Here is a 112256-nt window from a genome sequence, read left to right on the forward strand (position 1 = left end):
CAAGGGGTCCTCAGGGGAGGAGCGGTAACTCCTGCTTTGTCCGGCTCTGCACCACTGGCCAGCCCCCAGGCAGGCTGCACTCCAGCCCCGTCCCCCTGCGCTCCTGGCCAGCCCGGTGCATCGGCCCCAGCCTGGAAACCCGCCCCCCCACCCCGGCCTCACGCAGCTGCCCCAGGACAGGCCCGGCCCCGCCCGCCGCCGCAGGGGCACCACTTTCCCGGGGGCCGCTCAGGCTCTGCCCGCGCTCCTCGCAGGGGCTCCCGGCTCCCGGCCCGGCGGCCCAGAGCAGCAGCCCGGGGCAGGGCCCCGCCGCCTGGAGCCCGATCGGCAGCCCCGAGCCCCGGGCGGCGGCGGGGCCCTGCCCTGGGCCGCGGGGAGGCAGCTCCAACCCCCCCACGCCGCAGCGGGGAAGGGCAAGGGGCCGGGGCAGGGAGGTCGGCGGCGCCCCACGTGCAAACGGCCCGGGCAGGACCGTGCAGCTGCGGCCGCGGCTCCCGCTGAGCCCTTGTGGGCCCGGCAGGGCGTCGTGTGCCCCCCTCGCCGAGCCTGGCTCCGCACCCCGCAAGGCCCTGCCCTGGACCCGGGCGGGCAGACGGCGGGAAACCTGCCCCACAGCCTCAGCTCACCCCCGACTCCTGCTCGCCGCCCGCAGCTCCGCTGTTCCGGGGAGAAGGGGGCACCCGCGGCCCTGCTCCGGGCTGGCGGCAGCACCACAGGCCGGCTCCAGCCTCCTCCTCGTTGTCAGCAAGGGCCGGTGCCACCCCTGCACTCCTCCTTGACTCCAACAGCCACGTGTCCGAGCCCGGCATCTCCCGGGCCCGCGCCCTGAGGCTGCCCCGCACTGTTCTCGCATTGCCTGGCTCCAGACAGGACACGTGTTGCCCACTCTCCCAGCTGACCCCGCAGCATCCCGGGTCCTGCACATCCGCCCCCCCCCGAGACATTCCGAGCCAAGGGAAACAGCTGGTTCTAAATAGGACATACCCAGGCACGAAGGGCTGAGGCCTTCATGGTGACACTGCTACTTTAGCTATGCAGGGCCAGGCTGGGCAGTGCTGCAGGGGAGAGCAGCCCCCAGTCTAGGCACTGCAGAGTGGAGAGTGGGTGACTCAAAAGAAGGTGCTCACCCCCAGCCAGCGCTGACCTGTGTGGCACCAGGGGAGCACAATGCTGCAAGGAGTGGAGATGGGGGCTCAGCCCACACCAACTCAGGCTCTTCTGAGGGAGCTGTAGTGGAGCATGGGCCTCAGCAGGTGGCATGCTCACCATGCTGGCCCCAGTGCACTGGGTTTTTTAGACCTCTAGGCCCTGTCCTCAATGGCAGGGGTTCATCCCAGGACCTAGGCCAGACTCCAGCCCATGACACTGGAGAAGTCCTTCCAAACACATGAGCAATGTTCAAAGCAAATGTAGACCTCAGGAGACAATGGCACCTCCCAAAGACTCTGCACCCTGACAGTCCTTCCCTTACACCCAAAGGCACACTGGACTAAGGCAGGATCCAGAGCAATGGGACTCCACTGAGGCAACACCCTTAACCTCTGAACCTATGCCTGTCAGCAAGAGTAGTCTAGGCTGCCTGTTGGAGCTGAGCATAGTCCTCCAGGGAGCATCTCACCCCACAGAGCTCAATGGGTCAGAGCAAGCCTCCCATGGTGGTTGTATGGCAAACTTTCGTTTAGTCGTCTCCTGCAGCAAGCACCCGCTCAGCAGGCTGTGACTCCAGGGGAAACCCCAGGAAGAACATTAGTCTGCCACCATAGCTGCCAATTCATGTGAGTTTCCTTCTTGCCTTGGAAAAACAGATACTCATACTACTGCTACACTCCCTCCCAGCAGGGGCTGCATTTTAACACCAGGTAGTTAGGGAGCAGGTTCATTTTGTAGAGACTCTGTCAGGCATGAAGGGAGCTTTGAGCCTAGGAAGAGCCTATAGGATGAGCAATATTTTTACAGCACAGCTGGGCATGAGAGACCACTTAACTGTCTTTAATGCAGAAGGGTATGTGACCCAGGCTGGACTAGACTCTCTAGAGGGGAAAAGCCCCCTACAGCTTAGACTGAACCAATGAATCCTACATCAAGACACAGCAGCACTCAAGCCGTTATGGACCCATGGCAAGGCACATAACTCTTTAGCCTCTACAAAGCCCTATGTGGGGGGAGTGGAAGATGGAGGGCAGAGATGCCCCAAACTGAAGTGCTCAGGAGCAACTGACAACTTCCTAACAGGCGCTGGGCAGCCAAGGGCTGATGCCCGAGTGAGGCAGGGTTTACTGCAGAATCTGCTGTGGCAGGAGGGTGTGTGCAAAACTGATTCGAGCCCCCATTCACCCCCAGCACAGCTCAAGGAATTCAGTCCTTGACAGCCCCAAGCCTGCCTCCCTGAAAAAGGGTGAAGCAGCCACCACACAGAACAGGGGAGGGGGCATCCCCATGCAATGCAAATCAAGGCACCCACGCTCTTTCCATTTTTTAATTCTGAGGTAAAGCACTTTGGTTTCTCTGTAACAGACACAGGGTCATTTCCCCTGGGCAGGGCTGTGCTGGGGGCATCTCCCACCAGCATCCCCCACAGAGTGTTTTTAAGACATATACAGCAGCATTTGACCCTATAGGGCCTGCCCAAACAGGTGGTCTCATTGCAGCAGACCACCCCCTGCCCCCCCATCTGTTTCTCAGTGCTTACCTAGCCCTCTCCTTACAACAGGAGAAGGGCTCTATTACTCCTAGCACCTGCTCAGGCCTGGCCTAAAGTGGAGGGTTGGGGGGGGGAGTGACACTGGGCTCCTGCTGAAAGCCCAGACCCCTCCACAACTGCTCTCATTCCACAAGTCCCACTGAGATAGGGGTGAGTGCTCCCTCTTGCTGTCAGGTGCTGGTGCCAATCCAGAGACAGGGAGAACAGAGGGGAAGCTCATGACAAGCTCCCTGTCCCAGGGGAAAGAAGTCAGTCCAAGTCCCATCCATGCTCTTCTCCACCAAGGCAGATACCCCTGCCAGCTGCCACCAGATGTCATTCCTCAGGCACCCCCGTTGCAGCTGCCATGGAGAGCAGAGGTGCCTGGAGCAGCCTCTTGTCTTTCAAGGGGCCAGTGGCAGGAGAGGTAGGCCTGTCACACAGTTTTGCTACATTGCCACTAAACAAGATACAAAAGGCTTGTGGCTTCTCTGTCTGTGCCCCAGCTACAGATAGAATCTACAGTGCCCAGCCCCTCCCACGAGGAAGTGAGTCAGGCAGGGGCTAGCCCAAGCAGGTGAGGAGTGCCAGGGTCATCAGCACCAGGAGGTCCAGGACACCAAGTGGGTTAAATGTGTCCCTGGCACCACTGACTGACTGCTTACATGCCTCACCCTCCCAGCCCAGGTAGCAGTGGCACTGGAAATGGGTCCGTAGGTAGGCAGTATCTGCTGAAGAGAATTCTCCATCCGCCCACAGCAGTGGCTCCTGCCCATCGGGCATCTGCCGGCGCTGGATGCGGAAGGTGGCAGGGTTGAGGTGCAAGAAGGCGTTGGAGTTGCTGTCTTTGCGCAGGCAGCGCCCATGGCCATGGCACAGCTCCTGGCTGCAGTGCTGGGCGGCTGTGGTGACATTGACGATGTAGCGACCCAACTCCCCCTCCATGTAGGTCTTGATGCTCTGGCAGGCCTCCTGGGGAAGGAATGAGGTGTAAGAGCTCACCAAGGGCAGCCTGGGGGATGTATGGGGAAAAAAAATATACCCCTGGAGAGCGAGGGCCTCGTTGGGCAGCAGAAGCATACTCAGTCCCACAAACAAGTCTCAGCCCAGCCAGGAACCAGGGGCAGAGGCCCATAAGGACACACCCAGTTGTACCCACTGCTGGTGAGATTCCCTCCCTTGCTCAGGCTGCGGCAAGGTCTGCCACACCAGACTGACAACTATATTGGCAGGGGACAACCACATGCCATCCTAAAGGCTTCTCCCCAGGGCAGAGCTCCAAGGCCAGGAGAGTGGCACCACAGGGCAGCATCCGGCCTGCAGAACCACTGTGCCTGGTGAGGAGGCAGGAGGAGACCTAGGCACTAAGCATACACATGCACGCATGTTCAGGTCTGGCCCCTTTTAACTTGTAGGTGCTGGAGTCACAGATACCTGGAAGGGAATCCCTACACCTCCCAGAGCATGGTACTCTGGTCTGCTCTCCCCACCTCCAGTAATTCTACAGGGACAACTTCCTGGTGTGGCAGTAGAGGATGCCGAGGTAGCACCCTGGACATATTCAGAACCGCAGTGCACCACAGAGGCTGGCTCTTCCTCCCGTGCTCTGTACCAAGCGCCATTAACCCTTCCCTAGAGCTAAAAGGGGTGCTAAGCCTGGGCAGCTTCCACCATGGGAAAGAGGGTGGGAGGGGGAACTGGGGAAACTGAGACATGGATAAGCATCTTGCCTAGAGCCAAGGTGAGTCCATGTGGGAACCCCAGGGAGCTGCCTTGTAGTTCACCTGCTTGTCTCCACATCTCTCATACTGCTTCTCCTACAAGTGCCCCAGTACCCCAATTCCCAGGGGGCCATGGTAGGCATCAGCTGCCCTTACACAGACCTGCCTCACCCCCAAGAATGCTCAAGGGGCTGACGCTTAGAAGAGACCAAGCAAGGAGCCCACTCCATGCACCCTGGGCTTGGGAGCTGTCAGAGCCCAGGCCAAAACAGCTGGCAGCATATTGCCTTCTCACAGCACAGGCTACAGGTGGATCAGACTGCCAAGGGCAGAAGAACTAGCTCTTCTCCCTTCACCCTCTGTAGCTGCTTGACCTCTGGGGCCATCCTCACATGAGCACTGCATCAGGGAACTTCTACCCACAGATCAGCCAGGCAGCCAGCAGGCATGCCAACTGGCTACACCAGCCCCTACCATGGCACCCTGATGCTAAGACCCTGGTGATACAGGCCAGGCATCCAGTACATAGATTTCATAGACATTAGGGCTGGAAGGGACCTTGGAAGATCAGAGTCCAGCCCCCTGCCCCAGGGGCAGGAAGTCAGCTAGGGTCAAAGGATCCCAGCAAATTAAGCAACCAAACATTTCTTAAAAGAGTGCAGAGTAGGTGCTTGCACCACCTCTGGAAAGAGTCTATTCCAGGCCTTGGGGGCTCAGACAGTAAAGAAGTTTTTCCTTATGTCCAGCCTAAGACTATCTTGGAGGAGTTTGTGACCATTGGACCTTATCATCCCTTGGGGTGCTCTGGTGAACAGGCGTTCCCCCAGATCTTGATGTACACCCCTTATATACTTATAGGTTGCCACCAGGTTCCCTCTGGGCCTGCGCTTTTCCAGGCTGAAGAGTCCCATGGCTCTCAGCCTTTCTTCATAAGGCCTGTTCTCTGGCCCTCTGATCATGCACGTGGCTTCTCTCTGGACTCTCTCAAGCTTCTCCACATTCTTCTTGTATTGTAGAGCCCAGAATTGGATGCAGTACTCCAGCTGCGGCCTCACCAAGGCCAAGTACAGCGGGAGGATGACAACCTGAGATTTGCTTGAGAAGCATCTATGGATGCAAGCCAGAGTTTTGTTCACTTTACCAGCTGCGATATCACACTGGTGGCTCATGTTCATCTTGTGGTCAGTCACGACCTCCAAGTCCCTTTCGGCTGTGGTGCTAGCGAGCGTAGCACCGCTGAGCCTATAAGCATGATGCGGGTGCCCACCCCCCAGTGGATTACCTTGCATTTTTCCACAGCAATGACTTTGCTTGGCCCTGTCCTCAGTTGGCTTTCAGTTGATCATTTGTGCCAACACCTCCGCATCCCATCAGCCCTTCATCCCAGCAGGATAAGACTCCTGAAGGGACCTCCCGAAACATGGTCAGAGAAGCTCAGGCTGGACCATGCCGTTGACAGCAGGAGGTAAGAGCCCAGTTTGGGCAAAAACAACCCTGACCCATGGCATCCAACCACAGGCAGTTCCAAGTGGCAGGACACCAACAGCACTGCATCCCCTCATACTTACCCGGCTTCCTGTTTGGTCAGCATCACCCCAAAAGATGGTGCCAGCTGCCCCCAGGGCAGCGCTCTCCCCAACAGTGGAGACCAGGTCTACCTGCATGGGGAAAAACCCAGACAAGGCCACAGATTAGAGCCAAAACTATCAGCAGGGGGTAGTGGGCAACACAGGGGCAAAGAGTGGGCTCCTTGCTTAGTGTCCTCCAAGGTTCAGCTGGTGTAGCTCCCCTACCCAGACGGGTGTATGGGCAGCCAATCCATCCTGAGGCCAAGAGAACTAAGCATAGGCCCACACAGGGACACCACAACCCTACAGCTGACCCTGAGAGAAGTACAGGCTCTGCTTCCAGTTACCAGTGCTTTCATTTCAGCCTCAGCTCTAAGACTTCCAGCTAAGCAGGGTCAGGCTAGGTCTGCACCTGGATGGGACCTGCCATCCATACTACACATAGGCAAGGTTCTTTGGGTAGATGTGTTATCTTTTATTAGACTAGCTTGCAAAGAACTTTTTCCCAACTGTTTTAGTTTGTCTAATAAAAATATCACATCTACCCAAAGAACCTTGCCTGCCCATGTGCTTAGACCAGCACGGCTAGAACCAATAAACCTGCATCCATACTACTGGCATCTCAGTAGGGGGCACCAGAGCCCCACATGAGACTAGGAGGTGACCTCTGACTGGAGGCCTTTTCTGCTGGGCAAGTTCACCTGCCCCCCAGGCAGGGGGTGCACTGCCACGCTCAGGGGGTGCACATGCACCCCATATGCCTCGCCAGTGGGGCAGGGAAGGGGAGGGGAGAGGTAGGATAGGGTAGATTAGCAGCTGTTTCCACAGGCTTTGAGCCAGGTCTCTACCCCATTCTGCTGTTCACATTCCAGTCTGGGACAGCAGGTAGGCTCCTGTGCTGGACCCAGCTGTGGAAGCAGAGGAGGGGCTTCCCTGCTCAGTCACTCCGGGAACTGCCAAAGGGCTGGGAGTCAGCAGGAAATGAGGTGGGAGGCAAGGAGATCAACCTGTTCCAGGCTCCATGCCTGCCTGAGGAGAATCTTTGCTTGGCAACAGCAGGACTGACTTGTTTAACAAGGGGGACTGGAAGCGCCAGCAAGAATCAGGGTCAGGAAATGCTCCCTGCCTACAGCTCTACTTGTACACCTTGTTCCTGCCCTGGGCTCCAGCCTAGCCCACAGGCCTCTATCTCAGCCTCGCTGCTGGGCTTTACCCTGTTAAAGACCTTGCTCCTCATATTCAGCCAGCCATTTATCACCAAGTCAGTGCTGTACCCAGGCCACACCTGGGTTCCAAGGCTTTCAGGGCTTGATATCCAGGAATTAAGCTCTCATAATACCCCTATGAGCAATACCTGCTCACCCCATTTCCTCTGCCACCCCCACAGCCAAACACACACACACACACACACACACACACTGTGGATACTGAAGACTGAGACACCTGGCTAGGATGGAATTTTTCAAGAGCAGAAAGTGCCAGAGCTGGAACTCCTGGATTCTCTCTGGCTCTAAACACTGGAACTGTTCCCCCAACCCAGGGCAGAAATAGAACCTAGGAATCCCACTGGTCTTTGGGGAGGTGGGTAGAGCAGGGCAGGGCAAGGGAAGGGAGGGAAGGAAACATTCTCTCCTGGGTTCCCTTGTCAAAGCCATCCCAGACCACTCTACCCCATGCTGCAGCCCTTGCTGGCCAAGGCTGTCTGTCAGGTACCTAAAGGCATGTTCAGGCAAATGCTGCCCTGCTGGTGGCCACAGGGATGGAGGGCCCAGAGCAGGGAGCTTCCTACTGGGCTGGGCTGGGCTCACAGTCCTGGTATAGTGAGGCTTGCTGCTCCCAAGCTGCCCCAAAGGCCTGGGTACAACCCCACCACCACATCCCAAGCACACAGCAAGCAGCACAAGCCACACAGGGCTCCCAAGGACTTGCAGTTCTCAGGCCCCACCAGAGACAGCTCTGCACCCAAGGCAGACCAGGAGACAGCAGGTGCTGCTGCAGTGAGGTTTCCCGGATTACATGGGGGAATCCCACTCCTTCACAAGCAGGACATGCCATTCCTACCTCTCCTACTTGGGCCACAGTGCCAGAGGGTGCTCAGTAAACCAGCCAGGGGATCCCTGGGGATGCCAGAGACCTCCACTTAACCTGAACAGTTATTGGGAGGCATCACCCATGGCATCCAGGCACAGCCCTGCTCAATTTCTGGCCCTGAGCTGCCAGGGTATAGGACCACACTGGAGAGAGGAGCAGAGCTCAGATCAAAGCTATTCATGGGGGTGGGGGAGGGGAATCTGGCCTCATGCATAGGCATAAACCCCCCTCAGGTTTAAAACTATCTGCATGAGATGGTGAAGCTACTCCATCCCTTTTAGCATCTCCTCCCTACAGTGACAGTCCAAAATCCCAGCTTTGCCTCAAGGGCTTGGCATGGGCACTTCTCTCCTTCAGCTGTGACACCCTGGAGCTACTCCCCCCTGTCCTGCCCTAAACAGCATGGAGCTGGCTTGGGATCCCCTGCTTTGGCTGGCAAAGGAGTGTCCCAGATCCATCAGAAGTGCCCCCATTTGCCTCATGCCACTGTCCCCAGTCCCACAGAGGCCAGGGAGGAGCTCACTCTCTTCTCTCTGCAACACTGGTGCTGCTGCCCTTCCACAGTGGGTGCCATGTCTGAGATTGCATTAGCACTCAGGCCTCTTGGCCAGGAAGGGCTTGATGTCCCCGCTAACCCTGCCTGGACAGGGAAGAACAGCACCAATGCCAAGGCACAGTCTGGCCCTTCCTGCCTGCCTTGCTGACAGCCCAGTCCTGGACCCCATCTGTTCCCCACCACAGCCACTAGCTGGGCTGCGACTCCACCCTGCCACTGGCCTCTCTGGCTCCCTCTCTGCCCATGCTCTCTGACAGACTGCAGAGGGCGCTCTTGAATAGAATGGGATTGACAGAGAGGGTTGGCAGAGAAACCAGATACTGTCCCATAGCTGAGACAAACCCAAGAACCCAAATGCACCCCAGCAAGCTAGGCTGAAAGAAGCAGACAGTAATGCCTAGAGGGAGAAATTCTGTGGGGCTCAGATTTGTATCTAAACAGAAACCCACAGTACTAAAAAAGGCCTCCAGGAGCAGGGCTCCCCTCCCACACTGCACAGGGGCAGTGCAAAACTCCTCCCTGCCTGTGGAAGCAGATCCATCCCATCCCTGTCCTAATGGCTGCCCCCCCACAAACAGTGGCACATCAGGAGTCCCATCAAGGCTCTGCATGAGTCTCACATATTGCCTTAGCCACAGCGAGACAAAGTTAATTCAAGGACTGAACATTAGCACTGAACACCCCCAGCTGAGCTCCTGGTCTTACACAACTTACCAGTACTCATTCCATAAGGCTACAGCAGGGTCAGAAGTGAAGCGCAAGCAACCTGGCTCCTGAGCTCATGCTGCCAAGCCCACACCGTGGGTACTAATGATCAGGTTTGCGTAAAGGAGAAGTCATGGCTGTTCCCATGAGATTAGACTGCAACAGCCCACAGCAGGGTGAAGACACAGACTGTGGTGCCCCTTTCAACATCTGTGCTTCCTCAAGGTGGCCAAGAATAGTGCAGTCTGAAACTCTTCCCACTCCTCCCCTCCCAGACTGAAGGTGTGCAGCTGGGCCAGACATTACAGTATCTACCCACCTCAAACATGCCACCCACCTCTGCTCAAACAGCCAACTGCCTAGCATAGGAAGATCTCCCCCCACCACAACCATCCCCAGACATTTTAGGAACAGGGATCACTGGGATCACTTCCCTACCAAACAAGACTCTTCTGCACTGCCCAGGGCTGCTCTGTGGGAGGTCAATGCCAGAAAGCACCCTACTGGCAAGTGTGCTTAGATGTGGATACCTGTTCTGCAACCAGTACCACAAGCAGCAGCACCAGCCAAGCTAGTAGTGTTAGCCTGTGATGAGCCAGGAAGGCTTGCTTGGGGAAGAGAGCAGAAGCAGGGTGAAACCACTTGGCAGAGGCCTAGGTGTGGGTACTTTAAGAAAGGTGGTGAGAACCAGTTATTCCTCCCCAACCTTTTGTCATACCACATGGGGGCAAGGAGGGGACTGCTCTGAGTCCAGCCCTGTGATATATTCCACTGCCCCGGTGTATTAGACTGGGGTATAAAGTCAAGACATCAGAGAGGACATGAAACCCATCGTTATTGCCACACTAGAGTGCCCTGATGCCCAAGAAGCAGGGCTCCAGCAACAGCTGCCCAAGAGCATCATTGGCAAAGGAGGGATATGGGCACCTCCTCACCTGACTCAGCATAGATATTGTGCGACTGTAGGTGGCCATGGTGTACACAAAGACAGGCAGGGAGTAGCCATCATGGTGCCGATGGGAGATCCTCATGGCCTCCATGACCCGCCAGTGCACAAACTTGCGCCCATTCTCAGACGAGGCCAGCATCTGGTCCAGGTAGATGGAGGGGTAGAGGGCTGTGCTCTCCTTCCACAGCCAGGCCAGCTGGTCATTACGGCTCTTCTCTACATCTGGACACTGCCCTGTGTAGGTCTTCTGGTTTTTGCTGTAGTCATGGTTGTAGCAGTCTGGAAAGAGGTAGTAGCCCCACAGTTTCTTGGGTCGGTAGTTCTTGGCATGCTGCAGGGTGCTGATCATGAACTTCTGGGCCGAGGTCTCGAATTCAAAGGTGGCCTCTTTGTTTACTCTGTCCTCTGGCCAGTCAGGATGGTTGGACTTCACCAGCTGGCGGGAGGCTTGGCGATAGATGTCCTTGAGCTTCCAATTCCGGACCCAGATGGGTCGCCACTCCTCCCAGTCAATGACAGCCAGGCCTTCCCTGGTCTCCGAGCGAATGTATTTGTTGATGCCCTCAGGGAGCCGGTCTAAGTGATCCAGGATGCTGCTGTTCTGTGGGACCCCACCATTCACTGCCACTCCCTGCGGAGTGTAGTAAGGATACAGACCCAGGCGTTCCTTGTAGAAGATGGTGATGTTCTGGTCCACAAAGCCCTCATTGGGCGTGGCATGGAGGTCAAAAAGGCTGAAATCCAGTTGGACCTTGAAGCGGGGCTTGCAGTCCTGGGTGGGCATGTTCCAGGCTACCAGGAAGGGCCTGCGTGTGAAGACTGGGGGGAAGGCTGGCTTCTCGTACCGCCCACAACAAGAGGCAACAGCCAGGAGTAGGAGCCATGGAACTGCCAGGGTGGAGCCTCTCCGCATTCTCTCTCGCTGGGCTGCTCTGTTGCAGGACAGCTTCAGGTCACAGCCAGATCAGAGCCTAAGAACAAGAGACCAGCTGTTAGAGGGAAGGGGAAGGCTCACCCCTCCCCAGTCCTTCTAGACCAGTGGTTTTCAACCTTTTTTCAAAAATTTTGAATGCAGCAACAGACGCTTTTGAACTGTACGTGTGGGTATTCACATGCTTTTGATTGATCGTAGTCATCTTTCGAAGACCCCTTAAACAGTCTGTGGACCCTCATGGGTCCATGGACCACACATAGAAAACCACTGCTCTAGACCAACAGTGCAGCCCCACAAGCCTCGCTGCTGAGCGGTCCTGCTGCCAGGGCTGCGGCAGCAGGGGGCCCGTCAGCCTGGATCGGGGGTGGGGGCACCAAAGCCCAGAGCGGCCTGTTCCGCTCTGTGGATGCCCCTTGCTCCAGACCTGCGATCTCCAGTCCGGAGCTCCCCTCGCAGGCAACCCAACCACCATGGACTGTGGAAGGGCTGACGGGCCGTGGTACCCAGCTGTTTCTCTGCCCCTCACACCCAACTCCTCCAAGTGCTACCGGTCTCCGCTCACCCTCCGAGACCGGGGTGGCGGCACTGCTGCACAGAATGGGGTGCAGCAACGAGCCACCCTGGCAGCACCGGGTGGAGAACCTGGCATCTCTGCTGTTCCCAGCCGGACACCGGGACACTGCAGCTGCCTGCGGGGCTCAGCAGCCCGACCTGCTCGCCACCCCGCACCTGGCCCAGGCCACGGCCACGGCCAGCGGGACCAGGCTCGCGGGGCGGGCGACAGCGGGCAAGGAGCCCCCACCTACCGGGACACGTGCACGGCCCGGCCCAGGTCCGCCCCCTCCCGGGACGGGGGCAGGGCAGAGCCGGGCGGGCCACGGGCCCGAGGCTCAGCCCCGCCGGCGCCTCGCGGAGCCTTTGTTCCGGGCCGGCCGCGCACGGGGCAGCGGGCGCCACCGCTAGGGGAAGCGGCGGGCGAGGGCGGCTGCCGGCGGAGCAGGGCTCGCACAAAGCGCCCGCCCGCTGCACCGCCCCGGGCCCGGCGGCAGGAGGGGGTGGCCGTGGCTCACGCTCCCGCGCCTGCTGCAGCCCCCGAGCCGAGCCCGACCCGGCTCGTCCCGGCGCTCACCTCATAGCGCCCCGCCTCGAGCCCGGCCCGGCCGGCGCCGCCGCTCTTAAAGGGCCGCGCGGCCCCCGCCCCGCCCGCCCCCCCGCGCGGCTGCGCCCTGCACACGGCGGGCGGGGCGGTCGCGGCACCGGAGCCACTTCTGCGGCCGGAGCTGGGATTCCCCTACCCAGGGCTCAGCGCCGCTTTCCTCGCGCGGGGCCGTGCTCGGCTGCGGTTCCCCGCAGCTGAAGCGAAGCCCCAGGGCGGCGGCCGGGGCGCGGGGCGATGCACGTGGCTTGGCCGGGCCCCCGCGAGGGGCGCACGAACCGGGGCCCCAGCGCATGAGCCGGTCCCCGGGGGCCCGGGCGGGGCCGCAGGGACGGAGGCGGCTTGGGAGCAGAGCGCCGGGGCTGCTACTGCCGCCGGCCCGGGGGCGCGGGCAGCTCCGCCTGGCGCCCTCCTGCCCCGCGCGCAGGGGGCCGCGGCCGCCCCGCTTTGTTCCCGCTCCACGCGCGGCTCCAGAGGGGCAGGGCGAGTCCCGGATGGCAGCGGCCCCCGGGCCCAGCCCCGCTGCCCCCCGCGCGGCGCCACTGAGCGGGCAGCGCCTCCCTGGGGCCGGCGGAAGCTGGAGCTGTCCCGGAGCAGGAGGCGGGAGTTGCCATCGGGAACTCGGCCTCAGCCCCGCGCCCGCCCTCGCCCTGCCGCCGCCCCGGCTCCCGCGCCTGGCTCCGGCAGAGAGTCCGCGCCCGGAGCCAGCCCGGCCGCCTGCAGAACCGCCCGCACTGCCCGCAACATGCCCCTGGCATGGGCCCGCGGTGCTGGCGCTGGGAACGGTCCCGGAGCCAGGACAGAGCCAGCCCTTCCCTTGGCACCGGCCACAGCCCTGCTGGTTCCCAACCTTGTCTGCCTGCTGCTCTACTTTGGCCCTGGCCTGGTCCAAACCCCAGCGCCCCACTTCAGAGAGGGCTTCCAGGGTCACTGCTCTGGCCCAAAAGCTCCTGGCCGTGGGACAGGTGGCATGAAGAACCTGCCTGGCTGAGCCATGTCAAGAGCATGAGGAAGGGGACGAGGGGTAGATGACCTGGCATGAGGGAAGTGGTGTATGGAGCAGGTGCCCACCCTAAACTAAGGCCGGCTAGCTGATGGGGGGGCAGGCCCGAGACGGGACATATTCCAGTCTGTGCTGAGCCTCAGCCATGGATCTACCCACCCACCCCACTTTTTAAGCTTTGCCTCCTGCCCTTGGTGTATGGCATTGTGGTAGGGCCCAGAGGGGTGGGTTAGGACAGCTGAGAGATGCTGATAGTGCCCATGCCTCTGCCAGCACTGCTGTCCAACTGGCAGAGAGAGGATTTCATACATGCCGAGGGCTGACCAAGTCAGTGAGATGGCAAGGAGGTATTAAAGCAGCTTCTGGGGCTAGATACAATGTGTTAGCGTTTGGCATTTCTTCTAGTGTGCCCTTGGCACATTGCGGCACCCCTATGGAGAATCTGGGAATCAGGGCAGTACTGCTATATAGGGAATAATGGGCACCTGAGGCCCAAATTAGTAAAATGGCTTGCCTAAATTCAGAATGAGTCTGTGGTACAGATGAGAATAGAATCCAGGAGTCCTGACTCCTTATTCTTTTCTTTAATCACAAGCTTCCACTGCTAGGAAGAAAACCCAGGAATCCAAGCTCCCACCCTCCTGCTTTCAATGTTAGACCCCATGTCCCTGCCACAGCTGGGGCTACAACCCCAGAGTCCTGGCTCCCTGTGTCACCACAGTCCCTTCTCTGTGTGCTCCTTCCTCATGCTGGATCTGCCACAACCATTACTCTGTGCATGAGATGCTCAGTTTTTCTGCCTATAAAACAGGTCCCTTCTTGGTACCCATGGAAAAAAGGACTCACCCACCTGCTTTGGCTTTGTGTGCCTCCGGGTGAGCAGCGTGACAGCAGCACTGCAGGAACAATGAAGAGCAGGGGACAGAGAGCTTGGGCCTGGCTCTACCAGGATGGCCCCTCCTTGGATGGCTGCACTCAGAGGAGGAAGGAAAGGAGGGAAAGAAATGAATGAAGCAGAGGGAAGGGGAGGGGAGTGACCCAGCCAGCAGATCGTCTATCAGTCCGGAGGACTTGGTATCCTTCTGCAATGATCTGATCAAGAGTCCGTGATTCCAGAGGCAATTGCACTCTCTGAGTGTCTTGCCTCCCAGTTTCTCTCTCTGTTGTTCTCAGATCTCCTTCCTCGCTCCTGTCTGAAGCTTGTGCCCTCTCTCCACCCCAGGGAAATAAATGCTTCCCAGGTCTTGCCTGTCCTGCTGCAGCTATCCTATGTGCCTTCATTTGTGCCCACCCCTTCTCCTCCCATGACTCCCCCAGCTTGGAAGGCCTTTCTCCCGGAACTAAGCCTCATTTCCTGCTGGCAAATGGAAAGGGAAGCTCTGTGGTCCCTGCCCAGCAACCACAAGGCCTCAGAGCGCTCCAAGGTGGAAGGGAGGATAGCTCGGAGGTCAGCGAAGGTACATCTCCAGCAGACTGTGCTGGGGGGTGGATCTTCATGTAGCCCCAATAGTGAGGCACTCTCCACCCACAGTGGTCTGTAATTGCTGTGGTGCCATAATACAAGGCAGGACACTGCCTCTGTGCCTGACGCCAGCTCATTGCCAGGACCTCTGCCCAGCAGATGAGGCAAGATCAGGGATAAACAAGAGCTAAAACAGCCTGAAATAAAAGACCTCAAAACTGCTTTCTAAGGTGAGGAAAATGCAGCTGTTCTGGGTACCCCATCCACACATAGGGGAGTCAGCAGGGGAGCCCTTTCCAAGAAACCACTGAATTAGATCCATAGAGCCTGTGTGATGAGACCCTAAGTGGGGCTTGAGGCTGGAGCTACTAGTGACTCCAGGGGAAGGCACCCTATAAAGGCTCCATTACTGGGTAAAGCTGTGCAGCATGGGGGATCCAAGATACCTCCTGCCATGTGAGGCAGTGCTGTGACAGTCACCATGAAAACTCTCGTGATCCTGAATGAAGGGCACCTCCCAGAGCCAATTTGCCAGCTGACTTAATGACAGCAGCTCTATTTACGAGAATCTGAGCACAGCACATTCTCCTTTTAGTCACAAGGTTATAATAGCAGCAGACAGCAGAACCAAGGAATCAGTTACCCACTCCTGGGGGGCAGGGGGAGGCTGCTTCCATCTATATCACGTCCTTCACTGTGCCTTGTCCTATAGGGTCCTACATTTATGCCCAGCCAGCCTTTGTGCATACATAGACTTCATCTGACATCGATTTCCCGCTGGATCCAGTCAAGGACCCTTCCTGTTATCCAGGCTAGCCAATCACTTTTTGGCTGTGTTTATTTCTAACATGGTTCCAAGGATCAGTAGGACAGTCCCTTATTCCAGGGACATCCCGTGTCTCAACATGTTGAGCACCACTCTCTGTTTTGTCTTTGCCATGCACAGCACCATTTGGGCTAAATAGGCATTGTGGGAGCTACTGCCTATCATGCCTGGTGAAGGTGAACTACATCTCTTGCTCTAAACACCCAAGGGGGCTGGCAGCCTGGTTCAGCTGAGACTACCTACCTTTCCTTCTTAAAACAGTGATGAGAACTTACACATCTACCAGAGAAACCTACCATGCCAGGCAGCTCAGGCACACGGCACTTCTCTGCACTGCCACCTCCTGCACTTCAAGCAAAATAGTGTCACTGTGCAGTTCTATAGTTGGGGCAATTAACACCATGGAGTGGCAGTCTGCAGGCATGCTAACTAGGCCATCTGGGATGCTGTACATGTGGCTGCAATGCTTTCAGTTTAGAAAGAGATACCAAGGTGAAAAAGGTATTACTGCTGGGGATGGTAAGTTCACTGCATGGGTGCAGTTTCTGCCCACATATGCATAAGCACCCACACAGCCACTAAGAACATGGGTCAGTTCCCATTACCCTTACTCATGTGATAGCCAACACCCTTCCATCCCTACATGGCACCAAGGAGCAGCTCTGACGTGGCACACAACCTGCAGCCCTGGTTATGAGTGTTTTGTATCTGCTCACTCTTTTCTGGATGGTTCTGCTTCCCTCAAAAGATTCTATGAATCTTAATCTTTCTCTTTCCATGTCCTGGTCCCTCTCATTCCAGCCTGGCTGGAGAGCACTCTCTGCTTTGGCTGAGGATGAAGGAGTCACACTTGGAGCTGCATTTGTAGATTCATAGATTCATAGATGTAGGGCCGGAGGGCACCTGAGCAGATCATCAAGTCTGCCCCCCTGCCCTGGGCAGGAATGAATACTAGGCTCATATGACCCCTAGTTAGTTTAAGCTCAAATGACCCCAGCTAGGTAGTTATCAAGCCTCCTTTTAAAGACCTCTAAGGTAGGAGCCAGCACCACTTCCCTTGGAAGCTGGTTCCAGATCCTGGCTGCCCTGACTGTGAAGTAGTGCCTCCTGATGTCTAGCCTGAACCTGCTCTCAGTCAACTTGTGGCTGTTATTCCTTGTTACTCCAGGGAGCACTCGGGAGGACAGGGTCTCACCCATTCCCCTCTGGTCCCCCCTGGTAAGTTTATAGACAGCCACTAGATCCCCTCTCAGCTTTCTCTTGTGAAGGCTGAACAGGTCCAGGTCCCGTAGCCCCTTCTTGTAGGGTCTGCTCTGCTGCCCCTGATCATGCAAGTGGCCCTCCTTTGGACCCTCTCGATGCTGTCCACATCCCTCCTGAAGTGCGGCGCCCAGAACTGGACACAGTACTCCAACTGTGGTCTGACCAGTGTTGCATAGAGGGGGAGGATCACCTCCTTGGACCTGCTCGTGATGCAGCTGTGGATACTTGACAAGGTGCGGTTAGCCTTGCTGACCGCATCCTCACATTGGCGGCCCATGTTTATTTTAGAATCGATAATGACTCCAAGATCTCTTTCTGCCTCTGTGCTTTCAAGAAGGGAATTCCCCAGCCTATAGGTATGCTGCTGGTTCTTCCTGCCCAAGTGCAGTACCCTGCACTTGTCAGTATTGAATCCCATCCTATTCACATTCGCCCACCCCTGTAACCTGTCCAGGTCCAGTTGTATCCTGTCTCTCCCTTCTAGCATGCCCACCTCACCCCAAATCTTGGTGTCATCAGCGAATTTGAACAAGGTGCTTTTCAACCCCTTATCCAAGTCGCTGCTAAAGAAATTGAACAGTATGGGCCTGAGGACCGAGTCCTGGGGGACTCCACTGCCCACCTCCGTCCAGGTCGAATACGACCCATCCACCACCACTCTCTGGGTGTGGCCCCCTATCCAATTTGCGACCCATCTGACTGTGTAGGCATCAGTGCCGCAGTCACCTAGCTTTTTAATGAGAATGGGGTGGGAGACAGCATCAAAGGCCTTCCTGAAGTCCAGGAAGACTACATCCACCACGATACCTGCATCCAACGATTTTGTGACCTGATCATAGAAGGCTATCAGGTTGGTCTGACAGGACCTGCCCTTAATGAACCCATGCTGGTTGCCCTTGAGCATCCTTCCCCCTGCTGGTCCCTCCCAGATGTGTTCCTGGATAATTTTTTCAAAGAGCTTCCCCAGGACCAAAGTAAGACTAGCAGGCCTATAGTTGCCTGGGTCCTCCCTCCTCCCTTTTTTGAAAATGGGGACCACATTGGCCTTCTTCCAGTCTTCTGGCACCTGGCCAGAGCACCATGAGTGCTCGTAAAGCCATGCCAGGGGCCCCGCGATGACCCCTGCCAATTCCCTCAGCACCCTAGGGTGGAGAGCATCTGGACCTGCTGATTTGAATACGTTCAGCCCCTCCAGAAGTTCCCTAACTCAGTCCTCCCTGACCCTAGGCCTGGCAGAGTCACTACTGAGTCTGTCCTGAATCCTGGTTGGGAAGAAGTCCCGGTCCCTGCTCAGAAAAATGGAGGCAAAGTATTTGTTAAAAAAGGTCTGCTTTTTTGTCTGGTGCAACCACCAGATTGCCAAGCGTATCCTGCAGAGGCCCCATGTTGCCTGGTGCCTTCTTTTTACTCCCTATGTATTTATAAAAAGGACTTTTTGTTGTCCTTGATCCTTGTTGCTAGCCCTGGTTCTGTCTCCACCTTAGCCTTCCTAACAGCCTCCCTACCGACTCTTGCTATGGTTGTATAATCCTCTTTGGTGATAGCCCCGCCTTTCACTGGATGTACGCCTCCTTTTTGGCTTTCAGACATTCCTGAATGCCTTTGGTGAACCAAGGGGGCTTTTGAGCACTCTTGCCCCCTTTGACCCGCATTGGGACTGTCACCCCTTGGGCTCGGAGGATCGTCTCCTTAAGAAACGACCACTTGTCTTGGACACCTAGTTCCCCTACTCTCCGGGACTGCAATGCCTTTCCTACCAATCTCCTCAACTCGTTGAAGTCAGTCCTCCTGAAGTCAAGGGCTACTGCCTTGCTGCAGGGCCTTGACACCCTGCGCTGAATAGTGAATTCCAGTAGGCAATGATCGCTATCACCCAGGTGGTCAAGGATCTGGAGTCCCCTCACCAGGTTGTCGCCTCCATTCGAGTCCTCCAAAGAGGACCACTAAGTAGCTGGCCTGGATCAGCAGCTCAGCTTACCTGCTTATGCTTGTGAAAGCTGATTCCCCTCACTACATTGGGACTGGAACAGTGGTTCCTGGCCTGTTCTCTGTGATGCACTTTCAGGGTTTCCATGGAGCCGTGCCAGGTCACAAGGGCACTGGTGCACCTTTTCAGTCCCATAAAAGAAACTAACAATACACAAAGACTTTCCTATTACTTTTACACAAAGCCATCCTGAAGCTGCTGTGGAGATGTTATGCAGTCACCACAACAGGTGGAGGAGATATCCCAGAGCAAAGTGTTGCTCTAAGAAATGGGCCACAAGATGGGGAATGCAGGCATAAACTGAGACTAGCCCAAAAATGTGCAAGATCCTAGGAATAGACTAGAGCTTTGAGCTGTGTCCTGAATTGGCTTAAGGAACTTGGGACCCTCAATCCATGCCTCAGGCTACTTGGGACTGGTGGGACTCTGCATGGGGCAGCCACAGGTATATCCAGATCTGCTCAGGACTTGGTGCAGGAGAAGGAAAAATAGCTAGAACTCTGCAACAGCAGAGTTGTTTCACCTCTTTCCAAATCACACACTTTAATCACATAACGGTCAGGGTGAAGTGGAGTCCCCCAAAGAAGATTCTGTTGTTAGCTATGTGCGAGCTGCTGGGAATCGCTCTTCTGGTTGGGGGAAGTAAGGGTTGTGCAAAGGCTAACACAGGCCGACTGTTTCCAGGACTGCCCAGTAGAACCAGGTGTGGCTGAGGGATGCCTGATGCTTTGGAGGCAGCCTGGCTGCAGACCCTGTGAATCCCAGCCTTGGGGAAACATCTCAGCCCTGAGGCAGGATTTCCTCTGCTGACTGTATAAGGCAGCAGCTGCTATCAGTTCTTCAGGCCCTCATCTTTCCTGTCCCAAGGAGGTGACACTGCAACTTTGTAGAAGCAGGAGAGATACAGGAAGGGTTTCCTGCTGGTGACATCTGTGGGCTGAGAAGCAGTCCCCTGAGGGGAGTTGTGCAGGCACTATTAGGAATGAAGGAATAGCATTCAAAGGCCAGGAACAGAGACTGGTGGCAGCTGGCCGGGCCTGGACTTAGAATGAGTCTGGTGGGACCAGCAGGGCCTGTCCAGGGCAAATGTCAAGGTCCCACAACACTCAGGGGGCAAGGAAAAGTGTTCATCTTCCTCAGAGGCTGGGAGTGAGGTGGCTGTCATCCAAGAAGCTGCCCTGCCCCCCCTCACAAAGCCAGTAAGGGCCCCATCAAGCAGCCCTCTATTCTACATGTTGCTGTCCTCCTATTGCACTCAGGGAGAATCTGCCCCCACCTCGTGGAAGAAATCAAACTTCGCGTTGCGGTTGTATTAGAATTGGCAGAGCCATCTAGGTTTATTTAAAACTATACAAGTGATCACAGGGAGAGCTCTTAAAGGAACTCTGACCTCTACAAGTTTACAAGCATATTTATACTTTAGACAGCGAAAAAAAGATGCAGGGTTCAGACAAAGCAACCTTGAGAGAAACAGAAAGATGTTGATCATTTGTTTGTCACACGTAAGCAGTTTACTTATTTAAAAAAAAACACTATGTTTTGGGAACAGTTATCAGTTTCTAGTTTGGCAGAAAGGAGGTTAACATCTGCACACAGACAAAACAAGGCATGAAGGTTTTTTCCTTATCTTAGAACATTTTGAAACACATAGCATCAGCATCAGCATCTTCTTCTCTTCTCTTTCTCTCTCTTTGTCTCTCCTCCTAGTCAAGTAAGAGGCCTGGTTAAACATACTTCCACAATCTGGCCCATGCAGACAGGGCCAGATTATGACATGCTGGGGCCCTAAAATATGTCAAGCTTAAGAGGCTCCATAGCATTACCAAAAAAAAGTGTATAATTCTAACTGAAAGGACAATGAAAATAGAAATATTAAAGCTTTATATTTGCAAATATACATAGGTGAAGGTGCAATGAAAAACAAATAATCTAACTAAAACATATATCTTGCAATAAACCTATCTGCATTATGAAATACTTTCAAGTTAAAATCCTTTATGGTTTCTTAATTAGCATGTATGAACACTTTTAATTTACAGCAACACAAGAGCAATTACACAGATCAGCACTTACTAAATGGAAGCGGCCATACAACCTGTACTGTGTTTTAAACATTTGCTGTTGTGATTTTTGGAGAGCAAGGTCATTGATGTCCTCAAATGATAAGCTATGAAGTTTATCACTTTCTATGCACATAATGTTTAGTGCAGACAGCTTTTCTTGGAGCATTGTTGTTCGCAGTTCATTCTTAATCTTTTTCAGCCGGGAAAATGACCTTTCTCTTGAGCAGTTTGTTACCATTAGACTCAAAAAGAGCCGCAATATTGCTTCTACATTAGGGAAAGCCAACTGAATCAACCAAAACTGAAATTTTTTGGCAAATTTTTTGTACATGACAGCTCTTTTCTTCAAGTTGGTTTCAAGTCCAGAGAAGAGCCATGCGCATGATCAGAAGTCAGGAAACAGACCTTATGATGAGAGGCTGAGAGCTATGGGACTCTTCAGCCTGGAAAAGCTCAGGTTTAGGAGTGATCTGGTGACTGCCTATAGGTTTATCAGGGGTGCTTACCGGGATCTGGGGAAACGTCTGTTCACCAGAGCACCCCAAGGGATGACAAGGTCAAACAGTCACAAACTCCTCCATGACCGTTTCAGGCTGGACATAAGGAAGAACTTTACTGTCCGAGTCCCCAAGGTTTGGAATAGACTGCTGCCAGAGGTGGTTCAAGCACCTACTTTGAATGCCTTCAAGAGACATTTGGATGTTTATCTTGCTGGGATCCTATGACCCCTGCTGACTTCCTGCCCCTGGGGCAGGGGGCTGGACTTGATGATCTTCTGAGGTCCCTTCCAGCCCTAATGTCTATGAAATCTATTCCCCCCTTTTGGGCCTTTTTGGCCCAACATATTACATATTTATAGCCACGAGCCTTTTAACTTTTAATTCTTCTGTCTCTTTACCTTCCATTAGTTCAACATACATATTATACACTTCATTTCTTTGCACAGAGGTTAACAAGCTATTTTGCATTTGCCTAGTGGCACAACTTAAGCAGCATCATATTAGCATAGGTATTAAGTATATTCTACAAAAATAACAAACAATATTAACAGACTATGAATAACTGTAGAGCCCAAGGAACTAAAAATGGAGCAGGATGAGAAGAGGGAGGAAGACGCTGGGAAAAGGTCTGATTTGACCAAAATCTTTGGCACTCACTGTAGTTGTGCTGTGGGTTATACATATCACAAAAGTTGGTCCACTTAAGGGATAAAGCAATCATGGGCACCCCTATCATTGTACTAGGAGGCAAGTGGGAACATAGCCAACATTTGGAAACATTTAAATTCTTTGCTTATTGATAAGACAGTTGAAAAAAAAGCATTTTGGTGAGCATACCAGTGTGGGAGTGATCTTTTTGACTTAGTTTGAAGTCTAGTCTGATTTACAAAGTTTCTTTTAGCTGGTGAGTCTTTAAGTTCATATAAGATGATACAAAAGGAAAGACTGAGAAGTACTCAAGTCACAACTAACCAACCCCACCTCAGGAACCAGGAACTAGGCAGAGGCCTTTTTCCTTTCCCGAAGGGCATAGTGGTGTCATTGGGGTACATTTTCTTCATTCTGTAGTGGCAAATCCTCTTTGCCAGTAGGCGCTTGGCTCACTACTGGTCTTAAGCTCGCCTGTTGGCAGGCGCTAGGCTCACTACCAGTTTGTGGAGGCTGATTACAAGGTTGATATGGAGGAGAGTCTAAGTCTAACAGGGCTGATGTTTTCTTAGTGTGTGAAGCATGGATCCACGGTTGGAGTCCTTGACACTTTATTGCAGTGTTGGTTGTCAGGAGTACCTGGAATGGGCCTTTCCAGCGGGGTTCCAGCGATGACTTCCGTTGATGGACTTTTACATGAACCCAGTCACCAGACCGGATGGAATGGCATGGCTCATCTGGTTCCTTGGGGAGAGTTGCTTGTACCTGTGAATGAAAAGCCTTGACACACTTCATTAGTGCCGTACAGTAGTCTAGAATAGTATCATCAAGTAAATGTATATCACAGAAGTGGGAGGCAACAGGTGGTGAGGCAGGGAGCCTCATGGGTCTTCCCACAAGCTAGAAACAATGGCCACAAGCTAGAAACAATGGCCACAAGCTAGCAGAGAGCAGATTTAGACTGGACATTAGGAAGAACTTCTTCACAGTTCGAGTGGCCAAGGTCTGGAACGGGCTCCCAAGGGAGGTGGTGCTCTCCCCTACCCTGGGGGTCTTCAAGAGGAGGTTAGACGAGTATCTAGCTGGGGTCATCTAGACCCAGCACTCTTTCCTGCCTATGCAGGGGGTCGGACTTGATGATCTATTGAGGTCCCTTCCGACCCTAACGTCTATGAAACCCATTGGGATTTCATGTGAGCTAAGTCCGGTCTTTCGATTGACAGTAGATCTCATACTCATAAGGGCTATGGGAAGTGCATCTGGCCATTTCAAGTGAGTTTCAGCACAAATTTTGGCCAGTTTATTTTTTAAAATGCCACTCTGGCGTTCTACTTGGCCTGAGGCCTGTGGATGGTACGGTGTCACAGAGCACGGAGGTACCCTGCTCCCAAAGAGGGGGAAAACTGCTAGGGAGGAAGCCCTAGCAGGAAATAAGGAGCCCAGCTGTGGGTTGCCGGGGCAACCAGGGAAGGTCAGCTGACCAGAAGGGGCAGGGCCTGGCTCCCTTATAAACCCTAGGGGCTGGGGCTACAGGCAGTTCCCTGCCAGCTGCCAAAGAGGAAGGAGCTCTCTGCCCTGGGAGAGAGGGGAAACCTGATGCAGGGGCTGCATCTGAGAGTTAAAGGGTCACTGGTAGGACCGGATGTTGTTTGGGCCGGTTGACTTCTGTTTTTGTTATAGCCGAAGGGCTTGTGTTTATGTTGTTGTTTGTGACCGGTGGTTTGGGAGAGGCTATTAGGGGTTGGAGGAGGCCTCATAGGGAACTCACAGAGGAGTGTGAGGACCCCAGTGCCAGTGAGGGTGCAGCGTTCGGGGTGCACAGACCCCAGCCCTAGAGAAGGGCAGTTGAGAATCCCCAGAGAGGGGGCATTACTGAGAGGCCCCAGTGAGGGCCTGGTGAGCCCCAGAGAGGGGGCGGCCTTATTGAGAAGCCCAGTGCGGGCATGTTGAGCCCAGAGAGGGCGGCTTGACAGAGAAGGCCCCGAGAGAGGGTGGCCTGACAGAGAAGACCCAGAGAGGGGGCAGCAGCATTGAGGAGCGCCCTGAGAGGGGGCAAAAGCCCCAGAGAAGGGGGAAGTTACTGAGAAGCCCCAGTGCAGGCGTGGTGAGCCCCGGAGAGGGGGTGGCACTACCGGGGAGCCCCAGAGAGGGGGCAGTTGCCAAGAAGCCCCAGAGGAGGGGGCATTATTGGGGGAGCCCCAGAGAGAGGGTGGCGTAACTGAGGAGGCTCAGAGAGGACAAAAAGGGCATAATTAGGAACATCTGTTCCATCGGCGAGGTGTGGACTGCGGTGTAGGGAAGGAAACGGAGCCGCAGATAGCGCCCCCTGGCAGCGGGGCAGTACAAGGGCAGCCTCCCGCTAATTAACACCAATTAATTAATTAACAACAAGGCATGGCAGGCGAGTAGGCGGGCGGCTGCCCCCAGGAACAGGTGTGCAGGCCACGTTTAGGTCGGCCCAGATCATGTACCTGTCACATACGGGCAATTAAAGTTCTGCTGGATTTGCAAGACTTTGCAGACTTCTTTCATTATCTGCCCAGTAAAATGAGTTCCTCTATCGGAGTTTATGGATAAAGGAATACCAAACCTTGGAGTAAAGTCTCTGAGTAACTTTTTGCTCACAGTGATGGTATCAGCTTTTGCACGTGGGTAGGCTTCTACCCATCCAGAGAACATACATACAATAACAAGAACATATTCATAAGAACAACATTTCCGCATTTGAATGAAATCTATTTGTAAATTTACAAATGGCCCCCAAGGTGGGGGATGTGCTGCCTTTTTTGTTTTTACAGGTTTTCCCACATTATGGGCTTGACAAATAGGGCAGGTATAGCAGTATTGTTGAACTACAGATGAAAAAGTTGGAGCAAACTAATCAAGCTTAACAGCTTCTATCATCCCCTCTTTGCTCATGTGTGTTATGCCGTGGTGTATGCGAGCAAGGTAGGGAAGAAGGACTGTTGGGGCAACCAGGCGGCCATCTGGGGAGCGCCACAAATGGTCAGGGTGTAACAAACACCCAGCCAGTCTCCACGTATATTTTTCTGGTTCTGGAGCCTGATCTTGGAGGAGGACAACATCATGAAGACTTGCCAATGGAGATTGGTTAGTTGAAATAGACAAAAACACAGGTGTAGCCTGAGGAGTGGAAATAGCCACAGCTTTGGCAGTGGAGTCTGCCAGAGCATTTGTACATGTAACATTATTATAAGGTTTCTGGTGAGCTTGGCATTTAATAATAGCAACAGCAGAAGGTAACTGTAAAGCATTTAACAAGGCATTTACATATGAACCATTACTAATTTTGGCACCTCCTGAAGTGGGGAAGCCTCTTTGCTTCCAAAGTTGACCATAATCATGTACAATACCAAAGGCATAGCGAGAATCAGTGTAAATATTAACAGAGGTACCAGAGGCTAGGGTGCAAGCCTTGGTAAGGGCCACAAGCTCAGCAACTTGAGCTGAATACACATTGGGCAAGCGATGGCTTTCTATAACATCATATTGGGAATATACTGCATATCCTGCAACAAGAGAACTTTTTGAGTTTCTTTGACATGACCCATCAACATAAAATACTAGATTTGGGTTTTGCAAGGGAGTGTCCTTTAGATCAGTGCGGGGCATTGTTAGGTGGGCAGTAACAACAATACAATCGTGGGGTTCACCATCTGAAGAAGTAGGCAACAGGGAGGCAGGGTTTAAAACAGAGCAACTAGTTAAAGTAATATTTCCAGCAGAAAGAAGCAAAATTTCATACTTAGTCAATCTAGCATTTGAAAGGTGTTGAGTTTTAGTAAAAGGGCTGCTACAGCATGTGGGACAGCAACAGTAAGGGGAGAACCTAATACAAGGGTACAGGACAGTTCAACAGTAATAGCAGCTGCAGCTACAGCATGAAGACATGGAGGAAGTCCGGCTGCAACTGAGTCGAGCAGAGCTATAATAAACAATGGGACTGTGCTTGTCTCCATGTGCACAGCAAGTGCAAATCCTTCTTTTTCATGACAAAAAAGAATAAATGGTTTAGTATAATCAGGAAGGCCTAGGGCAGGAGCTTGCGACAGAGCTTGTTTAATGGAGGCAAAAGCAGCTTCGGCTTCTGAAGTCCAGGGCAAAGACTCAGGGGTATTAACAAGAGTCAGGTTTTGCAGTGGCTTGACTATAGAGGCGTAGCTGAGTATCCACTGGCGGCAGTAGCCAGCCATGCCTAGGAAAGTACGCATTTGGGACACAGTAGTGTCATAGCCCACTCCTCCATGTGCACCTCCCCTTTCAGGCAGGGATTTCAGTGGTGTCCAACACTGCAGTCCACAAGTACTGTGCATGTACCCAAAAGCCTCCTCCTCCTCCTTGCTTCTATTCACCCCCTCTCCACTCTCTATCTTGTAACGGCAGCTTCACCAAGTCTTCCTCCTTTGGCACACCTGCTCCCTCAGGAGGGGCACTGAGGATGCCTGGGGCAGTGACAACTGATGCCTCATCCACAGATGAGTTCACTGGTGCCAGCAGCCCCAGCTATGTCCCCAAGGCAGTGTCCAAGCATCAATGCTGCCCAAGCCTTCCTTATTTCCCCCTGTTCAAGGACAGAGCTTTCTATGCTGCCTGGGGTGGGGTGGGGATATGGGGCCTCTTTCCCCCTGGCAAGGAGATCAGACCTGTGCCTGGCTGAGGCTCTCAATGGCCTGGTGGCCCATTGTCCAAGTCAGCAATACTGGTCTCAGCTAAGAGACCAAGGACTGAATTGACCATAAAGCCCAGTGTCCTTGCTCACCCTATAGAGAGGTCTCTGCAGAAGAGGTGTGGGTACATCAGCAAGAGATACGAGAGCCCACCCTGCTGTGCTCCATGGGGGGAGGGTTCCAGGCTGTGGGAGTTTCTCACTACTGCTAGAGCCATATTAATTAGAGCACCCAGGATCCATCACCAGCCATTCTCAGTGAACAGCTCCATGGAGACTTTGAGGTAGACACCAATCTCCATGCAGACATGGATCAGGCCCATCTCTTCCAGCAGGGAGCCTGGCACAGCTGGCAGGGGCTGACCAGGTGATGGAAATGCTTGATGGAAGCATTCAGCTCTGCAGCCAGCTGGAAAGTGGTGCAATGAAGTGTGCATCGTGGGCTGACATTGCTGGAGCTGGTCACAGCAGCACTGGAGGCTGGCAGCACAGGCTGGTTATCCAGAGCTGCCCTGACCATCCCTGCCTGGAAGAAAGGCCCATCTGTCTGCTGAGCTGATTTGCAGGATTTTTTTCTTTTTTGTTTGTAATACTTCCAGGAGGAGCTGAGTCAGTTTTTTTTTTTCCACTGGGAACAGAAGACAAGGCCCTGTCTGAGGTCCTTTAGGCACATGTGTGTCTCCATATATACAAATATGTGCACACATACATATACAGCTGTATGTGTGCATATGCACAAACACGTATGTGTGTGTACGTCTACATGACTATGTGCCTGCAGCTGCATGCAGTTTGAATCTTTGCATGTATATGTGCATGTGGGTGTGGAAAGGGCTTCGTATGTACCAAGTTCCATGTGTTTATGCATCTATGTATAAGTGTCTTGTGAAGCACGTGTGTTACTTCGTGTATACATGTATGTAAGGCCTTGTGTGAAGGGAGGAGGTGTGTGTGTGTGAAAGAGAAAGCAACTCCTGGCAGATACAAGGAGGTTTCTGGGTGACCCTGGTCTGAGGATCCCCTGAGCCAGCCTCCTCCCCTGGATAGACAGATTGCCCCTGTCTCCCCCAGCTGGAATTTTTCAGGACTTCTGCTCTGCTCCTCTACAACTCGGCAGTCATTTTGCCCATGGCACAGCAGAGACAGGACAAGGTTGCCTTAACACCACTCTATCCTGGCCTGGGCTGAATGTGGGGTATCTCCCTGCTCACCTCACTCAGAACCACGGCATTGCACGGCTTGGTTAATCTGCACATGGTGTGTGCATACAGCCAACTCACTCTGTGACCCTGTAAGGCAAAGTGCTTCTCATGCCTCAGTTTTTCCAGCTGCCTTATGAGATGAGGGGACTGAATGAGGGGACCAGCATGAGTAGAGCTGAAGAACAGCAAAGCATCAGGGTGGCAGCCATGCAGTGCCTGTGCAGCAGAAGGAGCTGTTAATAGTACTTAACTTGGGCCCAGAAAGCTGAGTGCCTGGGCCTGCTGAGCACATGTGGCTGGCAGGAAAGAGTTCATTCTCATCTCTCCGGGGGGGGGGGGAACATGTGATAAGGAGCTGGGGCAATCCAGAGTCAAGGGGCAGAGGGGAGGTGATTGGGGAACAGTGAGAGCTGGGTGGATGTGGTGGATTCTGCCCATGGGGAGATAGAAATCTGGTTTGGATCCTGGGGGCTCAGACCCACTGGTTTTGCTGAATGCCCTTCCATTAGCCCTGCAGCTTATTCCCTGCTCCTTGTGCTGAGCCTCTGGGCAGCTAAATGTTACTCCCCATATGCTGGCAGGACACAGGGAGCCAAGAGCAGCTGGCTTGATTATTTTCTTTCTTTTATGGCCAAACAGCATCAGAGTGGCCTGCCTGGAGCCTGGGAGACTCCACAGAGTGGCTCTGGCCAAGCCACACATAGCTGGGCTGGCAGGACAGGCTGGGGGGCGATATGGCAGGCTGTGAGGGATACTTCCAGCCTCCTACTATGGGCCTCCCATGGGAGGGGTAGGTGGAGGGTAGGAATTGCTGCTCCTCCAGCCTGGGGCCCTGAGTCCAGGGAGTCCAGGTGGGTGAATGCAGGTTAGACTCTCCAAGAAGCTGGATAGGGGAGGAGCCCTGGAGCATTGTGGTGGAACAGGGGAGCCCATACACAGGGGCAGCCTCTCACACTGGGGCTAAGAGGGCTTGTGGCCCAGCTGCTGGCCCCAACAGGCAGGGTGTGAGGTTGGCAGAAGCTGCAGGGCAGTTGGAGTAGTCAGTGCAAGGGCTCTAGGGCAGTGATGCTCAACCCCAGGATCAGGCCTGCACCCCTGGATACAGACTACGCTGCTTCTGCCCAGTTCCACCTGTCGGGATTGGGGCCCCAGGACCCCACCCTGCCTCTGCCCATTCCTGCATGCTGGGATCAAGCCCCCAGGACCCTGAGCTGCCCCCACCTTGCCCCCTATGCAGGGATTGGGGCCCCCTGTCACACAACCTTTTATGATAATTTTAACACCTTTCAGTCCCATAGGGTAACAGCTATAGGGCAACATTGTGAATGGCCCTGAGGCCAACAGATTAACATAAGAGTAGGTATAAAAAACATGCATCGGGTAACCAGCAGGAAGGAGGGAACAGAACGGTCATTTCTGTGCCACGCCTGGACCCCAGACTCCCGGTGTGAGGTGAGGATCAAGGGACCTTCCCCGGTAATCCCTCTGACAGCGTTGATCATCAGGGACGCCTGACTTTGCTGGAATCACTTGGCGTGCACCTGGCATTGAGGGACTTTCGATAAGTTGCCAACCCATGTCTGTCTATCTGCTGTTTTGAACAGCCCAGTGTGGCTAATAACCTCGCAGTGCCCAGTTGGCTTGTGACTTATCTATCTATCTATCTATCTATCTATCTATCTATCTATCTATCTATCTATCTGTTATTATCTGTTGTGATTATTTACTATTAGCTCTTTTATACTGCCTTATCTGCTTATCGCATTTATCTTTCTGTTAACTGTTATGTGTAACCTATAATAAATTTGCCTTTATTCCACTCCCAACTTTGCCTCCTCGATCCAAAACTAAATCAAACAGCCCAGTTGGCCTGTGATAAAATTGATACACTCACAGTGCCCAGCTGGCCTGTGACAGCTGAGTGTGTCCCCATGTTTGCAGTGTGGGGTGGATGGCTTCTCTGCCAGGGCCTCCCTCTGGGAGCACCATTCCAGTGTTACTCAGCTCCACACAGCACTGCCCATGCTCCTGCCCAGGAAGCAGCCGGAGGGCGTGCTCTGCTTTTACTGCTAGCCAGACTGAGGATGTTATCACCAGTTCCTCTTGGCAACAGACAGGGCTAGGGGAAGTCCTCTCCAGCAAATCCCCCAATGCTGTGGCTTAGCTCTGAGGGTGCTGCTTCTCACTGCACCAGCAGCGCTTTTATCCAAGCCCTTCCAACACAATGGAAAGCCATCATGTGTGCTGGGTGTGATATCCTGCTCCCCACCTCCCTTGCACTTATGGATGTGAGATCTGGCCTCCTTACAAGCAGTCCTGCCATAACCAGACAAAATGACAAGAGCAAAGTCTTGTAGCAGACTTGTTACAGGACTTGAATCCAGATCTTCTAAGATTTCTGCCTCCATTACGAGACCAGTCTTCGTCTGGATCCTAAGAGCACAGGAAAATCCTTTGACATGGGAACCGTGTAGCAGAGCCAGGACTAAACTCAGAATGAGCAAGAGTGAATTATTCAGGGTATAGTGTGCAGACTTGGAAGCCTCTTTGATTTCTGACATAAGCAATGAAAGAGATGCCAGCGCTGACACATCATTGCTGGACAGTGGAGTTCCCACCTCTCTGAGACGGAGTTCCAAGGTCTCCACAAGCTCAGCTCTGCAGCAATGGTGCTTAGGTCATCATGGTTTTGAGGTTTTATCACAAGAACAGGCAAAGCTCTGTGAGTTTTGTTTAAATGAAAGCAGAGGGCCTGTAGAGCAAGAGAGCACTCTGAGAGAGGTGCTGGCCTGCTCGATTATTGTGTACCAAACTAAACCCAAGACCTACACCCACAGATCAAGCAGCCCCTTCCTAACAAGGGTCAGTTTTTTGACATATTTCATAGAAGAAAGTAGCCTGTCCAGACTCTCATGATGCATGTCAAGCCTAGGCAGTAAAGCAGAAGGTTATACTGGGTTCTATGGGCTTAATTAACTGCTCGCCAAGTACCCGAGTGATCTGCTGTACAGGAGTTGATGCTCCTTACCCAGATCCCTCTAGGGAGAGGCAAGTGCAGAGTTTTAGACAGTTTACATGACTTGCCTAGGATCATGCAAATAGCAGAAGACTGCTTAGAGTATAAGCAAATCAATAAGTTCCTGGTATCTAGGTTGTACCCATATTGGTCTAGAGGAAAAAGCAAAAAAATTCTTTAATTGCAAGCTTTTGAGCACAAACACCCTTCATCAGGAATTAGAGGAGTCTAAAAGTTCTCCTGGGTAGAAATGAAAGTTCATATTTCATAAGATTTCACAGAGGAGTCAATAGATGGAAAAACCCTCTGGGCAGCAGTTCTTAGCTGGTAAGGAGTCTCAGCTCTCCTTTGAGAGTTTGTGCCCAAAAGCTTGTAATTAAAGAATTTTTTTCCCAAAAATCTTGTTGGTGTAATAAAAGATATCACCTTTGTCCACGAGCCCTGATTGCTTTTTCTTCTAGACCCATACAGCTAGAACCTGGATGCCTGACACATGGAAGATATCAAATTTTAGCCAATTTTTTTTACTGAAATCTCATTTTCTCAAGCAGGAAACAACTTTGACCACCTGAAACCTGAGATCCTGCCTTTGTCTAAGGTAATTTGCATCATCACAACCTCACAAGAGAACTGAGATTCCTTACCAACTAAGAACTGCTGCCCAGAGGGTTTTTCTGTCTATCGAGTCCTCTGTGAAATCCTATGAAATATGAACTTCCATTTCTACTGAGAACTTTTACAATCTTTTCCCTAATGCCTGATGAAGGGTGTTTGTGCACGAAAGCTTTCAAATAAAGAACTTCTTTGCAAAAATCTTGTTGGTCTAATAAAAGATATCACCTCTGCCCACAAGCCCTGATTGCCAATAAGTTCCTGTGAGATAATAAGCCAGGGTGTGAATTTAGTGTGTCAGATACCAGATGGTAAATGTCAAGTTGCTTAGCTGTCACAGAAGTTTGGTGGGACAGTCAGGAATTAAACTGAGACACCTGCCTCAGGGTCCCTGTCAAGAAGTCCCTGAAAAACCTCTAGTGGTCTCACTGCATCCACTCCCTCCTCTCTACCCTCCTCTCCATACACCACCTCAGCCTTCTGCATTCCCCCAGTTTCAGCCAGACCAGGCTTAGTGATGCAGCAGACTCCCTTTGTTGATTTGTTCCCCTAAAAGTATCCCATTAGCAGCAAAGTGCAACACAGCTGGAGAGATTCCTGAGAAAGCAGGCAGCCAGTGAATCACCCTGATGTGCAAGATTGCTGAGCAGAGGGAACAGCTGCTCATAAGCAGGTCCTTGCCAGGGCGGAGGTGTAGGGTGAGGAGGGAGCAGTGCTGGACAACATGCATGTCCGAATGAGGCACACAGCCAGTGTTGCTGAAAGGCTGTAACCTGTGTCTCCTCCTTCCTCTGAATTTCCACAAAGAAGCATAGAACCTGGAGACTGGGGGAGAGGGGCAGGATCGTGACCCTACGTGTCTTTTCCACTGCTGCATTTCAGGATGGCTTCTCCACCCAAAAGGACTGCACAGAAGAAAGGGGCATTCAGCCACCAGGCTGTATACCAAGCCCACCCCCTCCTCCTTCCTTTGGCTGCTATTTCAGGAATAAGTACAGGAAGAGTTCTCACACACAGCCAGGCTTTCCCCTCTGGAGGTATAGTAGTGCCTCACAGCTTGCCTCTGGGACAGCACATCCTTCTAGAGCAGTGGTTTTCAAACTGGTCCATGGACCTCTGAGTCTGCAGACTATGTCTAAGGGGTCCATGAAAGATGACTACGATCAATCAAAAGTACATGACTACCCACATTCACAACTCAAAGGGGTCCACAACTCCATTCACATTTTTTTAGGGATCAGCAAATGAAAAAATGTTGAAAACAACTGCTCTAAAGTCTAGCAAGGTTCTCCGGTGCCATGGTGAAGACAGTGGCATTACCAATAAACCAGTGAGATTAGACAGGTGACGAGCAACTTTTCTGAGCTTTAGCAATCCTTGGGAATTTGCTAATCCTCTGAGCAGAATGCCACAGGTAATGCTATCCCCAGAGGCCTACTCTTCAATGACTGAATGAAGTCCTCTAGTTCTAAAGTAAGAGCCAGTGCTGCCTGGGCTACTGTGCGAAGACTCTGTTAAACTCGTACCAATGCAAAGCCATTTGCCTAGGAACAAATAGAGGAGGCCCTATCCCTTTACTGTCCAGGGTGAAAGTCAATCAAACTCACAGCCCCTTCTGGATTCCATACAGAAAAAGCCTAGCAGCTCAAAGAAGTCCCAGCACTATAATGGTGCCAGGCACCACAGGTTAGTTTAAACAGGGGACCTACTGCCCTTCCTGGTTCATCAGGTGATGCGCACAGACAAATGTTCCCCAACTGATCAATCAGGCTGGGCAGGGCTGATTCCCAGAGCTCTCGCTAGCTCCTGCCCCTCTTGAAGTAACAGGGATGGGGCCTCTGTCCCTTCCTGCAATATCCAGCCCAGAACAGGAGAGGTGACCTCACCACTGCCCTCCCAGGCCTTGGGCAGCAGGAGGGATGGAGATGAGCTGGGTGCAGGACTGATAGAACAGTTAATGTGGGGGTTTGAGGCAAAGTTAATCAATGCCTCACACACCCTCATCAAGATAAAGCAGCCATGTACATCAACAGAAGTAGAAACCCTAGCCAGCACAGGGATTTCTGAATATTTCAGGGGCTTTCAAATTGACAATTGTAGGTAAAAGCTGACCATGGAATATAAATTACTCTTCTAGGCTCAAAACCCCCAGAAGCATTACCCCCAGGGATACAGCATTTTCTAACTAACTCACAAGGTCTTTGTTTTCAGTTCTTCACATGCCTGGAAATATACTTATCACAACCAATACACTCTCCAGGGCCCCAGACCCAGCTACACCACATCTACAGAGTAGCAAGAGAAACTGCTCAGACATGGTTTCATAGGTGTGGAACTCACTTTTTTAGCAAATGCAAAACTGAAAGAAAAGCAAAAGGCAGATGAAATACTAAACCACGCAAAGAAGACTCACTGCAAAGAGGACTGAGCACAAGTCTTAGAAACGTCATTAGGCTGAAGTTGGTTCCTTATTCCCAGTACCTTCTTCCTGGTTCTTTATTCCCAGTTCCTGGTTCCTTTTTCAAAGCTAATCTAGACCCAATAAAAACTTGTTATTAATTAATTCCACATCCTAAAGAAAGATAATTTCATTAGCTATGCATATGTACTAATTAATATGTAAAATATTCCACATCTAGTACAGAGCCCTAAATAAAGGTCAGATTGGGATGGGATTATGGGGCAAAATACTTCTTGGGCCACCCCAGATTTCGTGGCAATGCCACTAGGGATCTGTCCCAAAGAACCCTGACCACAGTCCCGCCTGGCCCACAGCACAGTTTGGCTGTGCCAGGCTGCCAGCTAACAGCCCCCCATTCTCCCAGTCATGCAGAGGTATTCTGATGGGTAAACAGATTTTCTAGCCATAATCCCAACCCAAAAGCCAGTTCCTTATTTCGGTGCATGTATTTAGCACAGTGTCTGGGGGGGGGTGTTATTTGGCAGCCTGGCACAGCCAACCCACACTTTGGGTCAAGCAAGTCTCTGGTCAGAGATGTCCAGGAGTGTCCCCCGGTGCCACAGAGATGCTTCCTGGGGTGGCCCAAGAAGGATTTCTGGGTATAATCCCAGTCCAAAATCCAGTTCCTTATTTGGGTCCAGATACTTAGCACAGTGTCTGGGGGCAGCCTGGCACAGCTAAATCGTTTTGGGCCGGGGAAGTCTCTCATTAGAGATGTCCTGGAGAGTCCCCCGGTGGCACAGAGATATGGTCTGGGGTGGTCTAGGAAGTATTTCTGGGTATAATCCCTGCCCAAAATCTAATTCCTTATTCAGGTCCATTAATCTAGCACAGTGGCCGGGGTGCTGTCTTTGGCACCCTGGCGCAGCTAAATCGTGTTTTGGGCCAAGCAAGTCTCTGGTCACAGCTGTCCAGGAGAGACTCCCAGTGCCACAGAGGTGCAGTTTGGGATGGCCCAAGGAGGATTTCTGGGTATAATCCCAGCCCCTAATCCAATTCCTTATTTCGTTCCATATACTTAGCACAGTGACTGGGGTACTGTTAGTTGGCACCCTGGCACGGCCAAACTGCGTTTTAGGTTGGGCAAATCTCTGGTCAGAGATGTCCAGAAGTGTCCCCTGGTGGCACAGAGACATGGTCTGAGGTGGCCCAAGAAGGATTTCTTGGTATAATCTCAGTCCAAAATCCAGTTCTTTATTCAGTTCCATGTATTTAGCACAGCGGCTGGGGTGCTGTCTGTTGTCAACCTGGCACGGCCAAACCGCAGTTTAGGCCAGGTAAGTCTCTGGTCACAAATGTCCAGGACAGTCCCCCGGTGGCACAGAGGTATTCTGATGGGTGGCCCAAGGAGAATTTCTAGCCATAATCCCACCCTGAAAACTAGCTCCTTATTCAAACCATTATACTTAGTATAGTGGGTATGGGGGCTGTTAGCTGGCAGCCTGGCACAGCCAAACTGTGCTGTGGGCCAGGCGGGACTGTGGTCAGGGTTCTTTGGGACAGTTCCCTAGTGGCATTGCCATGAAATCTGGGGTGGCCCAGGAAGTATTTTGCCCCATAATCCCATCCTAATCTGACCTTCATTTAGGGCTCTGTACTTGATGTAGAATATTTTACATATTAATTAGTACATATGCATAGCTAATGAAATTCTCTTTCTTTAGTATGTGGAATTCATTAATAACAAGTTTTTATTGGGTCTAGATTAGCTTTGAAAAAGGAACCGGGAACTGGGAATAAGGAACTGGGAATAAGGAATAGGGAACCGGGAATAAGGAACTGGGAATAAGGAACCAATTTCAGCCTCATAGAAACCTCAGGAAAAGCATTCTGGACAGTTTCTGAGGACCTTACCATAAACTCCAGCCTGTTGCTGAAGGAGTCCAGACAGGTTATTCCTGGAACTGATGCAACAGAAAATCCTTTGTGTTAGGGACACCATGTTTCAGGGGTGTACTTGGTAGCCATGTTGGTCTGAGACAAAAAGACATACAAAAAACTAGAACTCTTAGTTCCAAAATGATACCTTTTATTAGACCAACTGGAAAATGGCAAGAAAATTGTCCTTTTCTTCAAGCTTTCGGGATCAAAGTCCCTTTGTCAGGCTTCGTCAGAGCCTGACAAAGGGACTTTGATCCTGAAAGCTTGCAGAAAAGGACAATTTTCTTGCCATTTTCCAGTTGGTCTAATAAAAGGTATCATTTTGGAACCAAGCGTTCTAGTTTTTTGTATGTCTTAGGGACACCAAGGCTTGGCACAAGGCACACATGATAAGAGTTAAGCAGTCTGTTTGGTGGCCTGGGTTTAGCGTGCAGTTAGAGTTGTGACATTAGCTGGGACTTAAATGTTTGCATGGAAATCATCTCAATGAAAACACTGCTACCACCAGGCACACCAAGCTAATGAGCTGGGACTGACCTTTTCACTGGACTCAACAACTCTTGTTGGGCTGATCTCTCAAGATTCACTGAAGCTACCAGGTTGTTCAACACCACATTCAGTGCAGATATGAAGAGGATCAAACCCAGCTTTGCCCGTTTGGAGATGACAGAGCAGGTCAACTCTGACAATGGCCCTCAGGTGCAGGAAGGCCCTGGAACCCTCACTGCTACTTTGATAGTCCAGCTGCAGGAATCATCAACCCAAACTGGTGCCATCTTGCTGTATCCCCAGCAGATTCCAGTACACCCTCCCCACTACAGTGAGACTGAACCTGTGAACAACACTCCACCTGCCCACAGGGAACGGTCAGCAGGCCCTCCAGCTCCTCTCCCTGCATGGAGATTTCAGCTAGAGGGACATGAACTTCTGCCTACCTGAAGAGTCACATGAAACTCTAAGCCTTCAGAAAAGTCAACAGACTCTTTGGCTGCCTCAGGGATGGAGCTCCAGGCTGATGGTTCCCCCTTGTAGCACTGTTTGTTTTTTGTTTGGGATGTATGAGTTGTTCCCTTTGAATATGAAAGAACATTTTGGTTAAGCATGCTGCTGTAGTGCTAGCTGGGAGTACATAGATCCACTGCTTGGGAAGCACACTGTAAGAGAAGAAGAGTCTTTGAATGCAGGAAATCAAGGCAGTCTGGCATTGACTCCAACCACCTTGCAGCTTGGTTTCTGTAAGGCCCTTCAAGGCTTCCCTGGACCTGGGAACAAAGTGAGTCAAGGCAGCAAACACAGGCTTCCTGCCAGCCCTCAGGTCCTGAATGATGGAATCCGGCCTGCAGTCAGGAAGACACGGCCTTGTGTTCCCAGTCAGATGGCACAGGACATGCAGAGGACAAGGAAAGCCCCAGTCCTCAAACCTGTCAACAGGAAACTATCAGAGTCACCTGCTGAAAGCTCTTTGGCTCTGCACAGGCTGAGCTATAGTTGTCTAACTCTGACATTGCAAAAGCAGTTCCAGGCCTGGCCAGCAAGGCTGAGTCACTGCTGCTTCCAGTAGGACTTTTATCTATGCTGATAGTTCCATCAGCTTCCAGGAACACATCGCTCACATGATGGGCCATTATAGCTGTATCACAATTGTCCCAGCTGGATTTTCAGAGGCACAGAGTCTGGGTGCGTGCATTTGAGGCATCCATTCTCTGACCTGTGCTCTCTTTCAGAGATTCCCCATCACTCCTTGGGGCAGGTGGTGAGTGGGTCATTGAGAGGGCCTAGTGAGTTCAATGGGCCTCTTTACTGGAACATTTCCTTCAGTAGGAATCATCATCATCATTAGAGAAGAGCTGGGGTGGGGGAAAGCCACTCCACAGGGCTCTGATCTGTAGCTTCCAGCTGTCACGTTTACATGCAGAGATGCACACCACAAAGTACAGACCTCCACAGGCCCAGTCCTAGTCAGGCAGTTGTCTTAAGGAGCTCTGCATGTCCACAGCTGGGAGGTGAAGGGCAACCCATGTATTCATGACAGAGGCATTGTGTGAAAAACAAAGATCCAAACACGCAATACTCCTCATGAAAAGAGATAGCGTTTGGTGTGTCAGGGCTTTATGGGTGCCCTTCCAAGCACTGCATGCTGGGTCCTCTAATCCTGGCTGGCTGCCCAGCCATGATCTACTCCCTCATTATATTAGCACAGCTAGTGCATTCCTAGTGCATGCTCCTTGGTCTAGGAAAGGGTGGGTGCCTTGAAAGAAGTGAGCAATAAGACGTGCATAGAAGAGGGGTGCAGCCACAACACTGGGGAGGAGACGATGTTTTCCATCAGGTGCTCCAAGGCTGAGTGGCACACCCTATAGAAAGGAGAGACAAAGCAAGGGGCACGCTATCTCCTGGCCTCCAGCAACATGGAAACTATTACCCACATGAGGAAAGAACAAGTCAGTGCCAGGAGCTTGCTGGGGATTGTTGACACAGGCATAATAACATCATGTGCAGCCAGTGGGAGAGCCCCACCACGGTCCAGAGCTCTGAAGCCCTTTGACAGCACAAGAAGGTCTCTGAGTCCCAGAGAGAAAGCGCTGGGGTGAGCAGGCTAAGGAAGGAAATGAGCTCAAGGCAGCCGTGCTGCCGTCAGAGTGGGGACCTGGCTAACTAAAGAGGACTGCCAAGCAAGAGCACTACCAGGGGACGTGATCCCCAGCAGCAGGAGTGCCCAGCGCTGACTTTTATTGTTCAGAGTTCAGCAGGAATGGAACAATGCCAAAGTGGGGAAAGACGACAGGTCGAACCACTGCTGTATCTGCCGCAGAACTGACTGTCACCCCTTCCCTGCCCACATACAGCCAGGGTCCCATGAAACCCAGATCATCCTGTAGTGAGACCAGACCAAGACCTGGTGTGGGGGGACTCTCAGGTAGCTCCTGGCATTGCTGGATTGGACATTAGGTTGGCACCAGACCTGTTTCCCGCCCCCACTAGTAACCAGGGGGAATATATTCCTTGTTAAGAAAACCAGGGTGGGGTTTCCCACTCCCATTGTGGAGCCTCCTCTCTTATGTTTGGCTTTAGCAAGATCCTGCAGCTATTGAGTATTTAATTGTTCAGCACATACTGGGACGCAGTTCCCTGATATAAGGCAGTAATTGCTTTTTCCACACAGAAGCAGCCATGGCCCCGGGGACCATTACTAGAATCATCAAATTCCATTGTCTCCTGTCCACTCTTTTTCTTAGTGTGCAGGCATTGTTCAGTCTTCAAAGACAAGACTTAGCGGTCATTCTACAATACCATTTTTAAAGGGGGAGCCGTTGCACATAGCAGAAGACAGCTTAAAGTATAAGCAAACCAATCAGTTCCTGTGAGATAATAAGCCAGGGTGTGAATTTAGTGTGTCAGATACCAGATGGCAAATGTGAAGTTGGTTAGCTCTCACAAGAAGGTTAGGCTGCCTTGCATTTAATACCAGTAATAGCATCCACATGGGCAGTTACCACAGAGTAGCTGACACAATATAAATTCACACCCTGTTTCAGCAGTTCTCTATCTTTTTAGACTCAAGACACCCCTTGTTAGGCTTAAGGTACCCCCTCAGAAAATGCCAGCTGTTAGCTTACTCTTGTTTCTTGATAACAGTAAATAAATGGTAATGTTCTGTTAAAAAGAACTCAGAAAGCCCACAGCAGGGCAGAATGGCTTTGACACTATGGATTCCTATTTGAAATCTCTGGGTTTCTTGTGAATCATGTATAGGTATTTGCACACCTAATGTTGCTGTGGCACTCTTGCTGAGAATCACTGCCCTATTTGCCTTGCTGTAACTTGCTGCCATTTCCATACCTGAAATCCCTCTAGCAAGAGTAACTGGTTGGCCCAGAGTAGTTCTCTGGGTACCAGGAATCCTGAATCCAATTGAAATTTCAAGGTGGGACGTAGAAAGAAAAAATATAGCTGGAATTTGGTCTGGGTAGCAGAACTATTGAGCCTATGTTTGCCAGTCCTAATGTAAGAATGAGTAAATTTTAGTGACCAGGACCTTGGAATTAAGTGGCCCTCAGCATGCCCTAACCGCACCAGAGTTTTGGATTAGTCAGCACAGCATCCCAGAAACTCACTGGCATCCTTGGAGCTTTTCTTGTCAGGCTCTTACCAATATGGCCCAGCTGTACAAGCTGACAGTGTCACTGGACAGGACTGGGTGGCTGCAAGTTGCCTCATTTTATAGGGAGTCTCCCCAATGGTTGAGAACAAGCTGTTCTTTGCCAATTCAAAAGTAGCAATGAAGAAAAGAAAATTCAGCTGGCCCCATAAGGAAATAATTGAGGGCAGACATGGCTATTCCATTTAAACAAAACCTTTTGTCTGCTGCTTTCTGGAGGGAAATGAAAAGGAAGCTGCAAAATGCCATCTATTGTCTCTGCTCTGTCCCTGGAGTGCAGAAGAGACTGAAGGAGCCATGAGTGGGTGGCCGGCGGGGAGGCCTGGGCAGTTCATAAAGGCAGCAGTTATTTAGACTGAGCAAGGAGGTAGCTTTCCAGAGAGCTGGTTCCTTCCCTTGACTCTGCCACTGACTCTCTGCATGGCCTGGGGTGATTCATTTCACTGCCATCTGCCTCAGTTCCCCAGCTGTATGACAGCAATGGCAATACTGATCCACTATCAGAAAGTGCTCTGGACTGTATGAATGTGATCTGGCTCTGCTGCAGCCCTGGCAAGGACACCCTTTTCTCCCACACACCCCTGGGCTGAAATAGCAATGCCAGATTCCTGCATCAGCCCCCTCCGGGGTAGAGCAGTGCTAGTGTTAAGAAACATTTTCAGCAATATGCAGTGGTGAGATAAAAAAGCTCGCTCAGGAGCATGCCTCAAGGTCTCAAGGCAGAGCTGCCTGTTTCCCAGCTGCTTGGGAAAATCAGCATTTCCTATGAGACTGAAGTTGGTTCCTTGTTCCTGGTTCCTTTTTCAAAGCTAATCCTTACACAATTCAAGGTTGTTCATAATTAATTACACAAGCTAGAGTTAGGATGCCATAAAAATGTATATTTACTAATAAAAATGTAAAATAATATCATGCATTAAGTACATAGCCCTGAGAAAAGACCTGAGAGTAGGCTGGGATTATGGGGCAAAACCCTTTTCAAGTCACTATAAAAGACACATCTCTAGCATTGAAGAAACCTGAGCAGGGTCACTCCAAAGTACATATCACAACCTCCAGCAGACCCCTAGGAAAAAGCTTAGACATTGTGTTTCCCAGCCCAAAGCTTGGTTTTTACATGCCAGCTTGCCAACTGCCAGCCCCTAAATCCATGTGCTATTTACATTGTAATAAATAAGGAGCTGCTTTAAAACTGGGATTATGGGGCACAACCCACTTTCAAAACATGCATCACCACTACCGAGGGATTCTTCTGAAGAAGCCTGGGCAGGTCCCTGCTTGATTTTCAATACATATCACTATAAGCATGAAACCTACTTGAATGACTGGGGACATCATTGCATTATTTAATTTCTTGGTTCAGGTTTAACCCAAGTTAAAAATTACACTATGGTTTTTCTTCTTTGGTTTTTCTTACTAAACATGCACCAGTCTTCTCAGCAGGGCTGTCCCTAGGGGAGGGCAAATCAGGGCGACTGCCCTGGGACCCGCACTTTGGAGGGCCCTGCACAGCTGGGTGGAGCAGCCACAGCAACTCTGCACCGCCGCCAGCTGCTTCACGTCCAGCCACTCGCTACCCTGCCCCACCACCGCCAGCACCACTGCTGCCAATGGCAGCGGCAATTTTTTCAGGTCTGGGGCACATGGGATTGGAGCAGGGGCAGGGACCCGCTCAGGCTGATTTGCCCTAGGCCCTGAGCCCTGCTTGGGTTGGCTCTACTTCTCAGACAGAAATATAAGCCAATATGAGGATTTTTGGCTAAGCACCTGTCATGTCTTTTCACTATAGATGTGTGAAGTTATTCATCTGGAATTATTTTTTTTCTACTTTGTGACCTTTTACATATTTTGTTATTTATTAAGATAAAATAAAGCATGTTAATTTAAATTGCTTTCCAACAGAAAATACATAAATTTTCTTTTTTTTTGCATCGAAACACTGATTTTTCCAAAATTAACTTATTTATTACTGTATTTACTGAAATCCAAGATAAGGATTTTTCCCCTCATTCAACATGGGGAAAATATGCCTCCTCTTGGATCTGAGTACCAGCACTCTGTCGTACAGGTCAGGGACCAGTCAGAGGATAGGGCAGCAATTTGCATAAGGATCGGTTGGAGATCGAGCAGTAACATTCTCATGACTGGACAAGGGATCAGGAAACTGCATATGTTGGAAGATTGGGAAGCAGCAGGGGTCATGGGCTGGAGCAGCAGCACACAGAGGGAAGCAGGCAGGAGACTGGGCAGCAGCGTGCATTGGGATTGGGAGGCAGCAGATGTTGGGGACTGGGCAGCAGCACATGATGGGGATCAGGTGGCCATGCAGATTGGAAATCAGGTGTGGGGGGCAAGTGAATGGGGGTCCCCTAATGGTTTGTGGATCAGGCAACAGGTAGCAGGACACAGGCATCAAGGGCAAATGGCAAGGGAACAAGGGGCAGGGGTCAAGCTGTCTGTCTTCCCCCCCTTCCACAGTTGAGGACAGTTTTAAGACAACCATCCAATAATTAAATTCTACACATGAAAAATTAAAGCAAATTATAGAATGATAATATAATTTTCCCTGTGTGGAATCTACCTATTTGGGGTGGTTCTCCTACATTCAAAGGCATCAGGTAAATATGGTATTAATTGCAAAAATAAATTATCATTATCAATGCATACTATTCCATCCAATAACATGGATCGTGAGCTTAACACCAAGTTGGTTAGGTGGGTGAGAAACTGGCTGCAGGATAGGACCCAGAGAGTTGTAGTGAATGGATCTGTGTCATCCTGGCGAGAAGTGGGCAGCAGTGTCCTGCAGGGGTCGGTGCTTGGTCCAGTACTTTTCAACATCTTTATCAATGATTTGGATGTCGGGGTGAAGAGCGCACTGGCCAAGTTCGCGGACAACACCAAGTTATGGGGAAGCATGGTCACACTTGAAGATACAGATACTTGAAGAAGGCTGCAGATACAGGTGGACCTAAACAGGCTGGCAAGTTGGGTGGATTGGAAGCTGATGGAAATTCAATGATAAGAAATGTAAAGTGCTCCACCTTGGGACAAGCAACCCCCAACACACCTACAGGCTTGGCAGCACCAAACTGATTAGCAGCACGAAAGAAAAGGACCTGGGGGTAATAATAAACCACAGTATGAATATGAGCTGGCAGTGCGATGCTGTAGCTAGTAGGGCAAATAATACTCTGGCATGCATCAGTCAATGCATCTCCAGCAAAACCAAGGAGATGATGCTTCCGCTCTGCTCAGCACTGTCGTAACCACAGCTGGACTTACTACATCCAGTTCTGGGCACCAAACTTTCACAAGGATGTGGACAAGCTTGAGAGAGTCCAAAGATGAGCCACCCATATGATCACAGTCTTAAAAGGCAAGCCATATGAGGAAAGGCTAAGAGATCCAGGACTCTTTAGCCTGAGGAAAATGAGGCTAAAAGGGGACCTGGTAGCAGTTTACCGCTACACTAGGGCAGTACATGAAGGGCTCAATTAGCAACTGTTCACCAGAGCACCTGAGGGGAAAACCAGGAGTAATGGCCACAAACTCCAGGAAGATCGATTTAGGCTCAACATTAGGGAAAACTTCTTCAGTCAGGGTTGTCCAGACTGTGGAATAAGCTCCCTCCAGAGGTGGTGCAGTCACCTACCCTGGAAATTTTCAAGAGGAAACTAGACAGTCACTTTGCTGGGGTCACAAGACCTCGGTTGTCTTTGCTGCTTGGTGCAGGGGGCTGGACCCAATGATCTTCTGTGGTCCCTTCTGGCCTTACAATCTATGAATCTGTGAAACAGAAAGTAGAAGATAGATGAGAACAGATGAGAACTTAAAATCACAGTATTGGCACTAGTAGTACTAGTAGTAGGCATCTTTCTCATGAAACAATAGAATTATGTGGAGTGAGACATCAGCTCGCTGAAAGAAATACTCACTTGAAAGATAAAGTGAAGCTGGAGTGACCGACACCCAGGAAAAAAGCAACCTACTTAATGGGTACTTTGCATCAGTTTTTCACCAGCCCAAAGGGACCACCCTGCCTAACATGATGCACGACAGCCAGGATGAGAGTGAATTTATACCCAACATCGGTGTAGACCTTGTAGAGGAACACTTTGAGAGGCTGAACACCTTTAAGTCAACTGGTCCTGACAGTTTGCAAACCCAGAGTATTTAAGGAGCTAGCAGACATCATAGCCCAGCCACTGGCAAGGATATTCGAGAACTCATGGCGCTCAGGCAAAGTACCCAAAGGTTGGAAGAAGGCCAGCGTGGTACCTATCTTCAAGAAACGGAGGAAAGTAGATCTGGGGAACTTCAAGCCAATCGGAGTCAGAGAGTGGTAGTCGACAGAAGTGAATCATCAGGGCGCTCTGTGACCAGCGGTGTTTCCCAAGGCTCCGTCCTTGGACCTGTACTCTTTAACGTCTTTATTAACCATGTGGACACTGGTGTCAGAAGCCGACTGGCCACATTCGCCAATGACACCAAACTTTGGGGTAGAGTGTCCACGCCCAAGGATAGGCTGGTAATCCAGGTTGACCTTGATAGGCTTAGAAAGTGGGCGGATAAAAGCCTGATGACATTTAATATGGAAAAATGCATGGTACTCCACCTCAGGAAAAAAACCCTGCATCACGCTTATAGGCTTTGGGTTGGGCAGGGGATTCCCATAATTCTTAAGGAGAGTCTCCAGATGGCAGTGACGTGTGTTTTGGGGTGACCCAAAAAGGATTTTACCTGACAATCCCAGCCCAAATTCAGCTACTTATTTGGGGTTAGGTACAGAAGACATAGGCCTGGGGCCTGCCAGTTGTCAGGTTGGCACTCATAAACCAAGCATTGGGTTGGGCAGAACTCTGCCCAGGCTTCTTCAGGAGAGTCCCCTGATGGCAAAGACATGTGTTTTGAGGTGACCTGAAAAGAATTTCCCCCTATAATCCCATCCCTAACCCAGCTCCTTATTCAGGCCTTGGAGCCTGTCAGTAGGCAGCCTGTCATGCAGAAACCCAAGCTGTGGGTTGGGCAGGACTCTGCCCAGGCTTCTTTAGGAGAGTCCCTCAATGTTGGGTACATGTGCTCTTGGGTGATGCAAAAAGGATTTCCACCCATAATCCCAACCCAAAACAAGCTCCTTATTCAGGGTTTTGTTCAGAGCACACAGGCCTGGGGCCTGTGAGTTGGCAGCCTGGCACTCACAAATCAGATTTTGGGTTGGATAGGACTCTGCCCAAATTGAGCTCCTTATTCAGGGCTAAATATGTAGTACAAAGGCCTGGGGGACTGTGAGTTGGCAACCTGGCACTCCCAAACTGAGCTTCAGGTCAGGCAGAACTCTGCACACACTTCAGGAAAGCCCCATGGTAGAGGTCTGTGTTCTAGGGTGATCTGAAAAGGATTGCCATCTGTAATCCCAGTCCAAACCTAGCTCTTTTTTCAGGTCTGGGAGCCTGTCAGTAGGCAGCCTGGCACACAAAAGCCAAGCTTCCAGTCAGGCAGGAACCCACCCAGGCTTCTTCAGGAGAAGCCCCCCTTGATGCCAGAGAGGTATGTTTTGTGGTGATCCAGACAGGATTTTGCTCCATAATCCCAGCCTAATCTCAGGTTTTTTTTCATGGCTATTATTTTACTTTTTTATTAGTAAATATACATTTTTATGATGTCCTAACTCAATTTGGGCTGGGATTATGGGTGTAAATTCTTTTTGGGTCACCCCAAAACACATGTCTCTGCCATTGGGGGACTCTTCCCAAGAAGTCTGGGCATTTCCAGCCCTAATATCCATGAAATCTATGAAATGATCAGGAGTTGGAGGGACTGATTTAAAAGGCAAGTTGAAGAGCAGGGAGCCCAACTAAACAGCAAGTAAGAGAAGAGATGATAAACTGATAAATGGCCTGCAAGCATCGGAAGGGTGTGAGCACGGCAGAGGCAGAGGAAATGCTTCAGCTTGAGCATGAGGGTGTAACTAGGCACAGACCTAAGGAGAGGAAGACACTGGCGGGATATCAGAGCTGCCTGACAGTGAGATCTGAGCCTGCCACATCCTCTTCTCAAGGACAAGGTGGGAGCCCTGAAGCTGGGGACACACATTGCTTATATTTCAGTAGCACACAGAGGCTCCCTATTGTGCTGGATGCTGTACATACACCAAGTGAGCCAGTGAACACATCCCTGCCCCAAAGAGCTCAGGATCCAGACTGAGGCAACAGAAGGGAGGTGATTTCGCCAAGATCACCCAGCAGGCCAGTGGCAGAGCTGGGAACAGATCCCAGACCTCCTGGGTCCCTATGCAGTACCCTGCCCACTGGCCCTACAATACTTTTTGCTGGAGAGGGTACAGGTTGTCCTGATCTTATTTACTGCCTCCCCTCCTCTTCCTGCTGCCTCCTCCCACCCCCTTTCAGTATGCTTTGCCCTCCTGGGCAGAGGCAGTTGTACTGTTCCTTCACAAACATCACAGAGCTTCCGGTGGGGGGAAGGTGAAAGTACCAGAGCCCTGAAGCGCACGCAGCTGTCCTGGCACTGGAAGGCAGAACAGAACCGCTGCTCCATCGCCCACAGCCGGGGCTGCTTTGTAAACACCAATTTGCCATCTGGTCAATTGCTCCATCCCCACATTCTCCAGTTCTGGATGCAGACTGATTTTCGCTGTCCAGCCATAGGGCACCCACCCTGTCCCTTGGGCAGATGAAGCCACCACCAATTAGAGCTCACTCCTAGATTACAGCTATTCAGATGAGATTTTTCCCTTGCTCAGACTCCCTAGAGACTACCCCACGCCCTAATCAGCTCCTTCCTCTCCTGGGGCTCTTATCTTCCCACTGCAGATCACTTCACTGAGGCAGAGATTGTCCACACCACATCCTCTGCTCCGCTTGGTAGCATTGACAAAGCCCAAGAACAGCTTCCATACCCTATCCCTCCTTGTTGATGGCTGCTACAAGCAGGACAGTCATTGATCAGGAAAGATTTTATGGCACATTAAACAGCTCCCCAGGACAGTCTGGTTTATCTACAAAGGGCACACAACATGCTGGCTGCCTGTTGCTCACTTGAAAGTGCTTGGAGTGGTGGGAAGTGAGGTGCTATTCTAAGTGATAAGGGTACTAAGGAGGAGAAGAGGGAGCAGGAGCTGTGGTAAGAATTTGGCTGGGAACCCAGAGGCTTTCTTGCCATCTCTGCCTTAGTCACTAATTGACCAAGTGACCTTGGATAAGTCTCTTCCCCCAGCCTCATGCCTAAGGCTCCCCTTCTAGACAAAGGACTCTCCTGGGTGGGGGGAGCTGAAGGGTTTGTTAACATATACAGCTGCTGAGCTCTCCAGAGGAAGATTCAGAGTGACAAAGTGCAACTGTGATACTAGATTTCCCTTCCCCCTGCTCCACCCAGTCGCAAGGTGCAATGGCACTCTGGCACAGGGACAGAACATCACATTTATACATTTTTGTGGTGCTAAGGGCCAGGATTTCCAAGGGTACCAACCCCTGTGCCCTTTGCAGACCATCTACATGCAGGATGTAGTCATCTGTAGCGTGGAATGCAGCAGCCACCCTGCAGCAGGGAAAACACACTTGCAAGTGTTAGCCATCCCAGAGGCCGACCACAAATGGCTAGTTCTGCCTCTTGCTGCAAGATGGCACTGCCTGGATCCCCATCTAAGACCTTGGTAGGTGGCATGTCATTTGCCAGACTACCACCAGCAAGGCCTAGATCTTTCATACACTGGAACTGAGGGGATCAGTACTGTGATCAGAGGAGGGCAGAGGTGGCTGGGCTGCAGACTGCCTTGTAGCCCACAGGACATTTCATCTGGTCATGCAAGTGCCAGGGGCTGGACACTGCAGCAACAGAGGTATTGCACAAATATTCCCCCCCCCCCCGGTCTGTTCTGGCTATGTTCCTAATGGGTCACCAACTCACAGCTCACCTGAATCACTGGCTCAGCTGCCATTCAAAGTTTGCATGGCTCACTGCTATGTGACCTAGGCTTGAACATTTCCTCACCCACAGCAGCACCAGCCCCCTGCTTCACTTGTGAGCAACTTCCTCTGAACACAGGCCTCAGCCCATACCATTCCGGTGAGTAACACTTCCTCACGGAGGGAAGTTACATCAGTGCTATAGCTGAGAAATCCAGTGTCCTGTGGGGGAGCCCTGCTGTAAGTCACTAGCTCCAGTTGAGATCCACCTTGGTCCATCAAGTCTGACAATGGAGATGGAAGGGGATTGTGAAACAGTTAACTGACCATACTTGCCAAGACTCTGCCCTTTCACCCCTGGTGAGCACAACCTCAGGGCCTTACCTGTATTACAAGGTCCCATGGACCAAGACAGCTTCAGATTTATATTGCTGTTCTAAACCCAGTAGTGTTCAGCCACTCCAAGTAAGACAAAGGCACCAGTCTGCTCTGAACACCCAAGAAGAGACAGTGCAATATTAGTATGCCCAGCAGACCGGCTCTCAGGCTCTAACTATTAGCTGACACTGCCCCCCATCCACATGGCAGGTGCAAAGGGCAGCCCTTCTCCATGCACGAGGACTGCACAGGCTCTCATGTTGATTCTTGTCAGGATTCCCCAGGATACCTGCTCCAGTTACAGACCAAGAGGCCACTTTCCTAACTGCTCTCAGTCTTTCTGCCAGTTGCCTCTCAGCTCCTCCACATCACGCTGAGTCTGCAGTCAGGGCTCAGCTGAAGGGGATGAGGATGCAGGTCACCTTCTCCCATGGGGGTGCAGAGAAGTAAACTCCACCATTAGCCAAGTCAGCAGCAGGGGCTTACAAAGGTGTCAGCCTAACAGAGATCCTTTTCTAAAGAGAACTGCACTCTGCTTCTGTGGGGCAAGGTGAAAGCTTGGAGACAAGAGTTCTCTTGGCTACAGCAGGCAAACGTTGATGGGTTTAGTTAGCAGGCACTCGTCAAATTTCATCCTTTAAAAGCAAAGTTTTCACCAGAGAGCAAAATACCACAGAAGACAGCAAGAGCAGAACAAATCACTCTTTGTCTGGGATGCAGGCAGACCCCAGGGCTTGCTCCTCTGCAGTCTAGAAACCCAGCTGATGAGGTAAATTGCAGCCAGGGTCTTGAAACCACTAGGGGAGGATGCAAAGGACACACAGGTCTAGAGCAACAGGAGAGCACCCCCTTGCGGGCAGTGGCGGTAATGGATGCTTTTAGCACACGGGTGGTCAAATACAATCACATGGACAGCCACACATGAACTAGCAGCCACTTCTTGGCTGCATTTGAAGATGCATTTGTTTCCCTGGGCTGGGGCTTGCTTCTAGAAGGCAAACTCGTGAGAGCCTGGGGAGCTTCCATGCTCAACATTAGTCTGATGCTGGATGCCAAAGCACTTACAGAACTGAGGGGACCATATATTGCACCAGGGGACAGACTCTGGAAGAGGGTGGCAGAGATCTGGAGGATGAGTACCCAGGCAGGCTGGGTGCCTCACTGGTTCACATCCAGAAGTGTTACTCCCTCATGAGTGTTTGCTGGCCACAGCAAACTTAGCTCAGAAAGACTGGTATCTGCCCAAACAAGAGTCCAAATTAAGGAACACAACTGCCACTCACTGACTCCAGCTCTTTGGAGAAGGCTCAGGAGACTGAACCCCTCTCCCACATCCACCTTTATTAGAAGCAGGACCATCCCTTGCTGGGTGTTTGTACAGCAGCACGGTTTGGTTGGGGGCCTTTAGGCATTACCATAATACTGCCCATTTCTAGTGCATCATCCAGAGCACAGCTGGCAAAAGGATTATTTGAAAACAAGCATGTTTAGGGGCATGACTGCAGCCACCTCTGTGATCAAGACAACGTTCTCTCATACAAATCCCACCCACCTAGAGTGGATAGGTAGGCCAGGAGCTCAGCTGCTCAGATTTATGTAGGATTTACCACCACTGAAGCTGTGAGAGTCTTACTTGTTTCAGAAGGAATCAGACCAGAACAGTACTGAATATTATTCCCAAGAAGGTGTTATAGGAACTCCAACACTGCAGCTCAGCTGATCTGGCTAATCTCTGCCCTGTACCTGCTGCTGCACAATTTTTCACTTGAAGCGCCATTGCTATAGGAACTCCTTACAACAGCACCTAGGCACAGCTTACTCCTCCTGCCTCTCCCATCCCTTCCCCACTATGCATCTTCAGGCTGCACCATAGCTCCTTCCACCAGCTCTGCCCAGACTGCTAGGCATAGCTCAAGGGTGGTACCTATGCCATCTGAACGACAGCTTAGCCTGCTGATGGGCCAATGCAGCTCTTTGGTCTCAGGACAGGGGCTCTGTCCTAGTGCCAATATGGTGGAAAAGGTAATACGCTTGAGTTCAGGTGTTAAACAGAGCTGCCTTTGCAGCCATGCTTGGCTGGTAACCAGAAATCTCATGAGAGTTTGTGAAAAGCCAAAGAAAGTCAGCATCCCCGCCAGCGTATCCCTTCCCTTCGATGAGAGTGCTCAGTGTCCAGGACTGTAAACAACAGCTCAGATTGCTTACAGAGGTGCCCAAAATTTTCCATCAAAAGCCACAGGCATTAAACATGGAGGCTGCAGCTTCCTTCATCTTTAAAAGAAGAGTTTGAGTAACAGGTCCCTTTGGTCACGACTGAAAACCAGGATTCACAGCCTTGTGTGGTAGAGAGTTAAGCTGCACAGCTCCATGCATAGAGCGCAGGAGCTACAGAGCACACACTAAAACTTCCTGGACTTGCCTGTGCACATGGTCACTACACCAATGTCATCTTACCCTTCTCAAGCTACAAGGACTTCAGATTTATAACAGATCATTTCCAGTCTTGACTTTTCTCTTACTGAAGCTCTTTCAGGATGGGTCCAACAAGAGCAGAGTAATTGGCCCTGAATTGACAGGCTGACTTCAGCATGAAAAACTCCCCTGTCAGCTGTTCCCAGGGCATTTAAGTGTGCTCCATAAAGGAAAATGTATGTAGTCTGAATATTATAGCTCTTCCCTATGCAACTACACTTTCATAACACCCTACGCATAACTAGTTCTGTCGCTATCAGAGAAAATAAATTATAAAAAACATGAGCATCTAATGTAAGCGCTATCACCCCATTTCCTGTTCTCATTAGCTGCTTCCAAGCTATTTCAGTTTTCCTCTCCCAGTCCAGACCTTAACCAGAAGCACTGTCAGGATACACTGCTTCCAGCAACTGCCACCACTTTCCACAGCTGGTTGCATGTCATTGGCCCAAACCTGTTGACAAGATTTTTGTGGTGTCAATCACTCCCATTAAAGCTTTCATCAAATGGCTCATTTTCTACCAGGAACCAAGCATGTACTAAGGAAATGATGAAAACTGTGGTACATCAGGAAAACATTAAAAAGTATACGAGTGAAAGGGCGGGGGAAGGAAGCAGGATGCTGAACAGAAAGTGATAGAATGCCTGTTTCAACATACAGTGAAACTTGGAACATAGGCCACCCTCATTGGGCAACAACCCGGAACACGATCACAATGGTTTTGAGACTTCTTAGACCACCAGCTTCCAATGAGTAATTGATTTATCAGTCCCTGGAGTGATCAAGGAGCGCGTATAAATTTATTTTCTAATCCCTCTGACAAAGCAACACGAGGAACAGGAATACTCAGTGTTAACCTCCTTAACAGTGTGATTCCACTTACAAGTTTTGCTACTTATGCCCATATTAAATAAAAGCACCAACAAACCCTAGCTATAGATTTAATGGTATAGGAGTGCTTACATCAGTTTGGGAAGCAGAATAAAATAAACCAGTATCACTGTGTCCACACTAGGATTTTCTCATATAACCATAACAGCAAACAACCAAAAGAACAAACCAAAACTACTCCCTAACAATATTTTACTGGTAAAACTTTGTGCAGAGCAGCCCTTAAGGAAGAAGCTACTTGTTAGAGTAAATTTCAGCGTAGGACACAGCATTGCATAGGTCAAAATGGCCCACACATGACAAACTTGAAATCACAAGTTAAGTGCACACACACTGTCCAAATGCTACCCTAACACACCATTTTCAAATACACAGGAAGAAAAAATTCTTACCAACCAACACCCAAATATAACTGCATGTCACTATCAGGATTAATTAATAGTTCAAATAGTCCTTTCCCATCCAGGACAGCTTCCATATCGAAGTGCATGGAAACTTGTGCCGCCTCCTCCTCTGTACAAAAACTGCTCTTTCAGAGAGAAAGAAAACACAAAATGCACATGATGATACTTAACTTTTGAGGGTAAAAAAGAGAAACCTTTCCTAAGAGACAGAAGCAATTCCCTTACTCCTAATTAGACAGAAGTCAGGAAGTAGGGGTACACAGCCTGATGTTAAGTTTGACATAAGGATGCAAAAAACTATGCCTCTTTCAGTTAAGATGGTTTATAGTGTCATACAAGAGGTCACAAAAAACCCTTAAAACTTCCACATATTTAAGTGCATCAAACTACACAGAAACCTTTACACAATCAATCGCTTGAGTTGCTATAGATTGGCTTTCTGCCAATGATGATGGCAGATGACTATTTCAACACTAATTTTGTCCTAAGCATGTGTGAGATTGTGATCTTGCAAATGCATAAATGAGAAATCACCTCAAAGTCTTAACATTCCATCCTTGAGTTTAACGGTCAGAGTGCTTGGTATTTGAAGATTATTTCACCAAAACTACTTTAAATTCTAACGGGTGTATAGGAAGAGGAGAGAAAGGAATGTGTGATCCCAAATTATACTTGCAGATGGTTCTACTGAATTGTCAGTATATAGACAGGCATAACAATTGTACTGATATCAAAGTATAGGGACATACAATTGTACCAATATAAAAAAAATAAACTGTTAGGATGCAACTATTACATCTGCAAGATTCTGTTGAGATACAAGCATAACAAAACCTGCTTCATTTAGGGCCAGAGGTAGTGTGATTTAGCTAACTTGTGTTGCCTCTGGGATCATGCAGATATAACAGCTGCAACCTAACAGCTTGTGCAAACTCCACAGCAGCAGCTCTCCTTTCCCTTTTAAAGCAGCTATAGTGTACATCTGTCCATTCTCCCAGAGGAGGGACTGCAATTAAGACTTCTATGATACACCCATGGGGCTCCCTGTGGGCCTGACCCCAAGCCAGATCTAGCAGTAGTAGCACCACTCCCCCCACCCCCTCCCAAATGGGGCTCTGTAGCTGGGAATTCAATAGCAACCCCAACTCCAAATACCATTCCTTTAGGAGCCTGGCAAGCCGAATGAAATGACCCACAGGCTGGATCTTTCACACCCCCAAACAATGTCAGGAGTAGCCTGTTTGTAGCTCTTACTATACCAGTCCTTGCAAGCTGACTACCAAGTCAAGAGTTTGTTCATTTGCTTCTCCACTATTTGCAAGACAACCAATACCTTACGTCTTCAAGATTATGTCCAAGACCACAATGTCAACAATCTTACCCATGCCACATGCCTAGGTTTCACCATCTAGAAACCACCTAAGGTAAACTGTTCATATATGCCAAGAGCCACAAATTGCCCACTAACAGTGTGAGGTGTCAGCATAGCATGCAGCGGCCATGTCAATTGGTTTGGGGAAAAGGGATAAACACTGAGAGCTTGGCAGACTGCCTGTGTCATGGAGGTCAACCCCTGCAATTGTAGGGAACCAGGCCTTATCCCATTCATAAACTGATTAAGTTCTACCCTACAACTACTTTGATTTCTTCCCCCAACTCCTCCTACTGAAGTCTGTTTCACAACCTCATTGCTCATGGTCAGAAGCCTTCTAACCTCCAATCAAGATTTATTCACAGCCAGTATGTGACCATTGCTCTACTGCCAGCCTCATTCTCGAGCTCTTCTCCCTTGCTCCTGTTCTCCCCCATTCACAGGCCCTGGAGAGCCTGAAGAGCAGCTGCACTTTGGTTCCTGTATTTTCTGCTTGTCAGTGGAGAACACTTGGGTAATTGGTGGGGATCCATTGTGTTAATCTCACACAGTTGTCACGGATTGACTCTTACACTACTAGGGCCATTCTATTCCCAAACCTGTTTTCAGAACGTAGCTCAGTGGCGTTCCCTCACAGCCGGAATATATTGGTACAGACACTCCCCTGCAGAAGTATCAGCGCAGATCCTGAATTGGGTATAAGCACAGAGAATGCATTCAGCCAAGTCTGATGTCTGAACACCCCTCCAAAGTCAGACAGAAGGCTGGGCAGGGCAGGGCAGCACCTTAAAGATTAACTTGTTCAAAAAGGCATAAGCTTTTGTAGGCAACAGCAGTACTTTATCAGACTATTTTTGCTGAAGTATGATGGAAAGAAAGAGGGAATCAGGTAATGACCTTGAGCAGAGTAGTATGGTTGCTACAGACTTAACATATCCAGGTGCTAATCCACCCTCCATAAATAAGATAGGCCCTTGAACTGTTGGGCTCTACAAATAATTTTATTTAAATTTAACAAAATTAGACAGATGCACTCAGAGGCAGAAGAAAGACCATAAATAATGTACATTTTTTTTTAAACCAGGGTTCCTATCCATATGCTACAGGAGCAGAATGTGTAGTGTTGGTGAGTACAGTTCTTCTACACATTCACACTTGAAAGCACAAAGTTGCACAGAAATACATTGTAAAAAAATGAAAGGAAACAGATTTTTTTTGCTTGCTCCAACAGTATAGTGGACACAGATACTATTTACAGTCACCTTCACATTTTAGGCACCCCTTCAACTGTTTCCAGGGGTTCTTCCCCTGTCCCATTTACTTCCATTCAAGAGGACTGGAGCCCACCCATAAGGAAATGAGGTTGGGGGAAGAGAAGGGGTGAGGTTATAGTAACCAAGCAGGTTGATTGCACAGCTTCAAGCCCAGTGGGCTAGCCAGCCTAGAGAGGAGTCAGAACAGCTACAGGCAGCCTCAGGGAGCCTGCTACCTGAGAGAGAAGTGAGGCTGAATGAAACCTTTCATGGGGCAGACCCCTGCTGGATTGCACTGGGTGAGTGAGGAGCTTCCTCCACAGCACATGTAAGATCATTTAAAATAGGGGTGACAATAGTAATGGAAGAGTGTGCTTCACTGATAAAGGACACTGTCCCAGCTCTCTGCTCAGAAGCTGACTGGCAAGCCACATAGGTGAACCCTTTGGGGCTCTGCATGACAACTAGATTCTAGTAACAGTGTTTGCCCTGCTCCCCTATCCTTTGCACAAGGTGCCTTTTAGGCCTGGCATGGAGAGGGTGTGAGCTGTCTCTCAAGACCACTACCCATTCTGCTGTAGGGAGTCAGGTCATATTCCCAAGGTGAAGCTGTGCAGCAAGCAGCATACTGCCCTTTGAAGTAGTTAGGATTTTGTTGTCAAAGCCTTGCTGCAAGTTTCTCTAGATGATTACGATCCTTCTGCATGGCATTGCTTGCTTCTGTGTAATGCATCACTGTAAGATTTCACTGCTTTCACCTAGCAGCAGACAAGTACTAGGATGTGGAGAAATATAAATGTTTTCCCTGATCAGAATGTCATCCAACCTCTAGTCCTGCTCCCTTCCTTCGACACCAGTAGGAAGTTCCCTGGCTTTTCTGCAACGTCAGGTCTTCCCTGCGAGAACTAGCTCAATTAGCCAACTCACTTGTGTCTAACAAACTCTTCACATGGAGGTTTTTCCAATTCGTGCCCTGTCCACTGCCCTTGGCAATGCACTATTCAAAGCAAAAATCTAATCTTGCTGTTCAAAACGTGTCTAGTGCAAGGACAAAGAGCTGCTGCTACAAACAGTGGCACAATATGGGAATCCACCAGCATGGTTGGATCCATGGAGACAGTAGCCAAAAGTTTCTTTACTAGAGGATCTTGGGGACAATAAGATGCTTGCAGTCAGGCCTCATTGCAACAAAAGCCATCTCTGCCGCCACATACTCTTCTTCATACTTCCCTGTGGCAGATTACACCCACCCTAAGTCAAACTGATTCACGGGGGTGGGAGGGTGCATGATCTCTCCTATAGCCTATAACTTCTATTAAGAAGAGTTGGCTCACAGCACAAGCTATTCCCCCCCCTCGGGTAACCTGGAGAGAAGCTAAAGTGTGGCTTTTCACAACTGAACCTAGCCATAGTGGAACAAGGACCAGGAGCAGACTTAGCCTCATCTCCTCCTTACTGGAGGCAGGACCTCCAGGTTTGTTCCATCTTCCAATCAGTGCCAAAGACAAGCCTTTTCCAAGGAGGTCTGTTAGCTCTGATCTTAGCTAAACCCAAATAGCCTGCAAGAAAATGTTTGGAAAGAACAAGGAACACCTCAGTGGGACAGCTTTAAAGACCGACTTTTCCAAACAAATGAGAAAGGGTGCTCTGTTACACAAGCTCTGGCTAGGAAGCCAGTTGCCACTCACTGCCAAAGATACATGGTGGTGATGGAGGCAGCACCATAAACCAGAGCTATGACCACACTTGTCACTGAAGTGCAAATGGGACAACCAGAACAGAGTAGGAGATTATGGGGAGATGGTAACACAGAGCCCCAAGTTAACAATACTACTATCAGCTACCAATACCTATTATCATGGCACACAGCCCTTACAGCTCTTCAGGGGCAGAGATGGACACATCAAACAAAGACACGCTGATATTGCTGGTGACTTTGTACCAGCTGGTTAAATGAAAAATCGAGGTAGCAAATGTCTGAAGTGTTCAGAAAGTAAATGACAAGCTCTAGAAAGAGAACTGAGATGTCTAACAAGCCAAGTGCTGCAGGAACAAGTCTCGATCCAGTTCTTAAAGCTTCATAATGTTCTGAGGGATAGGTCCCTGACCTTCCAGCTTGTGCATAGCGAATGTACCCATTCTCCTGGAACCCAGAGTGGGAAAAGCGGCTCCTAGTGTTTGGGATGGGTAATGCAGGTCAGGCCTTCACTTCTGGCTCAACAGCAGTCAGCTCAGTCATGAAGGAAGCAAGGATGAAATGGCAAATGCAGAAATGCAACATTTGGTGCTGTCAATACGACTCCAGCTGACAAAAGGTCCCCCCCTGCCACAAGCCAGGAGTTTGTATATCAAATAGGTGGAGAAAAAAAAGTTGGACCTTCCAAAGGAGAAGGGAAACCCTTTCATTAAAGTGCACTGCATTCCTTCTTGCCTCCAAAATGAGAAACCAGGCAATGGGCACAGTGGAGGAGTGAGGTTTTTATATGTTCAGGGAGATGTCCAAGGCAGCAGGAGACAGACTCCAACTGATTGTATTACAAGGCAAGGATGGAAAGGGGCTGACTTCCATTGGCTTGGCTCCATCACACACAGACAGCTGGGGCATGCTGTCAATGCTGGAGTAATATTACAGGTAAACTTTACCTGGAACCATGCTTCAAGTGGGACTGTGGCCCAAGGGCAAGCCAGGCTTACTACAAAGTGTCATGCCCCAGAGCCTGCACTCTCTTGCACTGCAAATTCAACAGGGGGAGAAGAGAAGAGAAGAGAAGGGAAGGGAAGGGAAGGGAAGGGAAGGGAAGGGAAGGGAAGGGAAGGGAAGAGAAGAGAAGAATGGCGCTCAGTGGGAACACAGCCTGCTCCCTTTAAGGCAAACACATGCTCATGGATGCAAATCTTGGGGAATTCTAATCTGCAAAGCCATCTGCATTTGCACAGACTGCCTGCCCACGCATGGAATTCTGAACACCGCCGATGCCAAAAGCACCTAGGACTTGGGCTGCAAAGATGCAAACATTTGATCCACCGGGTCTGCCACAGCACCAGCACTGGCCAATGGGGCTCCTTGGAGCAGCCTGCTTGCCCATCTGTGCTGGCATTCCTAGGACCATCAGAAAGGATCCTAGGGGACAAATGCTGCATTCTTGGGAACACAAAATGGTTCCACACTCATGGAGAGGCTGTATACAAGGAGACCAAGTTTTACAGCAATGGAAGTTGGCCTCCCCCGATCCCAAGAGGAGCAAACCACCCTGTTTCAATGGGATTTGAGACTGGCACCCCTCAGACTGCTCCACTTCCCTTCTGTTTGCAGGCCCACTTAGGGATACATTGCAGAACACCCCCTACAAGGCAGAACTGCAGCACTGGATATTTAACTACTGCCATTCAGGGGCAGGGCAGTAGTGGCCCCAGTCACCATTACCACACACACAGAGCAAGTTACCTGACCTCAACTCTACCTGGAGCAGGTACCTGAGAAGCAGGGGTTTTATTTGGTGAGAGGTACAGGCTCACTCTCCCTATTAAGCCTCAACCACAGCATCTTGCCAGCAGTTCCACGTACCCATCCATACATTGGCTACAGGCTACAAAAGGTATTTTAATCTTCTGACTCTGTTGAGTGAGTTCTTAAGCAGGTGGTTAAATGAGGTCACCTGTCTCATGTAACAAGTCCTGCTGCAAAGGCAACCCTAGCCAATTCTATTCCAGAGAGCTATCCGATTCCATACCGCCCCATCTGCTCCTCCTCCACCAGGCAAGAGAAGCTTCAAAGTCAACAGTTTGTGTGTCTGTGCTCACAGACCATTGTTCTTCAAGGACACAACGCAGCCTTGCGTGGTTGCACTAGGTACAGGAAGGCTGGGCAGGTGGGGTGCATTGACAGCACGCAGCAACAGCTCGTGTTTCCCCCGCAGCTCAGACCTCGCAGATGATAACAGGAAAGTCCACATGAATACGAGGATGCTCCAGTTTCACTATACCCTGAAACGAGAGCCAAGGAGGGTGGTGAGGAGACAACACTGGCACAGAGCAGAGCTGTCATGAGAGCATGTTAAGGAAAAGGCCAGAAAACAAAGGATCCATGCTCTACAAGCCACTCCAAATGGAACAACACAATAAGTTTATTATGTTACCAGCCCAGCTACTAGAGGACAATAGTCCATAAAGCTATTATAACTGACCCGTCTGCTGGCACTCAGAAGTACCAAGCAGGCAGTGGAGACTCCAGCTGCCCCTAGAATCCCTGCAAGTCAGATTAAGATGCTCCTAGGATGTTGAGCACAATAGGTCTGAAGCTCAACATGAATAACAGGGAGGCCTGTGCTCTGACACAGGTTTAGAACATGGACAACTCTGAAAGCCACCATGTGACATCTTTAATTCACCAGCACTGAGTCACTTAAGAAAGCACTCCCCTGCTTCCCCCATTCTTCTCCGAAGAAGGAAAGGATCAATACACGGGGAACAGCAACTTTCTAGTCCAAAGGGGTATTGCGAATGTGAGCAGTATCTATGCCAACTAAAACAAAACTCAGAGCCTCATGTATTTAACATGCTGTGGTAGAAATGGCATCCCATTTCAAATATATGGGAAAGCTTAGTCGTTATAGGTTCCAGAGGCAAAGGATTAGAGGGAAGCAGGTTAGCAGGGCTCTGTGCTCACAAACTAGACAGGCCAGAAACATGGTATAGCTTTGGTTTTTTTCCTCCTTGAACATGTCAGTAACAGTTACATAACCCTCTGGGCTTATATTTCTTCACATGCAACATGGAGATGCTGCTTCTTCGAGTGGAATATTTCAGTGCAAGTTTGCAAAGCTTTTTGAGGCCCAGAACTATAAGCCACTGAAGAAAGGTGAACATCTATTGTAAGCATCTGCAAGAGGCAGTTTTATTGTTAGAAAAGGTACTTGCATTTTCTGGAAAACAGCCACCATTTTTGCTGGAGGTTAATATAAAGCACAATAGCTCAGGAAAAGTGAGAGGGAGCTTGCTTTCCACAGCCCATTTGCCCTCTGCTCTCTAGAAATGCCAGACATTGGGTAACTAAGTAGCAAGTGTGATGTATGAGCTTCTGATGTGCCTTGTAATCTGGACTGAGATTGGTCAATCACTCCCCAGTTCATTTCACTCTAGCCACTGAAAAGCTGCCAACAGTACCAACCCACTCACTGATCTAGTGTGTGCATTTCTGCACAGGCTTGCACATGAAGTCTACTCTACCCCAAAATCTACTTCAACACAGTCCTCAATGTAAACCCCTGAAAACCTTCTCCAGATAGCTTATTTATTTGGAAATAAGTTATTATTCTTTATTTAGGACCTCTACCCCTTCTTGCTCATTTCCAGCTGACTCTCTGGCCTGCTTTTAGGGGGATGTTTTGTTGAGATTATACACTCTAAGCACTAAAGGCAAGCGATTAGTAGTCCTGTATTTTTAGATCAACACTAAGTGTGAACTCTTGCGAAAGCTGGAGGGCAGAAAGGCAAGTAACATTAAAACCAGACCAACACTGGTTTCAGGAAACCGAGAAGTCCTGACCTGCATCTGCCTTCTAACAAACTTCCAACAGCTCACTTAGCTGGTCCTGCATCTACCCTAGACATCCTGAAGGCAGGAAGCATCTTGCCTCCACGCAGCCGCATATACACCCAGCTGCTTCCAGCAGCTCTGCACAGCTCCACTCAGCAGAAAGCATGGGAGCATCTACCCATACCTTCAAGCAGCAGCAAAAGCCTTACCCTGCTCAGAGGTGGAGCTGCAGAGAGGGTCATGCCAGTACAGTGCAGCTATGGGTGCAAATATGTTTTTTGCCAGCAAAAATTCTACCAACAAAGCCCTGTAGCACAGGCCAGGCTCAAGTCATAGAGGGTGCAGTGTGCACATTGATTGAACTGATCCAAACCTGCGCCATCTAGTGGCCCCTAACAGACTCCAGTGCCAGAGGTTCACTGGGGTTTGGCTCCATGGGAACTAACATTTTAGGTCAGTTGTTTCCCTCCCTTCACCCTCTCTGACTGAAGTTCACAGAATGCTCCCCATTCAATCTTACCATTTTTGTTACAGAATAAGGAGGCCTGAACACTCATTCTTTCCTCGGGGTGCAGTTAAGCAGAAAGACACCAGGCAAGAGGTTTTTGAGTACTGTTGTAAACAATCATTCATTAGGCGCACACAGTTTTGACTGCAGTGACCTACCCCTGGACTTCCACCTAAGCAGCATCATACTGCACTGACACCAGCAACCTGGGTCTCTTGCTGAGCTGATATACTACCAGCCAAGCCTCAGGGGAGCTCTTTCTCCCCAAATGTGTTACCTGAGGTATAAGGTTTTTGTGGATTCTTTTCAGCTTAGCACGCTTCCTTCCGTTCTTGGTGACGATTGTTTCCTCATAGAATTCATGGGCGAGATCTCCATCCTCGTCATAGTACATGGAACTACAAAGAAGTGAAGAGAACAGCATGAGAGAACAGGCCGAACCCCAGCTAGGGCTGCCACTGACGATCCCTGCTCAGTCTCTCACATTTTGGAGAAAAAACAGGAGTGAACTAGTCTGTATCAACTCTTGAAGAATTAAATCACATACCGTGCAGCACCTCATGGCATTGGGAATGGGCCAGGGAACTTGATTGCAGACAAAACACCCTCCCCTCCACCAACAACAGTTTAGCACCAAATTGAGTGAGGGGAGGCAGGGGCTCAACATAGTTCTAAGCAACCACTAAAGCAATCAGTGTTAAATCTTCACACAGTGCACTCAGATTTCAATGGAAAAATCAATAGCTGCTGTGCAAGGTTGCATGGACAATGAAGAGTTTAAGGACTGCATAACCCCAGAGATGGCATTCCCCTCTGTCACAGATCACAGAATCATAGAAAATAAGGGATGAAAGGGACCTCAGGAGGTCACCTAATCCAAACCCTGCTCAAAACAGGACCAGCCCCAACTAGATCATCTGACCCAAGGCTTTGTTTAGCCAAGTCTTAAAAACCTCCAAGGATGGAGATTCCACAACCTCTCTGGGTAACCTGTTTCAGTCCTTTACTAACCTTTTAGTTTTTCCTAATATGTAACCCAAACTCCCCTTGCTGCAACTTGAAGTTATTGCTCCCTGTTCTGTCATCTACCACCACTGAGAACAGTCTAGCTCCATCCTCTTTGGAACCACCCTGCAGCTAGTTGAAGGCTGCTATTAAATCCCCTCTCAGTCTTCTCTTCTCCACACTTAATAAGTCCAGTTCCCCCAGCTCTTCTCATAACTCATGTGCCCCAGTCCTCTTACCATTTTCATTAGGGGTGCACCGATAAAGATTTTTTGGATGATTTGATAGCCAATATGCAGCTCAGAAGCATAGAGAGCAGTGTCCAGCTGGTAAGTCTGTGGGGAGGAAGGGGCATGGGGGGCAGATCGGGGATCCCATGGTGAAGGACAGAGTGGGGCAGGGCAGGCGCTGCCCAGCAAGGACAGGGCATGGGATGGAGCCATGGGAGGCTTGCCCAAAGGGTATGGGGCAGTGGAGGAGGCTCCCTGGAGGAGAGGTACAAGGGGAGGGAGAGAATGTGACCCCTGGATTTGTGCACAGGGCAAGGATGGGGCCAGGGGCTGTATCAGCCTCTTCGTACCGGGGGGCTGGGCCACAGCTGCCCTTGAGGTGGGTGAGGACAGTGCTGGGAGGTGGTTACAGGGTGGGCTACAGCCACCCCAAAACTCACTTGTGCAACCCCTGGCCCCAAGCCTGCACATGCCCCCCATGCCTCCGCTGAAGGTGTGCGCAGCAGTGGGAACAGCCCTCCTCCTCACCTCTCCCCCCCACACCCCTCAGATGAGCCACCTGCAGCTCCACCCCACCTGAGCAGCCCCTGCCCCACTCCCTCCTTCACCATGGGGGCCTCTAGCTGCACTGCCCCCCATGCCTCTTCCCCACCTCTTCCACCCCCCCCGACCTACTGCCCAGATGCTGCTCGCCAAGCCGCCTGGCTGTGTGCATTATCAGTGACATTATTAGCCACACTGGACAAAAAAAACCTGATTGTTGAAAATGTTAATTTTCCTTTTACTGGTGTTGATATGATATGGAGCAATATATTGGTGCACCTCTAATTTTTGTTGCCCTCTACTGGTTTCTGTCCAATTTGTCTACATCATTTCTGTACTGGGGAGCCCAAAACTGGACGCAGTACTCCAGATATAGCCACACCAGTGCTAAACAGAGGGGAATAATCACTTCCCTTGATCTTCTGGTAACAATCCTACAAATGCAGCCCAGTATGCCGTTAGCATATTATTATTATTAGCATCTATTTAGCTTACTGTCCACTGAATACAGGCCCTTGGTCCTAGTCAGGGACAAGATGCAGAGAAATTCTTCTCCTACCTCCAAACTAAAAAATTTGAAAAAAATTTCTAAATACTGAAGGAAAGTACAAGCTCTATGAGACACTTAAGGACAAAGTTAGAATAAATCTAAAATGCAGAAGTATAGACAAGCAGAAGATAGTATTATGCAGCGTTCAAGGGAAAAAAGAAAGTGGTGAATGATTACACAGAAATGAAGAAACATAAGCTTAAGATTGCCAGAACTGCTAGAAACCCAAAGTTGGATGGGTAAAAAATTGGCTGATGGGGCGCACGCAGAGAGTAGTGGTGGATGGGTTGTACTCAACCTGGCGAGATGTGAGCAGTGGGGTACCCCAGGGCTCGGTCCTCAGGCCCGCACTGTTTAACATCTTCATCAGCAGCTTGGACGAGGGTGTGGAAAGCACTCTGTCCAAATCTGCTAATGACACTAAGATGTGGGGCGAGGTGGACACACTTGAAGGGACAGAGAGGCTGCAACTAGATTTAGACAGACTACAAAAGTGGGCAGACAAGAACAGGATGGGGTTCAAAATGCAGGGTGCTGCACCTTGGGAGAAGGAATCCACAGCATACATACAGGCTGGGGAGTTCCCTTCTTGAAAGCACAGAGGCAGAAAGGGATCTCAGAGTCATTACTGACTCCAAGATGAACATGTGCAGCCAATGCCAGACTGCAGCCAGCAAGGCCAGCCATACCTTGTCACGCATCCAAAGGTGCATCTCAAGTTGGCCAGAGAGGTGATACTCCCCCTCTGTGCGACTTTGGTCAGGCCGCAGTTGGAGTACTGCATCCAGTACTGGGCACACTTCAAAAGGGATGTGGCCAGCTTGGAGAGGGTTCAGAGGAGGGCCACCCACTTGGTGAGAGGACAGCAGGACAGGCCCTGCGAGGAGAGACTGAAGGACCTGAACCTGTTCAGCCTCAGCAAGAGGAGGCTGAGGGGGGACCTGGTGGCTGCCTACAAACTCATCAGGGGGGATCAACAGAAAATAGGCAGAGCTCTTTTCTCCCCAGCACCACCTGGGGTGATGAGGAACAATGGTCATAAGCTGATGGAGAATAGGTTTAGGTTAGAGATCAGAAGGCAATATTTTACAGTTAGGGGGGCCAAAATCTGGAACCAACTTCCCAGGGAAGTGGTCCTCGCCCCTACCTTGGACATATTCAAGAGGAGGTTGGATGATCACTTGTCTGGGGTCTTGTGAATCCAGCATTCATTCCTGCCTGTGTCAGGGGGTCAGGCTAGATGACCTGTTCAGGTCCCTCCTGACCCTAGCTACTATGATACTAGACTGAAAGGAAGAGAAGAAAAGAACATAACCCTAGGCTACGTCCACAGGAGTCTTAAGGGAGCACTGCTGATGGAAAATATATATCTGCCTTTATGTATATTTTAGGGGACTGAATGCATTTTTAAATGTTAAATCTGTTATTTGATAAGTTGCATTCACTAATAAATACAGTTTAAAAAAAGATGAAGAGAAGCTTGAACTCCTACTGCCATCCAACACAGAGGCAATGTTCGCTCCTGACTTACTCCTCAGTTAAAGCATGTTAAGAAGCAACACAGGCTACCCAGTCAAACGTGGTAAACGGAGTCAGATACCTCTCAAGCTAGAATGACCATCAAGACAGTTTCACCCATGAAGTACAAGCAAAGACAAGGGTTGGCAATGTTTTTGGGCAGAGTGCCAAAACACCCACAATCTTGACTTGAAAGACATTGGAGTGCCAGAGGCAGATGGTAGGGGAGTCACAAGGGCCCCCCCCCAATCTTTGTTGTGGCAGCACAGTCCCAGCCTCTTCCCTGCCATCTGCCCCAAGGTGCACACTGACAAGCAAAATGCCTTCCTGTGCCATGCTCTGGCATATAAACTGGGGGTAAATGCCAGGTGAGCAAAGGGCTTTACAACACAAAGGAGCATAGGGCCATTTGTAACTTCCAAAGCAGTTCTCCTATTCACTGCTAAAAGGTCAGTTAGAGGAAAAAATACTTAGGTAAAACATGAACCATCTGCTACAAACAAAGCCCTATTAATGGGGGCCTTGCAGTTCAAGAACATTCTCTAAGTCACTAGACCAGTGGGAGCCCTGTATCCTCCCAAGTGCCACTTCCATCCTTTTCCCTGATCTGATCTGAAGACACCCTGCTTTCTGCTCCCTGTCTGATCCGATGATGCTTTGCTTTCTGCTCCCTGCCCAATCTGCTACTGTGTTGCATGTCTCCTCCCCAGTCTTCCCTGTACCACATACACAGATACTGCCTGACCCATCAGTGGAACCTGTGCCATAGGTTGGCCACCCCTGCACTAGACTATGGATAGCTCAGACCTGGCCTGGAAGGACTCTCTCTTTTGGAAATACTGGAGCTATTATGACTTGTTCCATATCATTTGCATTACAAGCTAGCTATGGAGCCAAATGAGGGACATTGATGGGGCTTTTGTGATGTAAATGTGTGTTCTGCCAGGATCCAAAGAAAAATTACCAACTCATTTTACAGTTATCACAAATTTGTCAGATGGTAATCTGTGAATCACTACTGATGCAGTGCATCTAGAACCAGAGCTGTTCAGGTAACATAAGTACCTCTAGTTCAAAGTGTACCTCTGAACTGGAGATAAAAGGCTCTGCAAACCATAAATCTACTTCCACAGTGCAAGTTTACACAAGTGTAAACACCATACTCTTTTTCTATGGGACTGAGCCACATTTTGCTTCATAGCATTAAGAGTACATCAGTTGATAACCCACAGCCACCAGAGCTCTATGCACAAGTACAATCCCTCACACCTGCAGAGGTGAGGAAGGGCACTTTTTATCCCAAAGCTTGTCTAATATCTCTCCTACACCAGAGTTGGTGCAATAAAAGAGATCACCAAAGACAGTCCTTACTGCTCAGAAGTTCCCTAGACCATCATAGCTAAACCAACACTCCAACCTTGCTTAGACCTCTAATAACTTCAAGGAGACCTACAGCACCAGCACCTACCATTCAATGCCACCAACTGCCACTACAGCCATAAACTGAACATATGATACAAAAGCTAAAGGTTGTTGCCCCTAAAACAAGCAATGAGATAAGTGTAACACTGCATCAAGCTCAGCAGGAGGCATGAGTCCATCATGCTACAACTGAGAAGTCAAATCTGCCATGCACCAGAACCAAGATTAACAGTTAGAGAGTGTGGTGGTAGGTATGCCTTCCTAACATCAGCATAAACAAAATCTCTCGATACAACCTTATTTCAGAAGAGAAGCTACATGTAAACAAAGCCTAACTGCATATTTCTTGGTACCTATGGAGAGACCCAGTTTACCAGCTTCTGCTGATGCAAGTGGCACCCAGGGGCAACATGCAGGGGGTGCAGGCAGGTGCACGTGCACCCCCTACCAAAAGGCACCGCTGACATTGTTGGTGGCTCCTGCGGGCAGCTGCCACTTGTCACCCCGCCACCGACATCACTGGCGGTGTCTGCGATCCCTGCTAGTCGCTGTTGACGCTGCCACCGGCAGCTGGTAACCAACCCTGGTTGGTGCTCGCCTCTCCCTCCACTCCACCCCCAACAGTGCTGGCAGCATTTGCAGGAGCTCCCCCGCTTACCACCACCACGCTCCCACTGCCGCATTCCCGCCGCTGCTGTGCCCCCCCAGCCGCAGGGGGCACGTCGTTCATTGTGGCACCTCACCTAACATAAGCCTGGCTCAGGGACACAAAACAAGGGAGAAGAAAGCAAGTGATTTGGGCTTGGCAGAACAGAGGGGCATGGAGACAGTACCTTGGTCGGACCACCCACCAGACATCGTGCCTCCCAGCAGACTGGAGGTGGGGAGAATAGTACTGGCTGGGGGCAGGTCCCCTGCAGCCACCTACGCCAAGTGGTTCAAAAGCACTCAGGCTGCTGGTGAGGGGGTGCCCACCAGTGCCAACTGCAAACTGGGGAGCAAGGCACAAGCAGAGGACCCTGGCAAGCTGCAAAACACCCGGCTTTACGGGCAGCGAAACAGCTCCATGCTGCAGGAAGAGGCGCGGTGGAGGTGACTCAGTTCAACCCAGTCAGCATGACACTGGCACGAGATGCAGCTCCGCAGCTGCTTCCCTCTTCTAGGAGTCACTGGCGGGGAGGAACCAGGGGTCTCCAGGGCACCCGCTCCGCGGGGCAGGGCTGCGCCGGGTGGAAGCCTGCCCAGGGCCGGGAGCAGGACGCTTTGGCCGAGAAGCCGCAGACGGCTCCAGCCGGGAGGACCCTCAGGGGCTGCAGGGCCCCAACGGGGGCGCGGGCTGCTCCCGCTCGTCCCCCGCGCGGGCCCCCCCCCGCACCGCGACCTTGACACCGCGGCGGGCCGGGCCGGACCCCGCCGCCTCCGGGCCCGCCGCGCCGCGGGCCCCGCTCCGGCAGCGCCCGAGCCCCACGCTTACCCGCGGCGCGTGAAGACGAAGGGGGTGGCGGCGCGCGGCCCCCGCGCCCGGGCTAGGGCCTGCTGCCCGCCGGGGCCTTCCGCGCCGCCCGCCGCGGCCGGGGCGAAGGGCCAGAGGCCGCGCGACTTGGAGCCGCTGGCGCCCATGCTCGGGGCGGGCCCGGCGCGGGGAGGGGCGCGAGGCGCCGGCGGGAGCCCGGCAACAGCGACCGCCCCTGGCCCGCGCCGCTCCACCCCGCCCCACCCCGCGCGCCACTTCCGGCCCCGCCCCGCGCCACTTCCGGCGCTTGCGCATGCGGCTTCGTCACGTGACGTGAGAAAGGGTAGGGGGACCCTGGGCCACGTGCTCGGGGGGAAGCGACAGGGGTACGTCCCAAACCGCGCGAGGATGGGCAGACCGCGGCCGCCCTCCCACGTGGCAGGAGGTGGGGTTCCAGAGGGAGGCTCCGCCTACGGCCCATGTGGCTGTGGCTGGGGCAGGGCAGGACAGTCTTCGAGCCCCGCCCCGCCCCGCCGGTAGCTGTCGTCAGAGCCCGGGGACCCAGTGGCGAGCCATGCAGGGCGCTGCCGGCCTGGGCCTCTCCCGCCGGCGGGCTCCGAGGCTGGCCCCTGGCCCTGTGCCCGGCGGGCGGGACTGGTTCTTCCAGCAGACTCCGTGTCCAGGGCTGTGAAAGGAACCTGCTCTACCCTGTGCGAGCGTCTCTCACCCGCTCCCGAAAGAAGCGGACAATAATGCAAACGGCGCCCGGGAAATAGGCAAACCGGGGCGGGCTGGCGGTGGAAGCTGCAGGTGCGAGCAGGCGGGGCTGTTACGGGGGAGGGCAGATGAGGACAGACTGAAACCCGGGGGACTAACAGGGAGGACTTCCTTTGTGCAGGGCTGAATGAAGAAACTGCTGCGGCTTGGAGTGCTACTGCCTTGTGCATCTGTGAGCTCCGGCCAAGGTCTGATCCCTCGTGGAACAGAAGGAAGGAAACTTGAATGGAAAACAGGAGAATGCAGGGGTCTTCCTATCCTAGCATCTTCCTGGAAAGCAGCCCTGTCCAGCTGTGACAGAAATGCTACTGAGAGGTCCCCACAGTGCAGTAGGCACAGTGGTTCTCACACTGCAGATCTCAGACTAATTAGCCCTCCTGAATGCACTGAGGGCTAGATTCCCCTCCAGCCCTGCCTGCTGGCCCCTTCACATCAACACTGGATTAGGCCAACAGGGAAGGGTGTGCGCAACTTACCCAGAATAACAACCCAAGCACCAGGCCCACCTTGCCCCTGAATTATTTATTGATCGGCACAAAATCAGCACCATTTACAGGCCGAGCCTCTAGAGCATCCAAGCCCTGGAAGTTCAGGACATTCAGAGTCGATTAAAAAGAAAAAACAAAACAAAACTGAAATATAAACCAACTGCCAAGGCAACATCCTGCTGCCAACAGGAAACACTTGACTGCACTCACGCTGCATCAGTTTCATACATATGCAAGGAACTTCCTGGCTGCCTTCAGCCTTTAGGTCCTGCATTACAGACAAACACCTGTGCCCTGACCCCTCAACTACTGGGGTCCTGCTGCTCCTCCACAGAAGGATCAAAAATGCCCAGCATATCCATGATGGCCTATCAAATGCTTTCCAAAGACACACTGGCACACCTCAGGCTCTCCATTATAGCCCTTGGGCACATGCCCAGGCCAGTATACATAAAGCCTGTGGGGTGCTGTTCCCCTGAACCTAGTCCATTCTCATGAAGGGGGTGGATCTTCCCAGTGTTGCTCCTTGGCAATACATACTAGGATGTAGGAGTCCATTTCCAGCAGCAGCTCCAGCAGTTCTCCAGGAGGGATGGGTTTCCTCACAGTAGCCCAACAACGGTCTTTAGGAACAATCACTGTTCTCAGGCTTCACTCTGGAGAGAAAGGCCACCTTTGGTAATGGGGGTCTGGGTGGCCCCAGTTACACAAGGTCCGGAAGGCTGGGCTTAGCCCTGGAGCAGTTCTACTTAGCTTACATCCCAAAAGGCCTCCAATAGGCAGTAAGCAGTCTTCATTGCGACACACAGCACTCCCCAGAGTATGCCTCCTAAGGGTGGGCTTTTGCACAAAGGGGTCTGGCTGCAACCATGCAGCCTTGCTGGCCTGGTTACTGAATGAGAGGGTAGGACTGAATGGATAAATTAATTTAGAGTGCTTCTAATTTATGGCACCACAACCTCCCCCATGAAGTGATCTGGGATGGGGCCTACTTTTCAAATGTGGTGACCCCCCCCCCATCCCCTTGACATGGAATGCTCGAGCAGGGTTCTGAGGCTAATCTGTGCCATGTTGAACCTTAAACCATCCCTGGTCTGGGCCCAGGGGAGTCCTCAAAAGAACAGACCTAGAACAGCTGTAGCATTCAATTTCTTCTCGTAGTGGAGCTGGTAGTAGCAGTCTCAACACTGACACAACCACCCTTCCTCAGCAGCAACTTCACACATACATCCTGACTGGCCCCTGCCCTCGGGGAGTACCCCCAGGCACACAGCCTCTCCAGTGCTCACACTCGCTCCTTGAGGGATGGGCACACTCACCTGGCACTCACCACCCCCTCCCACCATGCCCCACCCACCTCCCCGCACCCATGCAGGAGAGCTGTCGATCTGCAAGCATAACTCTGGAGTGATCTGTCCTTGCTCGCCTTGCCTTGCCGCCTCTTCTAGCCACTTGGTCTTGGTTGGAGCATTGGGTCTAAGATGGGGGTAGCTCAGCCTGGGGTGCGAGTGGCCAGCGCTTCCTGCATCTTCTGGCGGCAGTGGGCATACTTCTGCAGGATCTGCCGGACATGCTCCTCTTCCTCCCGCTGCAGGATTCGCAGGAAGTTGTGCAGCTCAGGCATGCTGAAGGCATCCCACTGCAGGGGACAACACAGCAAGGCAGCACCATTACCCCCCCAGGCACAGAAGCACACACCACAAACCCAACACTACCCATTTTAAAAGTGGGATCAGGCCAGAGGCACTGGCAAAGTTCCTTGGTGGACATGGACACAAGGGCAAAAGCCAAAAGCTAGGATAGCAAAGCAGCTGCAGGCAAACAATGTTCAGCTTCCTCTTTCCTTGCACAGCAGGGTTGAGTTTGGGGTTTTTTTTGTTTTGTTTTGGGTTTTGTTTTTGGTGGGTTTTTTGGGTGTTTTTTTTTTTTGGGGGGGGGGGGGGGGGGGGGGGGGGCTACCTCAGCTCCATCTCACTGTGCCCCCAACTCAGGCCCTGATGGCTCTTCCTTGCCACTGTTCCTGAATGGGTACAATGCTGAGCTCAGTGCTCCCCCACATACAGCACTAACAAGAAGCATGTGCTGTTCTAGCTGCTCCTTGTGGACAGAACAGCAACAGCTGCCATGGCCTTTTAGCAAGGCAGCAAGCAGGGGGCAGTACTGTCATATCCTTCCTCGCACAGGAGCAGCCTTGTTGGTTTCCGGGCACTGGCCAGCAGTGCCACACTAGGATGTTCCTGAACTTACATTGACCTCCCCAGTCTCGTTCTCCTTCAGGACAAAGCTGAGGACCTTCTCACTGGGGCCAGCCAGCAGCCGAAGACGCAGGGGCTGCTCGTCATCAGGCAACTTCCGCAAGTAAACTGCAATGGCACCAATCAGACACACATGTATCAGTAACACTGAGCAAATTGGCTCCAGCTTCTCTAACTCCAGTCTCTTGCAGCAGGGGAAGCTATATGGAGTGGGGCAGGAACACTGGCTATGGTGGAGCTTCCAGCTATCACAGCTCCAGTAGGAGGCACTGTAAGGAGCAGGGCAGAGAGAGTGCTGCAGGGTAAGAATCAAGCTCAGGTTGCTCAGTGTTGTCACCACAGCAGGAATATACCTGGTTGGATTAGGTTTTTAAAAGGTGGTCAATATAGAGGCAGTAAAATGCAGATGGACAGACAGTGAGCTCAGGTGAGGAAAGAGGGATGCCAGTACCTTGGTCTTCCTTCTCAGATCTCTCGAATAGAGCGAACTTGCGGGGATTGTCAACCACCATGAATTTCTTGAGCAGGGCCTCAATGACCTCACTGGCCCGCGTGCGGGAGATGATGTGCAGGTGCTTGACTGTGTCCTTGGGCAGGTAGAATGATGTGCGCCGCTTCACCGCCTGGGAGCGTGCCACCTTCTTGGCATCATGGATGGTGGGTGTCTTCTTGGTGGCTGGCACAGAGACTGGCCGGACCAGCTTCAGCTGCACCTTGATGAAACCCGTGTAGGAGCCATCTTTGTTCTGTGAAAAGATACCAAAAGCAGGCTGATCTTAGCAAAAACAAGGAACAATGCGGCAAAGCTGGGCATCAGATCTAGCGACAGCCCCTGTAGAAAAGGCCCAGATCTGGATTCCTGTAGCCCCTGCAATGGATAGGAAGTTCTCATTCATATCAGAAATGATAAGTCCCTTGCTCTCGTCATACCCCTACATGTCGACCCTGCTGACCCAGAGGCCTTACCAGGCTCATGAAGAGGTTGCTGTTGATTTGACTGTTGTACTCCTTTATCTTCTGCTCAATCTCAGCTTGGCTCAGAACTGGCTTCTCCCAGTCAATCTGCTCATCCTGCAAGAGGAAGCCATCCTGAGTTAGTCCATGTCCCTAGAGAGTGGAGGGGTCTGAGCCACTCCTCACAGCCTTCTGCAGCTCAGCCTGCCTGTATCAGAGTCAATGCTCTGCAAGGTGACGTTATGCATTACCCACAATGCCTTGCTGTGGAATACGGTATCTGGGCTCCAGAGCTCTCTGACCAGAGAAGGCCGAGTCTCCCCTCTCCTCCCACACTCAGCTGTCTCAGCATGTGGGGAGCTCATCTCCAGGAGCAGAGGCTGACTGTTCTCTGAACAAGGACCTCTACTCAGGTTCCAAGGAGAAGCCTCAATGGAGCAAGATGACAGGTCCTCGTGGAACCTGTGCCCCTGCCCCCAGTCTGATATAAATCACGGGTGAGGCAGAGTGGTTAGTGCTGAGAGTTACACCAATGGCTGGATTTCAGGCTGGGCAGGTACTATGCTGGCTGGTCCTGGGTCAGTCAGGCAGTATGTGGGGAGTTGTGGATTAGCCTCATGCTTTAGGTGAAACTGCCCTGCCCCAGCCAGAAGGCAGGTACTGTGGATATTTCTCAACATCACAGCCTCCTTACGTGCCCAAAGGCTTGGTAGGGCAGCTTGGTGGCATACTTTGCCATCCTCCTGCTTTTCCTGCTCTGTGAATCTACCAAGAAATCCCTTGGGCAGATGCCTTGTGCAATGAGCAAGTCCAGAGAGAGACATAACTCTGCTATGTTCTCTCAAGGCCAGAGCTCTGGACCCATATCCAACCCAGGGAAAGAGGCTCTTCCCTCACTGACTGCACAGAGACATCCAAGAGGCTGTCAGTCAAAGCATGGTACCTGCCCTGCAACTTTCAGCCATTCAGAAGCTGCCAGAGCCTGATAAAACAGGAATCAGGCAAGGAAGAAGGCAGAGGAAGGCCAGCTAGGGGCACTCTGGACAAATATCAGTATTGAAGAAACAACAGCCAGAACAACATTGGCTAATAGCCTGAGACTGGTTCTTGCGCAGGAGGGGGTCTATAAGGCACTTTCTAGCCAGCCACACCCTTCAGAGGCAGATGTATATATTATCACATGCCTAATCACTTGGGTACTGATATAGCCCAACCTACATTCATGGAAATGGGACAAGACCACACAGGAGACTCAAACAGTAGATGCCATCTCTGGAGCCCTGCTGCTTTGCAAAGGAGTTTTACCTGTGTCCCTGCCCCTATGTATCATATGTAGAGACCTACCTAACTGGCAGCAAGGGAAAACAATCTTTGTGGTTTGGTGGCCCTGCCCCTTGGCTCTGATGGTAGAGAGGCCCCATCCCCTGGCCCTGGCTGGCTGAGGCCCCCAGGGGGAGAAGGGACTAGGGGGTGGCCACCATCTTGAATGCTGGCTGCCCTTTGTGCAGCCCCGCCCCACAGCACTGATTGGCAGAGAGGCACAAGGGGGCAGCCACTATCTTGGCTGCTGCCCTTTGTGCTACCCCACCAGCTGGCACCTTCTCATCCCAGGTGGGCTGTGAGGCTGGGGAGCCAGCCTTTTATTTTTATTAATTTTTAATTTTTTTTTTTTGGTTTATTTCCTGCGACATCATGGCCAATGCCATTTTTCAAGGCGATCACCATTTTTCAGTTTCTGTGAGAATTGCAAAACTGTGATTTAAGTAGGTCCCTAATCATATGGTACCTCTGCACCACCCTAGTACAGCCTGGCATTAGCCAGATGGACTCAGTCTGATCATCTGACCCCCTGGCATGGCCCCTGTGCTCTCCAACAGGGAGAGGGTACAGCAAGGAAAGAACACAGCTTGGGGCTGCTACCTGTTCTCTCTCCACTGCCCCTCACCAGGTCGACAGCAGCTGGTCAGATCTAGAGGGGTGGAGCTCTGGGGGCAGCACATGGGCTGATCTGTAGGGGAATGTTACACAGCAACACAAGACAAGGCTAACTGCAAGGTCTGCCTGTTTTAAGAAACATTCTGCTTTTGTCTTAACCTTGCTCATCTGCTCCCTGCACAGATGCCTTTGGTGTAGACTGCACTGTATCAAAGGCCCGTAACAGAGGCATGGATTTAACAACCCTGCCTGCATTCCATACTGGTCAGGCTTGGCACAAGAGATCTTCTTGTCTCTCCTCCAGGGACACATCCCAAGCCTGGTGCAGTGTCCACATGCCACAGTAATGAGCAACATTTTAACACTGAGAAACATGGTCGGCCTCAGCTCTCACATTACCAGGTCTTATTCCTAGAGCTGTGCTCCAAGCTTGCACAGACACCCACAGAGGGAAGGCCAAGCTGTCCTCCCGCTGCCTCCACACAACTCCATTTCAGTCTCTTGCATCAGCCTGGCTTCCAGCTAACATCATCCCCCCCCAACAAATGTGTGCATGGGGGCGGAGATGGGGAAATCACAGATGAGCTCACCATAGACCAATAGGAGCTCTCCTGGGATTGCTGGGAACCACTTCCATTCCCACCGCAAAGCCAGTGGCACGTGGGCAACAGAGGAGCAGGAAGGAAGTAGTCCCAAGGTAGGGACTGCTCCCAGCAGAGAGAAGACAGACTCTCGGTGAAGGGGTCTTGGCTACAGGAGTGGCTGCTCCTCCGTCCCCTTCCCACTTTCCAAGAACATTCCTTAGGCAGCAGGCACCAAGCCTCAGCCTTCCCCTCTCCAAAGGGATCCCCCAGGATCTTCCTTTCAGACGAGGTCCTGGGTTGCACTCAGACTCCTTTTAGAGGTGGATGCATCCCTCCCAAAATATTGCCACTCCAGAGATGGACGCGTACAGCCCCCAAAGGATCCACACCCAAAGAGAGATAAACATCTCTCCCAACAGATACCTGCATGTCTAGTGAGACACACCATGCAAAGATGTGTGCACAAAAGCTCCTACAGACAGCTGTACAGACACACAGCAAGTCCACAAATGCATACCCATACATTGTGTGGTTCGGTCATGTCCTACAGACACATACACAAGCACAAACACTAGGGTTGCCAACTCTGTTTGAGTATATCCCAGGAGGTTTATGAAACACCAATGTGCCCACGACACAACGTGAATACGCCCATGTGCTTGCATATATCAGTTACAGATTGCGGTGTGTAGACTATGTCAGGAAGGCAAATGTACATTACTATTACATTTAAAAAATCTACCAGACTACTGTATAAATTGGATTCAGCATTTAATATTTATTTTAATGAATGTTCCATCATTTATCTCCTGGGTGACTCTTAGTAGTCTCCTGGAGATTTATATTTAACTAGCCAATTGCTTGTCAAGAATGACAGGTGGGAGGAGGCCTGCATCCAGCATGCCCGTCCCCCTCAACTTTGCCACCATTTCAGGGCCAGGCTGGGCCCAGTGTGCCTCCCCGCGCCACTGTGCCGTCGGGCCAGCCCCCTCCCCGTGTCCACCTGCCTCCCCTCCCCATGAATGACCAGGGGTGAGGCAGCACAGATGAAGCATCACCACCCAGCACCCCATGCCACTGCCGCATCCAGGGAGCAGGGGGTAAGGCCAGCCCCACTTTGTCCGCTCCATTGCCGCCACCCAAGTGCCCCCCCACCGCCCAAGGCCAGCTGTTTGCCCCTGCTCCCTCCCCTCTGTCCCCACTGTCATGGTGGCATCAGGGCCTGCTTTTCCCCCATGCCGCGGTGGGCCTGGCCCATTTTCCCACTCCCTTGTGCCACCGCTGTGGGTTCAACCCTGTTCCCCACCCCCTCATGCCACCACCACCACCTCCACAGAACAGGGGACCCAGCTGTGCTGGCCTCAGCCCCCACCACCCCTGCTGTCATAGCAGCACTCTGCCATGGTGCCACCACCTGCAGTCCAAACACTCTTGGAGTACTCTGTCTGTCTGTCTGTCCATAATGCTTTATTTGCACTCTGATTGGCTATCTTGGCATCCAGTCAGACTAAGGCTTTTATAATATTAGAATTCCTGGCGACTCCAGGGCAATCCTGGAGGGTTAGCAACCCTAAGAAACACAGGCCTGCTGAGGTCCAGCCAGGTCTATTGCAGCAACTATACTATGAATTGCACAGCTGGCCCTTTTTCTTCCTGTGCCCACCTGCCTGCTCAGTATCTTGCTTTCATCAGTGCCATCAGCTCCTCACTGGCAAACACCTCATGTTTACCCTTTTAGACAACAAGGAAGGCAGTGGGGAAAGGTGCTATGCCATCTCCCTTGATGCCCTTCTCTGGTCCATCTCTCTCAGGCATGGGCAGCTGGACAGCCCTGTGGGAAAGAAGCAGTGGTGTTTATCTCCCCCTGGCCACAGCACTGTCCCTTCTATAGCACCTGGCCACCAGTGCTTGCTGGCCCTCTTTCACCTACTCAAGCCCCTGGAACAGGCATGTCAGCCAAGGAAGCACTGGAGCATTTCGGCAAAAAAAGCTGATGATCTTCCAGAGGGTAGTTCTCAGCCTCCTCCACAAAGATCCTGCCTCTCCCTCCATGCCCCACCCCCCATCCATCCTTACCATCCATTCTCCCAGGTAGGAATACAAGGGCAGAGGGACTTCCATTCCCTCCTCTAGGTATCATTCAGTTTCCTATGCCCTTATTTCCTGGTTGACAGAGAGAGGGAAGGAGGGAGCAAGGACCCTCCCAAGGGCTCCACTCCGCAAAGACACAGTGTGTAACACCAAGAAGTGCAACAGGCTGTGGGGCCTGAAGCACAAACAACAGCAGGGCAATCACAGGCACTTATCCAATATCCTACTGTCTGAGCCCTCAAGGTCTGGAATGGCCTGCCATCAGAGGTGGTTCAAGCACCTACACTGAATACCTTCAAGAGTAAATTGGATGCTTATCTTGCTGGGATCCTATGACCCCAGCTGACTTCTTGCCCTTTGGGCAGGGGGCTGGACTCAATGATCTTCTGAGGTCCCTTCCAGCCCTAATAACTATATTTCATAGATTTCATAGACATGTGTTGGGTGACCAATGCACAACATCTCTCCATGGAAGTAGGCAGGTTTGCAATGCCACTGATTAACAGTGGGCACAGCACAGCTGGGCATCAGCATTACTTCCCCTGCTTTTCTTGGAAGACTCTCTGGAGAACTGGGGGACCTCAGGGGAAGGATATCAAACACCAGGCTTGGATTAAAAGATAATTAACAAAGTAGGAGGAAAGAAAACCCTTGGCGTTAGTTTCAACACCCTCCAGTTCAGGGCTGAGAAAACTCTCACTCCAGTTCCTTGGTTCTCCAAGGTGACCTCCAAACAAAGCAGGGAAGACAGGGCAGGAAACATCTACTTTTCCTGAAGAAGTTTTAAAAATTAATTAGAGCATCAATCCAAATTTTTGTCTGTCACTTCAGGTCAGCCTTTCAGACAGGAATTTGGCATCTTTAAACTCCTGGGTGTTACAACATAATTGTGCTATTAATCACTGCAGTCTTAAAACATGGTACTAGGCTCTGGACTGTCCCAGAGCCTGGGAGCAGGGTTGGGTCTCGGGGATTTTGCCCAGTTTCAGCTCTACTGGGCACAAGGAACTTGAGGGTTGCAGTATAGATGTAAGTTGATAACATCACTCCCAGCGCACAAGTGATCTGAACACAGACTGTAAACCCCACGAGAGGGAAGTTCCATGGAATGATTACGGGGCCTGGCATAAAGCACCCTGGGAGCCAGCCTGCATCCACAACAGATTTCTAGAAATCTAGGCAAGCAGGTTTCTCCAGTCACGCCTGCTTTGGGGGAATATGGGCATGCACTGGGGTGGAGTATGTTTCCTATGCACGGAGATCTGACCACAGAACCCAATGGGAATTATCTGCATCCTGAGGAAAAGAGCAGACGGAAGCCTGTGAGGGTGGGGTGCAGGGAGGACAGCCCATCCTAGATGAAGAAAAGCTCCCTGGGAGTTTGTGGTGGCAGGATGGGAAGTTACAGGCAGGGACACAGGCATCCTGTTTACAGAACAAAAGGGAGCGTTCTCCAAGGCCTGCTCTCACGTGGAGCTGGGTGGGAACAAACCACCACCACCTGTTCACAGGCTGCCATATCCCATGCAGGAACCCTCTAGATCTGGACCTTCCCTGCCAGCTACCCCAAGACAAGGATTCAGACCACAGGGGCGTGCTGCCAGCTCAACCAGGGTACCTCAAGATCCTCCCCACTCCCCGGGCCTGTTGTGCCAACTGTCTCCTGGGTTCCAATCCAGGCGAGACAACAAGCTGCTGCTTTGTTCAGCCCAGCATTGTTTGAATTCTGCTTCATTTTGCTTACAGCAGCTTTGTGGTCAGTTCTGCTGCTCCACAGTGGAGACAGCAGAGGGTTGGCTAGCCACTAAAGAAAGGCAGGAACATGCGATACAGCTTCCCCCCCGCCCCCCCCCCCCGCTTATGTCTGAGCCACAAAAGATCAGAGCCCGCTATACGCCTTAACTCCATAGCCAAGTGCATAGGTACACTGTAAAAACACAAAACAGTGAGAAATCAATGCCTCAGCTGCATGCCTGAAAACAGGTACAAGATGGGATTAGCCTAGCCAACCTCTAGACTGGAGCCCTGAACCCTGCCACAGGACATCACCTTACTGAGTGCTGGGTGCCAGTGCTGCATCCAGATGAGTGTAGCCACGCAGTCTGGCACTGCAGCCATGCTGCTGCAACATACCGCACATTCAGGTGTTCTCCACGCTGCAAGGAAGCAGCATGGTGGAGGGGGTCTGTGCAAAAAAAAGCAGAGCAGTGCAGATGGGGGCAGCATGCACTGCTCAAAACTGGAGCCTGGGCGGCCAGAGCTACACTGCGGCTGCCAGCCAAGCTCAGAGTGGCAGGATTGCCACTGCTGCAGCCCCAAAAGGTCCCCAGGTAAGACTGCTGGGGCCAGCCTGCCATGCGCCAAAGCGCGCGTGGCACAGGCATTCCATGGGGATAACCAGCAGTGGCACAAGCTACTCCCTGCAGGCCCTGACTGGTGGGAGACAGTCCCGCAAACCAGCAGGACTTCAGCAATCCATCAAGCACTGAGATCAGCACAGTGTCATACAAACCCCACTTGTCTGCCCCTATACCCAATCAGTGTAGCCAGCTGTTCTGCCCTCCAGAGTCTCTTCTTTGGACCAGTCTGTCCCTTACTACTATTGCAGTCAGGCCACACTCCTCCCTACCCTGGATGCCACTGCTACCCTGGGCTGTTACTGCCTTGAATAACTGTCTGACTGAACATGGGCACAATGTCTGCCCTTACCACACAGGCTTCAGCCAGCTAGCATAGGGCAAGGACCCACCCCTGCCTTCTTACTGTGGCATTCTAGACATGACATGGCTCCAGACAATCATAACAGGCACCACCTCCCACAGAGATATAGACACCTCTTGGACCCACAGAGCCCTGCTATACCCCTGGCATCTCTCACTTGGTTCAGACTATGTCATTGCTCCTCACAGGAAGATCAGGGAAAGAGCACCTATCAAGCTGCTGGCATCAGGTTCTCAGGCCATAGGAAAGAAGAGGCCTATGGCTGGCCCTTGTCCAGATCCCCTGAAGCTCAGCTAGAAGTACAGTGGATTCTCACCCCAGCTCCAGCCAGGCTGAGGGGAAACTGTTTACATATTCTAGGAGCCTGGGATTGTTGGAGCCAAGCAAGCTTTTAACCTTGGGCAGGAAGTGCTGCTGGAGCTGCAGTTTCACAGTCCCTGCCTCTCTGCTCAGCAAGGGAGGATGAGGGAGGGGGAGCAAGGGGGAAATCACTTCCCAGCGCAACCCTGCCAACCTCTTTGTGGCTGTATGTCTCTCCCTTGTTGCTCTCTTTTCCCTTGTGTGACTCCAGCTCCCCCAGCTCCAAGTGGTTTCTAAATTTGCCTCCACTTTGGACAAATCACTAACGCCACAATTGGCTGGTAGGTCAGAACTCTCTCTAGCATCTTCTTCCCCTACCACCGAGCTACTAGGCACACGGATCACCATGGCTGCCCTGGCTGTGCCCACCCCTGGCTCTGCCTGCCCCTGTTCCAGGTCATGAAATGGTTAGCAGTCACTTTCCTCTGCTCCCTGCCAGAGTCACTTCTCCCTCCTCCCTCTCATTCTCTGCCTCTGATTCAGCCAGATCACATTACAGCCCTGCTCTGTCAGCTTTAGTCAGGGGTGACTAACCCCATCCCCACAGCACAGGCACAGTACCATGTCCCAGGGCTGAGAGGCTGAGTCTTGCTATCACCCCCCCCCCCCAGCAACATATATCAGACATATGTGGTTCAGATGGCTCCTCATGCAGGCCTGGAGAGGGAGGGGAGCAAAACTTGCTTGGCCCCCATCTCTCCTTAAAACTTCCAATGCAAGATACAAAAAAGCTGAAGTCACTTGGAAGTGAAGGCAGCTGGGAATCTTCCTGAGAACAAAGCACAGACTCAGTCTAGGCCTCCTCTTGAGAAGGCCCCAGGCCATCCTTGCCCAAACCCTCCCCCATGCCTCCCTGGGTACTCATACCCACAGCATCACCAGCTCTCACCCTCAGGCAGGTTCAGCTGCTGCAGATCAACTGCTTCCATTAACTACCATCACACACCCATTAACTACCATCATGCTTTGTGCCTCTCTGGAGCTTGAACAAGCAGCAGCTTGTAGAAGGCCAAACCCAGCAAAGCCAAAGTGACACAAACTGAAACAAGACAGCACCTGGTACACACTCACCTACTCTGTAACATCCTCCACTACTGAGAGCACCTGCTCTCAGATTAAGTTAGGGGCAGCCTCAGGGTCACTGGGAAGCCAGTTACTTCTCCCTCCTGAAAAGTCACACTGGTAAGGACACCCCCATTTTATGTCCAGGCAGGTTCATCCCACTATCAGCCAGACCTGGCCAAAGATGCATTTACCATCCTCACAGGAACAAATTCTTGTCCCCTCTCCCAAAACAGATCCAGCTAATACAAAGCCCAGCAGCCCAATTATCAAGCACAACAGAAGACTGTGAAATTACCTCCCATTTCATAAGATCATAGGAAAGCAGAATTATAATGAATCTCACACAAGGTCATCTAGTCCAGCTCCCTGCTCTAGGCAGGATCAACCCCCTCCTTTCTGCACTGTCCCAGATTTCAAGGTGTCAAAGTCCTTCCTAGCCCTGGCTACCCAACAGACACCTCTCGAGTGATCTTCCCATACAATGACTGATGAGGATTGAAGAGGAAGGTGGGCTGAAGATGAGGGTACCCCTTAAACTAAAGCTTAAGCTGGTCACCATGTGCTTGTGCAAAGATTCTAGGAGATGCATATTAACGTCTGAAGAGACGCATGTGGCTCCGGAGCCACAGGCTGGCCACCCCTGCACTAGACCATGCTCCACTATAAAAGCAGATGACTAATCTGGCTTTCAGACAGGATTCAGCCACCAACCTACTTCATATTTAAAACTGCTTTGTTCTTTATATTGGATAGAACTTAGAAACTCAGTCATGGACCAGAAACCCAGAGACAGGTGACAGACAAACAAAGCAGGGAGATGGTTCCTGCCCCAAAGAGGATACACAGATGTTTCCAGAGTCTGCTGCAGGATGCACCAATCTGTTGGATTCTAAAGGTATTAGAGATTACTGCTTTGGAAGGGGGCCTATTGGGCAATTCAGGATCAATCCCTTTGTACCAAAGCCTGCAGAGGGGCTGGCAATGGCAAGACTGCAATGACCTGTGCTGGGACAGGGGGCTGCATAGTGGCCTTCAGGCCTTTTGCCTCTGATTATGTAGTTTTAAATTTGCTTTAGCTCCCAAATTAAATGGGATTTGGTCTACATCACAGAGACATCAAATAAATTCCACGCTGCTCTAAAAAGGCCCTAGGGCTGGAATAGCAGGGGAAGAGGGCTGTGGACTGAGATGGAAAGGCACTGGTAGAGCTGAGGACCAGTGCACTAGTACAGATGTATGTGGAAGTTTGCCCAGCCCCCACTCTTTTTTTTTTTTTTTTTGCCAACCAGAGCAGCAACATACTTTTGTGAGAACTGTCATCTCCCCCAGCTCATCTCACCCTCCCGACTGGAGCCACACGCATATGCACACACACTCACAAGCTAGGAGAGTCACCAGTTTACAGGAAACCAACTCACGCACACTCATGTCCCACCCCTAGGCACTAACGGGGAAGAGGCAGAGGGTCATGCATGTCCTGGATTTGTGAGATCATCTCAGTTTCTCTCTGCCTCACCCCCAGGCATTTCCTAATCTAGGACCATCTGTTTAAACCATTAGCTGTGCCAAGGGACAACACAGATAGATACGGGGCAATCTGGTAAAGGCACCAAGAGGAAATGCAGCCGGTAACATGAGCCCATCTCCACTCTTGCCAGACTACAGCCCAGGTGGTCCTCCACCAAGCAACCTCTGCGAGGACATCACGAACAGACTGTCCCTGGGCGCTGCTGATCACTAACACGAGCCCCCGGGACTCTTCCAGCTACGGAGGAAACGGCCCTTTTCTAACCCTGTACCTTGCCGGCAACTGCAGCCATTCAGCCCACAAGGACCAGCGACCGGCAGGTACCCAGGCCTCGCACAGCCTCCGGTGGTGTCCCGGGGCCCGGTCCCCTGCACACCCGCGATCCCCCGTGGAGGGAATCACATCGCGGGCACAGAAGAGGCAGCTGGAACCGTCCTGGGGCAGCAGCCGCTCAGCCTGCAGCTCTCCGCGTCGCCGGCCCCACCTCCCCCCGCTCGTCTGCTCGCCGCCTGCCCCGGGCTGCGGAGCGGGGCAGGCACAGACACCGCCGGGCGCTGCGTGCTCGGGCCGGGCCGGGCCGGGCCGGGCCGGGCCTCACCTTGGCGCGCTGCGGCTTGCGCGCGAAGGAGGTGCGCGCCGTGAAGTACTGCTCCAGCTCCGAGTCCGAGTCCTCCTGGCTGCAGTAGCCGCTGCTGGCCGTGCTGCTCCACGTCATGTCGAAGCAGGCCGCTGCCGCCGCCGCCGCCACCTCGCCCTCGCGCATCGCGGCCGCCCCGACCGTTGGGAGTGAGCCCACCCCCGGCCCGGCACCGCCTCATCACGGGGGGCGGGACACGCACCCGCCCCGCCCCGCCCCCCGGGCCCCGCCCCCGGCACAGCGCCGGGCTTGGCTCGCTCCTCTCCGCCCGAACACAGGCGCCTGGCTGCCACACACTGCCCGGCTTGAGCCACTGCAGACCCACGGCCAGGGATGCAGGAGCCGAAGGATCTCCGATTGCCCCGGCGTGCCCCAAATCCCACGAGCACCCCCAGCCTGGACACGGGCTCAAGCGTTCAAAAAACTCAGCCCAGTGCCTGAGAGGTGCGTGGACCCGGGTGTCAGAAATCAGTGTCCCCCAGCGCCCGACCAGGCAACTTCTGCGGAGGAGACTGAACTCAACCCAGACAACCACAGCTCGGTCATGCCCAGCTCTGCCTCATGAAACAAACATTGCCTAATCTTGGAGCAAATATTCACAGCAGGCCAGGCAGGGATGGTCTTATCAGAGACAACTTCTCCAGGGCGCAGCTCCAATCCACCCAGGTTGGCTGGATTATTCATTACTGCCTGCTGTACCTACAGTCCAGGCAGGATTGACGGCACTAACCACTGTCCAGGCTCCTGAGAAACACGGGCCAAGCTCCACAAGGAGCCAGAGCTTACGTTGCTACGTCTCAACAGCTGCTTGGCAGCCCTCTGCATAACATGGGTGTGCAGGAGGGGGTCCACGTCACTGAGCATTAGTACTTACTGACATCCACACGGCACAGTAGCAAGGGCTGGCTGGGTCCTGAGGAGCTCGCTACTCTCTTCCCCCTGTAAGGGGGTTTCAAGAAACCCAAGTGCTGTGTAGGAATGGGGGACAAGCCTTCCTTAGCGGTATTTGGGTAGCACTCATCACAGCAGCATATGAGCACCTCAGTGCAATAGTGATGGGGAAACCAAGGTACAAAAAGGGACAGGGACTTGCCCAAGGTCACAGAAGGAGTCAGTAGCTGAACCATCTCCTAAGCCCCAGTCCAGAGCCTTGACCACTTGCCCACCTTTCTTGCTGTTGAGATGGAGGACTTTCGCCTACAGGGCTGGTGAGACCATCAACACTTTTCTCCAGCAAAACATTCAATCATTCTAAAGTAGTGGAGGACAAACTTTTTTAGCAGTGGTGCCACATATTTAGCCCCTCACCCTTCTCAAGTACCACCCTGGTCACCCTTCTCAAGTACCACCCTGGTCCCCTTCCTCTTCCCAATTTGCTGCTCTGCTTTCTGCCCCCTGCTCAATCTGCTGCTCTGCTTTCTGCCCCCTGCCCAATCTTCTGCATTGCTTTCTGCTTCCTCCCTGATCTGCTGCAGGCCACACACAGGCTGCCCATGCCACTTGTGGCCCACATGCAGCAAGTGGGCCATCCCTGTTCTAAAAAGTCTCCTTAAGCCCCTCTACTTTCCCATTCTCAAGTGAGGAGGCACAACTGCCTTTGTAACCCTTTTAGGAGACAATGCAGTAAGGGGAATAGCATGGGACACTCAGGGGGATCTGGCCCTGCACAGGGCACAGCCATTGAGAATTCAGACAGAGGAAGGCAAGGAGTGTTGGGCCACATCATTGGCCCATATCTGGTGTCCTGCCATGCTGGGTCAGGTCCATAGTCCATTTACACCAGTATCTAGCTGCTCAGCCCAAACATGAGGGTCAGCCCCCCCTCCCAGTTTTGGTCCAAGCTGTCAGGATGAAACACTACCAGATAGTGACCAGATTCTCTGGAATTCAGCCTTGCAGGAACCCCCTCCCCCCATTGTTAATATATGAGGAGCTGTCTTGTATTCTCTCAGGAGACCCGACAGGTGAGGGAAAGGAGACACAGGCAATCTCTATGTGGCAGGAAGGTGCCAGGCGGCTGTGTTGGCAAGTGTGTCCCTTGTAGACTCCAACTCCTGCTCTTGCTTCAGAAACCAGGCCCCTCACTCAAACCGCAAGCACACTAGCAGCAGCAACAGCTGCAAAAACTTTCAAGCTGCTCCCCGTCAGGCAGGCCAAGGTCACAGAAGGGAGTATGTAGCTCAACAGATGTGGCAATATCCGGCTTTCAAACAGCAACTTCGTTCTTTCCTCTGGTACAGGTTGCAGGCCAAGGACCCAGTGCAGGGAAGCCCCTGGGCCTGAGAGGAAAGTCTCACAGAGACTTACTGCTACTGTGAGCCTAAGGGGTCTTGTTCTCTTCCCCCAGACCTCTCCTGAGCCCTTCAGGGCTTGAGGCAAAGAAGGGGTGTTTGTGGGGGATGGGGGTGGAGTTTTAAGGGAAAACACCGGCCCTCTGGCTGGATCACTGAAAAGACATAGCACTTCACACTGGTTTGATTTAAAATTCCCCGAGTATTACCCAAGATGGGTCAGAGCCACTGCAACCCCCTCACACACAGACACCTTGAACACAAGGTAGGTGGGCTAAATGGAGCCTATACAGGGAAGGATCTGTCCAAGCTTCAAGGCTCCCTCCAGCCCCTGGACCGACATTTACCCTCCATGGCTCCCAGATCCCTGCTTCCTCCATGCTCCTGGAAGGGCTGATAGCAGGTGTGTGGAGGGGAGGGGACTTGGGGTCTGTGATGGTGTGGCAGAAGTGACAGCTGGTTTGCATGGCTTAGGGGAGCTGAGGCCTGAAGGGGTGGGTGGGGGTGATGGCAACATGTAATGGTTGCACCAGCCAGTGAGTGGGATGATGGGAATCCCAGGCCCTTAGGCATCCACAGCAGGATGGTGGGTACTCACTACTTGCCCTGTTGCTAGGTGATAAAGCAGCTGCCCCAGTGCTGTGGCACTGAGTTAATTGGCAATATTCTCTCCCAGATGGGCCTCACTTGCTCCCCACTGCTGACCTGTCCCTGGGGAAGCATTAGGAGAGAAGTCCCAGGTGCTGAGAGCAGAGGCACAATTTAAAGATGAAATTGAAGTTGGCTCCCTTGCCAGGGCCAAAACAAGATTTACAATGCGCTGCTCTTATCACCAGCTCAACCCAATGCTGCTAATGACTGTGTGGAGGAGGGGCAGAACCTCCAAGCACCACCATCCTGAGCTGGTAACACGCTCAGCAAGGAAAGGGGCTCAGAGAACTCTAGAAGCAGCCTTACCCAGGAGGGGGTGATGTAGGGAGCAGGGCAGGGACTCTGGCTGTGGGGAGACCTCCCAGCTACTCCAGTCCCAGCTTCTTCCAACAAAAGATGCTGCAAGGGTCTGGGCACGAGGGCTGGATGGGGGGAAGCACCCAGTTGCCCCAGTCCTGTCTCTGTCCTGTTTCTGGTATAAGGAAACTCATTGCACTTTGCAGCCTTCAAGCACAAATCAGAACCCCCACCCACACTCCTACCACATTGGTGTCTTTCTCCACTGTCTGCTCATTGGCCTCAGATGAGTTGTCCTGGTATCGAGGACCGCTGCAGTCCAGGCGGATCAGGGCACGGCAACGATAATGGCACATGAACTTGCAATCTGGGTGGGAAGAGGAAGGAGAGGGCATGAGGCGGATGGGAGCCAGACAAAGGAGGAATCCAGCAGTCTGCAGGAAGGAGTGGCAGGCCCTGGGACATTGTATTTGCCAGAACTGCTAGGTACAGGCAGGGTGAGGCCTATTGCTCTTGAATGTTACCTTTGTAGCTAGGAACAAGCAGCATGAGCCTGGAGAGATGAGTTTGCATCCTGACTAGCCACTTGACCCCTCAGTAGTTACCATACCTCAAACTGTAGCCTGTTTTCTGCCCCTCCGCTGCCTTCTGGTGAAAGCCCTGCTGCATGTTTGCTCCAAAAGCTTTTTCAGTAACAGTGTTAGTCTCAGATCCATCTATCTCACGCTCAGAGAGGCCCCCAGTTTGGACAGAATCCCTACACTGCCAGGCCAGGTTCAGACTCTCAGGAGGGAGTGGAATAAACCAGCTAGGAAAGCACACATTCAACAGGATTTCTACTAGAGATATTTACTGTCAACATGAGCAGAGGCCTCCCTCAGGTGCCTGTAGAAGGTGCCCTGCTGCATCTTGTCCACCATGACTGCTCTGGTACCCCTGCATTCTCTGGTGGGGCTGGGTTCCAGGGTCACTCTTAGACATGGATGGTCTGGCCCAGACCACACTGCACAGATACCCAAGCAGCAGGGCTTTGGGAAGCTAAGTGCTGTGGAACTTGGGCCTTTTGCCGTGCCTGCAGGGAGCAGGGGCATCAGGACAATGTTGGGACCCTTGGAGAAGCTGTCAGGGCTGGGCAGGGAAGCTCGGGACACCAACTCAATCAGGCACTCAGTGGGGGGATCCCCACAGGGTTTGGCTTGGGGACCAGGAGGACACAGCAGCCCCATGCTTGCTGTAGACATAGGTAGCAAAGCCAGGGGTAGTGTTGGGTAGGTTAGCACTGAGCAGAGCTGGGGCAGTGGGTTGGCATTGAGCCAAGATGAGGAGATTGCTAGTCCCCAGTTAGAACCAGTTCTCTATTTCCCTCCCTTTGCTCTGTGTTACTGGATGCATTGGCATGGGAACAGTCTGTTGCTGTTGGCTACTCTCATCTGAAGTCTGTGCATGACATTGAAATCTCTACTGCTTGTGACATCACAGTTCTCTCCATGGCAACCAACTGTGAAGTCACAAAGAGGATTCAGACATAAAAGACACACCAAACATTCTAGAGATGTTTTGTTTTTCTTTTTTACCTCCCTCACCTGAGCAATAAGGATGGAGGCATTTACAATTAAAGAACAAAACTGGAAGCAGAACCACTCTTCATTTCAGTTTAGGCTGTTTCTTGGCCTAAAAAGTCACCATTTTTCCAAACCATTTTGTGTAAGAAGAAATTTTAAAATGTCTTTGCCTATTTTGAAATTAAAGAAAAAATGTTTAAATAAGTGTTCAAAAACATGGCCATGAAAAATGAAGGCCCTGACGTTTGCACCTCACCCCCACCACACACACACATACACGTAAGTCAGGAAGTGGGAAAACTGCAGCAGTTTAACACTGAATGAAACTAAGTGCACCTCTGCTTGGCTATGTTTGACTGTGGTCAGAAATAGCTCACAAAGCCCCACAGCAAGATGGGGAGAAAGGAAAAAAAAAAAAAGAACACGGAGTCTCTTGCCAGCACAAGTTTGCACTGTACTCACTGACTCCGAACTCTCAGATACCATCAGTCAGGCCCTTAGGAAGTCATGGGAATGGCTGAAAAATCGCAACGTCTTTACAGGATAACAGAATGTTTGGATGATTTATATTTTTTGCCTGGCCTGAGTCTTTAGGGAGCATTGGAGTCCTGGCTCTAAGTTTTTCTTTACTAGCTGGGGGAGTAAAAAGGTACTTTAAAAACATGGAAGCTGAGATCATTTTTAATCACTTGATTCCAAGAGCAGGGGCTCACAAAAATACCAAGTGTCAGCAGATTGGCCAACAGGGGGTTTGGCCTGGGACGTCACAATTCTTTCAATGGCAACCTCCCTACCAGCAAGCACACACTCCTGAAAGATGCATCAGAATAACCCCAATAAACACATCTAACAAGACAGTGAAGGAGCTTCTTGCCATCCGACTGGAAAAAGCCTTATTTCTACCTTGCCAAGATGCTGCAACACCAGGTTGGCTTCCATACAACACGTTCACCATCTAGAAAGTCCTTTGCCTGCAGTCATGTGGCACTTTAAAAGGCAAACCTTATCATTATTTCCAATCCAGTCCTTCTAGTCACCAGTCCCAGAAGCATCAGGAAAGAGAAGCCACAGTATTAGTGGGAACGAGCTTTTGGAGAATGGAATTTTGTAGATGGTTAAGACCAGAAGATATTAGAGGTGCACCGATACATCAGTGGCCGATAATGTGGCCAATAAATGGCCTATGCATGCGCGAAACTGCAGCCTGCAACTTGGAGACCTGCATGCAGCTGGTAAGTCTGTTGTGGTGGATGGTGAGTGGGGAGGGAAGGGGCATAGGCCAGATCAAGGTTCCTGCGGTGAGGGAGGGAGTAGGGCTGGGGCAGGGGCAGCTCCTGCAGCTGCACGCACCCCCGGAGGGGTGCTCCATCCTGTGCCCGCCCTGCCCCAGCTGGGCAGCACTTGTCCCAGCCCCTGCCTCTGCTCTACTCCCTCCCTCACTGCAGGGGCCTTGATCTGCACCCCCATGCTCCTTCCCTCCCCCTCCCCTTCCACCACAACAGACTTACCAGCTGCATGCAGCTCTCCATGCTGCATCAGAAATTGAATTGGTATCAGCTGATATGCCTCCTTAAAAATCGGCTGTCGGTATCAACCCCAAATATCTCTATCGGTGCACCCCTAGAAAAAATGGTTGTGTTTAGGTAGTCTGACTCCTGCATGGCTGCTATCTTAAAGCTAGCAACCCTGCTCAGTCCATCACCTGAACCTTTCAGTGCTGCCCCCAACATTAACCTCACCTATCCAAAAATATCCTTCTTCTTCCTATTGCAGTGGTGCGGTGGTGATCCCATATGATCACAGATGATTACTCCCACTGGTCAAGTGAAAGGTTGTAAATGAGTCCCTTGATGGTTAAGAAGGCCAATCCTAGAGCCCCAGATCCCTGGCAAATGCCACAGGTGGTGGTCCAAGGGAGGATTTCTTGGTCTTGTTCCCTTTCCTTCTATTTCTGTTGTTTTGCTGCCACCAAGGTAAGACAGTTTTCCTCAAAATAAAGTGTACCTTCTCTCAAAGGTATTGCCATGCAGCCCTGTCCTGGGCTAGTGCTTCCCAGTTTGTGATGTCAATGATGCACTTGTTAATGTTTGCCTTGAGGATGTCCATCTTCCCAAGGAAATCCTTCTCAAGTCTCAATCAAGCTTCAGACCATTGAGAAGCACCACAGACGTGATTTTTGCTGCCCAGCAGATCCAGAAAAAATGCAGAGAACAACAGGAACTGTATATGGCCTTTGTTGACTTAACCAAAGCCTTCAACTGTTAACCGTGAGGCTCTATGGAAGTTTTTATTGAAGTCTGGCTGCCCAGGGAAATTTATCACCATCCTAAGACTCCTTCATGACCAGATGACTGCTTCCATCCTATGCGATGGCTCTGCTACAGAGCCCTTTGCCATTCAAACTGGCATCAAGCAGGGCTGCATGATCACACCAATTTTATTTTCCATCTTTCTTGCAGTCATCAAAATGCTCATTTGTGGCTGCCTGCCACAAGGCATCGGCATCAAGTACAGGATGTATGGGAACTTTTTCAATCTTTCCCGCCTCTGTGCCAAAACCAAAGTTACTTTGGCTTCAATTGTGGAACTTCAATACACTGATGATTGTGTTGTCATTGTACATATGGAGGAGGACCTACAAATGGCCCTTAACTGCTTCTCTCAAACATGCCAGCGTCTGGGGCTGACCCTTAACATCAGAAAAACAAAAGTGCTTCACCAGTCTGCTCCAGACCAATCAACTCCCGCAACAAAGATCCTCATTGACAGACAGGAGCTGGAGAACACTGAACACTTTGCATACCTTGACTGTAGGAATTTAGTCAATGACACACTGCAGGAGAAGAGTATTGGAGAGATGGGAGTCCAGGAAGGGTGGTCGTTCGTGAAAGAAGCAATCCTTGGGGCACAAAGGGAGAAGATCCCAGTGCGAGGGAAAGGGGGAGAAAGGGCCAAAAAACTTCCATAGCTAAACAGAGAAATCCAGGGGCGCCTAAGGGCAAAAAAAGAAAAAGCATACAGGCAGTGGAAGCAGAGAGAAGCTACCAAGGAGGAGTATACCTACTTGGCCTGCACTTGCAGGGAGGCAGTTAGAAAGGCCAAAGCAACTACGGAGTTAAGACTAGCAACACACGTGAAAGACAACAAAAAGTCTTTTTTTAAATATGTAGGGTGTAAAAAGAAGGTACAGGGCAGCATAGGACCTCTACTGAATAAGCAGGAACATTAGTGACAGACAGGGGGGACAAGGCTGAGCTCTTCAATGAGTTTTTTGCCTTGGTGTTCTTGAACAAGGATCAAGATAAGTCTCCTAATGGGTTCTTAGTTGGGCATCAGAGGGACACCAGCCCATCAACTGTCGATGCTGACTTGGTGCAGAGTCACTTGGATGGACTGGATGTGTTTAAGCCAGCATGCCCAGATGAGCTTCATCTGAGGGTACTGAAGGAATTGGCTGGTGTTATAGCAGAACCACTGGCACGGCTGTTTGAGCACTCATGGCACTCGGGGCAGGTCCCGGAGGACTGGAAAAGGGCCAATGTGGTCCCTATTTTCAAGAAGGGGAGGAAGGAGGATCCAAGTAATTATAGGCCAGTCAGTCTCACCTCCATCCTTGGAACAGTCTTTGAAACGATTATTAAAAATCATATTTGTGTGAATCCAGCAGGAAAAATAATGCTGCAGGGCAACCAGCATAGATTCGTAGAAGGCAGATCATGGCTGACTAATCTGGTTTCATTTTATGACCAGGTCACAAAACGCTTAGACACAGGAGAAGAGGTGGATGTCGTTTTCTTGGATTTTAGCAAGGTCTTCGATATAGTATCTCATCCCATTCTCATAAATAAATTAAGAGGCTGTGACATAGATGTTTACACGATCCGGTGGGTGGCAAATTGGCTTAGCAGTCGCACCCAGAGAGTGGTAATAGATGGGTTGGTATCGACCTAGAAGGATGTGGGTAGTGGGGTCCCGCAGGGTTCAGTCCTTGGACCTGTATTCTTCAATGTCTTCATCAGTGACTTGGATGTGGGTGTGAAGTGTACTCTGTCCAAGTTTGTGGATGATACTAAATTGTGGGGGGAAGTGAACACTCCAGAAGTTAGAGAACGACTGCAGGCAGACGCGGACAGGTTGGATAAATGGGCAGAACACAATAGGATGCAGTACAACAAGGACAAATGCACAGTGCTGCACCTAAGGTGTAAAAATATCCAGCACACCTATTGGCTGGGAAATAACCCTCTTAGCAGCACTGAAGCAGAAAGGGATCTTGGAGTCATAGTGGACACAGCAGATGCATGACAAATAGAACCAAAGAGGTGATACTTCCCTTCTATGCAGCATTGGTCAGACCGCAATTGGTGTACTGCATCCAGTTCTGGGCACCATATTTTTAGAAGGATGTGGATAACCTTGAGAGGGTCCAGAGGAGGGCCACTTGTATAGTTAAGGGTTTACAGGCCAAGCCCTATGAGGAGAGTCTGAGAGACCTGGACCTCTTCAGCCTACGCATGAGAAGGCTGAGAGGTGATCTTGTGAACGCCTACAAATTCATTAGTGGGGCGCAGCAAGAAACCAGAGATGCTCTGTTCACCAGGGCGCCTCTTGGGGAAACAAGGAGCAATGGTCACAAACTGACAGAGAGCAGATTTAGGTTAGACATCAGGAAAACCTTCTTCACAGTGAGGGTGGCCAAATCTTGGAATGGGATTCCAAGGGAGGTGGTGCTCTTCCTTATCTTGGGGGTCTTTAAAAGAAGGCTGGATCGGCATCTGGCTGGGGTCATCTGACCCCAGCACTCTTTCCTGCCCAGGAAAGGGGGTCAGACTTGATGATCTGTAGAGGTCCCTTCCGACCCTAGCATCTATGAATCTATGAACCTCAGCAGCCATCTCTCAAAGAAGGCCAACATCGATGAAGAGATCCAATATAGGATCCAATGTGCCAGCTCTGCCTTCGGAAGCCTGAATCATCACATGTTCAACGATCACAACATCAGGACTCAAACAAAGCTCCTATTCAGCAATGTACCTAGACTCCTGGCAGCCCTGGGTGAACTTCTAGTATCGCCCCCCACCCCCTTCACCAGGGATGATGATAATAATAATAATAAACATACCATTTTCAGGCCCCCTTTCTGTTTGGGCCCCAGGTGGCCACCCAGTTCGCCCAGACCTGTGTCTGGCCCTACTCCTACTGTATAAGGCTGTGGCAATCCCAACTCTTTTCTATGGCTGTGAAGCTTGGACGCCCTACAAAGACCACCTGAAAAACTTGGAACACCATCACCAGCGCTACCTCTGGAAGATCTCTGGCATAAAGTGATGATCTCTAGATCACTGAATAGGCCCCCAGACAGCAGAACTGCTATGCATTGCAAGGTGCCCAGAGCTATCTGCCTGAGATCCATCAAATGAAATATATGAGATAGAGTGACTGCATTGAGCAGAGATCATATACAGTTCCACAGCGTGGCAATTCCAGGCATCAAAAAGCCATGACTAATTCTCCATGGAAAGTTTATTCCAACTTTTCCATTGTCAGCTGTTCTTTTCAAAAGGAACTCTTAAGTTTATATAGGGTTCTTGCTCCCCCTAACGGTTGAAGTTGTACTACAGCAGGGCAAAAGGGCCCAATTTCTATGTATTTTCCATCAGTGCATTTGGTGCATTGGATGAGATATACTACATTTTTGGAGGTGCAACTGTAAGATCCGGGAATGCTGGTGGCTCTGTTGTGGGGTGTAGTGATTGTGGGGGGGTGGGTGGAGATGTGTTAGGAAAGCTTATACATCCATGATTTAGTTAGTCTATAAGGTGCAAATCTATCCAGCCTTCTGCCAAAATCATATCACTAAGCTTTATCATTCTTTCCACAAGAAAAATAGGGAGATGGCTCTGTGTTCAGCCACATTGTAATACAGGTCATTACATTTTACTGACCAAGACTCCCCTACAGTTTAGACTGGACACAGTTGAACTTAGTTTCCTGATGCACTGTTATAATATGCCATTAAAATGGAAGCTGCATTCTACCCTGGAGGCAGCTGCATTTAGGAGTGAGTGGGAGGTGAAATGTTTAATACATAATTGCTATAGCACTTTTGGTGTAGGGCACTAGTCATCCCATGGTCCCAACCTTTGCTGGCCTAATGGCACCACTGCTGAGCAAGTACTGCACTGGACACTAAGATGACAGAGAGGACAAACTCAATTTTAATATGCATTCTCCATACTCATTTGGCCATAAGTAATGCTGGAGGGCAAATGTTGCCCATGAGCTGTGGGTTGAAGACCACTGTACTACGCAATTACTAAAATTATGATCAGCAAAGTGCTGTGTGGCACGGCACTGTTGGTGCCTGCCACTTTAAGGGCTGAACCACGCAGCCTGCAGGTGCTTGACTGCAGTGGCCATTTTAGATCTTGGACCACCTATACAAACACAGCAGTTTGCTGCTGGCAGGCAGGTAGTAACATTGCCTGGCGGCAAGGCTGAATGCAACTTCCTAGAGCAGGGATGGGCAGTTATTTTAGGTGGAGGGCTGCTTACTGAGTTTTGGCAAGCTGTCGAGGGCTGCACGACAGGCAGCCAGGGGCAGATATATATTAATTTTCTAAATTTTTTAGGGGCCCTGCGGGCCAGACAGAATGGCCTGCAAGCTGCATTTTGCCCACCCCTGTCCTAGAGGTAAGGGCAAGAGCTTAAGGGGATGGTTTGGAGGCTCCTGGTCCTGGGCATGACCTAAAACTGCACCCTGCCGGGAGTGGGTGGCCTGGTGGGGCTCTCAGTAGCGCGGGAGCCCCCAGGAAATGCCAGGCCAGTTACCAGCCTGGTGAAAGGTGGGTTGGGGTGCCTTAATAACCCTGGCTTCCACTGGGTGGGTTACCCCACAGTAGGGTCAAGAAGGTGGACCCAGGTTAGAGACTCAGAAGTCTGACTTGGGCTGTAGACTCAGAAGTCTGACTTGGAATACCCTCGACTGGTTAGTGCTGGGGCCAGGACCAGAACGGTCAAAAGGGCCAGGGGCCCACTGCGAGGGATGCCCAGAGCTGGGGGCCTGGGGTTTCCAACCGGCCTTGGAGGCAAGGCCAGGGCCTGTGTGGCCAAAGGTCACGGGGGGGACTATGCCCAAGATGGAAAAGAGTTCAGGGAACTAGGCAGCCCGAATGAAGATGGAGTAGGCCACCTGATTAGAGGGATCTGGTTGGGGTCTGGATTGAAGGACTCTGGGGCACAGTGTGGGGCCGGTGACGCTATAAGAACTGTGGGTGCCATCTGCAAGGTTTGGGCTGCGGTGTAGAGGAGGAAAGGAGCTGCAGATAGCGCCCCCTGGCATCGGGGCAAGAAATGGGCAGCCTCCTGCCTCATTAATATCAATTCAGGTGGTTGGCCCAGAAACAGGTGGGTGGGCCATTGGTAGACTGGGCCCAAGGAAGCCCCCTGTTGCATGCTGCCAGGCTATTTTGTGAATGGCATGTTAGCTATGTGGATGCACATGTCCCTGCCTCTCTCTTTGAGGTCATCAGCTGTAGCTCAGGGCAGTTTGCCTGGCACTAGCACAGCCTACAGGGAGACACTGAATGCATTCCCATGGCCTAGAAAGTGCAAATTTGCTGACTGCAAGGATCAGCATAGGCTGGCTGCAGTTGCAAGTTAGTTATTCTCATACAGTGCTATGTGAGGCCATCTAACCAAAGCTGAAATGCTAGTTACCAACAACCAAAGCAGTCTGCATGCACAGGATCATGGGTCTAATGGAATGCACATAAACAGGAACCAATCAATTCCACCCTGCCTGTCTCCAACCCTGGCCTAGGGCAAGGCAAAACCTCCTGCCCATGTACAGCTGACTATGTTTCAGTTCCTCCATTACTCTGATATCTCAAGTCCCACACTAGCCCTGCTCTCCTTCCAGGACTAAAACAAAATGAAGTTGCTGTCTTCTCCTCCTAACAGGAAAGGTGCAGAGGGAACTGTTGTGCTCCCTATAGATACCATTTTGCACTATTCCAGTTAATTCCCCAATATAGAGAACTTCTGAGCTGGGCTTTAAACAGACTCCAGGCTTGTCTCCATGACTGGGTTGCTGCTGCCATAGGGGAGATGTGGTGTGTGTCAGCAGGTAGGAGTTTCCTGTTGCCAGAGCTGTATCACTTCCCTAAAACAGAGCAGCACAGGAGGCCAAATCCCCTGGGTAACTGCCCTCCCACTATGGGAGCACACATTTGGGACTCTGGGTTCCTCTAGGTGTGCCAAGGGCAGGGCATATCTGTACACAAGTCAAGGCCCTTCCAGAGTGACAGGGCTCGCAGCACTCACTGTGATGCTGTAGGTCACACTTCAGACCACTCATCTGTTTTGCTCATTATGTACTTGTACTTCAGCAGCTATGGCCGAGCTCAGGACTGCCCCCATGCTAAGTGCTATACACAGAACTGCCCCTCCCTGCCCCAGAGAGTTTACAGGCTTTGCTATTCCCTCTCCTCAGCCTTCCATTCTCTGCTTCTCCACTCTTCCCTTCTGTCTGCATCACTGCCCTTCTGTAGCAGCTCCTCCCTGAGGTTTCACTTTTTTTCCCTCCCTTCCACAGCCCATCTTGTTAGATACAAGGATCAGCAATTAAAGTACCACCTGGAGGCAGTAGATGTCCCCAGCCATACACACAAGAAGGGACAGGAGTACACAGCCCAAGCAGTTAAGGCTGTTTGCAGATTCTGGCAGGCATGACTGCAATTGCTGAAGATCACAGTGCCAGCATGGTTGGGGAGGCAGTAGCTAAAGAGAAATCCAGCTAACGAAAAGGCATTCATTCAGCACCCAGGGTAGGTCATGTCTCCCAGAGCTTCAGTACTAGAACTCTTATCTCCAATTATTTCCAGCTCTAAAATGTTTTCTATTGTCACACAGGTTGCTCTCTGTGTACCAGGGCAGAATGGGTGCCCCCTAGCACATGGGCATTGGGGCTGGGGGAAGGCCATTGAGTGTTACAATCTCAACAGGCTCCAGAATTCAGAGCAGACTCCATTTGACACTGTTGATTCAAGAACATAAAGCCCCTGCAACCGTTCTGATGCATCAATTTAGGAGGACAGATGGATGGATGCCCTGGGAGCCTGGCCAGCCCCAGCACACCCCCATCCTCCCATGAAACAACCAGAACCTTTTAGGAAGTTTAATCTAAATTCAAGTGTTCACATTTCAGTTCTGCTTCAGCACCCACTTGTACCCTCTGCCCCATATCCCCAGCCCAACACCCAGCACCAACTGATGCCAACTGCTGACCTACTGGCCCCACTGTCTGCCACCCACCACCATCTACAGTGCCTAAAACACAGCATCACCCACCCTGCCTACCACCCTCAGCATACCCTACGTCATGGTGCCCATGTGACCAATGTTCCCTGTCCCAGTGCCAGCCCCACTGTGTAGAATGCCTACAATAGTACCCACAATGATTTCCATTGCCAAGATACCTGTAATCTTCAGTTCCTGCCTTGCTCAGTGCCCACTCCCACATTCACTGCTTTCAGTGCTCATCACCATGGCCAGAGCTGCAGCATAGTCTCTTAATTAGAAACAAAGGGCCCCCAGTCCCTGATGGCGGAGGAAGCTCAGCAGAGGTGGGATAGATGTAACCCCGTGAGATGAGCGTGACAGCAGTGTGTGTGGTTACACACAGGAAGCCCCTGTAACAATTGGTTCCCAATATCAGACCCCTTTTACACACACACACACACACACACACACACACACACACACCCCCCAAAGCATATTCTAAGAACAATGCCAAAAATCATGACAGGTGGCAACACTGGAATAGCTCCCACCACCACACACCCCCCTGTCTCTTCTAGCATGGTGGACCTAGCAAAAATCACTTTCTCTCCCATGCACCCCCAGAGTTATGGTCTGAGACAGCCCATCTGCCATAGTGGGACCAGTGCTCCCTATATCTCCCATCCCTCACTCACCAAAATTCAGCTGGTTCAGGGGTAGAACACAGCAGTTGATAGACAGCAAAAAGCAACACCACACAATCCTGTGGAACAGGATATGAGCAAGAATCCATTATTTTGTAGAAACTATCTTCAGGCAAACAAAGTCATGTTGGAGTATCTCAGACCTGAGGGTAATGGCCCCAGCCCCACAGGAAGTTGTCCAGGGATGTCGCTGCCCGCAAGCAAGGCTTCGGTTCCTGTCTGTCCTGAAGGATGGGACCCTGTCTGGTAACACAGTGCCACCCTTCACAATCAGAAGATAGCGTGCACCCAGCTGTACTACATAGCAGCACCATGCCTTCCCCCTGCCCTACAGGATCACACCAGATGCCAGTGTGAGCTGCTCTGGCTGAAGAGCCCTGACCTGTCCCTGCCACTGTAGTGCCAAGGACATGCAGCAGACAGACCAGGGCAGAGAGCACACTAAGCCACAGGTTTCCCCTGCATTCACACTTCCTGTGATTGGCAGGGTAAGGGCAAGAAGGGGTGAGGGAAGAACACCCCAGTAACTTATCAAGAGCAGTACCATGCTCAAGAGTCAGAGCCTGTGGCCAGGTGCTCTCCTCAGTCTGGCCCACTACAGGACCCTCAAGGAGAGGGTGGGGGAGCAGTGAGTGGGGATCTGGAGTGCTAGGGAGGGTGTCGGGGGGTAGTGGGCCTGACCTGGGCCAGTGAGAGAGGGACCCAGGTAGGGTATTTACACTAAGGCTACATCCTCAGTGGCTACACTTTAGTGTAACACCAGCTGCATAGCAGGATCAGAGATAATCCTGTCCTGGAATGGCATAACTTTAAACCACATACCAAGTGCTAAAAACCTAGATGCTTTACTAATATGCAAGGAGGCTATTATTATTATTATTATTATTATTAAGGAGGCTAGACTATATTATTCAGCTTAAGATCAAAGCAAAAAAATACAACTATTGGAGCATGCAATAGTTTGCTAGATTATATACAAAATTAAGAACACACAGACAACAAACCAGGCAAAAATAGTCAAAAGATAGTCTGGAAAAGCGCAGGCTCAGGGGGACCTGGTGACTGCCACACAAGGGGTGTTCATCAGGACCTGGGAGAATGGCTGTTTACCAGAGCGCCCCATGGGAAAACAAGGACCAACGGTTATAAACTCCTGCAAGACCATTTTAGGCTGGACATAAGAAAAACATTCTTTACTATCCGAGCCCCCAAGACCTGGAATAGACTCCTTCCAGATGTGGTGCAGGCACCTACTCTTGACTCATTCAAGAAACACTTGGATGCTTATCTTGCTGCGGTCCTTTGACCCTAGCTGACTTCCTGCCCCTAGGGCAGGGGGCTGGACTTGATGATCTTCAAGGTCCCTTCCAGCCCTAATGTCTATGAAATTTATATTGTGACATTAGTCCTGTAGTCATTCTAGTTACATGTATATCTCATTCAGATTCATAAAATGAAATCTAGCCACCTTGGGCATCTGGATAGTGCCCCAATACTTCACAGTCAATCATGTCTCCACCTAAATTAATATTACCATACCTGAGCTAAGGCTTTTTAGCTAGAGCTAAAAAGTCTACAGGGTTGTGAAACAGAAGAGATTACCAGAAATAACTAACAGACAGCAGCATTACAGAAGAAAGAATAGTTTGACTAGCAGAACATCAAGACCTTTAAAAAGGATAGAGGATTGTTGACACTTGTGGAGTGGAGACAGATTAGCAGGAATCAGGGAGATGATAATGAGACATGAAGTCAATTGACTCTGTCCCCCCAGCCTGAATAGAAATCTTGCTGCCTCTGCCAGGCAGTTGGTTTTAAAATGTGTAGGGACCAGAAATAAAAGAAGAGGAGGGGGGAGATGCAACTGCACCCACCCTGGATCCAGCTCTGCCTGGTGCCAGGGAACAGCTTAACCCAGGGGGTTGCAACCTTTTTAAAGGAGTGTACCCCTTCTAGTGGGTACCCCTTCTGGAGTATACCCCCTTCCAGACGGTGAGGGGGTTGTGCTGATGGCTGGCCAGGGAGCAGGGGGGTGGGATGCTGACAGCACAGCCAACCTGACACAAAGCCAGCAGCGCAGGGAAGCAGTGTGTGGCAAAGGCACAGAATGGTGAATGGTGGTAGTGGGGGGTGAGGAAGTGACACACGGTGGCTGCTGCCACCATTCACCACTCTGTGCCGCCACTACATGCCACTTCCCTGTGTCGCCATGCATACTCCCTGGGGCTGTCTCAAGTATCCCCAAGGGTATGCGTACCCCTGGTTGACAATCCCTGGCTTAACTCATGCAATCAGCCCCCAAAGCTAGTTTGTGCTGGGCGGTGTCCCAAAGTCTCCTGACTTCCCATTCCCAGGGGCTCTGGGCTGATTCCTAACTGAGGAAGCTCCTTAGATTTCCCTCTCAGACAACCCTCAGAAGAGCAACAAGACACCAAGGCAGGACTCAGAGGGCTCAACATCCCAAATCTGACTGGCTACATCTCTGCTGTGGGGCAGGGACACAGGGACCCCAGCCAGCAGCAGGCCCTGGTCAGGCCTTTCTCAAGCACCCTCCCTACCTGCTCTCTCCTGCAGGCTCCACACCCAGAACTGCACCAGGATGCTGTCCTGGGGCATCCCCCACAGTCACCTGCAGCCCCACCATCTCCTGCACACTTGAAAGCAGCTGTGGGGCTGACTCGGAGCAGCCTCACTGCTGCATTTTTGGGTCCGGAGCAGAGTGTGCTCAGTGACCCTGTGAGGACAGACTTCTGTCATGCTGGAGATATACACAGTGCATGACCAGGACCTGCTCACACCGGAGACCTGGAGCCTCCTGCATGGGCCAGAGCCCAAACCTAGCTGTGCGGCCGGAGTGCTGGGCTTGTCTCAGGGCAGCCTCACTGGCAGGGCATGGTGAGCTGGAGGCAGCACTGGACTCTCTCCGTGGCATTTCCAAGGGGCCCGTTGCTGGATGGGTGCATGGTCAAGCACAAGGGCAAACGGGGTGCTTCTCCCTACAGGGCCTCAGTGACCTTCCCAGTCCCCTTCCCCTGCCCATCAACAAGACTCCTTTGATGCCCTTTTACATTTGAATTGAAACTGCTCTGCCGGCAAGTGCAAGGCCAGGGTGCTCCTGAAGCGCCGCCAACAGAGAGGGGCACTACTTGTGTGCAAGCCCGGCGGGTGCAGGGCAGAGGGCAAGGGGGAAACTGCTGTGGCTTGCTCTGGCCACAGGCTCAGGCGTGTCCAGTCCCCAGCCCGCTGGTACCAACCCGTGCAGCCGGGCAGTCCCTGGCGTGGTGCCGCCGCCGCCGCCTGACCCCTCGCGCGGCAGTGGCACCCGGGGCCCAGCTGCTGCCTGCAGGAGGTGCCGGCCACGGGGACAGCGCAGGGCGTCGCTGCGCGGCTCTGGGGGGAAGGAAGCTGCGCCCCCGGCCCGGCCCGGCCCGGCAAGGTACTCACGGCCGCACTGCAGGCTCCTGCTGCGGACGCCCCAGATGAAGTCCCCGCACAGGTCGCACCAGGCGTGGTGGCCGCGGGCGCGGGGCCGGAAGGCGTGACCCTGGCCCTGGCCCTGGCCCTGGTCCTGGCCCGGGACGGCCCGGGCGTGCCGCACGCGGCCGAGCAGCTCGGGCATCCGGCCCGGGGCGATGCGCAGCGCGTTGGCCCGCTCCAGCCGCCCCCCGCGAGCCGGCGCCAGGTCCTGCAGCTCGATCATCTCCTGCTGCCCCCCGCGCGCCGCCCGCGCCATCCCCGGGCACCCGGGCCGGTCCTGCGCCGGGGCTGCGAGGGCCGCCCGGTCCCCGCTCCTTCGCTCCGCGCCTCACTTTCCCCTCCCCGGCGGCCCGCGGGGGCTGGCCCGGCCGCAGCAGGAGTGGGCGGCCGCCTCCCCCGGCCCTAGGAGCCGCCCCGAGGGCAGGCAGGGCTGCGGGGCAGGGGCGTCGCCGAGGCCGCGGCGGCCCGCGAGGAGCCCCCGTCCCGGCACCTGGGGCGGCTCCTCCGAGTCCCGTCACGCTCCCGCCCGTCCCCTCGGCGGCGGCGCCCCGCCGTCCCGCCCGCCTCCCCGCCCCCTTCTGCCGCCCGCGCTGGAGCCTCGCGTGGGTCGGGCCAGCCCGGAGCCGGGAGCTCCCACGCCCGGGCTGCCCGTCCCGGGGCAGAGCCGGGGGTGCCGCTCCAGCGACCAGAGGCTGCCGCGGCCCATTGGCACGGGTGTCCCCGCAGGAGAGGAAGGCACCTCGGGGCTTGGCAGCCGCCCGTGAGACCCGGCTTTGCTGAGGGGGGAGGACAACCCTCGCTACTGGTGCCATGGCATTAGCCTCTTCCTGCCACAGCACAGCCTGGCAAGGAATGGGGCTGGAGCCATTTTCGTTTTTCACCCCAAAGAATAAGGCCTCACTTTCTTCTTCACAGACATCTTCCCCCTTCCCGGATGGGTCCAACCAGGGTGGAAGGAAGTGGCTTCCCTGTGGAGCAAGGAGCAGGCAGCCATCTGCAGAGCTCACTCCCACCAGCGGTGCCCCACAGGGCAGAGCCTGTAGCTAGGCAAAGGGGCTGCTGCTGGTGCCTTGTGAGTCCCCCCACACCGCACTCGCAGCCTGTGGCACCAGGAATGCATCTTTTCTCCTTCCTCGCTTCCTACCAGCCCTGCCTCATCAGCAACTGCTACTCTCTACACTCCTGGTAGGATGCCTGGCTCCAGCCACGGCTTTTAATACCCAGCTCCAAGCCAGGCAGCTGCCTGGGAATTCAACAGCCACGCTTGCACCAGTCTCCCAAGAAATGGGGCCAGACCCAATGTGGACAGAAGCAGGCAACAAAGGACATATGGTGGCCCAGGCTTATGCCATGAAGGAGGTGAAATCAAGTAGAGCTGAGAGAGGCCACTTGCCATCAGCAGGTCAAAGCACATAGCTAAGAGACTTGTAGAAATGGCACCGTCCATGGCTCAAGGGAGGGAGTAGCAGGGTGTTATGGGTGGGTTGGCTCATTAAGAGGAGCTGGGCTTTGCTTCACCTACGAGTCATCACAAGGGGAAGGCTTTCCACCTGGGGTACATCAGAGCCTAGAAGAGCTCAGTTGCCAGTGGGAGCTTCCCCTCAGGGCACAGGGGGAAGATCCCCTCAGGCATGTGGCCTGTGGAACACAGCATTGCAAGAACCAGAGACACTTGCCTTAACCCCCAAAGAGATGCTTTGTACTGTGCAATCCTGCAAGAGACCCCACTCACAGAGAAGGGATCTGTTTGATGTGTGGAACATGGCTAGTGGAAAAAAAATCTGAAGCCCTAATGAAAAGTAGTTGGGGGGTGGATCCCCAACTGACATGGGACTTCACCGCCATGGGTGGTGAGCTCACAAGGCTGTTGTTAGGCTACCTCCTCCTCTTCCAATGGCAGTTGAGCTTGGCTGATTAGCTCCTCTTCACTCCTCTTCCTTATCTCCATGAATCTCCAAAACAACCAGTAAGAGGCTGGGCTCAGTCCACTGCAATGCCTATCAGCACCCCGAGGGGTGAACAGGGACCATCCCACCAAGGCTGGAAGTATCTCATTGACACACTCATGCACTGACAGACTCCACCTCTTCATTGGGGTGACTCTTGGTGCTAGTGCCATACTCAAACAATGGCCTTGCAGCTGGCAGCATCTTGAGATCCCCAAAATGTCAAGGGGTTTGCCTCAGTCCTTGGCCTTCTCTGAGCTGCTCAAGGCTAGTTGGCTTGGGATGACTGAGACACTGAGGATAATGCTCCTCCTCTTCCTCATTCCAGGGTGTCCTTCATCTGCAGAGAGCACCTCACGGACCCATCTCCCCACACAATGACAACATATAGATGAGAGGAAAGCAACAGGGTCTCCAGAGAGCTTACAGACATCAGACTTCATCCTCTACATTAGCATTAGATGCTTCATTCTGACCCAATTCCTGTTTGCTGATTCTCAGCCCCTCTGCCCTTGCAGAGAGGAGCATCCCCAGCCCCCTGGGCCTATTATCTGCAGAGCAGCAGCAGCAGCTGTGCAATGGCTGGGGTAGCCCAAGATGGAACTTGTCCCATAAAGACACTGGCTGAGTGCAAGCAGCTCCAGCCACTCCATATGTTGGAGTTTATTCAGGGTCCTCTGGCCAGCCTCACAAATCCTGTGGCTGCCACAGCTGCCAAGAAGCCCAGTCAGCTGGCAGCCAGTCCCGTTTGTTGCTGGTGGTCACCATGGTATTGCAGTTAAAAACCTGCACACAATCAGCTGCAAAGCTTGACCAGCTCACTGTCTGGTTTCAATGGAAAAAAATAGAATCAGAGCAATGGGTGGGCCTAACCAAGGAAAAGAGAGCTCCTTGGGGGCATGGCTCCTGCTGGCACTGAAATACAAGATGAATAGATCAAAAATATCCAGGACGGGCTCAAACTGAACTGGATTTTTTTTTACTCTAAGGACAAGCCATTTCCTGGGAGTGAGAGTTGCCAGGAAGCATTAACAGGGTAGCTGGTCAAAGCAGGGGACACTGAAATAAGCAGTGATTTTCCTGTCACCATCTCTTCTCCTCTTGGGCTGACCCAGTACTTCCAGATCTTGGAAAACTTATTTTCCCCTAACCACCTGCTGGCTTGATAGTGCTATTGGCAATCAGGAACAATAGTTTTCCTCTTGCATCAGAACAGATCAATAATTCAGCTGAGCAGTCATCCAGTCTACAAGTGTGGTCAATGTTGGGTGTTCTAAAGGAGGATGTAAAAACCTCACCAAAGGCAGACAACCTGCCCACCTGCATAGGGAGAACAGTGGTGAACATGTTGCTCTAAATCAGGGGCAGGCAATTATTTCGGGTGGAAGGCCACTTACTGAGTTTTGGCAAGCCACATGACAGGCAGCTAGGGGCAGATAAATATTAATTTTCTAAATTTTTAGGGGCCCCGTGGGCTGGATAGAATGGCCTGGAGGGCTGCATCTGGCCCATAGGTCACATTTTGCCCACCCCTGCTCTAGATGCTACGATAGATTCAGGGTCACTTCATGGAAGTTAGTAGAGGTACTGGTCTAGTGTAGGTGTGGAGTAATTCTGTTAATTTCACTGGGAGACTCCAAATTTACACAGGGTAGATGAGATCGGACTCCACTTTTCTGCCCTTTGGGCTTACTCCCTTCCTCCAACATAGTGGCTAATCTGTTTAATCTGTTTGTCTTTTACCATGGGGGCAGATCACACTAGCAAACCCTATATTCTAAATGTGCTTATCCCTACCTCTCTGAGGAGGACTTATGCCAACTGGACATAGACCCATATCCTGTCATACCACAGCTCTGGGAAGAGGCTAGGTTCTTCCTTACTCTCCAGTTTAGATTGTGCACCCAGAAGCCATGAAAATTCCCCGTTACCCTGCTCCCACAGTTGCAGGGAGGGTTCACTGGCTGGCCTCCTGTCACCCTAGGGAGTTTGGGGTAAGGCAGGCCAAGCTCTGATTATTTTCTAAAGCCCAGCCCAGCCCAGCCCAGCCCTGCAGTCCCAGTCACAGCTCAGAGAATGATTCAGGTAAAGTAGCAATATCCCCGCTCCTGCATGGAGTCAGCATCCTGTTGGAGTCTGCTCTCAGCTCGAGCTCTTGAATGCCCCTAGTTGATTTCTAGACAGAGGCTCTATTGCAAAAGAGACCCAGGCCCAGCATGTGCTGTGATGTTCTTTCACAGCTGGCGAGACAGAGAAAGGATCCTCACACTAGTGCCAGAAATGCAAGGGTCATTCCCTGCTATGGATCTCTAAGTAATCAGGAAGGGACACAGAAGGAACATTGACTGATGCCCTCTGACTTTGCAACCTCCCAGGTTCCTGACACCAAAGCAGGGGAAGAACAAACCCAAGAAAAGCATTTGCTATGAGTAACCAGTTAAAACACTTTCAACTTACCAGAACTAAGGTAGTTCTGGTGTAGCCTGAACTCCCTAGGAAAGCAGACCCTTCCTGCTGCCTTGTCTTCTCCTCACAACTCTTTTCAGATCAGAATTCTCCACCAGAATTTATGAACTGGTGGCTCCAGCCTACTTTATGGACACTATTCACCAATGCAGAGCTTTTGCCTAGGCCCAAAAGGTGGCTTCTTGCTGAGATGGGTCTAGTGGCTGGAGGACACCCCTGGGAGATAGCTCAGCTTTTCCATGAATCTTCCTTCTGTGATCTGGGACAAGACACTTCCCCTCTCCATGCTTCACTTTCTCCCACTTTCAAATAGGTCTGGTGATACTGACCTAACCCATGGAGATCAGTTGCAGTACTGACTATGGACATTAGCCACTTACCCAACTTGGGCAATTCAGGGCAGTGTCTGAAAAGTCATTTGTCTTTTATTGGCCAAGACGACATTACCAAACACTGCCAAACAGCTACAGGACAACATTGTCAAACACTGACACTTAAGGGCATACACCTTTGCTGTCTTGAAAAAGGTTCAATGAAAGGAAGCTGCAACAGGAGTGGAGAGTCCTGGGTTCTGATCCTAGGCCTCCCACCAATTGAGTGTGCAACCCTGGGCACATCACTTGTCTTCCCTTCACCTCTGCCTTCTCCTTCTGTCCAGCATGATGGTAATCCCCTACTTTCTTTAAAGTATTGTGTGATCCTCTGCAAAAAGTACCTGGGTGAACACTGAGCATTGTTCTTGCCTGGAAGGGTGCCAAGCAGCATAGCTATACAATAAATCCTCTCTTCTTATCAATTTCCATTTCATATCCACCTTCCCCTTTCCTGCTAAGAAAGATGCTGATCACTGATCAGTAAACCAGTAGCTCTTATCTTTTTAACTGCTTGCTACAAGATCAGCCAGGCGGAAAGAAAGAAAGAAGGGGCAGCTGAGATATGAGCCCCAAGGGAAGATAGTTCCGTGCTAGGGTCTGTATCAAAATGTTCAATCCTTTCTGCTGGGGTAGGGAACTGGGTTGCCTTGGCCAGCATTAGGACAAAAGTGTCTGTACCGTTGTATCTCCTATCCTGGTTTCAGTGGCCAGCTGGTGCTGCTGGACAGTGTCCTGGCCTACTGATGTCTATCTCCCCTCCACTGGGGCAGTAGGGTAGATCAGCCTCACAGCAAAAGACCAGGCTGGCAAGTTCTGCATGGGTCTCACTCTCGCCACCCTCTAGCGTTAGGCAACTGGTATTGGACACACCCAAATGGATAAAAGACAAGTGATTTTTCAGACATGGCCCTGAATTGCCCAAGATTGCCTGAATTGGCTGTCTAGAAGCTGAGAAGACTGTGGGCTTAACTGCAAGACAGGTGGGTAGGAAACTGGCTGTGGGGCAGGACCCAGAGAGTTCTAATGTACAGATCTGTGTCATCTTGGCAGGAAGTGGCCAGTGGTGTCTCGCAACGGTCAGTGCTTGGTCCAGTGCTATTTAACACCTTCATCAATGATTTGGATGTGGGGGTGAAGAGCTCACTGGCCAAGTTTGTGGATGACACCAAGTTATGGGGAAGCATGGTCACGCTTGAAGATAGGCTGCAGATCCAGATGGACCTAGACAGGCTGGCAAGTTGGGCGGACCGGAACCAGATGAAGTTCAACGTTGAGAAATATAAAGTTTTCCACCTAGGGGTGAACAATCCACTGCACACCTACAGGCTTGGCAACGCCAACCTTAACTGCACTACAAATGAAAGGGACCTGGGGGTAATAATAGACCACAGCATGAATATGAGCCGGCAGTGCAACACTGTAGCCATCATGGCCAACAATACCCTGGCATGCATCAATTGATGCATCTCCAGCAAAGAAGTAATTCTCCCACTCTGCTCAGCATTAGTGAGATCTTAGCTGGAGTACTGTGTCCAGCTCTAGGTACCACACTTTAACAAGAACGTGGTAAAGCTTGAGAGAGTCCAGAAAAGACTCAGAGTCAGAGACTCGTACAGCAAGCCATACAAGGAAAGGCTAAGAGATCTGGGACTCTTCAGCCTGAAAAAGAGAAGGCTGAAAGGGGACTTGGTAGCAGCTTACTGCTACATTAGAGGTGTACATCAAGGGCTCGGTGTAACTAGGAGTAAAGGTCACAAACTCCTAGAAGACCGTTTCAGGCTCAATATTAGGAAAAACTATTTCACAACTAGAGTGCCCGGAAGAGGAAGTGTGGGAGACTGGTGATGTGATAAAAGAGGCCTCATCTATTGAGGCAGGTCTAGCCCCACCAGTCCATGTTTACATTCATTCTTATCTATAAAGAGAGATTAAAAGAAATGCTTAATCCGATGTTCACAAAGGAAATTATGCTCTGAAGCTACAGGCTGGATTCTTCCAGGCCTGTGCCGGGATCCACAGAACAACAAACATATCCTCCAGCATCTGTGTAAGAGGCATTTTCCATAGGGAACTTTGGCCTTGAATACTCCCAGAGGATATTTGTGGGAGAAGCTTGACTTTCCAGCAAAGGGGAGGGAAAGCAGCCAACTCCTCCCCGCCAGTGCTCCACTTGTGTGTGTGCCCTTGGTACTGTACTGGTTCCAACACTGACAATGCCTCTGGTTTTATTGAAAGTCTCATGATGTTTGATGCTTTTTTTAATGCTCCAGAGTGATGCAATTGTAGGAGAATTTCAGATTTCAGTTAGAAGAAAAAATCACTTTCTAGCTCATGAGGGTGAGGAGGAAGCTTGAAAACAACATGCCAGAAGGTTAAAACCTGAAGACAATGAAAACAAATGCACCACTGGTTTTCAAGCCTGAGCTCCTGACTTTTGGGCCTAACTTATGGCTCTTTGGTGTTGGTGCTGGCTAGGGTCTCTTTTTCTAACACAGACGGATGAGAGACAGATCAGAATGCTCAAAGCTGAGCAACCTAATTTTTAGGGAACTTTAGAGCCAAATACAAACTTCTGTGGGTCAGAACTCTAGAGCAGGCTTGTCCAACATACGGCCCACGGGCCACCATGCGGCCCGCCAAGCCATTTTCTGTGGCACACAGTGCTGCGATGGAAAACGAAAGTAAACGCTGTTTACTTTCGTTTCCACCCCTTGTCCCTCCCCCAGCCCCTCAGCAGCTTCCTAATGGCTACTGAAGGGCTGGGGAAGGGACAAGGTTCCTACATGCACCGCGTCAGCTTGACTTTGCCGATGCAGTGCGGCTCCTCTCCTCCCCCTTCATTTCACTGTCTCGTCCTAGCCCTGCCCCTCCCTTCCTCATTTGCATGCTGGCCCCGCCCTGCGCCGGTACCATCGGCCACGTGGGCTGGAGCAGGTTGCGGTGCAGCAGGCAGGTGGGTGCAGGGGGTGTGGATGCTGACGCAGAGGGATGCTGCGGCCGGGCCCGTGGGAGATGCTGCTGCCACTGCTGCTGTGGCTGTTGGGGTGGGAAGCTGGCACCACTCCCACCTCCCCACATCCCCCCACACCTGCAGACATTGCACTGGGAGTGATGAGTCATGGGCCCTGGGGAGGGAGGGAGCCCTTCCGGTCGGGCTCGGGCTGCCCCAGGGGAGAGGGAGCAGAGGGGTGTCCCTGAACGTCCCACACCCCCCTGTAGGGTCCCCACATGTCCCCCTGGCTGCTGAGCCCAGGCGCGCAGGTGTGGAAGCATCCTCGAGGCCACCCAGGTGGCAGGAAGGACACAGCGGGGTCAGGTGGCACCCCTTGACCCCTGCCCCACCAGATGACGGCCGGACTAGACAGGCCGCACGAGCGCCCGCTCCTGCCGGCCCACTGGGTGATAAAAAGTTCATGATCCGGCCCCACATTCAAAAAGGTTGGACACCCCTACTCTAGAGCATGACTAGTCAGTGGTTGGATAAGACTGGCTCAACCATGTTAGGCTCATATCCAACTCCAAGCCAGTTTAGCATGAGTGATTGTAACAGGGAACCTACAGCTCCTGCTACTGAGACAGAGAAAATGGAGGAAAGCTGTGCTTAGGCTAGCTATAAAAGAAGAGATAGCTATAGTGTGGTAGGCAGCCAGAGCCTTTTAAATGAGAAGTGTCTATTGCTGTACAATAGGAGAGTAACTGGGGGAACCTTTTCCATATTAGTTGCAGTTCTCTTAAAAAATCACACTTAAATAATCTTTAATCTGCTAATGGCAAGAGCTGAGCATTTCCAGTGTTAAATGGAAGTTGGTTCTGGGTATCACAGTACATTTTAGCCACAGCGGATGTTCTAGATTGGTAGACCACAGATGCATCACAAGCAGGTCCAAGGACCCCTGTGTGTGACATTGGTCAGGCCGCAGTTGGAGTACTGCATCCAGTTCTGGGCGCCGCACTTCAGGAGGGATGTGGCCAGCATCAAGAGGGTCCAGAGGAGGGCCATTTGCATGGTCAGGGGGCAGCAGGGCAGGCCCTAAGAGGAGAGGTTACAGGACCTGAACCTGTTCAGCCTCCAAAAGAGAAGGCTGAGAGGGGTTCTGGTGGCCATCTACAACTTATCAGGGGGGACCAGTGTGGAATGGGAGAGGCCCTGTTACCCCGAGCACTCCCCAGAGTAACTAGGAACAATGGCCACAAGTTGATTGAGAGTAGGTTCAGGCTGGACATCAGGAAGCACTACTTCACAGTCAGGGCGGCTAGGAGCTGGAACCAACTTCCAAGGAAAGTGGTGCTCACTCCTACCCTGGGGGTCTTCAAAAGGAGGCTGGACAAGCACCTAGCCGGAGTCATTTGATCCCAGCATTCTTTCCTGCCCATGGCAGGGGGTCGGACTTGATGATCTGCTCAGGTCCCTTCCGACCCTATCAACTATGAAACTATGAAATAAGTGCAGTACTAGTTCTGCTGCTCTAGGCTATCCTGCAGGCTGTCCAGGAGGGTCACATAACTGGAAGAGGCAGGGCTCTGGGGCATATAAGCCAAGGCCAGAACCAGAGCGAAGAGTCCGGCCCTGGAGGCTGAAGGAGAAAGAGCTCTGCAGGAAGATGCCTGCTGTTTTGAAAGACTGAGTGAGATTCTGCTATGCCGGGAGGCTGCAAGTAGAGGGCTGAGGGTTGGTAGGGAAGTGGAACCAGTATGGAGAGCGATTTCCCTAGAGAGCCAGCAGGGTTAGAGAATTAAGTCGCAGCCAGTGTACTTGCTTATGTGTCATGTTTGAGTTTCAGAACCAGTGGTTTAGGTGGGACTAGAAAAAGGTGAGCAGAGGTCCCAGTGGTGCCTGAGGGGCACGTGGCTGTCTGGAGCTCTGCCAGAGGGCAAGGGCTTGATTGTGGCAAAAGAGAGAGAAAAGCCTGGGAAAAGCAAAGCAATTGTCAAGGACCTGCAGGTCAGAAAGGGGCAGAGCTTGGGTCAAGGCCAAAGGGACCATCCAGAGCAGTGGGGGCAGATGCTGGGAAAGCCAAGGCCCCAACAAGGGAGTGAAGGCCTAAGGCAGCCTGGTGGTGTGCAGCAGGGTGTCCATATAAGTGATGACTAGAAACACCTGTGAGGCATGAGTACAGCTATAAGATAGGGTCTGGAGGCTGTGATTAGCCCTTAAGGTTATAAGTAGCAACACCAACATTCATGACAGATCTTGCTTGGGGAGCCCTGGGGCAGCCTCCTTTTCTAAAGACATAACCACATCAAGGTGTGGCAGATGAACTGAAGGGGAGATTGCCCAAAGGAGGCAGAGAGGACAAGGGCTGAGATGATACTCTAGGGGCATTATGGTCACCCCTGGGATAGGACACTGTTACAGTGATCCTCTTCTCTTAGATCTGAGAGTATAGATGGCTTCTGGTCAAGATGACCCATGGGCAACAGGCACTGCTAATTTAAAAAAACTGCTACAAGAAGCACTGTCATGGGTCATAACTTCTATAAAGTTACCTCTCTCTTTGCCAGTCTCTCCTAACTCCCCCTTCTATATCATCAAACAGAAGGTGTTTGTCTTCATTTTCAAAGCCTCTCACAGCCTGTCCCTACCCTTGCTATCATCTCATTTAGTATGGAGATGTGAACTCCCTACTTGGGATTGGGCCACAGTGGTCAGCCACTCTCACTCATGCATCTGTTTTTCAAACAAGTGTTTTCTTGCTTTATGTTTCCTCCACAGGAAGGAGGATCTTCCCAAAAGCATTCACAAAAGTATTAGTGCCTACCACAGTGGGATCCTGATCCAAACAGCAGATGCTAGAGGGATGGATGGTCAGACGCTAGAGGGATGGATGGCTAACAAGACCACCCTTACAGGGTGCTGAGACACTATGGGACAGCTCTGGAGGACTGGTTTGTTGAACAGAGGCATGCCCAGTTACAAATGGTTATGAACTGACAGGAGTTAACCTCAGTCAAGGCTAACCCTTGGGACACCAGCACAAACATGAAGCAAGGCCTGGACAACTGGGAATTTCTGTGTGTAGTTACAGGGCAGGACAGAGTGGTGCTGGGTAAAATTGACCATCCAAATATGACTCAACATAGGCTATGTGGGGACTTGGCTTCGCCCTCCCCGAATACGACACTCCTCTGGCTGAAGAAAGCTCATACAAGGAGTATTCAGTTGCTGCTAGTTTATGTTGCTCAGTGCATAGATCTGACCATTACTTTACTTTCCAGAGAG

General features: G+C 51.5%; 3 protein-coding genes and 1 long non-coding RNA gene across 9 annotated transcripts; 1 reads left to right on the plus strand and 3 right to left on the minus strand.

The window, feature by feature from the left end:
- Positions 1-2462: 2462 nt before the first annotated feature.
- On the minus strand, positions 2463-14659 carry HYAL2 (hyaluronidase 2). Of its 4 annotated transcripts, none has more exons than XM_006266382.4 (4): positions 14214-14659; positions 10257-11241; positions 5970-6059; positions 2463-3652 (listed from the first exon to the last, which is right to left on the minus strand). In XM_006266382.4, the coding sequence occupies exons 2-4, from the start codon at positions 11181-11183 to the stop codon at positions 3245-3247; spliced, it is 1425 nt and encodes a 474-aa protein (XP_006266444.1). In that variant the 5' UTR covers positions 11184-11241; positions 14214-14659; the 3' UTR covers positions 2463-3244. The 4 variants fall into 4 exon arrangements, with proteins under 4 accessions (XP_006266444.1, XP_059572146.1, XP_059572145.1 ...); XM_059716163.1 differs by lacking the exon at positions 14214-14659 and adding an exon at positions 12500-12792; XM_059716162.1 differs by lacking the exon at positions 14214-14659 and adding an exon at positions 12334-12417.
- A 26331-nt stretch (positions 14660-40990) lies between these two features.
- On the minus strand, positions 40991-67846 carry TUSC2 (tumor suppressor 2, mitochondrial calcium regulator). Of its 2 annotated transcripts, none has more exons than XM_059716166.1 (3): positions 67613-67846; positions 61148-61268; positions 40991-43919 (listed from the first exon to the last, which is right to left on the minus strand). In XM_059716166.1, exons 1-3 carry the CDS (start codon positions 67756-67758, stop codon positions 43905-43907), a joined length of 282 nt encoding a protein of 93 aa, XP_059572149.1. In that variant the 5' UTR covers positions 67759-67846; the 3' UTR covers positions 40991-43904. The 2 variants fall into 2 exon arrangements, with proteins under 2 accessions (XP_059572149.1, XP_059572148.1); XM_059716165.1 differs by lacking the exon at positions 40991-43919 and adding an exon at positions 54556-58810 and having other exon boundaries at positions 67613-67834.
- A 137-nt stretch (positions 67847-67983) lies between these two features.
- LOC109280241 (uncharacterized) lies at positions 67984-68869 on the plus strand. Its single transcript, XR_009456135.1, has 2 exons — positions 67984-68401; positions 68490-68869. It is a non-coding gene; the product is annotated as an uncharacterized LOC109280241 (long non-coding RNA).
- A 6-nt stretch (positions 68870-68875) lies between these two features.
- On the minus strand, positions 68876-101737 carry RASSF1 (Ras association domain family member 1). 2 transcript variants are annotated; one of them, XM_019475762.2, is made up of 6 exons: positions 101218-101737; positions 86471-86592; positions 72078-72182; positions 71563-71857; positions 71104-71219; positions 68876-70495 (listed from the first exon to the last, which is right to left on the minus strand). In XM_019475762.2, the coding sequence occupies exons 1-6, from the start codon at positions 101504-101506 to the stop codon at positions 70349-70351; spliced, it is 1074 nt and encodes a 357-aa protein (XP_019331307.1). In that variant the 5' UTR covers positions 101507-101737; the 3' UTR covers positions 68876-70348. The 2 variants fall into 2 exon arrangements, with proteins under 2 accessions (XP_019331307.1, XP_006266457.1); XM_006266395.4 differs by lacking the exons at positions 86471-86592; positions 101218-101737 and adding an exon at positions 82948-83151.
- Positions 101738-112256: the final 10519 nt, after the last annotated feature.

This window comes from Alligator mississippiensis, chromosome 12, assembly GCF_030867095.1.
Source record: "Alligator mississippiensis isolate rAllMis1 chromosome 12, rAllMis1, whole genome shotgun sequence".
Taxonomy (NCBI): domain Eukaryota; kingdom Metazoa; phylum Chordata; order Crocodylia; family Alligatoridae; genus Alligator; species Alligator mississippiensis.

Excerpts from the sequence above, each read along its gene's own strand:
- HYAL2 (XM_006266382.4), bottom strand. The coding sequence starts at position 11,183 with ATGCGGAGAGGCTCCACCCTGGCAGTTCCATGGCTCCTACTCCTGGCT. Across the intron at positions 6,060-10,256 it reads CAATATCTATGCTGAGTCAG|GTAGACCTGGTCTCCACTGT; the intron begins GTGAGGAGGTGC and ends TTCCCCATGCAG. Across the intron at positions 3,653-5,969 it reads CTGACCAAACAGGAAGCCGG|GAGGCCTGCCAGAGCATCAA; the intron begins GTAAGTATGAGG and ends TTCCTTCCCCAG.
- TUSC2 (XM_059716165.1), bottom strand. The coding sequence starts at position 67,758 with ATGGGCGCCAGCGGCTCCAAGTCGCGCGGCCTCTGGCCCTTCGCCCCG. Across the intron at positions 61,269-67,612 it reads TTCGTCTTCACGCGCCGCGG|TTCCATGTACTATGACGAGG; the intron begins GTAAGCGTGGGG and ends ACTTCTTTGTAG. Across the intron at positions 58,811-61,147 it reads ACAAAAACCTTATACCTCAG|GGTATAGTGAAACTGGAGCA; the intron begins GTAACACATTTG and ends CTCTCGTTTCAG.
- RASSF1 (XM_019475762.2), bottom strand. The coding sequence starts at position 101,506 with ATGGCGCGGGCGGCGCGCGGGGGGCAGCAGGAGATGATCGAGCTGCAG. Across the intron at positions 72,183-86,470 it reads TGGAGAAAGACACCAATGTG|GATGAGCAGATTGACTGGGA; the intron begins GTAGGAGTGTGG and ends TTCCTCTTGCAG. Across the intron at positions 70,496-71,103 it reads ACGAGACTGGGGAGGTCAAT|TGGGATGCCTTCAGCATGCC; the intron begins GTAAGTTCAGGA and ends TGTCCCCTGCAG.